This window comes from Ursus arctos, unplaced genomic scaffold (assembly GCF_023065955.2).
Source record: "Ursus arctos isolate Adak ecotype North America unplaced genomic scaffold, UrsArc2.0 scaffold_15, whole genome shotgun sequence".
Lineage (NCBI taxonomy): Eukaryota > Metazoa > Chordata > Mammalia > Carnivora > Ursidae > Ursus > Ursus arctos.
Genome location: NW_026622819.1, coordinates 589,262 through 725,936, shown reverse-complemented (window position 1 = coordinate 725,936; position 136,675 = coordinate 589,262). Strand labels below are relative to the sequence as shown.

At 54.9% G+C, this 136,675-nt stretch overlaps 3 protein-coding genes across 8 annotated transcripts; 2 read left to right on the top strand and 1 right to left on the bottom strand.

Moving 5' to 3' along the window:
- Window positions 1-42,776: 42,776 nt before the first annotated feature.
- On the bottom strand, window positions 42,777-59,123 carry TRIP13 (thyroid hormone receptor interactor 13). The gene is made up of 13 exons (XM_026506634.4): window positions 58,996-59,123; window positions 58,048-58,213; window positions 56,413-56,542; window positions 55,616-55,671; window positions 54,792-54,882; window positions 53,339-53,411; window positions 50,742-50,805; window positions 49,846-49,932; window positions 49,499-49,605; window positions 47,277-47,430; window positions 45,253-45,365; window positions 44,062-44,131; window positions 42,777-43,686 (listed from the first exon to the last, which is right to left on the bottom strand). Exons 1-13 carry the CDS (start codon window positions 59,085-59,087, stop codon window positions 43,591-43,593), a joined length of 1,299 nt encoding a protein of 432 aa, XP_026362419.1. The 5' UTR covers window positions 59,088-59,123; the 3' UTR covers window positions 42,777-43,590.
- Window positions 59,124-59,331: 208 nt separating this feature from the next.
- Window positions 59,332-82,503, top strand: BRD9 (bromodomain containing 9). Of its 5 annotated transcripts, none has more exons than XM_044386978.3 (16): window positions 59,335-59,480; window positions 60,149-60,363; window positions 60,678-60,810; window positions 62,275-62,335; window positions 62,763-62,907; window positions 64,411-64,521; window positions 65,229-65,341; window positions 66,440-66,572; window positions 68,128-68,203; window positions 69,238-69,333; window positions 70,213-70,345; window positions 72,697-72,808; window positions 75,940-75,978; window positions 78,968-79,067; window positions 80,735-80,908; window positions 81,779-82,503. In XM_044386978.3, exons 1-16 carry the CDS (start codon window positions 59,429-59,431, stop codon window positions 81,877-81,879), a joined length of 1,794 nt encoding a protein of 597 aa, XP_044242913.1. In that variant the 5' UTR covers window positions 59,335-59,428; the 3' UTR covers window positions 81,880-82,503. The 5 variants fall into 5 exon arrangements, with proteins under 5 accessions (XP_057168127.1, XP_057168128.1, XP_044242913.1 ...); XM_026506629.4 differs by having other exon boundaries at window positions 65,226-65,341; XM_026506628.4 differs by having other exon boundaries at window positions 65,166-65,341.
- A 92-nt stretch (window positions 82,504-82,595) lies between these two features.
- On the top strand, window positions 82,596-130,588 carry LOC113260779 (palmitoyltransferase ZDHHC11). Of its 2 annotated transcripts, none has more exons than XM_026506632.4 (14): window positions 82,596-89,608; window positions 94,364-94,542; window positions 94,936-95,037; window positions 97,610-97,734; window positions 100,206-100,361; window positions 102,903-103,012; window positions 104,175-104,209; window positions 106,758-106,848; window positions 110,818-110,852; window positions 113,064-113,148; window positions 118,191-118,228; window positions 120,127-120,220; window positions 126,089-126,134; window positions 129,746-130,588. In XM_026506632.4, exons 1-14 carry the CDS (start codon window positions 89,396-89,398, stop codon window positions 130,135-130,137), a joined length of 1,701 nt encoding a protein of 566 aa, XP_026362417.1. In that variant the 5' UTR covers window positions 82,596-89,395; the 3' UTR covers window positions 130,138-130,588. The 2 variants fall into 2 exon arrangements, with proteins under 2 accessions (XP_026362417.1, XP_057168129.1); XM_057312146.1 differs by having other exon boundaries at window positions 97,610-97,797.
- Window positions 130,589-136,675: the final 6,087 nt, after the last annotated feature.

Here is a 136,675-nt window from a genome sequence, read left to right as displayed (position 1 = left end):
GGGGGAGCTAGCGTGAGCTGGTATGTGTAGTGATGGCTTGAGTCGTGGGCTGGCGCTGGACACAGTAGTGAGGAAGGGAGGGCCTCGGGCCGGTGACCCGTCCTCGGGAGGCAGGTCTGTTCCCGTGTTCGTTTGAGCCCGAGCGCGGCACCTTGCGAGGCGGAGCTCAGTGTTGACAGATGCAGACCCTCTGGGCCAGGGTGCCGCTCACAGGAACTTTCCCAGGGCACCCTCGTGCGTTCAAGCATGCGCACGTGTGTGCCTGTGTGAGAGTGTGGGGGGGTGGGCCCTGCTTGCAAACAGACGAAATCACTGGAAGTCGCCTGTCACCAAGGGAGCGTGTGCGTGTCAGCCCACCTGATGGACAGCTTGGAAACAGTCCAGGTCCGCGCAGACGCCCACGGGAGGACGCCCGAGACCCACTGTCCAGGGGCGGCAGAGCCACACGCTCCGCTGCAGTCCTCTCTGCACACGCCTGGCACAGTAAATTGTTCACAGCAGTGACTTTCTTAGAAGGAGGATGGCGGACTCTTCCTGTTTCAGGTCTGAACGTTAAGTTTTTACGGGAAGCACATGCTCGTTGTCAAGACGGGGCACGCGCACGTTTCAGGAGAGGCAGATGGCCGAGCGCGTGCGCACTTGGTGGCGGGACGCGCTCCGAGTGGATTTGGGGCCAGGGTCCTTCTCCGTGCTCTCAGAGGACCGGTTAGCTGGCCTCCAGCCCTGAAGCAGCTCCCTTTGGCTCTAGGTACCCGCTGGCTCCAGGCAGGCGTCTCCCCTGGAGGCGGAGGAAATCCGGAAACCCGAGAGGGAGAGCCGCGTGCCTCTGGAGCTGCCCCGTGTCCCTCACGCTGGTCCTTGGGAACCGTCTCTGTGGTTTGGGTTCATTCTGCCTTAAAGGAACAAGAACCCAAAGTCCACGCCGAACGCTGACTCACGAGGTCCTGGCAGGAGAGGCCCGTGAGCTCGACACCGCGGGCAGCGCACGTGGGGGTGGGTGCACACAGGGGGCAGCGGTCCAGGACGGAGTCTCTGCCGGGGCAGCGCTGACAGCAGCACGCTCGCTGTCGAAGGGCGTTTCATAGATCAGCCGCAGGACCTGTCACTTCTCCGGGAAAGCCGTGCTGGAAAACCCGTGTTTCCTGAGAGCAGGAGGGCTCACGCTCCGGAGAAGCCGAGGGAAAAGAAGTATTTCCCCTTTCTCCCTTTTATCCTCACCCTCCCTCAGGCCTGGTGAGCTTGAGGACAGCAGGCAAATGGGGAGGGGACACTGGGAGCCTGACCCAGAGGACATGCTACCCCCAGGAGCCCGACCCCGAGGACATGCTTCCCCCCCCGCCCCAGGAGCTTGACCCCAAGGACAAGGCCCTTGCACAGAAGGGTCCTGCTTGGCTTGGAAGGGCACTGAAGACAGGGACGAGGGGTCCAGATCGTGTGAGAAGTCCTACCAGCCTCCAGGGAAAAGGCAGTTTCTCCGGGAGAGTGGCAGGAGGAAGGAAGTCCTGCTACACATCATTCCTGTCCCCGGGGAGGCTCTGGCTTTGGAGGAGGTGCAAATGGCTCCCGCTGGCCCTAGAGGACCCAGGGAGCCCTGGCCAGGTGGGTGGCCCCATCTGTCCAGGAGGGTGCCTGGAAGGGCATCTCTTTTTTGTTCTGGGTCCTGCTTCCTGTGGGAAGCACTGCTGGGTGCTTTAGGGATACCTACTCCCAGACTAGAAAAGACACCCTAATTTGGCGATCATGGAAGGGGCGCTTCTCTTTCAACGTCCAACCTCGCCCAGAAGTTGCGGGGAGCTGCTCCTGCAGACACACTGTGGCCGGGAGTGGAGGCAGAGCAGGGCTATGTGGCGGAGCCCGTGTCTGGGATGAGAGGGGACAGACATGAGGGGAGGAGGAAGCCCCAGGCAGGGCTGGCTGGCGGTTTCCAGGATCCGGGTCTGCAGAGGGGAGGGCAGGTGGTGGGCGTCATTCGGAAACTGTAGGCAAAGATCTGAAAACCCCGAAAGAGCGAGAAAGAAGAGGCTACAGTCGTTGTGGGGCACATAGCAGGATGGCCCCTGCACAGTGCAGGGACCCCACATTTGATAGAAGGGAAGCTGAGTGCCTGCGGGGGGCTGGTGTGTCTGCAGACAGGAGCTTGGCCACTCAGTGGGACGGAGCTCGCGCTGATGCCGGGAGGGTTGCATGCCCTCATGCTGACCCTGCAGATGCTCCGTTTCACCCGGAGGGAGCTGTCCCTTGTGAAGAGCAGAGTGACCTCGGGGAGGCCCTACTGAGGAGGAACACCCAGCCTGTGGTGCCAGCTCCCTGCAGGCCTCCTGGGTCACTGCAATCAGTGGGACCCCGGGGAGTTGGACTGTGCGTTTGAGCTCAGGCTCCCTTGCCCCTCTGCCGCCCCCAGGACCCCGGCCTCCTCGCAGCCCACCCCACCCCTTCTCCCCTGCTCCCGTCAGCACATCCCGCCCCCACCAGGCCTCCCAAACCCTTGGGTTCTGTGTCTTCTGCCTACAGAGCTCAGCCCGCTTCTTGGGTCTCTCCCTGCACCCCCACTGAGCTGTGCTGTCCCCAGTCTGTGGACCAGCTGCCCCAAGGCCCCTTGCACCGGATGCTCCCTCCCCGCGATGTAACATGGGCCCACAGTCACCGGGCACGCGCCCACCCTGCTTTTCCAGCTCCTCACCCCTCTCATGGGGAAATGTCATCGGTCTGTTGTCCAGCTCCTCCTGCAGGCTGCAGGAGACCAGGAGGAGCAGGCAGACCTGGGGGTTCTAGAAACAGTGTGGCCAGGAGCAGATTCCAGGTGGGCTCAGCACGTAAGCCCACATGTGTGCGCACACACTCTCACACATGCACACGTGCCCTCACATGTGCATACACACAATGCACCCACACACGTGCACACACGTGCACGCACAGCACGCACAGCACAGTGCATGCACAGAGGCACACATGCTCATACAGCACACATGCACACACGTGCACACGCATGCACACACTAACCCACACATGCACACACACGTGCTGGCAGAGTCACATGGTGAGCAGGCCAAGCTGGGAGGTATAGGGTGTCTGGTCTGAGTGGGGCAGGCCCGAGGGACAGCTTCCCACAGTGGCCGGCACAGCCCCTTGCCCATGGTGACAACAAAATACCGCCGAGTGGACATGTGTGAAATTCAGGGCCACGTAAGGAGAGGTATAAAGGGTTGACCACGGTGGGTCATTAGTGAGAACCACTTGCTTCTGGCCCCTCGGGGGGTGGGCTAGGCTGTCTCTACAGACCAAGACCCCAGCCTTCTAGGGAAAATGCCACATCTGGGGAGAGGGACCTGGTCCTGATTGAAGAATAGCCGTCACACTCCAGCCCCCTTCCTCTCCAGGCCCTCTCTGTGGAAGGAACCCTCTGGAACTGTGGGCCTTTTGTATCCTGGGGGTGAGCTTCCCATGGCTACTGTGCCTCGCAGCCCTGGAGGCCACGTGTCCGCGGTGTCTGACTGGGCTCAGCCTGGGTGTGCACAGGACTGGACCTTCTGGGGGCTGCCAGGGACATTCCGTGCCTTTCCTAGCTTCTCAGGACCCCTGGCCGCTGGAGGTGTGCCCGCCCTGTCTCAGAGCCGGCCTGTGCTGCATGACTCTGACTGTCCCCCCCCCACCTCCAAGGACCCCTTTGGTGACGCCAGCCACCCTGAGACTCCACTCCAGGGCCACATGCTCTCATGTGGCTGATCACAGGTCTAGGGACCAGGACATGGCATCTCTTGGGGGTGCATCAGGCGCTGGCTCTGTGTCAGGCAGGAGCACAGGTGAGGGTGGGTGTCTGAGCCCCACCCCTACCCAGGGAACAAGGGTTCCTCCTCCTGCTGAATTCCTTTCCCGTTGCCACTCAGGGACGCACCCAGTCCCGCCTGCTCCCAGACACGGCTGGCGGCCTGGGGAGGGGTGGAGAGCCAGAGCAAGAGGATGTCGGTGTCTGCAGATCCCACGCCGGGCCCCATGGGACAAGCCGTGTTCAGGCTGAGATGCACGTTTCCCGCGTGGGCAGACCCCTGCCCGGATGGCTGGGGGAGGCTCTGGCGCATCGGGGGGCGGGCACAAGGAGTCCATTGGCCGTCGCTGGGCTACGCGTCCTGGGAGCCTGGGGTCGGTGGCTGTTGTCACACAGGAAAACTGAGGCTGACCGGGCATGTTCTCCCTTTGTGGTTTACTTCTCAGTGACTCTTCACCCGAGGGAACCGAGCGAGCAGGGGCCTTGGCGACCCCAGACCACCCCACGTGATCCCGGGGGCGTTGGCCTGGTCCAGACACACCTGTGGTCTGGACCTCCAGGGAAGGAGCGGCTCACAGAGCGGGTCTGTTCACCCCGAGACCGAGACCGGGGAGTGTGATCACGCCCCCCCCATGCGCATATCCATCCCCCAGTCAGCACTGCGGCCTGGACGCCCTGCGGCCATGGGCTCGCTTCCCCGTTCAGCCTCCCAGAGCAGAGCAGACGTGGGGTGCTGGCCTCTGACCGCACCGCATATGCAGCCGGTCCGAGGGGCAGGTCTGTGTCCAGCTGGCAGGTACTGCCCGCACGCCTCCCGCGCTCCCGTGGCCTCCGGGCCGACCTTTCCCACACCCACCTCCTGCGCCGGGGGAGGGGGGTCCGCTCAGGGGTGCATCCGTGTTTCCCTGGCTGTTTGCCACATTGAGCCCCTTCTCACGTCCTTGCTGCTCACCGGGCGTTGTCCCCTGGGGAGCGCTGGTTTAGTCACGGTCTCCTTGGGTTGGAGCCTGTGACTCGCCCCAGGGTCTCCAGACGGAGGGCGTTCTTACGGTTAATGGAGTCCCGTTAGTGCTTTCTCCACCCGCCTGCCGAACCGACCCCTGGTTGTGACGGTGGTTCCCGGCGCCTTTCGGAAACCTTACAGCTCCCATCCGTGAACTCCGCGCTCCATTTTATTTTTGTTTTTGATGTGAAGTATGGGTGAAGGTTCATTTTTCCCTCCCACGCAGACACCCCGCTGACCCGACACCACTTGACGAATTCTACCCTGTCTGCGCGTTCGCAGCGAGCGCTCGCCGTGCGCGTGAGGGCACCTGCTGGCCGGCGCCTGTCGCCCTCTCCTGGTGGGTCTCCCGCCCCAGCGCAGGGGTGAGCGGAGGTGCGCGGGTCTTGGAGAGCCTGCCCTTCAGGCCCGCCCCACGCTGGTGTGGGGCCCTGGCCACGGGGCTCCAGAATGAGGAGTCGGCCGGCATGAGGGGGCAGCAGAGGGGCCCCCGGCTGAGCGGATGTTGCCCCCGTCCGGCCGCCCGCAGCCCTGAGCACCAGACCCCACAAGGGCCCTTTATGTGTCGCTGGTACGTCCAAAGTGCGCTCGGAAAGAAGAATGCGTTGTTTTCCAGGAAAGCGTTTAATGAGACTCAGCAGCCGAGATGGAACAAGGGAAATAAATAAGGTACAATCGGATCTTTATTTCCAAGCGTTCCCGACTCCAGAGTTTTCACAGATTGCGCTCTGGCACGGCCCTCCTCGCCTGCTCTCGGTTCGCGTCTCGGCTCCTCCGTGAGCTGCCGGCATTTCCCTTTGACTGTAGTGTTTACGAAATATCGATTGCAGGCATAAGGAACGGTTTCTACTGAAGTCGCGGGAGAGGAAAACAGACCGAGCAAACGAGAACATTTTCGACTGGCTCCTGTTTTAAAAGGCAGCGCAAGGAATTTCTGCCGTGCCGACGGGCGGCACACGGGAACAAGGCCGACTCTTGATGTCGGCCGTGACATCGTCGCTTCCAAGCTGCTGGCCTACCAGGGGGTGGGGGGGGGTGGCCTGGGAACAGCTCTGGTCGGACTCTGCGTCGGCGAGAGAAGCCTTGGCAGCCGTGGATAAACGTGCGAGAATAGGAAATCAAAAGCAAAGGCATAAAGGGACTCTGGGCCATGGAGCAGCCACGGGACCCTGCGAGCAGCCGTCTACTGGGGTCGCCGTGGGCAGACCAGACTCGGCATGTGGGGCCGACTGAATCTGTGCCAGGAGGGCGGACAGCTGGACCGACCTTGCGCGTGGCCTGAGACTGGCTGTGTGCGGAGGGGGCACCGCTCCTGATCCCGCCTCTGTGGGCCCTCCCTCCATGGCTACGCTCTGTCCCTGTGATTCTCCCCAGACACAGCTGGGTCTCTGTGAGGAGACGCGTTTCCTGACGGTGGGGATGTGGCTCCTCATTCCTGAATCTGATTGTCTCTCATCCTGACCCAGGCCCCTGGCACGACCTTCGGGACAGCATGGGGGTCCCTTCTTTTCCTTGGTTCTGGGAGCACCGCAGGCAGGACCGGGTCCCAGTCAGAGGTGCTGTCCCCAGACAACCCCACTGCATGAGCATGAAGCCTCCTGCCCCTCGGAGCAGGCGATGTTTCTGGAAGGAAGGCAGGTCCTACGGACGTGGCACCGCTTCCCAGCCGACCCAGCTCGGCAGAGCCCGCCGCTCCCCAAGAGCCTGCAAGGGGGCTCCCCGGGGAGCACGACTCGTCAGGGATGCGGTAGAGGGAAGGCCCTGTTCACGGCGCATCCGAAAGCACCGGCACCGCCAGCTTCCTAAAATATTCAGTGAGGCAAACCATGCACGAGAAAACCCCACTGAGCCCGTGCAGGAAGGTGGGCACGCGCCGTCCTTCCAGGAGTCCTCACGCTTCCGATCAGCCGTACGTTCTTCAAGTCAGCCCATACGTTAACTCCCCACAGCAGCTTTCGGAAACCTATAAAGAAATGATTCTTAAGTTCATTTGGAAAAAAGAATTCAGTCATAACCAGGAAAGTTCTGAGAAGGAAGAGCAGCTTCCCGGTGCGCTCTGGGAGCACGGGGCCCCGAGTGTCAGGCAAGTCCGCAGTAGGTGCGGGGGTCCAGGACCACTGTCGGTAGGCACAGCATGCCAGACCAGCCGTGAAGAGACGGCTCACTTCCTACAGGGTCTGGGGGAAGCTGACGCTGACCCCCGTTTCATCTCAAGCACCCAGATATGTGCCGTGCTTGACCGTGGGGTCAAGGACCATCCGGTTTTATGCCCATCCTGCACGGCTTCACTGCTGAATGTTTGCTGTACCTTCAGGGCTCAGGTGCGGAGCCGTCGGGCGTGTGGCCGTTCTCCTCTCGTCTGGTCCTTGCTGGTTCAGTTACTCGCCTTAGGCGCACCCCCGTCCCCCTGCCGGCTCTGACGGAGACGCCCCGGGTGCGCGCGAACGCGCTCACGGCTGTTTCCTGAACGAGCCTGTGAGGGGCACGTTGACATCAGCCACGGACCGCATTCCCGGCAGCACCCTAACCCTGCAGTCACGGCTGCGGCCCAGACGTGCGCTGCTGTCCGCACGCCCCTTGGCTGGTCCTCAAGCAGCCCTTGGAATGGTCTGGGGGCTTCAAAACAGACTGATGTCCGGCCGCAGCCCTGGGGACTACGGTTTTATCCATCTGAGATGGAGCTGGGGCATCGCCAGTCTTAAAAGCAGCCACGTGGCTCCAGCTCACAGAGCTGGAGAAAGGTCGTGGCCTCTGACTTCACACTGTGTCCTCCACCCCCCTCCTCCCACCAAAAATGCTGACACGACACTGCAGATGCCACATCTCATTCCCGACCCCGCCTTCACGGCCGCCGTGTGGACACTGGACATGCTGGCTTCCCGCCGATCAGCGACAGCTCTATCCCGGGCCTCGGGGCAGGGCAGCGGACAACATCCTGACCCTCCTGCCTGTTGTGGGGACAATGCGGCCACTTCTGCTTCCTGGACCTCCTCCCAGAGCCGTGACTGCATCCTAAACCCTGTCCTGGGTCTGCACGGTGGGCAACCCCGTGGGCCAGCTACACACAGCAGCCCCTGCTTCCCTTCTCTGACCCCCAAGGCCCTCTGAGGACAGGTCCTCCTGACGGAGCTTCATCTCACTCTTGGAGCCTCAGAGCCGGGAGGAGCCCCGCCCCCTCCAGCAGGTGTTCCGGAAAGCAGGTGAAGGATGCAGTGGACTAGCAGTAGCTGTTCTGTGCGGCCCCGGGACATCCACTTGGCCGGAGTGCAGAGGGAACTGGAAGCAGCCCTCCAGCCCCGCCCAGATAATCTGCACGCCAGCGCTCGGGGGCGTTTATCATCGCCTCCTGGTCAGGTTTCCGGGGACCCAGGGAGCAAGGTCTGCCTTGCACGTGCCCCCGGCTGGATCTCAGCGGAGGAGGGAGGAGGGCCCGTGCCCCTGGAGAGCTGTCACTGGGCTCTGGAAACAGCCCCAAAACTGCAGCCCAGCGCAGCACAGCGCTCGGCAGTCTGCCTGGCTGCTCCTTCCAGCTCCTCTCCCTCATATGGAAATAATATTGGGCCTCATAAAAGATCCAGGTTCTTGTTTCAAATTATGAAATGAACATTCTCCCGGGATAATACCATGTCGGGCCTCGAGTGAGGTTTTGAATTCCAACTTCAAGGGGAAGTTAAAATTAGTTCTAAACCATAGCATGTAAGTTTGTAACAAATTGGGTGCCGCATTCTGCTGCCAGTTAAAAGTAACTGTCGGATCCGTTTCTTTGAATTATTTGAGTCTACCTGCATGTCTCGTTCTTCACGAAGCCTTAAAGTCACAGACAAAAGTATAAACTTCAGAAGTAATTAACGCAATTTAATGACAGTAAATAAACTTCAAGCCCAATGAGCAGCAGGGCTTCATTAAAGCAGAAAAAACAGACATGTTTCCAGCTCAAATTTGAAATCCTACCAGTGACCCAGCGTTTAATCTGGAGGGAAAGGGCGTGTGCGCGGTGTGTGCGCGGCCTCGGCCCCCCTCCCACACCCACGGAGCGCGCGCCCAGGAGCTTCACGTGCACAGGGAGCCAACCCGTTTCGTGCTCTCCCAAGGGAAGCCTTTGCGGGCTCAGCAGACAAGATTAAACAGTAATTTAGGGGTCCACACTGAGAGCCTCCCCAAATTTAGCAAATGGTGCTTAAACTTTTGCTTTAACTGAACATCACTCTTCAGAGCAGTCGGCTTCTGCAATTGGGGCATTTTCTAGAAAACCTCGGCTTAAGGCTCTGCTATCGACAAAGTTTCTCCCAAACGCCTTTTAAAACTGAAAATGGAGTGAGTGTTAACTGAGTAACGTGTGTGGGAGATGGGCGTCAGCCCCTGCGCTGGCTGCGGCAACGCGCCTCGAGCAGGACCGCTGGGGTGGGTCAGCGGCTCTGCGGGAGGCCCACGCCCCCTTTCACACACATCGCAGAAACGTCCGAGGGAACACGAGCTGCTGAGTGTCAGTGGCCCTGCCCAGAGCTGACCCAGACGCCCTCCGCGTGTCTCCGGGGAGGACGGTCTCTCTGGGGAAGCTGTGCTCGCGGGTAAGCCCCCTCGGGAAGCTGGTCTTTGTCCGCATCACCGCAACACCCATGCGTTAAGGCAAGCAGGGCAAAAACTGAGTCTTTGGTCACATGCTTTGTGTGCACAGGGCTTGGCGATGGGGCATCTGCACGGTAGGACGCTCCGGCATCACCGTAGCTCGGCGTCATGTCTCCACGGGCCTTGGGCCAGCCCGCACCTGCCCCCTGCCTCTCCAGGGCAGCGGCCAGCAGACCTGGGCCAGCCGTGATGGGAAGGTGCCCGCAAGGCCCCTGCTGTCCCCTCCACCCCTGCTTCCCTCCTGTCCACCCGCCCGTCCCAGCAGCGTTCCTGAGGGTGCAGACGTTGGGGTCTTTGCCCTTCCCTGGAATCCTCCCTCCACCTGGAGAGCCTCCCCAGGTGACCTGGGGCCAGGGTTTCCTGGAGCCCAGCTCGCCGGCCATCTGGGTCGGAACTAACATTCCTCTGGCCCCAACGAAGTCAGGAAAACACGATTTGATGCCAACTGACAAAAGCTACCTGACCCAAAGGGAATATTCGTAGAGGGACCACAGAGGCAGTGCCGCCTCCCACAGGGCACGCTAAAGGGGTGTCAGATCCTGGGCGCAGACCTCCCGCCACCTCTCCTCTGCTTTCTGGGGGGTGGGGGTGACCTGGGGCAGCTGCCGCTAACATGGGCGCAGGAATGGAAGAGCCCATGTTCGCGGCTTCCCGTGTGGGACAAAATGGGAAGCGAGCGGCACGGACACCTGCGGGGACACAGCTGGGTGTGCGTCTGCTGGAGGTTCTCCGCTGGCGGGCTTCCGTCACCAGGAGAACCGCCAGCGAGGTCGCCAGGAGTTTTGGCGGTGAGGTGTTTGAAGGTCAGCGTTATCGTGGGGGAGCACGCGTGCACTGTCAGCAAAGCTCGGCCGGCAGTGGGGCCGCGTGCGGGGCAGGCTCCCACCAGGAGGGCAGGCCCTTCCGCGGGAGCGTGAGCTCCCCTGCCGACCCCGAGCTCCATGGCTCCCCCGCCCGCCCTGAGGGAGGACATGCTCCAAGGTCGTTGGTCCTTTTGCCTGGTGCATTGTCCTGGGTGCTGGTGCCCCACACGCCCGTGGGCCTGACCGAAGAAACCACAGGAGGGGTCTGGAGCCAGCACGGGGAGGGCAGCGTGGGCGGCAGGCCCCACCATGGGCAGCAGCCACACTACGCAGGTGAGGGGGCGGCTGTCGTCGGGTCCTGACCCATGTGCCAGGAGCCGTGTGCTCAGGGGCATGTGCTGTCCCTGCTGGAGCCCACACCGACCCTGGTGCCTCCCTGAGCAGTCAGACGGTGAACATCACAGGCCCCGGGTGGCAGGCGCAAGGGACAGGGCACAGGAAGCCATGCAGGTGTCACCATTCCAGTTGGCCTTCTCTGCAGGCTGTGAGGGCCAAGCAGATGGGCTGCAAAGAGCAGGGGGCCCTGGGATGTGCCGTGGGGAGTGGTCCTGTGGGCACTGACGGGGCACCAGCCATGATGGTGTTCAGAGATGCCACAGTCCAGGGAGAGCAGGACCCCAACTGGCGTGGTGCACCAGCCGCCGTCCCTGCCTTCCCTCCTCTCTGTCCCAGCAGCCACGTTCCAGGTCCTGGGAGGACCGTGAGCCGTGTCCTCACCTAGCAAGCTGCTCCTCTCCACCCTCTTCTCCGGAGCTGCCTTCACCAGTGGCCTCCACTCCCCCCACTGCCCGCTTGAGGACGGCCTCCAGAACCAGGGACCCACCCCCCACGACCCAGAAGCCTGTGCCCCTGCCTCTAGAGTCCCCGTCAGAGCCTGTTGTGTTAGAACATGCCCCGGAGGGCTTGGGATTTTCCCTTCATTTCTTTTCTTTCTTTTCTCTTCTTTTCTTCTTCTTTTTTTTTTTAATGTAGGTGCCATGCCCAGCGAGGAGCCCAACTCAGGGCTCGAACTCACAACCCTGAGATCAAGACCTGAACTGATCTCAAGAGCCGGACGCTTCCCCGACTGAGCCACCCAGGTGCGGTGAGGGTTAGGATTTTCCACATCGAGGTTGAATGCGTGGGTTTGGTGAGATTTAACCCTGCACTCACGCTGCTGGAAACACGGTGTTTGGAAATGTGTGCTCTTTTCTGCAGAGACACAGAAATGTAAGTCTCATACTGACCCTGCACCGATAACCGTGCCCAGCAGACCTGCTAGCGCCGGTGACCTAGGCTCGTTCAGATTCTCCCGCGGTCTCCCGAGAGCGCCATGTCTGCCCTATCTACTGCCTTTCCTTCCTCGGGCCCCGGCACGGGCTGTCCCCGCTGCACGGTCACTGTGCTGCCCACGCTCCGTCCCGCTGGCCTCACAGGATTGTCCTGGTGGTGCTGACCTCTACTGAGCGCCTTCTGTAAACATCCGCGGAAGCAAGGATATGCTGCTGCTTCTTCCGTTAATAGATAGAATCACCAACCTTGAATTTCTGGAGAACATGACTCCATTGTTGCCTATTCTTTTTACGAGGAAAAGGAAACGTATTATCTGGTTTGGTTGCTATTCTGTGTGGAGTTGCTGCGCTCGAGCCCGCGAGAGTGACAGGCCATGGTGTGTCCTCTGGCTCCGTGCGGTCAGAGGTCGAGGGGGACGGACGGCTTCGAGGGCAGGTCCTCCTTCCAACCTACAGAGCAGTTCATGCAAGTTCGGTGTTGTCTTTCCTCAATGTTTGGAGGAATTCGCTAGGAAAACCGCTGACGCCTAGGGTATTCTGTGGGGAGATTTTAAATGACAGATCCCGTTTCTTCAGTGGACTCTGGTTTCTCCTTTTTCTCTTGTGTCAGCTTTGGAAAATCAGGCGTATCCAGGAAGGCGTCCATTTCCTCTGCGTCTTCAAATCCAGCTGAGAATAATCTCATTACTATGCTTCTTGGTGTCCCTGGAGCACCCAGGAACGCGTCTCTGTTTGCTTTCCATCAATCAGACCGTTCGTAAGTGGCGTGTTCATCCGGTGCGTCAGGGCTGTCGTCTCCACGAAGAGCCGGACTTTCCAAACTGCGCTCATCGTGTGGCTTTCACTCGCGAGCCTCTGTCCTATCTCTGTGGTGGATTCGCTTCTGCTCTCATCCACTTTGATCTGCTTTTCTCCGTCTGACTTCTCAAGACGGATAGTCCGGCATTGTTCCTAGATTCTTCCCTTCAATATTCACACTGGAGACTCTAAAGTTACTGCATTCCACTTCTAATTTGTCATATTTTTATCGTTCGGTTCAAATATGTTCCCATTTTCCTTGTGGTTTATTTCTTGACCCATGAATTATCTAAAAGGTTATTGCTAAATTTGCAAACATTTGAGGATTTCTTAAATCAAATTAGATTCCACTGTGGCCACAGCAAATGCTCTAACCCATTCCAACCCTCGCCTCTGGGGGGTTCTGCGCGGGGACCCCGTTCGCGGTTGACTCAGCTACAAGTGCCTGCGCTCCAGGGCTCCGTTTGCACACTGAATGCGGGCTTCCCCATCTGCCAGTTACACGAAGATGTTTTACCAACCTGTACCTTTCCGCAGCTTGTTACCAGTTTCAATGCTTATTGAGCCTGATGGGTTGAAATCTCCTGCGACGACGGGACGTGCTGACGTGCACACGAGGAGGCCGGCTGTCCCGGCGTCCTCGGGGCGGCCGGTCCTTCGTGGCTGAGGACTCGAGTCCTGAAGCAGGCTGAGACTCGGTGCGGCCACACTGCGCTCTCCCGCCTGGCGTCTGCCTCACGCCCCTCTTCTCATCCTTTCTTCTTTCACCCAGAAACCGTGTCCACTTAAGGATTATGTCTCAAAGGGAGACATAGTTTTTGTTTTGTGTTCTGACCCAAGCAGACTTTATCTTTGGGGTCTTTGGTGTAATCACTGGGGTATTTGCGTTGGGATTGGCCCCCTGACTATAACCGGAAGGGAACCTAGCAGCGTTCTCATCAGGGCCAGTTACACACAGCTTAGGAAGGAGGCCCGTGCTTCCTCCAGCGGCTGCGGCCCCACGGCCTGCGTGCACAGCGGTGCCACCCTGGCCCTCCTGCCGTCCCTGGTTCCTGTGGTGCCGCACGCAGGCGCCCGTTCACCGTTCCCGGGTTAGCCAGCCGGTGGGTGGCTCTGTTGCTCTCCTCCATCTGGACCCACCTCCTCCTGCTTCCTGGGGCGGCCGCCTCGGCCCGGGATCCCACGTGTCCTGGGGCAGCCACCTCGGCCCGGAATCCCACGTGTCCTGGGGCGCCGCCTCGGCCCGGGATCCCGTGTCTCCGTCTGGAAGACACCTGCTGGGGTCGGATTAGCAGCTGCTCTGTTTCAGCATCGTGAAGACACAGGCAGTGTTCTCTGGACGCCATCCTTGTATTGCTCCTTAGAGCACAGTATTTCCGTCCTTCCTCTGGCTGCGTTTGACACGTGCGCCTCTGTCCCTGGTTTCCTGCTGAGGTTCTTGGGTGCTAATCAGGCCGGGTGGTCATGCTCCCTGGTCCCCGGATACGTGTCCATGGTTAGCACTCCTCACTTCACGGCTGGGTCTCTCTCTCCCTCTCCCGCGGGGACCGTCTGCCCTCACTGTCCAGCCTCCCAAGCCTGTTTCTGCTCCGGTGTCAAACCCGCCCATTGAGCTTTGTAGTAAACGTGCTTTCCACGGCGTCACGGGGGAATGACTGACATGCAGAACTACGAAAACGTGATGGCTGAAATCCACAGCACGTGACTCGTAAGCTCCGACCTACAGATCACGTGCGGGAAGCGCCAGCACACTTCGGGGCAGCGCCATGTGCCCTGTGCCTCAAGGCCGCCGGGCCCCTCGCCTTCCGGCTCTTTGGCATCTTCTGGCCACACGGGGGGTTGTGAAGAGCCCGCCCGTCCAATCCTGCCTTCCGGTCAGTCTGCCGGTTTCCAAAATGCTGGAAGCCGTCTCTGGGGTCCGTGTCCGTGGCCTCCCACAATGCGTCAGGGGCTTCGGGCCGTTTCCCGTGTTCCTAGCTGCTGGTGGCCAGCGCTTTTCTCTCCTGTTCCCACGTTCCTTCTGGGGACTTTCCCTGCACTCCTCCGCGGGTCTTAACCCGTGTCGCACTCTCTTCCTCTCCTGTCCTCTGCAGACCAGCGCATCACCACATCTCATCTGTCCCTGATCCCGTTGTGTCGTGGTTTCAATGATGGCACACGTCCTTGGTGGGAGTTCCTTGTGGGCTGCATGCGTGTGTCCCCTGAGCCTGTCAGCCGAGGCCCCAGCCCGTGGGGGAGGTCGGGAGGGCCCTGGGGGGAGGGGGAGCCCCAAACCGCCCCCCCGCCTCCCTCCACTTACAGCTGCCCTGGAGGATGAAGTTTTATTTTGTTCTTGTAAAAAATCTTCTGTTGACTTTTCATCCTTTATACGTTTCTTCGGCTTCAGTTCCTGCCTTTCTAATTACTGGTGTTAACTGTGGCTGCTTCCACTGGGGTCCACGGCTTGCTGCGGGGCCTAGGCTGGCTCTCCAGCCCCAGTTGGCTCCGCCGTGTCTGTCCTCGGCACCGCAGGCGATTTCCAGAGGGACGCGCCCCCCCCCCCCCCACCGTGGGAACCCCTGAGGTGCCCGCCGAAGCCTTCTGGGGCTTGTTCCCAACAGCACACTCGGCTTCTCACCAGCCGGGACCCTCTCGTCTGTCTCTTCACTTCGCTAGTTCCTGGATCACATTCCGCAGCCGTGGCTGGGCCTGTGGGAGCAGCACGCATGTGCTCGGGAGACGTCCAGCCTGGCCTTGAGGACACGGCCTCCACCCTACGGCTTAGGCGTCTTCTTTCACGGAGGATAATGACCTCTGCTGCTCACAGGTGTGCGTTAATTGGAGAGTGCACGTTTGCTCATCACCATGGCGTTGCTACTTGTCTGCACCCTTGGACGGTCACTGTGGCTCACGGTGGCCTGGGGTCATTGCAGGGACGTCAGGAGCTACGTGAGTTGTAATAGAAGACTTGCTCACTGGCCCACACGCCCCCATGGTCCTTGTTCAGGGCGGGGCCAGGGCCGTGGGGCTGAACACCTGCACGGCCCTGGGAGCCGGAACTTCAAGACCCATAGCCGCTGGACTTGGTTTGTTTCCTCCTGAATTTGGTCCCAGATTAAGAAGCGTGTGACACCACACATGTCACTCCGTGTGCACACGCCTCCGTGAAATTGCACGCTTGCTGGAGGGCAGGTCCCTGAGCGCCCTGAGCCCCCAGCAAAGCCAGCTTTCATGGGAATACCGTGGACAGTGTTTTCCTGAGGAAGGGCCAGCAGGTGGCAAGGGGTCATTTCTCTGAGTGCAGTGGAGACCATGTCCTTGCGTGGACAGCGTCACCCGCGGGTGGGGCTGGTTTACCGCTGCGACCATCCTAGCTGAGCTGTGAGTCCTCCCTCGGAGCTGGGCTGGGCTGCTGACGTGCCCCCATTTCATGTTGGGGTCCTGGAGCTCGGCCCTTCCAACTGAGAGGCTCAGGAGGAGAATGGCTTGGTGTGGAGCACGCACTGCCTCCCGCCCCAAGACCCCTCCCAGGAAACACTCCCCACCCCCCGGGCCTTCCCGCGTCCGAGACGTGACAAGTGAAGCCTGAGGGGAGAAGCAGGGCCAGGGTGCTGGTGGGGGCCCTGAATGCCGTCCCGAGGGGCCTCAAGGAGACAGGAGGCCCCGCGGCCATGGAGGTGAGGAGGGGCCTCCTCCAGAGCCCACGGATGAGGCGTGGCCTCTCCAACCCCGCGAGGTCACAGCGACACCATTTCTGCACTCTGGCCTCACAAGCCAGAGGACATGTTTCTCTTGTTTTAAGCCACCGAATTTGTGGGGCTCAGTCCCAGCAGCCTCAGGAGACTCACTCAGGACACAGCAGAGCCCCAAACAACCTTCCGGCCTGCTGGCCCCAGTGTGGGCAGGGCCGTGAAGGTGAGGAAAGCTCAGGGTCCATGCGGGCCGAGACGCTAGCCGGAGCCAAGCTCACTCCCGTCCTCCGCGTCCCCGTGGCAGAGGGCTGTGGGGTCTGGCAGCTGCCATCGGGTGGCCCTGCACCGGGCCTGCTGGATGCCACCTGCCCGCGGACACCTCCTGCCGACATGCGCTGAGGCCAAGCCCACGTGGTGACACTGCTGGGCAATCAGAGCCACTCCTGCACCGGGGCTCATCAGACACAGGACGGGGGCCCCACGGGGGCACGGGGAGCCGGGGTGTGGGGGGCCACGGGTGGGCACAGCTGCACGGGGGGTGGCACATGACCCTCATCCTCCCGGCCTGACTGCAAGGCCAGGTCCCGGCTCCAGACCCAGGGGGGCCGCCCATGTGGCTCTGGCGTCCTCTGGTCCCCATGGTCACTGGGCAGGCCCATTGGTCACCAGGGCCTTTCCGTCTTCTTCTCAAGTGTTGTGAGGACACGGCCATAGAGAGAGGTTTCCAGGGAGCCCGGTGGCCCCTCCTGGTCCAGCAACTGGAAAGCATCCCAGGACGTCGGCATCCGGCCCTGCATGGCTTGGTTTATGGGAGTCCCAGGGCACGTGATTCCTCACAGGATGTGGACGGGGGGAAAGAACCCAGGTGGGGTGTGAGCCAGGGTGTTGCTGGCTCAGAGCTGGACAAAGTCGCCCTCCCCACCTGGACGCATCCTCCCTGGGGCTGGCTCTCCCTCCATCCTCGGGAGCCAGGGCTCAGCTGCCATGGGGCTGGGGTGGGGTTGCCAAAGGACCCTGGGGCTCCACGGGCCAGTCTGAAAAGCCCACCGGTCCCCTCCTGCCAAAGGCTGTCTCTCTGGTTTGGGTCTCCACCTTCCCGACATCTCCTGAGCCCAGACAGCAGGGCTGAGGCAGAAGACTGTCCACTTGGCCACCTAGTGGCTCCCACTGCCCACTCCCCGGAGCCTTGGCCGCCATCTCCTAGCCTGGGCCCAGCCATGCTGCCCTGCTGGGCCATGGACCCTCCCAGAGGCCCAGGTCACTGGATGGACTCACCGTTCAGGGGGGAGGCCAGGCGCACGGGGGGCCTGGGGGACTGAGGTGTGCCGTAACTGGCCCCCGTGCTCGGGGCGTGTAGCCGCGAACACATGCACAAAATTCCCATTCCTGGAGCCCAGACTAACAAAGTAGAGAAGAAACATCATGTGACCGTTGTATAGAAAAACATCTGAGAACATTCAACATTCATCCGTGAAAATATTCTCAGCAGACTAAGAATAGAAAGGCATTTCCTTGACTGAACACGCGGTTTGTTCAAAAACCTTCAGCAAATACAACACCAAACCGTAAAACACAGAAAATGTTCCCCTTGTGACCAGAACTGGCGAGTATGCCTTCTGACACCTCGTCTCTTCAACGACGTGGGAGACGCAACGGCTGTCGTATCGTTCGTGAGAGAGACAGGGAGGGACCGAGAGACAGAGACAGACAGACAGAGACAGGCAGAGACAAACAGAGATAGACAGAGAGACAGCCAGAGATAGAGAGACAGGGAGACAGACAGAGACAGAGAGATGGAAATGGATAAAGACAGAGACAGACAAAAAGAGATGGAGACGGAGACAGAGACAGAGGAAGATGGAGAGATGAGGGATGAGGATTGGAAGGAAAAAGGAAAAGCAGATTATTCAAACGTGGTCTCATAGAAATTGGGGGGAAATGAACAAAATCAGGAAGAAATAACAGAGAGAGGACATGAAGGAGAACGTGGGAACCCCAGAACAACACACACGCATGTTATGATGTGATAACGCGTAGCAAGCCTGTTGGACGCAAACACAGACCCGAATGAGCTGCATTTCTGTACCCGAGAACAAACACGTGGAAACCTGTACGAATCTAACAACAGACGGATGGGACCACTGACAATATAATTCTAGAACTTCACGGAGATGCTGGTGCAGACCGAGCTTGCAGGTGGGACTGCAGTGCTGACCGCCGTGAGACTGGGTGGCTGGCGGAGACCGTGCCCGCGAGGACCTACGGCCCCGGGCCCTTGCAGTCGGAGCCTGTCAGGTTTTGCTGCAGGACCTGGCGAGCTGCTGCAAAATTCCTGGGGACACGCGAGGCGCAGGATGACCAGATGGAGCTGGCGGGGAGGAGCACGGTGGGGAACCATCCCCATGGGGGCTGACATCCCCCTTCCAGCCGGGACGGGGGCACACTGGTGCAGGACAGAAGGGCGGACAAAGGGAGAGTTGGGAGCGGGGACAGACGTGAGAAACGACACGCAGGGACGCTGCAGATGGCCTTCTTGGTGGACATTGCGGGAAAAGCAGTAGTCACTTGAAGTCAGCTTGGTCTCTGTACAGGGACTAAGTCATTCATCTGTCGAGGGGCATCCCGGCTCCACACATACAATGGGGTATTACTCAGCCACCAGGAAGAACGATTACCCACTATTTGCACCAGCATGGACGGGACTGGAGGAGATAATGCTAAGTGAAATAAGTCAAGCAGAGAAAGACAATTATACGGTTTCACTCATTTATGGAACATAAGAAGTAGGAAGATCAGTAGAAGGAAGGAAACAGGAAAGGGGGGGTAAACAGAAGGGGGAATGAAGCATGAGAGACTATGGACTCTGGGAAACAAACTGAGGGCTTCAGAGGGGAGGGGGGTGGGGGATTGGGATAGACTGGTGATGGGTATTAAGGAGGGCACGTATTGCATGGAGCACTGGGTGTTATACGCAAACAATGAATCATGGAACTTTACATCAAAAACTAGGGATGTACTGTATGGTGCCTAATGTAACATAATAAAAAGAAAAAAATAAAAGAGAAGGAGCCAGCTGACCTCTATGTCGTGCCCCAAGGAAGCTACGTTCCAGCACATCATTGCTCCACGCGGAGATTTCAGGAAGATGTGGGGGAGCGAGCGCCTGAGTCGCGAAGGCAAGGAGGGATTTCTCAAACAACTCAGAAAAGGCACAAACTGTCGGGACGGCCGACACCTTGAACCGCGTTAAAATGAAGAACGGGCTCCCCGGACGGCGGGGACCAGGCCTGCAGCGGCAGGGGTCCGATGATCGCCAGAACACGTAACGAGCACCGTGCAGTCGACGAGGACACACCGAGGGCCCAGAGAGCGTGCGACGTTCAGCCGCAGGAGTAATGACGACCCGAAGGAGTGCGTCACGACACACCAGGGCCCCTCCCTGTACAGAGACCAAAGTCAGGGAAACCGAGCAAGGTCTTCCTCCGCGGTTTTGGGAAAAACGTACCATCCAAACTGTGGTGTTTTTGGAGAAAGGGGGAGGAACGGGGCAGAACGAGGCACGTGGGGGCCCAGCCTAAGACCCCGTGCACTGCTGCCCTCGCGCTGCCTCGGGGTGCTTGCTTCAAAATTCTGAACAAACCACAGAGCCCTGCATGGACAAGCGCCGGCTTCCCCGCCTATAGGGCTCCAGTCGCCTCCCTGTGCTTCTCATGTGTACCGGCAAGTGCGGAACCTGACCCACGGCCCAAGGAAAACAGTTCATCTTCCTTCTCAGTGAAGCCTGTTCTACGACCCGCCCCTGCTGCCCACATCCCCACACAGGGTTCCTGCCCCTCTGACAACACAGAAGCCACCGCTGGGCCCGCCCAGGGGCCAGTCCGGAACTGCGGGGGCTCACCTGCGCCCCTTGGTGGAGAGACCCAGGTAGAACATGGAGAGAGGCGGTTAGTTCCTTATTTGACGGAGGGTCCCGTCTCTCTGGGCTGCATACTGCGTCAGCAGGGCTTTTCAGCAACTGAGTCACACAGCTGCCTCTTAACGAGCTTGTGGTCCACTGACACCCACAGATCCTTTTCACAAACACTGTCAAGTGAGGCCTTCCTGCCCCTGTGTTTGGGAGCTGAGTGGGTCCGAATGTGTGTCTGGGAACTTGTCCCCGTGCCTCCCCTCCCGTTAGCTTAGGCCCTCTCTTAGGCTGCTGAACGCACACTGGATCTCGATTCCCTTGTTCAGTGCATTAGCCCTCTCTCCTCCAGGCTTGGGGCCGATCGTGTTTGATCAGTGGGCTTTGTGTGTCTTCACCCAAGTTGTGGATAAAACGGGGAGCAGGCCTACAGTGCTGACCTCGGCCCCCACCCCTGAGTGTGCAGGCTTGGAACAGGCACCACCTGGAGGTCGGGGTCACCGGGACCGGCGGGGAGGGCCCATGCAGGGCCCAGGGGAGGCCCAGGCGAGAGTTTGCAGGGCAGGGTCGGGGTTGAGGTGAGAGTGTGAAGTAACGCAGAGCAGGAGAGGAACAGCGTGGAGGGAGGACAGGAGGACAGACCACCCGTGAAGCCGGCGTTCAGGCAGGGTCCCCCCCAGTGCCCCGACTCCTGGTGTGATGTTGGGACACTGTGGCATCTCCACTGTGTCAGAAGACATGGCAGCACCTCTCACTGGGTCAACCAGCGGCCGTCTGAGGCGTTCCTGACCGGGATGGGTCAGGCACAGTTCGTCCTCTCTCAGGAACGGCAAATACTTTGATGCCAATATCTGGTCCTGCGCTCTCAGGATCACGGTCTAGACAAAGGCCCCTCTTCACCACTTTCCTGGGTCAGTGTCTACTGGGACTGCCAAGTGCCAGGCACTGTGCACACACCAGGGTGTCCGATGGGACAGAGAGAAACTGTGTGACCCCAGGATCCCCTGTGCGACTCCAGGACTCCCTGTGTGACCCAGGATCCCCTGTGTGACCCAGGACCCACTTGTGTGACCCCAGGACTCACCTGCATGACCGCAGAACATACCTATGACCCCAGGATCCTCTGTGTGACCCCAGGACCTGCCTATGTGACCCAGGACCCACCTGTGTGACCCCAGAACCTGCCTATGTGACCCCAGGACCCACCTGTGTGACCCTAGGACTCCCTGTGTGACCCAGGGCCTGCCTATGTGACCCCAGGACTCACCTGTGTGACCCTACGACCCCCCGTGTGACCCCAGGACCTGCCTATGTGACCCCAGGACCCACCAGGCAGGCTCTGGACACATAGTTGTGCACCTTTGAAAGTGGATTTCTTTAGAAAAGAAAGTTCCATTTTTCCAAGAACAAACAAACTCATAACAGCCTGGTTGAGAAAGCCAAACCCTCGAAGTCCGTGGCCTTTGACCCCGGCAAAATGCAGCACCCCAGGCTCTGGCCTTCCCGCCAGCCCCGTTGGAGGACGTGCCCTGAGCTCAGGTTCAGCCTGCGGCCGGTAAACCAGGGGCCGTTCCCACTTCAGTCTGTGGCAGGGGTCACAGCCCTCAGAGAGGAGGCTGAGGGGCCCGCGGGGGGCGGGGCCTGTGTGCACATCACTCCTGAGGGGGTCCACGCAGAGGGCGCCCTCTGGGCTTGCAGCCCCCCTGCAAAGCTGGATCGTCTCTTCACGTGTGCAGAAGCGAGGACAAGCGGACTGTCCGGCTTGGGGGGGCTGGTCACGGCGGGGCTGGGGCCTCGGGGTCTGTGTGCGGAGCTGGCACCTGGCCCTGAGGGCCCATAGGACCGTCTGGGTGGGAAGACGCCCCCACCCCCCTGGGGTTAAACCGACCCCTAACTTGCTCCGTCCCTTTCTTTGGAACGAGAGAAAGCTGACAGGTCAGTCCCCTCAGAATACATCAGCTCTGGGCCCAAAATCATGTTTCTCTGCACCAACTTGTAAAAGCACAGACAAATTAATTCATTTCCAAGTTGATAACCACTTCTGAGGAATCGTTCAGAAAACACAAAGTAAGAACATTTTTCTTGCTCTGATTCAGGTCAACATACAGAGACACAGGAGGCGGACGCTTCCCCCAAGAATCTCTCCAAACAGTAAACGACGCGGATTAAGTCATTAGGACAGCTTCTAAGTGCTTTAGCGGGAAGTCTTCGCCGTGCTGTGAGCCCTGGACGAACACGCAGCTGCTGGGGCCGCTTCACCCGGGGAGCGGAGGGCGGCCCTGCCTGAAGTTGGAAGCCCACCTTGGGTTCTTCAAAGCCCCAGAAAGAAGCTCCTTACTTCGCCAATGGGGCAGTGGGAGTGTTCAGGCAAAGACACAGAGGGGACCCATCTCTGAAGGACGTTTGTTTCTCTCCAGAGACGGGGGATTCACCAGGAGCCATCTGACTGGGGTTAAAATCCCCGCTTTCCCGGAGCCACGGAGCCTCCAGCATGTGGCGGTTCATGGAAATACCTGCTCCACATTTAGAACCAAGATGTCCTGAGCACGGGGCTGCTTGCTGGCCACTTTTATAACAGAACAGTGGGGATGATTGTGCTTGAAACGTGCCATGGGTCCTGTGTGCCACGCCAGGTGAACCACAGTGCTGGGGGCTGTGCTGCCCCCAGAAGCCTGCAGGTCACGGGAGCCCCGGCTGGGCCACAGGGTGCGATGGGCACTCGGCCCTGGGGCTACGCTGGGCCCACTGCTCATCCAGAAGATCCTGGGGCTGAGAGGGGACACCTGTGGGCCGGAGTGTGTCGGCAGACATCCCGCAGCCGGCTGGGGACGCCCTCAGCACCAGGGCCTCAGCCCCCACCAGGGGTCTGCAGAGGCCTCAGGGCCAGGTAGGGGCCAGGTGGGGGCTGTGCGGCGGGCCCGCTGGGGTCCTACAGTCGGGGGTTTCCAAGTTAGGAATCAGGAAAGCCAGATCCTCCAGTCACCTGGGAGCTTCGGCTGCCCCCACCCCCACCCCGATCTATCACACATTCTCTCATTCATTCATTCATTCATTCATTCATTCATTCATTCATTCCTGCCGTCCTCCTGCTGTGTGCACCCATCACCAGGCAGCACCAGCCCCCAGGGCCCAGCAGATGAAGCTCTCTGTGTCCTCTAACAACCTTTTCCTGACCTCCTGCCCACTCGGTATCTGCTGGCCGTCCTCCGGACGCAGCCCCCCCGCAGGCATGCCACGGAGCCCTTCGCACTCCTGCCCGCAGTGGGACCACGCTGGCCACTCTCAGGGTTGTGTGCGCTGCCACAGGGGTCTCTGCGTGGCTGGCATGGCTCTGAGGTTGAGTGCTTCTGCTCCGTGTTTTCTTAGTCACGGAGACCTCCCTCGGGAGCCCCTCATTCCCCTCTGCCCACAGGCTTGTCTGTGGGGTTTCTGCAAGCCCCTCGCATGTTCCCATGCAGAGCCTTTTAGGGTTCAGTCTAGACCTGGATGGACCAGGGCCTTATGCATGGCGCTGCCTCTCCCAGGTCCTCGGGAGTCGACTGCAGCCCTGAGACACGTTCCCACCCCCACACAAGGCCATGCACACCACCCCATCTTCTCCATCTCTGCAGGAGCAGTGGAGACCCAGCCCACACAAATGCTGGATGGGCCACGGCTCAGGCCATGTTCTTCTGCCCCAGCCCCCGTCCGTGCTCCTGTCACAACTGGGTGAGGGCTCAGCAGGACTCCAGGAGGGGAGCAATGGCGAGAGTCCTGCCCCCCTGTGAGCAGAACCCCCACTCCACTCCCGTCTGCTTGTCCCCTCTGGAGGTCCAGGGAACAGAAGCTGAAGTCCCTCTACATGCAACAGCCCACACTGACCAGTGTGCAGGAGGGGCGGCCCCTGGGCGAGAGGGGAATCCCAGGGGCTGGGGTCTCAGGTACTCTCCCGTGGGCTCTGCCACCCCTGGCCCCCAGTTCAGGAGGGTCCCGAGGCCTGGGCAGCTGGCTGGTGGGTTGAGAGGAGGGTTTGGCTGGAGCTACCTGGAGGGTCAGCCCTCACACTGCTTCATCTGTGGGCGCCACCGCACACCTTGGACACCAAAAGCCGACCGCGGGCGAGCCTGTCGGCCAGGTGAGCACAGTACCTGCCCACAGAGGTGGAGCCATGTTGCCCTGGGGCAGGGGTGAGGGGAGCCCGTGCCCTGGCCTCAGCCAGCAGTTGGCTCCCTGAGAGTGGGGGTGCGTGACACTGGGAACCTTGTTCTGGGATTCAGGTGGAAGGGGGGAGTTCCGGATAAGGAGTGTGTGCTTTCCAGCCGCTGGCATGAGTGCTGGCCCGGTGGGTCACTTTTCCCTCGGGGCTGCGGTCAGTGCAGGCTGGGTCCAGGGGCAGGCAAGCGGTCTGGTGGACAGATAGTGTTTGCATGGGTTTAGCGTTGAGCCCAGGGTCTCCTCAGAATTCGGCCTTGGCTGCGTGGCAGACACACTCTCTAAACCCCACACTGGTGGCCCACAGCACGGCCGGCGCTTCCTTGGGGAGCCGGCGGGCTCACGCCTTCATCGTACACAGGCCTTCCGGGGCCGGACGGGCTGTTTCCAGCTGAGGGCAGAGCAAGAGTGCACCAGGGCCCCGGAGAGGACAACCCTTTTCAAGAAAGAAATGATGGGCAGTGGAAGAGGGCAGAAACTTGGAACTGTGAATCAGGAAAACTTCATGGGTGTGGGAAAGACTGCAGTCCGTATGCTAGCGAGGGCACCGAGTACCTGGAAAACCAGCCCTCGACAGCCAGCACCGACACCACCCGAATCAACTGTCAGCCTCTGAAGACAAGGGAGAGAGTCCCTTTGGACATTCAGGCAATAAATAAAGAATTTCCAGATGTATTTACAAAGAAAGAACATACAATTGGCATAAATGTCGCAACAGCAGCTCTCCCCTAGGAAACACCGGAGCCACGTTTTAAAGCTACTCCAGGGAAGGAAATGGAGCCTGGAATGCTGCATCCAGCCAAGCAGCCCTGCAAGAATGAAGGCAGAGGGGCTGTAAATATGCAACCATCCGGGGGGTCCGTCCTGAAGAGCAAGTTCCCAGCACCACAAGGTAACGGAGAAGCTTCCGTGCAGCTCTGAGGGTCATCTGGGTGTAGTGACTGCGAGCAGAGACGGAGAGGTAGTGAAGAGGGGACGAAACAGGGCGCAGATGTGACGCACTTTCAGACACAGAAACAGTGCAGCTAACCCACAACCGCGGCGTCCTGGCCGCCAGTTTCCTGGGGACAGAGCAGCAACCAACACCAGGAACGCTGGCGCCTGCACCCGGGCGGTGAGAGCAGCTCGGCCACATGGAGGCTGTAAAACGACCGAGTAACTCAACAGAGGACAGGAAACAGGAAGCAGAGGAATGAGAAGGAAAGGAAAAAGCGAACCCGAGTAATAAAATGTGCCCCAGATCCCAGTAAATGAGTGTTAGATGCAAGCAGTCTCAACAGACCAATTAACCACACAGGTGTTCGCAGTGGATTTTTCAATCACCCAAATAGATGCGGTCTCCAGAACACTTCCTTGAAATGCAGCGATACAGGTAGATTTGTTTTAAATCCTTTAAAAGACATGCGATGCAAACTAATCGAATAAACGCCGAAGTGGCTGTTAAGGTCAGAACAAGGAAACTGCCCGAGAAAACAGAGGGGTTGCAGAGTGACTGAAGAGAAGAGAGAAGCCAGTTCACCAAGAAGATGTCACAAGCAGAACAAGAGGGACCCCGGTTACAGGACCCGGATACAGAGGCGTGTCTGACAGCAGAAATAGGCCAGTTCCAGGTTATGGTTGGAGACTTCAATGCTCCTCTCTCAAAAACTGATAGAAGCAGTAAATAGAAAACCAGCAAAGATATAAATAATTGAACAACATTATCGACCAACTGGATCGAACTGGCATTTCTGTAACATGGCCTTTGCAGCGGGGTGTGAACTATCTCAAGGCCCTGCGAACGTTCCCCAAGATAGGACACACCGCGGGCTGTAAAAGAAACCCTAGCAAATGTAGCATAAGTCGCTACTGCGTATGTGCTCTGACCGCAGCGGATGGAGACAAGAACCCAGGAACAGGAAAACTCCAAGCACCCAGAAGTGAATCAACACTTCACCAAATAATGCACGAGGCAAAGAGGACGCCTCAAAGGAAATTGAAAATGAAGTGCTGTGAACATAAGTCAGTTCGTGTGATGCAACCAAGCCAGGGGTGAGGGGAATTTATGGCATTAAATGCTTATGGCATGCAGTGAAAAGAATATAAATAATCTAAACTTCTTCCTGAAGAACCTTGGGGGGGTGGAGAAGGAAATAAACATGAGTGTCAGGAAGGGAAATAATAAAGAAAAGAACAGAGAGTGAAATTGAAAAAGTAGAAAAAATTAATGAAATAAAAATTATTTAAAAGATCAGCAAAATGAATAAACATCAGTCAAACTGACAAAAAAAGAGAAGATATAAACGGCTACTACCTGGACCGACAGGGGGCTGTCCCTGGAGACTCACAGACCCCAGAAGGACAAACAGAAACACTGTGAACAGCCCTCTGAAGGGAAGCTCGGTTGCTTAGCTGAAACAGACCAATTTCTCAAAAGCCACAATCCCCCAAAACTTGCCCAAGAGGGAAAAAACCTGAACAGTACTTTACCTATAGGGAAAAATTTAGATCAGCTTTACCTAAGCTTTTACAGAAAATAGAAGAACAGGGAATACTTTGCAGATCATTATATTTAACCAATACCATCAAGACATAACTTTACAAGAAAAGAAAACTACAATCCCTTATTTTTTTTAAAGATTTTATTTATTTATTTATTTATTTATTTATTTATTTATTTGAGAGAGAAAGAGAGACAGAGATAACAACAGAGAGCACAGGCCAAGAAGAGAGGGAGAAGAAGGCCACCCACTGAGAAAGGATCCTGATGCAGGACTTGATCCCAGGACCCTGAGATCATGACCAGAGCGGAAATCAAGAGTCAGATGCTTAACTGACTGAGCCACTCAGGGGCCCCACATAATGCACTGTATTAAGAGGCTTTTAAAAAGTTATGATATTGATGAAGAAATCGTTTAACAAATTTAACATGTATTCTTGATCAAACTCAGCAAACTAAGCAGAGAACGTCCTCAACCAATAAAGGATATCTGCCAGAAACCTACAGCTAGCCCCACTTCTGCGGCGTGTTGCTGTTTTTTGGCGTTTCCGTGTTTCTGCCAACACCACCCATCTGCTCTAGCATGTTATTCACTTTTTCCATTACAGCCTTCAGGATTTTAGTTGTGGGCATTTTAAGTTCCTGGCCTGATATTTCCAACATCTCTGACACCTCTGTGTCTTGTTGTGATGTTTGTTTTGTCTCTTAGACTACATTCTTCTTGTGTTTTGGCAAGCTTGGCAGTTTTCTGTTGAAAGCTGGACATGGCTACAGGATGACAGGAGCTGAGGGGAACTGGGAGGTCTCCTGCTACTCGGCTGGGGTCAGGCTACGTGTGCTGGCTGCTGCAATGCCAGGCATTGGAGGCTGATGTGTCCTCTGGTGTCCTGGATGCGGTGTCCCCATTGTCTCTGGGTTTCCATGGAGACTCCTTCAACAGTCCACGTCCTGCATCTCTCGATTGTCAAGCATGGTTATTAGACTGGAGCCTGTGGATGTGGAGGAGATGCGTTCCACAGTCTCACAATTGAAACTGGTTTTTGGTGAGCCTGAGTTCCTGTGCTGTGACCTTCTACGAGCCTCCTAGTCTTTGTGCTTCTCCTGTACGTGAGACGTGAGGCTGCAGTTGACTGGGTGCTTCTCCCCCAGTTCAGATCAGGCTCTGGTAGAGCGGTCGCCCCTGAGGGAGGCCAGTGTCATGCAGAATGGGAGCCTTGGGCATATTTCAGATGCTTATTTTGCTATTCTCCCACCTGAAACACCGGGTACAAGGCAACTTCTCTCTGATCTTCTCCATGAGAACCTATTAGGGCTCTTGGAGGTGGGACTCATGAAACTGTGGAGGCCCCTGAGACATCCCCAGGAGTTTCTAATTCACAAGCTCATTAATTACACTTAATTCCTGTGAGTTTCTGGCTGTGCTCATAGCAACTAGCTGTGATGTTCTGCTTCTGCCCGTGTGCCCCCCATTTTCAGAGTGGCAGCTTGTCCTGTGCCTGCAATCCTTGACGGATCCAAGAAGAGCTAGTTTTCAGTCTGTTTGGCCTTTTGCTGGTTATGAGGACGGAAGCAACAACTTCCAAGCTCCTTATGCGTCACACTCCGTGGTAAGCCTGGGTGCTTTCCCCTCAGATCTGGAACAAGGTGAGGACTCTGCCCTTCCCACCTGTACCACGATCGTGCTGCAGGTGTGAGCCAATAGGAAGAAAAAGGAAGTAAAGCCAGCCAGATGGGAAGCAAAGAAGTTAAAATAGCTTTCATTGCAGACAACTTGACCCTCAATGTAGGACTTGGATGGAATCTAAAAAAAGGCTACTAGAATTAAAAAGTGAGTTTAATAAGATGACAGGATACAGGTTTAATGAACAAAAGTTGTATTTCTATATACTACCTATGAACAACTGGGAAACAGAATTTTAAAAAATAATACAATTTATAATAGCTCAAAAATAATGCATACATACAAATCTAACAAAACACATAACTGGGTCTGCATGCAGAAAACAACAAAATGCTGGTGAAAGAAACGGGAGAAGATCTAAGTACGTGGAGGGACACCCCATGTTTGTGGACTGGGGCTCCGCCTGATAAAAGGGTCTGCACTCCCTACATGAACCACAGCTTTAATTCAGGTTTCAAGAGAATCCCGGAAGGTCTCCTGCAAATAAATAATAGCTCATTCTAAAACTGATATGGAAGGTGAGGAATTAACATGGTCGAAACAGCTTTTAAAGCGAAGAATTGTACCGGATTTTAAAGACTTACTACAGAGCTACTGTGATCGAGACGGGGTGGTGCTGGCCAAGAGGTAGGTACACATACACCCACAGCAGAGTCCAGAAAGACGTACACGGACACGGCCAGAGTTGATGGAGAAAGGACAGTGTGTTCACCAAAAGTACTGAACAACTACCCTTGCACAGGCAAGCCTCACCCCCCCAAATTGTCCCAAACCTCACACTTCTGTATTAATCATATTTTATCAATTTTCTGTGTCTTGTGAAGTTTTGACACCTTAAAATCCTCACTGACCAGGGAGAGACTGCCCCCTTCTTGGAGGCGGCAAAGGGCAGGGAGCGTGCCTTTGTTGCGCAAACCAACCCCCCCCACACTCACTCAGCGTTTCCCCTGCCCTAAAGCACCCAGGAACCAGGCAACTGGACACCACCCACTCGAGTCGTGCTCGCTGGCCAGCCTGGAGCTGCTGACCCTGCCCAGCCTCGCTTTGCAGGAACCCAGTGAGGGCTGGTGCTTTCCTCTCGCTCCTTCCCGCCTCTGGGTGGGGCAAGGGCTCCCAGGGTGGCCCTCTCGGGAAGCCTCCTTGCAAGGACACTGGTCCCCCCACACAGGCACAGCTACCCCATCCAACAGGACCTGGGCACAAAACAACTTTGTGCAAAACTTTGCTGAAAGTGGATGGAATATCTGAGGGTGAAGAGTAACACGTGAGGAGGCAGAGGCAGGGGGAAGCCTGTCCAGCCCGGGGTGAGGCGCACAGCGGAAAGCCCATCCATGACGGAGCAAACGGACAAACCGGACTAAGGCTGGAAGGATGTGCTCTGGGGGGGGGAGTGCTGCTCAGTGGCAGACGGCGAAACGCCCGTGGCCCCGTGTCCCGTGAAGGAGCTGAGGTCAGAATCCACGGCGGACACAAAACCCAGGAAGAAAACAGACAACTCCAGGTAAACACGGGTGAAAGACGCGAAGGCACGCCGGCAAGGAGGGCGCAGGGAGGGCCACCGCAGGCCCCGCGCAGCCGGCACAGTGGCCCGGGACTCTGGGAAGCTGGTCTGCTCCTCTCCTTGACCACAGGGCTGGTTTCTCAGGTGCATACGTCTGCCAAAAACTCGGCAAATCGTGCACTTCACTCAATAAAGTTGTTAACTGCAGCAAGTCTCAGCGAGGCGAGTCTCAGGCGTGGGGGGTGCCAGAGTGGGCCCGGGGCCTCCGGTGCTCCTGGGGAGCGGGCAGTCGACCACTTGGTAGGCCAGGGGGTACGGGCTGCTTCAGGGGTGGTGCCCTTGCGCCCCCCTGCCCCCGACCATTAGAGTGCGAAGCGTCTGCTGACCTTGGCCTGCAACCCCAGTGCGCAGTATGGACGGGAATAGCATTGGGCCTCGAGAGGACAGGCGCTGGCCTGCAGCTGGAGAGGCGGGAGCAGTGGGAACACAGAGGTCGGCTCTTTGATGTCCCTAAAGCACCTGCCTTCCTACAGGCTGAGGCCACGTGTCGTCAGGACAGAGGAAACTAACACGCCAACACACATGCTCCTCACTCCACCCTCACCTACGCGGTGGCCTGCCCCGTCCTGCCGCACCCCAGCACGGCCCCGCGCAGCCGTGCCTGAAACGCTCCAGCCCACGGAGGCACCTGCGGAGACACGTTCACAAGCAGCTGGAAGGGCAGTCCCCCATGGTGACCCGTATAGCACACCGTGTCGCATCCTGATGGGTGATGGCCGCGCTCACTGCTGACTGCTGCCCCCACCCCTGCAGCACAGGCGACCCCACAGGTCCTGGCCCGGCATGCCCTACAGGGCCCTTGCACGAGTAAGGGTGGGAAGAGGGCCGGCCTCTCCTCTCTGAGGGGGAACAGGTGTGGGGGTCTGCCCTGCCTGCTCTTCCCGCTCCATGGACGTGGTCAGCAGTCAGGAGCAGGCAAGGGTGGGTCTGTTTGCTGTATGGGTGGCATTTTTATCCTAGACATGCTCCCGAGGTGTAGGCCTCTGCCCGTCACGCAAGTGTGCATCTCAGTGCGCAGGTCTGTCCTGACCTGTCCGTGCCCCTGGAGACCGGGTGGCCTGTGATGCTGGGCTTGTGCTGTGTGTGAAAACCAACCAACACAAACCTGTGGGCCAGCAAGGCGAGCGTGCCCTCCAGGACCGCCAGCCTCCCCACTAACCCACACTGGACCCAATAGAACACCCCACAAGGCAGCCTTCGGGGCCCTGGAGGCTGACAGCCGCTCCAGCCTCTGTCTTCCCAGCGCCATGGGAGAGGATTCCCTAGTGGGTCCACCTGCCTTCTCCCCCACCCACTGCATGGCGAGGGCAGCCGTGGGGTTGGCTCTTGGGGAGGACCGGCTGCATCTCTGTGGTCAGGACCCTCCGCTTCTCTGCCTGCACCCGGATGTGGGAGCTGTATGTCCGTCCACCCTGTGGGCCCGAGTTGCCTCAATGTGAACCTTCTTATGTAAGACTATGTAATGTTTACATTTTAGGGAATGAGTACCATAAGCCTTTCCAGGCAGGACCACAAAATTAGCAAAACCCTTCTTCCTTCCTTCCTCCGAAACCTTTATCCATAAATCAGAAGCACGAAGATTTATTGTCCAGATGGTTGTCTGGACCAGCCTGTCCGAGAGAATACACTGCAAGCCATATATGTAAAACTAAGTTTTCTAATAGCCACATTAAAAAAAAAGAAAACCCAAACCAAAAAGAAACAGATGTCATTAATTTTGATAATACATTTAACCCAATGTACCTCAAATATTCTAATTTTGGCCAAAACATAACCAAGATGTAAAGTTGTTGCTGAGCTGCTCTGCATTCCTTTCTCTGTGTTGTGGAGCGAGGGTTTCAGGTGCCCCACAGGCCCAGACTTGTCACATCACATTCAGGGCAGCCACACCCAAGTCAGCCCATGTCTGTGCCATGTGGGGCCCTGAGCTGCAGGACATGCGGGGTCCCGGGCAGGGGGGCATTGGGCTGGGGAATGGCCCTTGCATGGATGCCTAGCCCCACACGGCGGCGGGCACCCAGCTCTGAGGTCAGCACCCAGAGATATGTATGTATCGCTGCTGAGACCCCAGCAGGTGCGGACCCTGGCTCAGGGTAGTGTCCGCCCCTGCCCCTCTGGAACATCCTTCATGTGCTGGGCCACAGGCCATCCTCCCAGAGGGTCCCCACACACCTGGGGCCTGTGTTCACTGAAAAGAAGGGTTGATGGCCAATGGGACCTCTCAGCTCCCCTGCAGGCCTCCCTGGGGGCCAAGCTGTGATGCACCCAGGCTCCCACACCCAGTCCTGTGCTTCAGTGGATTACGGGCGTCCAGACGCAGCCACACCCGCCCTGACAGCCGCAGCGTGGAGCTGGGTTTGTGCCCTGCCGTAGCTTTACAGGTGAGCGATCTGCGGTGGCCTGCAGGCACTCACATGGGACCGGGCGCACCCCTGCTTCCCGGCAGACTGGAGGGGCTGCCCTTTCCCGGGCCACCGCCAGAGGGAGCCGGAGCCGCAGGCCCTGCCTCTGCTAGGTGCCTCCCAGCCTGTGGCCAGTCCCCGGGCGAGCCCCAGCCTCAGCCACCAGCTGTCCTGCCCTCCCTGGACCACTCTCTGGCCTCCAATCCCTGAGGCGCATTGGTGATGGAGAGATCGAGGTGTGATGACCTCAGCCCCAACAGCCAAGAAACCCCCAAACCAGTGAATAAATGGGGACTGAGAACAGAAGGCAAAGGTGTTGGAACCCCGGAAGGCATCTCCCCCCAACAGCCCCTGGAAGAGCTGTGTAAGGGGAACTTCCATGTTAATGATAAAGCGCGTCGCAAGGACCATAACCACGCTCCTGCAACGACAGCGAGCAGCTACAAGGATGAGCAGGACACATGGGGGCTAAACGAAACGCTCAGCCCCTGAAATACAGAGTGCGAAGCCGGCGAGGAGCTTCTGGAGGCCCCAGCCGCAGACCCCAGGAGGGACAGGGGCCTGGGCGGAGCCCTCACAGCCATGAGGGGCAGAGGTTGGTGCCCACACCTGAGGCCACAGAGGAGAACAGACCACGCAGATGGAAACATAGCAGCGAGTGTCCAGGCTCCCAGAATGAAAGAAAAACAAGACTGTGCCAGAGAGATGGACAGCAAAATATCTCAGCCTGCGGCCACCGTCCTAAAGCCTGAGGGCATGAACCAACGAGGAGGTCCAGGTGATCAGGAGAAGGGGGCCGCCAGCGAGGACCCTGTGATCTCAGAGTCCCGCGTTTGGGGCCACAGAGCCCCCGTCCGAGGAGCTTGTGGTGGGTGGGGGTGCAGACCGTGATGAGTTCAGGGAGTCGGCGGGAATAGTCAGGGCGACAGGACAGACACGGAACTTTTCAACCAGCCAAGGACGCCGAGTCCCGGCAGGGGACAGCACAAAGACAATGGCGGGGAAGACAGGCGCACATGTGGAAGTGGAAGGCAGAGCAGACGCCAGAGTTGGAGGACACGGCACGCGGCTGCACACTGCCGCTGGGGGCCTTTTTAGACGCTTCTGCCCCGAAGTCATTCCGCCGTTACTCAAAACCCCGCAAGACAAGGAGCACCCGCAAGGCTGGCTAGGAATGGGCGGTCTCGAGGGGTGGACCAGAGGGCGACTGGCTCGGGCCGCGGATGCCCCACTCCTCATGCTGCACCTTGTGGGGGCCTGGGGCCCCCCTGCTGGCCTGTGGCCCTGGTTGGGTGGCTCCAAGTCTGTCAGTCACTAACGGGATGCAGGTGATGGCACAGAGGTATACCGGTGGGGTTTACATGGGGAATAAACAGGCACCGAGACAGGACATGATGGGCAAGGGGCTCAGACATAGCAGGACGTGCTTTCTGAAATATCCTGTTGTGACAACCCTCGAGGCTACTGCCCTCGCTTGGATGAGGCACCTGGGCTGAGCCAAAGGAACAGACTTGCCGCGCCAGCCAGATAGGCCAGAGAGAGGTCAGATGGGGGACAGATGGGGGTCAGATGGGGGTCAGACAGAGGTCAGATGGGGGTCAGATGGGGGGCCAGAGAGAGGTCAGATGGGGGTCAGACAGGGGTCAGATGGAGGTCAGACAGAGGTCAGATGGGGTCAAATGGGGGTCAGATGAGGGGCCAGAGAGAGGTCAGATGGGGGTCAGACAGAGGTCAGATGGGGGTCAGATGGGGGGTCAGAGAGAGGTCAGATGGGGGTCAGATGGAGGTCAGACAGAGGTCAGATGGGGGTCAAATGGGGGCCCAGAGAGAGGTCAGATGGGGGTCAGATGGGGGTCAGACAGGGGTCGGACGGGGGCTCAGACGGGGGTCAGATGGGGCCCAGAAGGGGGTCAGACGAGGCTCGCCTGTCGGGATGTGTGCCGATCCCAGAACCCCTGCTCTGTTCCTGTAGATCTGGGAGCCCCGGCTACTGAACGGTCTTGACGACTAACGGGCTTGTGCTGAGCAAACCAGTCATCAACTCCAATTTCTATGGAGATGAGACCAGGGTCTGCTTGGTCTTTACCTACACACACCTTGAGATCAAAGCCTTTGACCATTTTATTTTTTATTTTTTTAAATTTTTTATTATGTTATGTTAGTTACCATACAGCACATCCTTAGTTTTTGATGTAATGTTCCATGATTCATTATTTGTGTATAACACCCAGTGCACCATGTGATACGTGCCCTCCTTAATACCCGTCACCGGCCTATCCCAGTGCCCCAACCCCTCCCTTCTGAAGCCCTCAGTTTGTTTCCCAGAGTCCATAGTCTCTCATGGTTCATTTCCCCTTCTGTTTACCCCCCTTCCTTCTTCCCTTCCTTCTCCTACCGATCTCCCTGCTATTTCTTATGTTCCGTGAATGAGTGAAACCATATGATAATTGTGTTTCTCTGCTTGACTTAATTCAGTTAGCATAATCTCCTCCAGTCCCGTCCATGTTGCTGCAATGTTGGGTAATCGTTCTTTCTGATGGCTGAGTAATATTCCATTGTATATATGGACCACATCTTCTCAATCCAGCCATCTGTTGAAGGACATCTAGGCTCCTTCCACAACTTAGCTATTGTGGACAATGCTGCTATGAACATTGGGGTGCATATGCCCTTCTCTGCACTACGTCTGTATCTTTGGGGTAAATACCCAGTAGTGCTGGGTCATAGGGTAGCTCTATTTTTAACTTTTTGAGGGACCTCCACACTCTTCTCCAAAGTGGCTGTACCAACTTGCATTCCCACCAACAGTGTAACTTCTTTCATGACACATCTCCAAAGGCAAGAGAAACAAAAGAAAAAATGAACTTGTGGGACTTCATCAAGATAAAAAGCTTCTGCACAGCCAAGGAAACAGTCAAAAAAATTAAGAGGCAGCCCACAGAATGGGGAAGATATTTGCAAATGACACCACAGATAAAAGACTGGTATCCAAGATCTATAAAGAACTTTGCAAACTCAATACACAAGAAACAAATAATCAAATCAAAAAATGGGCAGAAGATATGAACACTTTTCCAATGAAGACATACAAATGGCTAACAGACACGTGAAAAAATGTTCAAGATCATTAGCCATCAGGGAAATTCAAATCAAAACCACATTGAGACACCACCTTACACCAGTTAGAAGGGCAAAAATTGACAAGGCAGGAAACAACAAATGTTGGAGAGGATGTGGAGAAAGGGGAGCCCTCTTACACTGTTGGTGGGAATGCCTTTGACCATTTTATTTTTTTTATTTTTTAATTTTTATTTTATTTATTTTTTATTATATTTTATTATTTTTTAAATTTTTTTATTATATTATGTTAGTCACCATACAGTACATCCCTGGTTTTTGATGTAAAGTTCGATGATTCATTAGTTGCATATAACACCCAGTGCACCATGCAATATGTGTCCTCCTTACTACCCATCACCAGTCTATCCCATTCCCCCACCCCCCTCCCCTCTGAAGCCCTCAGTTTTTTTCTCAGAGTCCATAGTCTCTCATGCTTCATTCCCCCTTCTGATCACCCCCCTTTCTTTATCCCTTTCTTCTCCTACCGATCTTCCTAGTTCTTATGCTCCATAGATGAGTGAAACCATATGATAATTGTCTTTCTCTGCTTGACTTATTTCACTTAGCATTATCTCCTCCAGTGCCGTCCATGTTGCAGCAAATGTTGAGAAATCATTCCTTTTGATGGCTGAGTAATATTCCATTTTAAACCGACAGCTTGTCACCTGCTGGCTGGAAGTTGAAGTGCTATTACCATACTTTTCACTCTACGTAAACATGCAGCCATTCGTGCCCCAGAGGAAGAAACTAGAACATTCACTAACGCCAGATTGATTTCAAACAAAGAGGGGGCAGACCCATTGTCCTGCATCACTGTTCCTGCTCAGTCTGTCTTTTCCATCAGGATGCGGGCAGAGTCTCCCCATCTGTGCAGCCAACTTAAGCAACAGGTCGTCCTTCCTTTTGTTCCAAAAGCTAAGCTGAATAAAAACTAGCCAGATCACTTGCCAATTGTTCTCCAAAAGGTAAATAAAAGAGGCCATCTGTCAGCAGAAAGTACAGTAACCCTGCTATCCACTGGTGGGCGGCCAGATCCCACCCCTGAGTGGCTCCCGCTCTCCTGACCCAGCTCACTTTGCTTTAACAACTTAAAACTGTGCTCCTTCCCCAGTCACAGGTGAAGGTGCTCATAGGTAAACATGCTCCCAGATAAACATGCTCACAGGTGAATGTGCTCACAGGTAAACATGCTCACAGGTAATGGTGCTCACAGGTGAAGGTGCTCCCAGGTAAACATGCTCCCAGGTAAACATGTTCACAGGTGAATGTGCTCACAGGTAATGGTTCTTACAGGTGAAGGTGCTCACAGGTAAATGTAGTTCTAGGTAAACATGCTCACAGGCGAATATAGTTCTAGGTTCAATGTGCTCACAGGGGAAAGTTTCACAATGTTCAGTTCCCTGGGCACCTGCAGGAAGTATGACATGCAAACACTAAGTTGGGACAGACTTAATAAAGGTGAACATCTGTGGATGGAACAAACACCACCCCAAACACCATACAGAGAGCTGACCCAGGACACCACTGACATTAGCCAGTCCTCTCCCTTTGGCCCCAAACACAGCTCATTCTATTTACCTGGGTTATAAATTATATGGGTCTAGGTGGCTGTTAAGCAAAAGGAGAAATTAAGATAGTCCAAAGCAGGTGCCTTTCCTAAGCACGGGTCTTTAAAACTCACAAATCAATGTAAAATAACATTCTGTCAGAAAGACTCACCAATGATGGCTAAACCAGCCCGGCCCCAAGAGAAGGGAACCCATTCCAGCTCCCTGGGAAAGGAACCTGGGGTAGGGAACATGGTGGGGACAGAAGTGGGGGAGGGACAGACACCAGCAGCACCACCTGCATGCCAGTGAGGGTGGCTCTATGCCTGAGGATCTGCTGTCCCAGGTCCCCTGGGCTCTGCGGTGGCACCAGGGGGGAGGGCTGGGGAGGAAGCAGATGGCTGCGGGATCAGTGGCTGGCGTCCCCTCCAGACATCCTTCACTCTCATCACTCCTCGTCATGGTGTCCTGTGCAGCAGCGGAGGTCAGAGACAAGGGGCAGCGTGGGCACAAAAGGTCAGAGACAAGGGGCAGTGCGGGCACACCATTACCTTGGCCGTTGGGCACGAGGCCAACTGAAGGGCAGCCAGCTGAAGGGCAAAGCCCACGGCCATCTTAGGGAACTGAATCCAGCATAAAGGGGCCAGTAAACTGGTTTTGCATTTCACAGGGCTGCTTAGCAGCTCTGGACAAGTGGGAGCAAACAGGTTAGCCACCAGGAGTCAATGGAGTTAGGATCGCACATCCCTGTCTTTACGAGGAGCTGCGGGCTGACGCAGCCTCTCCGGGAGCTGGCAGCACAGCAGCAGGGCCCGCGTGATGCTGGGCTCCTGTCCCCACCACCCCCAGCACCGGGAGAGCACAGAGGGGTCACGTGTGCCCAGGACCCAGGCCAGCCGGAGCGGCTGGAGCCAGCTGTCAACACCATGACTCGGCAAACCGACAACAAGCACCAGCAAATGGCCCTTATTCTCTGAAAAACTCAAGAAGAAACAAAACACAAACCTGTTAGAGCAATCGCTCTCAACCCAAGTGGTTGAGAGAGGGCCTCCTTTTCTTTACGGCCTCAGGAAGACTGAGTAAAGGCTCCAGGAACGAGCAGACGCTGCCCCACACCGGAGCGACCTCACCTTGCAGCGCGCTCTGCCAGTCCACCAGGGACACGCTGTCGGAAGAAATGCTCACAGTGGGCTCCCTCCCAGGTGGCCGCAAAGACAAAGTCTGTGCCTCAAACTAACAACAGAGAGTAGTCAGGACACACGATTCACAGCCGCCGTTAAACGTGCTTTTTTTTTTTCCAGGAAAACACTACTGGGTGAAGACAAGAAAACTGTGAAGAGTCAAACCAGTGTGCAGTGCAGAGGATCTGGGAACACAAGCATCCCCAGAGAACTTGAGGGGAGGGAAAGGGCTCCAAGCATCCGGGACAAGTCAGGGGATGCAGAAGGAGTCTTTTCTTCTGTGTAGGCCAGTCAGGCGATGGGAAGAGCGGTTCTTGCGTGCCCAAAACCTTAGGAGACGAAAGACAAGGTTACTGGTTGCAAATGGCAACTGGGCAGACAAGGAAGGGAGGTTTCCAGTTGTGAATTACTCAGATGGTTGAGAAGGACTCTCTGGTCATAAATGGTGACACAGGAGGCAGAGAGAGAACGACTGCAGTGGCACGTGGTGAATCAGTGGATAGAGAAAGACCTCTAGTCATTAATGATCGCTTGGGTAGAAACAGTCTCCACTCATAAATAATAGCACTAGATAGAATAGTCATCAGTGGTGGCTCAGCTAACATGGAGAGAAGGTTCTGGTCAAAAAGGAGAATTCAGTTTTGACAGAGAAAGAATGATTTCAGTCCTACCAACTCCAGTGATGCAGACAGAGGTTTCCAGCCCCAAGTTATGCCCAGATGCTAGAGGAAGCATACTTCCGGGGGTATGCAACTGAAGTGGGTAAATGAGGAAAGGTGACAGAGCCACGAAGATGAGAACACAGGGAACGGCACAGAAGATTCCATCATAAACTGTGATCCATATGACGGGGAGAGGTTTCAAGCGGTAAGTGTGAGCTGATGAGAAAGTCTCCAGTCATAATTGATAATGCGATGCTGGAGAAGGAAGGGTTCTAGTGTGAAACAATAACTGCAGATACAAAGATGGCCTCCGATCACCAAGTGTGACTCAGGGGTGAGGAGAGAGAGCGCTAGTCACAAATGATAACTTGATGACGGGACACGCAAGGCTTCCAGCCGTACACAAAACTCCCGTGACATGGGAAGAAGGACCGCAGGTGCCCGTGAGAGCTCAGGGGATGCAGGAAGGAGAGTTTCCAGTGACCATTCACAAGTTGGGTGACAGAGGAAAGCAGACCTCATTCTAAGTGATAACTCGCGTGGACGAGAAGGGGGTTGTCAGCCTTAACTGTAGGCTCAGCAGATACTCAGCAGCAGTCAGGGGACAGAGAAGGATGGTTTCCAGGCATAAATGAGAAATCATGGAGGAAGGAAGGTGTCTGACTGTGAAGAGTAAAGACGGAAAGTAGCCAGTCATGGATTATAACTCAGGTAATCCCGAGGGAACGTATTTAGCCAAAAATGACAACTCCGGAAAAGCGAAAAAAAAAGTTTCCAGAAATAAACATTCAGTACGTTGGTAGGGAAGGAAGAGTTCCAGTTATAAATGCTGATGGGAGAGAAGGGTGGGCTTCGTCCTACACTACAACTTAGGAGAGAGAGAGATCCAATCATAAATGGCAATAACGTTTCACCGCAAACGACAATCAGGAGATAGAGAAGAAAGAATTCCACTGGAAAGGGGCAACGAAGGGCACAGAGAGTTCTCCAGTCATAAATGGTAGCTCAGATGAGAGTGAAGAAGGGTTGCCATGGGAGCTGACAGCTCACGTGATTGGCCACAGTTTCCCGTCCGCGGATGAGCTTAAGAGGCAGGAGCGGGAGGTCTGCTGTCGTAAGTGACGGCCTACGGCGAGAAAGCTGTCCACTTACTGACGACTCATGGTGTAGAGGCTGGAGAATCCTGGCCAAACAATGGTTACTCACATGACAGAGAAAACAGGCTTCTCATGATGAATGGTAACTCATCTGATAGAGGAGGGTTTCTAGTCCTAAGTGAGAACTCACGGCATAGAGAAGGTTACATCTGTGCTAAGTTGTTCTAGGTCTTGGCCCTGTGGGGTGCGGAGACAAGAGGGACAAGGGAGCATGGCACTCAGGCTGCTTGCTGTGCCATGAGAGAAGAAGACCTCTCTCTCCCACCCAGGAGTCCTGAGTTTCCTGCCAGTATCCATGAAATGTCTTTGCTCTTAACTGACCCCCAGAGTGGTTAAAGGGACCAGTCCTTTCTCCTGACAGGGGACTCTGCCAATGGACCATCTTTGCTCCAGCGGCCCCGTTGGCTGACAAAGTCCAAACCATTGGGTCTGCTTGGCAGTCTGAAGCCTCCCATGCTTAATCCTGCTTCCTCCCTGGTTGGGATGCCCACTGCCTGGTGGGGAAGGCGCTCAGCCAGCGGGGACAGAGGAGGCTAAGTGTCACCTGTACTCGAGCTGTGGGGATGCCCTGGCCAGATGCAAGGACAGTGGCACTGGGTGGTAGTCACTAAGGTGTGAGGGCGTCCTGCATGCAGAAAAGGAAAAGCTGAGAGCACCGGACAACAACCGCGAAGAAGCACGAGGGCCAGAGAGTCTCCAGACACTCAGGAGCACAGCTCACGCAGCAGAAAAGCGGAGAAGTCTGTGGTCAAGCAGCTGGACTCAAGACGATTGAGTGCTCCGTTGAGACACCAACATTCAGACTATGACCCAGGGATAGGGCATCTGTGTGAATGGGCCCCGAATCTAACTCTACAGACTCGTCGGACCTTCTGAGCCTGCAGAAGTGGCCCCAGAACTACGGCTAAATAGCACGACCCAGCTGGGGACCTGCCTGACCCCCAGAGGAGGGAAGACACCACACCCGAGGAGTCACAAGCCTCAGCTGCAGAGGGAGCACCTGAGCCAGACTCCGGGGTGTCACTGGGGCAGCTGGAGGGAAACTAGGGCTGTGAGAATTCAGGACGTCAGGCACTTTCTCAGGATACGGGGTCGGATCCCAGCACAGATCCGAGGGATGAGCAAACCCACTGTGCAGGAGCCCTCAGAGGCCTGAAGATGCCAAACGTGGCCACGTGGGGCCATGGCAGCCAAGGAAGGGGTGGGCGGGCCCCAGGCCTGTGCAGGACGGGCCGGGCAGCCGAAGCCAAGGGCTCACAGGAGCCGCCTGTTGTTGGGAATGAAACAACACGCTCAGCATTGGGTCCCTGCATTGTGGTGAGACCCATTCCAGTGGGGAGACTTGGGGAAAACCTCGGAACTGACGCCCCACAACAGTTTACCAAAACCAACAGCACATGGTAGGGAAGGGGGCAGGGGTGCGCCCAGCCCCTCTGTTCAGGAACTGCCTGATTCCTTTCGAGGCCAAAAACCCTGTGATGACTGTGGACTCCCTCAGGCTTGGCTAAGTGGTGGCCCCACTGGCCCTGGTCCCCACACCTCTGTGCCAGGCATGGCCTCTTGGCTACGGTGGTCCACAGGGCCTCAGGTCCGTGGCTCATGCCCCCTGATTTGGGACTCAGAAGAGGCCCAGAAAGGTGGTCACACACGCACTCCCTTGCCTGTGTGGTGCTCACTCTCCCACGGTTCAATCTCATGGCCCCTGTGAGCTTCTGGGGACAGCACTCTGGCCTGTTTCACCAAAGAGGAGTGGGCTGCCCACCGTAAGGAACATAGCCCCACCTGACCCTTGTGGCCAGGATAGCCCCTTCCCCAGCCTGGCCCCAAACCCGTCGGAGCATCTAGCCATGCTCAGCAATGAGCATCTGGGGGGGGGGTTGGCTACCACCTACAAAGTGCCCACGACAGCCTGTGCCAGGGGAGGGCCCAGGACCTGTGTCTGGTGGCCCAGGTGTGACCCTCCCTCCTCACACTTTGGCCCACCCATCTCCAGCAGGCCCCTCAGGATGGCCAAGTGGGTGGGATGGCCCCCATCCCTTCTCCTTCCACACGCCTAGTGAACGTGGTCCTGAGGAGGCACGATGGGCCAAGAGCACTTGTGTTCCCGTGGCCCCTGCTGCCCCCTCCCACGCACACCCTGAGGCACAGACATGCACATGGGGAGGAGAGAGGGAGCCGCAGAGCCTGGCAGTGTTGATGGCCTCTGCTAACCACTCTGTCCTGGGGCCCTTGCTGAGCCCTGGAACCCCCTCCTGTCCCACTGCACAGGGCAGTGCCACCCTCTAGTGGCCCACAGGCAGACACATCAGCTGCACCCACAGAACCTCTGGAGCCCACTTTCTGGGAAATGGGTCTGGGTCTGGTGGACTTCCCGACTTCCCCACCCTTAGATCTCACCCTCTGCCCACAGGGCCTGGCTCTGGGGCCCCACCCCCACCTAGTCTGTCCCTCCAGGATTCTCCTTCCCCTGCGCGTCTCCCTCACCCTGTTTTTCCACCTGTCTGCATCAGCCTGGTCCCTGGCCTCTTCCTTCCCTCTGGGCACCTGGATATTGGGCATTTCAGTAGCAAACTCGCGAGATGAAGTTCTCTCAGGGTCCCCCAATCCTGGAGCATGGCGTACCCTTCTTCTCCCGACCCAAGTGCCCACAGACCCCACTTTCACCCCCATCTCAGGGTTTCGAGGAAAGCACAGAATCAGGCTCTGGTCTCTCAAGCAGGAGTGGGTCCGGGTTCTGAATCTGGCTCTCGGTGCCACTCCCATAAACAGGCACGGTCCCTTCTTACACCTCAAAGCACAAGACAGACTGAAACCTATATAATCAGGTGAATAATGTTGCAATAAAATTCAGAGCACTGGGAAGTGATAAGAGAATCACAATGAGAAAATTCTGGGGAAAACGTTTTAATACTTAAAAAGTTCTGTAACAAAAGGTAACACGTCCCTCAAAAATGCATATAAAACACGAACCACGAAATTTTAGCATCAGAAAAGAGCAATCCACATTCGGAAGCAAGACAAACCTATTGGCCAGTTTATGCTGTACTGTTAACGTGCACCGGCCCTGAGCCGCGGGAACACGACTAAGGAACAGAATGACCGGCAGAAGCACCACGTGACGCTGCCTGTCGCGGATGCCCAACGCGGAGGCTGCACCTTTCCCACACACAGCACCGTGATTACCGTGAAGAACCTCTACCTGGAATTTTTTTCTCGATTTCTAGAACACAGAAATAGGGTTCCTTGGTTCATCAGTCCCTGAAATGTGTGCACTCAGCACAGCAGCTCAGGTCAGAGGGCTGCCTCTGTCTTCAGGGAGGCGGATGTCTTTAACGCTATGAGTACGTTATCACCTGAGATGATATAGTTTCTCTTCCGTTTCCTAAAACCTACGGTATTGCCTTTTTTAAACATTTGTCAGCATTTTGTGTCCGATCGACCAGACACAGGATGGAACGAGCACATCTAGACAGTTCTTTACAGCAAAGCAGAACGCGAGTTATCATCTTCCAACAGTGAAAATGACAGGCCGTGTATCTTAAAAACACGTCAATACAACACACTTCTTGGAACACTGCTTAGCCTCGTGGGCTTCTGGCCTGTAGACCTGGGCCAAGGGTTCAGAGACTTCTCGGCAGCTGCTGCCGTGAGGAGTGACGTCACTTGATAGTCGTGTTCACGATTAGAAACCCATGGGCAGGGAGCTCAGATCAAACGCAAGACGAGAGCTTCTTCCTTTCTTCAAACTGCTTGTCCACCGCCAGAGACAGGGCCTGGAGGAAGCCCTCGATGGTGACGGTGGGGGCCTGGAAGGAGACACAGGCACGTGGGCTGCTCCTGCCCTCGGTGGGGCCGCTGGCAGCAGCCCCCCCCCACACTGACAGCAGCGGGGGCACAGCCACAGCAAGGGCAAGGGGGGGACTCCAAGGCGCTGTTCTGCACGAGCACCGTGTGGGGGCCAGGGAGGGCCCAGAGGCGTGTGGGCACCAGCAGGCCACCTCCTCACCAGAGGCAGCGAGACATACTCCTCCCCCTACCCAGGCGCCCATCACTTAGACACGGAGATAAATCAGGTTCCCAACAGTGTTCTGTGCAACTTCACGGCGAGGCCATACCCTGCCACCCAGAGCGGTTGTGAGGACAGCAGAGTGCCAGAGGCAGGGAAGGCTGCGGTGACTCACCTGGATGTACAGCGCATGAGCCAGAAAAGGGAGTTTTCTTAGGACGCGGCCGCTGAGGCCCTCGCTCTTCCTGTGAACAGAGCCACGTGTGGAGGTAGTTTCAGGCCATTTCCCTCATCTCCGAATGTCCCCTCCCCTACGGCTGGTCTCCCCCGGTCCTCAGCTACTGCCCCAGGCAGGACAGGGTCCTTGCTGCCCCAATGCGCCACCTGCCTACGAGTGTGCACAGGACAGTGGGCGCGTGGCCAGTGGCACGGCTCCCTCAGAAACCAGGCTGCTCTGCGTTGATTTTTGTGTAAGTGTCCGAACTGCCCTCCTTGCCCCATCTCAACCAGTTTATATCTCTTCAACAGATTATCCAAAAACTAATCTGTTCTTCAGGCTATCCCTTTGTTTAAAACCTTCCACAAGGGGCGCCTGGGTGGCTCAGCCGTTAAGCGTCTGCCTTCGGCTCAGGGCATGATCCCAGGGTCCTGGGATCAAGACCCGCATCGGGCTCCCTGCTCAGCGGGAAGCCTGCTTTTCCTTCTCACACTCCCCCTGCTTGTATTCCCTCTCTCACTGCCTCTCTCTGTCAAATAAATAAATAAAATCTTTAAAAACAAACAAACAAACAAAAAACCTTCCACAAGCTTCATGGCTTCAGAATGCAGTTCACACTCTCTGGTCAGAACACAGACTGGAAGCCTCCTGCCACCACCTGGCCTCTGCAGTAAGACCCACCTGAGGTCCCCTGCACATGTGGCACCTGCGGCGATCCCCATTTCTCTCCAATTTATCCAAATTCTGTCCTTTGAGGCTCTGCTCCATCTCCCCACCTTCCCTGCTCACCAGTGCTTCCCTTGATCACCAGAGCCTTGCCTTAACAAATACCATTTAAGAAATCATCAATGTGTTAAGAGAGCCTTAATTTGAATGTCTATATTTTCAAAGAGAAGCACTGCACTGTTTTCTGTTTTCTAAAGCTGCCTCTGGGAGGGCAGCTGACCTCCACCCTCTGGCCCAGAAACCCCGGGGTCAGGGTGGTCAAAGGCTCTTGAAGCTCTCCCGGCCCATATGCAACAAATGCCTCAGGATTCAACTCCCTGTCCTCTGACCCCGCACCACTACCCCAGGCTGCTACAGTCAGCTACAACTGCCCATTATAACAGACACACTTTTCTTGGTTACAAAAATGAAGTCAATTCACACCTTGAAATTTCACTCAAAAGGAGGCTCAACTTTGACACGTTGTTTTCAATGAAGCCAATCATCTCCAGCTCCCGGAGGGTCAGCAACTGCTGGCGAGGGTATATGATCTGACACTGGAGACAGAGACCGTGTGTTAGCGCAGAGTCCGCAGGGTGGAGTGCACACCGTTGGCCACAGGGACAGCACCCAGAGAGCAGGCAACCATACCCCACCTCACAGAAACGCAAGCACAGACACACCAGGACACAGGCCGCTTCCCTCTCACCCATACACATGCCCCTGCTCCTTCAAACACAGATAAAAATACAAACGACAAAACACGTCTCAGAGACCGGCGGCAACCCAGCCTCTTCAGTGCTTTTGGTCAAGAGGTGTCTTCACCACATGTCAGGGCAGGGAGGGACTTGGAGGGGCTGAGGCCAGCCTGGTAATGGGTTTCAATGGTGTATCACAACCCAGTGGGGCAAAGTTGGGTCCAGGAACCAGGACTTGGCCTGCCTTTCAAGGACAGTCTCCACTTGTCTTCAAGATCAGACTGTTGTGTGCTGTGATGGCACAGCCTGACCCTGGGTCTGGGCCCCGGAGTTCCCTCATAGGCCATGTGTCTGCACGTGGGACATTCTTGGCCAAGGAGCTGTGTTAAACAGGTCAGGGTGCTGAGTGACCACTACTGAATGACTTCTAACATGAACTCCTGACTAAGAAATCAAGAGAGAAAACAGAATAAACAGCTTTCTCCATACATTTTGGAGGTTTGGTGAAAGCTGTGGGTAAATTTAAAATACAGGGTGTACGTGGGAGTCTTCTCAGCTTTCTAAGACATGACACTCCCTCGGAGTCCCAGCAGCTGCCCTGGGACTGCCCCTCGCTGCCCCCCGCCCCCCTCCCCCCGCAGCGACACAGGCCATCCGGGTGCACATGAGAGCTGCCGGCTCCTGACAGAGAGTGGGCCAGTCACATGTGACAGCCTTTAGGACTGGTCAAATCTCCACTACAGCATCGGAACATCTTAATTTCCTGTAAATCATCTGACTAAGAAACAACCCCTGTCCCACATGCTCAGCTTGCAGAAAAAGTCTGTACGTTTGGCTAAACCTTAGACCATCTCCTGGACGCACAGCCCGGGTGCGAGCATGACCGCCGGCAGGATCCCATCACGCTGACTTCTCGACAGCGACACTTTCTAGAGTTCACCTGGTACCTCAAGTCAAAACTCCAGGGGGCCCCATGTCTCCATGCCACAGAAAAGTAGGATGGGAAGCACATGCCATGGCAGCTCTCCCATCCCTGTCACAGGCTGTGTCATCCTTGCTGAGGGCATCAGGGCCCCAGCTCCGTGATGCTGGGCAGGAGTCGATCCCACCCCCACCACCCAGCTACAGTGATACCATGACAACAATCACCACGGAACTCCCCATCCGTTGGCCGGCTTGGTTACTGCACGCTTCCCAGACTCACAGGTTTGAGGAATGCTCCTGTTGGAGCAGGCACTGCCTGCCTCGGGCCTGCTGTGCCCGGTGCCAGAACTCCTAGCACCCAGGTGCAAAGCAGGTCCCTGTTAGAGTAACTCACACAAGGTCGACTAGGAGCGTTATCTCACTCATGGCTGCTGTGAGAAAACAGGACCAAAGGGACATTAACACTGCAGCCGCTGACAGCCTGTAAATGACAACCTCCTTAGGATGACCTCCCTGTGAGCTCTGACCTCCAGTCAGGCAGTCCCCCTGTGGACCAGGACATGCTGGCAGGCTACCACGGCCGTACCCCTCCCACTCACTCCCCCCTGCAGGTCGTAGGTCACATAGTCGTGATCATTTTGTGCCGAAAGAACAAAAGTACTGAGTCAGTAGCCACAATTTCAACTAACAGCTCAACCTCCCAGGCACAACTGCAGTTTTCAACTTCAGACCGTTAATGCCACATTCATAATGCACTCCATATTGGAATTAGCTACTTCGAGCTAGGTCAGGGAACGAGAAAAAATGAGAAACCCACTGCTAGAAGAGTGACAAGATACCCAGCACCTTCATCAGTTCTTCCAAACACGAGAGGTAGATTTTGAAGATGGCTGCTGCAGAGGGTGGTCCGATGTACTGCCTGATGTCAGCCCTGTCCACGAAGGCCACATCGATCCTCTCTGTGATGTTGGAGGTGGTCAGGATCACCACATTGCAGTGCCTGAAGGCAGAGGAGCACGTGCCGGTCACCAGGTGCCTCAGCGACTCCAGCACACCCTCTGCCCATGAAGGTTCTAGTGTTCGGCCAGCACCCTAGCAGGCTGCGCCCCAAGTCCCAACACCGGCCTACAAGGTCTCCCAAGGTTCACGCCTGAGTGCCTGTGGACCCCAACTCCCCACCAGGCTCTCCTGGCCGCAACACAGAGCACCAAGCAGACACTCTGCTCCTCTGCCTTCTGGGAAGTTCTCCTAGACTCCCACTTCACTACTTCCTCTCCTCCCTCAGCCATGGCACAGCAATGTTCTCACTTGTGTGCAGAGTCCCGACTACCCCATCGACCCGCCTGGGCACGCCCAGGTGACTGCTCTCCACGTGGTTCTCACGACCCCCACAAGCTGCGGAGTTGAACTATTCATCCTGTTTACCAGCTGCTTTCCCCTTTAGCTTCTAAGCTCTGCAAAGAGAGCACTGTTGTCTAGTCTGTTCACTAACATGGGCCAGCACAGAGCAGGAACAGGCACCCTGGGGAGCATGCTTCCCAGGCCAGTGGGCTCAGGTGCAGGGGACGCGGCAGTGCTTCCCTGGGGCCCGTGGCTGGCATAGAGGCTGCAGGAAGCTGTATGGCCAGGGGAGCCCCTGGAAGGGCCAGCTTTACCTGGTGTCTGGCAACAGGTGCATAGCACAGGGTGAGCAGGGGTGAGCCAGTGAGGGTACGGGCAGGGAGTGCAGGGCTTCCAGGAGCCCAGGGAGTCAGATCCACATAAAGGAAGGCCTGGAAGGGTCACCTTGAGGGGCCTGAATAGGTAGTGTGAAGTAAAGGGGGATAGGAAGGTACGAGGGAAACCAGAGGCCCGTGTGTCTCCATCCCCTCCTGAGCCCACACCTGCCAGCAACAGGAGGGATGTTGGGGCACCATCTTATGGCTCAAGCAGTGGCTGCATGGCGAGGCCATCAGTGCAGTGGGAACCCTGGAAATGGGGTTTTCAGAGCGGAATGACTGCCCTGGGAGTGTGCCTGACACATGGTCCAGGTGGACCGGCAGGCCTCTGAAGGGTGAGCGACAGAAGAGGGGAGAAGGCCAGGCACGGGCTGCCCGGGCTGCCCGAAGAGATGAGAGGCCAGTGGCAGAAACTGAGGTGGTCTGAAGAGTGGAGGCAGGGGAGGGGCTGCCAGGGGTCAGATGCTGTAGAAAACTCTCGGGAGAGCAGTCGCCCTCAAGTGAAGGAAAGACACAAAGGTAGAAACCAGACTGAGGAGAAGGGGCAGGGAAGGAGGCAGAGATGAGGAGGGGCTGCACCTCACACGTGGCTGGCCCATAGTGGGGTGGAAGCAAGCGGCCCCTGCAGCCTACCCCAAGAGCTGTGTCTCGGGAAATCAGAGCCTCTCTGTGGTAAAACTATGCTGAAGGCCTGGAGGAAACAGCCCTGAGCACAATTCAGTTCCCTGTGGGTCCACACGCAGCAAGTAGCTTCCAAGCAGTGCTCTGGAGTCTGGCACCCTCAGTGCAGGACAGCACTCCCAGGACTAACTGTGAGAGCTGTGGTCAGCGGGGGGTGGGGTGGGGGTGGTGGTGAAACACTGCAGAGAACACACAGGGGTTCTGGTTTGGACATCACTTCCTTGAGTCAGGTTACTAGGAGTCACTCCCTAAACCTGGATCAGCTTAGGGTACACTGACCACAGACCCTGGACCTGCAAGGCTGGACTGCAGAGACATGAAATCTGGCCCCATGAAGGGCGTGCTGGTGACGCTCACCATCGCCGCGCTTCGATGTCAACAAACACTGGGTGGTGTTGGCACCACTGCTTGAACGTGGCGTGTTTCGCGCGTCATGTGCGTCTCTGCAGCATGTGAATTTTCACCACACTCACGTTCTGCGTTATGTTTTTAATAGTTTAGTAGAGGTACTTAATTCCTAAGCATTGCATTTAGCACACATACCGCCTCAGATGGGCAAAGACAGAGCTGATACTTAGTAGCAGCTAAGTATTTCCAGTCAGAGGAGCTGTGCGGGCACCTCACACCCTGCCTGTGGTTTCTCACGTGAGGCCACCATGTCAGCATTACCTCTTAATCTGATCGATCTGCGTCAAGACGGCATTGACCACGCGTATGGCATCTGAAGGCTCGGCGCCTGCCCTGCAAGCATTGCGGGCGGCCGTGAGGCTCTCCACCTGTGGGAATGGGACAACAGGTAGAAAAAGATAGCTCCTGGCCCCAAGGGCAGCCGTGGGATACATCAACTGAGAAGTGGGGAACAAGCGAAGGGGTGTGCTGAGCCCACTGTGCCAGGAGCTGGACGTGTGGGAGGCCGAGGAGGAGCAGGCTGCACGGCTGGAGTGCTGGTGGGAGGCCGGGCCCAGCCAGGGGTTGGATCTGCTTCAGTCACAGGTGTGACGTCCAGACGCGCATACCTCATCAATCAACACGAAGACTAGAGCGTCTTTGTCATCAATCAAGTCCTGAATCTTCTGGAACATCTTAGTTACCAGCTTGCCACTCTGGAACCAAAACACTCCTTTAGTGCCGACTTGCACGCCACACTCTGCCTGGTGTACACGTGCACCCGTGGTCCCCGCCCAGCCTCGGTCTGAGCCCAGGGGGCCCCCAGGCCACTGCCTCCTGACGGCCTCTTGGAGAAATCCCTAAATCCAAGAAGCCAGGACCACACGGAAGGAGGCTGACCCACACACTCCATGCGCCAGGACAGCGAGCCTGAACCTACACCGGCTCAGCTCCGGGCCGCTTGGTAGGGGCGCCTCGCGCTCGGTGCACTTCCTCCTTCCGTTTCCCTGCCGTCCCCATGACCAGGAAGAAGATGGGTCACGGACGCAAACACGCAAGCTGGTAGGCACATGCCTCACAAGTGCTCCCTGTCCTGGGTCACCACCCATCAGAGGGATCTAGTGACTCAGGTGCCTGGGCGGCGTTCTCCTGCGCTGAGGGGCACCTACAATGTCGCCTTGGCCGAGCCCCGCAATTCAAATAAAGCAACGAGGCTCAGGGTCCCAAGGGCGTGCTCAGCTGAGGATGCGGCCCTCACCAGAATGAGGGTTCCCTCCCTAAGAGAAAGTTGAGTGTCTGTCCCACCCAAAGGTATGGATGTGACCAGCAGAGGGTCCTCTCGGGCCTCACACTATTTCCAAGTTACTGCTTAGCTCTGGAACTTCCCTCTGACCCTGAAGTCAGCCACACTGTCACTTGTTACACGTGTCACGTCCTTGGAGGAGAAAGTGTGCCTACTATACGGGACACCTTTTCAACTACATGGCTGGCAATCCTGACAAGCAGAAGTGATGCTAATACTTACTTCCGAAAACCACTTAGAAAAGAGACTGTGGCTGTTTATTTCAATTAATTGGCCATACCGGTACCTGGGAAGATAAAACAGAGTTAAGACGATCGGTTTAGAAACAGAGAATCCCCAGTGGCAACCACTCCTTCTTTAGCACTGCCCACTAACTGGTTAAATCCCCAGTTACCAGCCAGGGTTCGAGGTAATCATGAGTTACTTCAAGGTAATACCAACGAGGGCTCAAATAATTATGAAAACCTAGTGATGCGTGGCCGGTGGTTCAGGCTGAAGCAAACAAAGTGTTTTGATTTGAATCAAAGCAAGAGTAAAATCTCCCTCACTTCTAATCTACTCACAATTCACATCTCTAGCACTGGAAGAAGTATTACCAGTAGTAACCTGGCGGGCAAAGAAGTTTTTTTGGCTGAAGCTGAACATGCTTTCCTTCTTACCTAAAACCAAAACGAGCGTGACAATCTGTTTCCCAGCACAAAATTACTTCCCGAGCCCAGGGGTGCCCAGATGCCCCAAAGTGAACCTCGGCACATACTGACTGAAATCTCCCACTGACCCTCTGCACGCACGGGAGGCAGCTGCGACCTGGACGCGCTTCGTTCTAACTAAAAGCAAACTGGGAGCAAGACTGAGACAGAAGGGAAGCCGAGCCAGGTCCTCTGCACCTTGAAAGTCCACACAAGAAAAATAATCACATTCAAAAGATTATAACTGGCTTTCCATTTACTAATTCTGTTTATAAAAGAGGGGAGGGAAGAGAGAACCTAACGAAATAAAGATCAGGCTGAATATTACAATTTAATTCTAAAGCATTTTGTTAAAATGAACAACAAAAGCTCACTAAGATTTCTTCTTACAACTTCTAAGCCAAAAAATAAATGCATATTTCTAGACAGTTGTACTTCAGAGTTGTATTTCTTAGAGTAACATCTTCAGCTCCAGTGTTTTAGGAAACCGACCCAGGAGATCTTTAAAACACAGATGGATTTCAGTGTGTGAAGACAAATACCGAGTTGCCAAGCATAGAATAAAGGGTAGATATAGAGCAATTTCCCGACATAAAAATACCACAGGACATTTTTGAAAGAAACATAATAGGTTAAAGTATACCTCACAGAATTCCCTCTTCTAAAGTCATACTGAGTAACAATTATCAGATCAACCCTCCAAACTGATCAACCAGAAAATGAGACAAAATCACAATAGCATCTACAAAGCGACTGGACAGCAGGTGTGGAGGACTGTCACCCCACACAGGACATGAGGGAGCCCTGCAACTGCTCTGGCTCTCTGCCTGCAGCACCTTCCAACCACAGCCCTGGACGGGACCCAAGAAATGTGCAGCCACTGTGCCGACTTGGACACAGAGGCCTGAGTTCGAGGAGCCTGAGGCAGCTGGAGGCTACGGAGTTCCAGAGGGGATGCAGATACGCAGGAATAAAGATCCAGGAATCATCACAGGGTCCTTCTGGGTCTTTGCTGAACACTCAGGTATGTGAGAAAAAGGAAATTCCATGAGGCTGGAGAGCTGTGAGCTGCATGGTTCCTGGTGTTCGCAGGTGGGACGTTCACGCTCCCAATGACCAAAGTGGACAGTACCCGCTATGACTCAGGTGTTCAACTGAGATCCCGGAAGGGCTTCACTTCAGCATTCCGTCTAGACCCCTCTCTAACAAAGCTTAAAAATAAACCTCAAGAGGATCACACTAAATCACAAGCAACTGAAATGCCCACCAGAACAAAACCCAATAAAAACAAAGTGCATTTAATCAAAACTTAGCTGACAGGACAAGAAGCAGAAACTGACCCCAAAGCAGGAGAGCCACCCAGCAGCAGAGAGACTCAGAACCGACAACGACGACGGAATTAGCAGAGAAACAAGTGACCCTGCTACCGCACACTCCTCGAGCATTCTGCAAGAACAGCACATCAGAGAGTTGGAAAGCATAAAAGGAACCAAGTGCAACCTTCAGAAAAGAAAAATACACTCTCGGAAATGAAGATGCCACTGAATGGAATTAAAAGCAGATAAGGTATTCCGGAAAATGGCCCCAAATGGAATATATAAAACTCTAAAAACCTGAAAAGACAAAAAAGTAAATCAGTGGCCCATGGAACATCAGACAATTTCACATGCAAATAAATGGGTTTCCAGAAAATGGGGGCGGGGGTAGCTAAAACAACAGCCATGTAGCGTCTGAACACGACGAACCAGCCAGAGCTCAAGAAGACACAGATCGACCCTGCGAGGCTTGGCCACTCCCCTCCCAGGTGCCAGAATGGTGACCATCAGCCAGAGCAGCAAGCATCCTGAGCTGCCACCCAAGCGTCCTGCCCCCGAGAGCAGAGACGTGTCCTGATGCGTCCAGGACAGTCACCAGAAAGACCACATGCTGACTATAAAGCAAGCGCCATCAATAAAAGACTGAGACCCTCACTCGGCACCGCTGAGTACAGAGGATTTGGTGAACCTGCCTTGAAATAGAGGGGCTGCATACAGAGTCAAGGGAAGTGACCAAAAAATAAAAACACCTCAGTGCACAAATGAGAAGCAAGCGATCCCGTCCTCTGCTCTTTCTCAAATTACCAGAAGTTACCTGCTTGAAAGTCGAATGGTCAGTTTCTGGGCTAATGCTTTACACAGGGATGTTTTTCCAGTTCCCGGAGGACCTGCAACAAAACCCAAGCAGATGTGTTAAGTCAGCGTCATAACACATTTCTTCAAACGGCAGTTGCACCACGCACAGCACGCGGGAGAGGGAGAACTCCGCGCTCGGAATGCTGCTCCCCCGAGGACTGCTTGCTAACACACAAAGCAGTCCGCCAGCAGCGTGAATACTCTAAAATATCACCAACACGCTTCACGAGTCCGTCCCTTTTCCTCCTAGTTTGAACTCCGCTTGTGTTTCTGGTCTTAACTCCACGCCCCCCACACAGCAGCACCTCCTGGACGTGGGTCCCCTCAGCATCCTGAGGGAGTGCTACATCTCCCGGTCGACATCTTCACCGACACCCTCCTCGTCCCGTGTCCTCTATAAAATCCACTCACTAAGGCACCCTGCACAAGGTCAAACACCCCTCATGACAACTGTTTCACTGGGGCCCACGCTAAACCAGAATGGCAGCCAGGGGAGGACCCCCACTCGTATTGCTTCTCCCCTGTGGGCCACTCGGCACAGAGCCTGGCAGCAGCTCTGAGATGACTGATGTGAAGAGCAAACGCTTCTGTCAGGAAACGCGGGCACCTTCAGCTCTGATCTTCTGCACACACTCTCGATAATTAAGAAAAAGACACAAAACCAGTTCTTGAGAGAAAGTTAGCTACTTCACTAATGAAAACACCTACTGACGGCCTACTCAGAACCTGGTATTAGGACAGTGTGCTGAGCGTATCTGCTGCTCAACAGACACTTTTCAGGATTGCACAGAAGCCTATAACCTGAACTGGCATGAGAAGCTAATACTTTGCACTCCCACTTCACCTGGGTATGCTCTCGACTCCTTTCTAACCGGCGACATTAAGAAAAAAACCACTGGGCGTTATACGCAAGTAATGAATCATGGAACGTTACATCAAGAACTACAGATGTAATGTATGGTGACTAACATAACACAATAAAAAATGATTAAAAAAAAAGAAAAAACCCAGTGTTTTCCTGAGAGAAGACTGAGACAGCATTTCAGTGGAGTATGGTTGCCGCGGTTTTCAGTCGTAAAGTGAAGCTCTAAAGACACTACAGAGAAACGTGAGGCAATTTCTGCCCTAAGGATCATATGGTCACTTGGGGGAATCAGGCAGTTATCTGACAAGTTTGACAATGATGTAGAGAAGTCACAAGGCAATGATCAGGTGGCTGCCAAGTGAAGGGTCAAGCAGCAGGTGGCCAGAGTAACGTAGCCGGATCGGCTTCTCAGGGAAGGGACGTGCTAGGGCAATTCCAGCTGCATCAGAAAACAGAATGGTAACTCCTCAAAGAAGGTCCATGGGACAAGTAAAGAAGCCTGATCTCACAGTTTATCTCGTTCAATAACAAAGTCCACAGGCTTTACCGTGCAGCAGCACCACCCGGTTCCAGGCGATGAGATTGCTGTCGACGTTCTTGTCCGAGAACAGTAAAGTCGTCATCACGTAATCGAGAAGCTGAGTGAACGAAGGTAGAACACAGTCAGAGGTGCTGACGAGGCGAAGCTTCCCACCAGATGCGCTGCTGGGGCTTGTGCCCGAGAAGGGGGACGGGCACCGGGCACCCCTCAGAAGCCGCCAGCAGCTCTGCCTATGGATGCCTCACAGGCTTCCACTGTAGAGGTAGCTCAAAACATGAGAATAGGCTGGCTGTTACTACTGTAAATATAAAGGACAAACACAAGGTCACTTCCACTAAAAATGCCAAGATCACACAAAAGAACGAGACTTATCACATGATAAATGTCTCCTACCTCGGGGACAACATAGCAGTGGGCAAGCAGCAGCACATGTGCTCAAGATAGCAGCCAGGACTCTGTGTTCTCGTGGCCTGGGGGGACAGGGGGATGGACCTCCATGGTTCCCCACAGAGTGCAGGAGGACCCTGCCCCTTGGACGGGGTTCGGACAAGCTGGTGCTTGCTCAGGCCTGCCCACCTGCTCTGTCTGCCCCTTGGCCCTGCCTCCTCAGTCCCGATGGGTTCTTAAGAGCACAGTCCAATCAAAGTTGTCTTCACATTGGGCACCCTCCCCTTCCTCACCCCGGAGACCAGCTCGGCAAGACATGCGCTGCTAGCGGGCCTGAGTCCCCAAAGCCCGCTTGAGTCAAAGGGCTCCAAGATGCCGGAGAAGAGCACAATATTGATCCCACCTCAAACAACTGGCCTTCCTGGAAAATAACAGCAACTTACGTGAGATTTGACTTCCACATCATACACCAGGCTGTCCCAAAGCCCATGGAATTCAGCTGGGAGAGAATAAAACAAAAACCTGATTTTAGGAAAGCAGGCATTACACTGACCACTGAGGTCTGCTCTAAGCCACTGATGCTCTCCGTTGCTCCACACGTGGCCAGCTAAGATTCTCATAATAGGAAGTTAAATTTTTGAACTTTTTCTTAATACTTGAATTCTTAAAATTAAAGAGGCTAAGTAACTGCCAGTCGCATAACTTTTGACAAGTCATTAAATGGAGTACAGAGTTACTTTCTTGTCATGTTACCACACACAATCGTCTTTCGTGGACCTGCCACGAGCACGGACCCTGACCCACCACTCTCCTCACGAGCCAGCACTTGGGCAGGGCAGCAGCAGGTCTAGTCCAGCTACCAGGACCTCAGACATAAGCCCCGAGGACTGAGTTAACCCCAGGACTCCACCTGCTAGAACAATGGCAAAGTCCACAGAGAAGCAAAGAGAAGGAGTGGCCCAGCAGGTGATCACTTGGGCAGGAAAAGAGGAGCACCTTCAGATTCTCAATTAGCACTGTCTTGGAGGGCCCTGCCTAAAGGACATAGTCTTACAGTGGAGATCTCCACTCTCCTCTTTTGTGATGTGTGATTCCGTTTTACAAGAAATAAGACATGCTGAGAGCCTACAAAACAAAGGGACGAATACAAACTCCTCAGCTGACTTGGAGAGCACAGGGCGCATCCCAACGTCTGGCCTTGTGTCTTGGGTGTGGCCCGCCTGCTGCCACCGTCACGCACCTGCAGGCAGGACCCAGTGACTCGCCGCAGTGATGTTCTCCGTCTCCTCCTCCAGAGTCTCACTGCTGGGGCCACCCTCGTTCAGCTGGAAGACGTGAAGCGCAACTGTGCAGGCACCCAGATCAATGGGCTGTGGTGAGAAGGGAAATCAAATAAATCCACATAAACTGAAAATAACTCACTTCCTAATTCTAGTCATCAAAGTTAGATAGTAACGTCCAAAAACAAAGATCGAACGTGCAGAATGTCAGAAACCAGTTCTTAGATTAGGTAGAAAAACTGTCGTGTTCAGTTTTAGTATTAGCTCTTTTTAAAATACTACCCCTCCGCCCTGCCTTTATCCAGAAAAGGACTTTATTGTTCTTTGTAATCATAAAAGTTACGTGCTTGTTGAAAAAATACAAAAAACACAGAATGAAGAATACCAAAGCCCCCCCACTCAACCTCACCCATGTTTTGGTCTATGACATGCCACACATATTTGACCAAACACGGATTCGACTGCAGTTTTCTAACTGCGCCTCTCCCCCTCGCAGAGCTTGGGAACATTTTCTGGCTGTGGACAGGAATCTAGCACGGGCCCTGCACAGCTATACCACACTGGGTGTGGCTGTACCATTTGCTTAGCCAACCTCTGACTGATGGACAATTAAAATATTTCAAATCATCAGCTATTATTAACAACATGTAAAACATCGTTCACGTATCTCTATAAAATTACATAACTGTTGTTAAAGACACATTCCTCTAGGTGAACCCGCAGTCTCAAAAATGAGAACGTTAAAATGCTTAACAGTTCCGGTTAGGCTGCTCTGATCTGTCCTCCTCAGTAGTGTGGAAAGCTCTTCTGTTTCCTTCAGGTGGGCCAGAATCAGGTAGGACGGATAAAACTCACAAAGCCACAAGTGTTAGTCCCAGTATACAAATGCAAGCAAATTTCAGTGCCAAGCCAATCCTTCCAAACTGATTCTTTATGAGACATGAACCACACAGATATAGGTGATACATCTTCCTGAGGCAGACACTTCGGGTTGTTTTTATAGCAACAGAAATGCCCCAAAGCATCTCCCCTCTCACACGAAGATGGTGGGTGAGGCAGTCCACACAATGGACTAGATGAAGACCTTCCGGAAGGAAAACCCATCTCCTTTCTGAAGCTGCAGCCCCCATGCCTCCTATGGTCCTATGTCACTGAGCACGCCACAGACATTTGCTAACCTCAAGAACAGGGAACGGGCAGGGGGGTCTCATCAGCATAGCCCACCACCCCACTGTGCTGCATCCTGCCTCTGGTTTCCATCTGTCCCCCTACTGTGCTGTGAGCATCCTGACAGAGGGACCACATCCACTCCCAGCACCTGGCTCTTCACAGAGCCGGTGCTCCTCTGACAAACCAACAGAAAAATCAGCCAGTTTCTGACAACAGACCAGCAAAGGAGCAAGCACACATTCATGATACTTTTTTTGTTTTTTTGCTTTTTTAAAAGTAAACTCTATGCCCAACGTCGGGTTTGAACTCATGAACCCAAGATCAAGATTGCACACCCCATAGACTGTGCCAGCCAGGCGCCCTCATGACACTGACTCTGTATTCAGCTAGGGATTGATGATTCCTCCTCATGGTGAATTAGGTACCTGTGGGTCTTTCACCTTCAACTCTGTGTCAACAATAGACACGGACTGCACGTTTCTGGTCAGAAAAGGCTCATCGAATTCAGTCCATGTGTAGTCCCCAAACACAATATTATGTCTGTTCAGGAGCTTTCTAACACTCTGCTTTATGTCTTCCTTTTTTGCAGTGCTGGGGAAACAAAGGAAACAGAAAAACGAGATCTCAGCTTAGAACAAGACTGTAATGCTAAGTGTTCACATCAGACCGCTACGGGAGAAGCTCGTGCAGCAGTGGGCTCGCCTCCCTCAGAGAGGGGTGCAGCAGCGATGGCTCCTGCTACACCAGCGGACCAGAAGGTGGGTTAGCACACCCATGGTGCCTGGGACCAGGCTCAGAACGTGGGGCAGCACTCCCGAGGTGCCCAGGACCAGGCCCATAAGTTGGGTCAGCACGAACAAGGTGCCGGGACCAGGCCCGGGAGGTGGGTCAGCATGAAATGTGAACGAGGTGCCTGCTGGGGCACCAGGCCCTGCACAAGCCGGCGCTCAGGAAGGCGCTGGCTCTGACGACCATGAGTGAAAGAACAAACCTCCCAGCGCCTGGGGATGCATTTTCGCAGGAGCCCAAGCCCTGTGATTCACCTGACAAACCTGGCGTTCTCAGTGCGGCACGGGAGGCTTCCAGGACCCCGGCTGGCTCTGGGACGCCGGCTCCCTCCACACTGCGACCCTCGCAGCCCCGGGACCGTCCCTCGGGGGCAGGCAGCTCTGGGAGGGTCTCCCCCCGGCCGCGCACGGGCCGCACCCAGAAGACCCATCTCCACGGGGCCGACACCGGGGCTCACACGGCCGGCGGTGCCGAGCAGACGCCGCCGCAGGGTCCGAGGACGGCGCCTCCGCGCTCCCACCAGAACCTGGAACCCTTTCTGCCCGGCCCCGCGCGAGCGCCCCCGGGGGACGGGCCAGGCTCACCTGCCGCTGCGCTGGTGCACCTCCACATGCACGGTCGGCGCCTCGGCCACGCAGGGCAGCGCCTGCTTCAGGTCACCCACGGCCTCGTCCATGGCGCCGCCGCCGGGAGCAGCGGGGACCCGCCCGGAGCGTGGCCGCCGCCGCCTCGCGCCCCGCGCCGCCGCCGCCGCCACCGCCGCCACCACCCAGGCCACTTCGCCCGCCCGCCCGCGCTTGAAAGTGCCGCGCGCGGCGTGCCGCCCCTTGACCCGGAAGCGCTGGGCGCCGGCGGGGCGGGGCGCGCCGACTTCCGGCCGCGGCGCGCCTGCTTCCGGCGCGGCCCGGCGACCTCCGCGGGGCGAGGCGGGCGGCGAGCCAGGGCCGCGGGGGCGGCGGCCACGCTCCGGCCGGGCTCGCTGCTGCCCTCGGCCCCGCGCCCCGGCCCCGCGCCGCCATGGGCAAGAAGCACAAGAAGCACAAGACCGAGTGGCGCTCGTCCTACGAGGGTGAGGCGGCGGGCGCGCTTTGTGACGCCGGGCCGGCCGGCGGGCGGGAGTTCGCGGCGGGCGGGGTCCCGGGGGAGGGCCCCGGGCTCGCGGCTGAGCGTCTCAGGCACCAGGGTTCTGGGATCACTGCCTGGGGTCCCAGACGGGGGTCCAGGGCTCCCAGGCATCTGGTTATCCTCCTGTATCCGTAAGGAAGGGGCCGAGCATCTCTGTTGGCTTGTCTGGTCTTGGAGAGAATTGGTAACTGTCCTCCCGCCGCCTGCCTGTGGGTTCCTGCAGCAGCTTGCTCCCATGTGAGCGGACACCTGTTGCTGCTGCAGGACCAGAGGGGGTGAGCACCAGCCAGGAGCTTAGGGATGGGGCATCAGGCTCCTGGGTCCCCTTCCCACTTTGTTCCTTCCCCTGACAGAGTGAGGCAAACTGCTTTCCTCTACGCTTCCCGGAGCATAATGCAGCATGAAGGGGGGAGAACACCCAGCCGGTCTTTCCTTGCTGGTTCTGCCATCTCCCTGCCTGCTGCCTTAGCATGGCCAATCCCACCACCTCCTGGGGCCTGGGCGTTCTTCCGGTCACACATGCACATTGGGCCAGCCCTGCCACCCACCTGGGTAGTAGCGTGTGCCTCTACCCACCCCAAGCACACAGTGAAGCCCGCTGTCTGTCTACAGATTACACAGACAAGCCGTTGGAGAAACCCCTGAAGCTGGTCCTCAAGGTTGGAGGAAGTGAAGTGACTGAGCTCTCGGGGTCTGGACACGACTCCAGTTACTATGATGACAGGTCAGACCACGAGCGCGAGCGGCACAAAGAAAAAAAGAAGAAGAAGAAGAAGAAATCGGAGAAGGAGAAGCACCTCGATGACGAAGAAAGAAGGAAAAGAAAGGTGAAACAGGGCTGCAGTTGGCATGTGGTGGCCCCAAGTCCCCTGGAGGGCAGGCTGCAAGTGCTGCAGGGCCTCAGGAAAGGGTTATTCTATTTGTAACAAAACACAGATCAGGAAGGTCCTTTGCTTTGTTTCTGGCTCTTCCTGCATCGTTTCTGGCCTGAGCCCTGGGGGTGGTCATTTAAGGTGGGAGTCTGAACTGAGAGATGCCTCTGGAGGGGGTTTTTTCTCTTAGCTTCGTGTTTCCCCTCAGTTACAGGAGATGTGTTTAAAACTGCTTGCGTTGCTCTCGCTGCCCTGACTCTGCCTCACAGGAAGAGAAGAAGCGGAAACGGGAAAAGGAACATGGCGACACGGAGGGAGAGACCGATGACTTTGATCCTGGGAAGAAGGTGGAGGTGGAGCCACCCCCTGATAGGCCTGTGCGAGCATGCCGGACGCAGCCAGGTGAGGGTAGCATTTTTAGAGGCTTTCCTGGAGCTTTCTAGCTTATCTCTGTGACATAGTGGTTGGCACTGGTGTGCCCTTCAGCCTCTCGGGAGGAGCACGGGAAGGGAATGTTGTTTTCTCAGCATGAAACGTAGCTGGGTCTGAGGTCTTACTGTCACTTTGGACTTCTAGAGCAGGGCTTGGTCAACTACTGTTCCTGTGTTCCGCTTTTTTTAAACCCGTGAGCTTATCATGGATAGGAGGTAACTAGTGCTTGAGTCGGTTACTGAGGCTGTCAGAAACAACAGGGACTATGCCTGCTTCACCAAAGGAAAGGTTCTGAAATGCTAGAGAGCCTCTGACCTGTGTGCAGTCACTTTCCTCAGGGTTTCACATAGACAGGAGGTACTAATGGGAGACAAGTTTTGTTTCAGGCATTTCTTTTCTTGAAATTTGGGTTTGACTGTTTATGATTTGGGAGAGAGGAGGGGGTATTGTATTGTATTGTAATCATCGTGGGGGGTGCTGTTTCCTGGCAGTCCCCGTCCCCTGTGCAGGACATTGCCATGGTGGACTTGGGGCTGCTAGGCAAGATGGGGCGCAGAGAAGGTCCGGCATGAAACAGCATTTCACTAGATGAACGTGTCTGGGGAGTTTGAACAGTTGCTGGTCCCCGTGAGCTTAGTCTGAAGGACTGCTTGCTTGAGGTCCCATGTGCAGTGCTTCCCTCCCGTGTGTCCGAAGAGCTGATGTTCGCACCTGCCCTGGTCACAGTCTCTATTGAGGACCCACTTGAGGTCTGCACTCCTGTTGTGCTTCAACCCTGGAACCAGCCATCTCCCCAGGGAGCCCTGGTGGACATTCAGAAACCCAGGGCTGGGTGCTGGGTGTGCTCTCAGTGGGTGGCACGAGAAAAGATCACATGTGTAGTCACAGCTGAGAGAGCAAAACCTATGTTGGCATCTGTTTGCATTCACCAGAATCCACGTTTCCATGCTGCGGGCCCCGAGGTGCAGTTAACAGAGCCCCCAAAGACCCCAGCGTGGTGTGTGTTTGTGCCCATTTCACAGATGAGGAACAGGGCATGACCAGGGGTTTAAGAGCCTCACGAGGATAATGGGTGAAGCTCCACCTGTGTCCAAAGCCTCTGTCCTCTTCTTTGTACCACGTCTGGAATGTACCGGGCCCGGTAGTGCCCAGGATGGTCCCAGACTGATGAGCGGTAGTTCCCTGTGTGCCAAGGGTGTGGGCGCTCTGAGGGGTTTTGGGGACTGGTGCTGTGATGGAAGTCCTTTCCCACCCAGCTGTGCTTCTTGGAGGCCAGGACTGGGCCTGGTTTATCCTTGTACTCAGTTCTTGCTGGGACCTAAGACACCGTGAAACAGGAAACAACTAAGTACATACTGTGTAGTTGCAGCTCTCTGGTGACTGATACCAAAATCTCTCTACTCATCTTTATATTTTTATTTTTTGAATCGTCAGCTGAGAACGAGAGCACGCCTATTCAGCAACTGTTAGAGCACTTTCTCCGCCAGCTCCAGAGGTAAGCAGTTTCTCGGGAGCTTGAGCTTGGAAGCGTTCGGGGTGTCTTCCCTTGTGAGGTGTTCTTCCCCCCCCTCCAGCACCTCGAAGCAGATGCTCACCCAGTCTGGTGGGGGGGTGGGGGGTGGGCAGGCACATGCGGGAGCAGCACAGGGAGAGCTCCATCTGCTGAGTCGGTGCAGGCGGGTCAGGGCCTCCGTGATGCGCGTGTCATGGCCGAAGCCAGGATGGCAGTTTTGGGATTTTTAGTCATTAAAAATGCCTACCACAATTCTAAAGAGCATAGGGTTTTGTGTTTTTTTAATTTTTAAGATATTAACTTAAAATTTGGTGAGTTGTATTACATTTTTATTGTAAGGGATTTCGTATCATTTGGAAATCTAGATTTATTGTTTTCCCGGTTTAAATAAAGGTGTTTTTGTTTTCAGAAAAGATCCTCATGGATTTTTTGCTTTTCCTGTCACGGATGCAATTGCTCCTGGATACTCAATGATAATAAAACATCCCATGGATTTTGGCACAATGAAAGACAAGATTGTAGCCAATGAATACAAGTCAGTCACAGAGTTTAAGGTAAACTGGTTTCTGTTCCTGAAATCACTGCTGTGAGGCTCTGTGTTTGTGTCCAGTGAATACTCTGTCCACCTTAGCTTGTTTCCAGTTGCAAGTTTCCATGGGCATTTGAGTGTTTGGGCTGAGGTCGCCCAGACACAGCATCGGGGGAGTGGGTTGGCTGAAATGTCCTCTATGTTTTTGTCTGGAAGCCCGACCATATGTTGCAAGCCGTAGGAAAACACTGGGTCAAGCAGGAGTGTGTCGATTCGGTCTGGCTCCAGAACGGGTGTTTCTAGAAATGCAGTTTCCCTAATGTTTAGTTTTATTTTATAGTAACTGGGAATTTAATTTTTTTTTTGAATAATAAATTTTTACAACACCTGAGTACATAGCTGTTCAGTCTGTGTGTTGCTTTGAGGTAGAAATTGCATCTTGGCATTGAAACCCAGGGGGGATCAAAGTGAGTGCTTGACAGCTTTGGCGATCATGTCATTTAGGAAAGGGTATCAGGTTTCTTTCTTATTTTCTGTTAAATTTGGAAGGCTTGGCTTTTTTGCTTCAATTTGCTGGTGACGTGACAGAGGGTTTGCCAAGCTGCGGAAGGAGTGCCATGAGAAAGGGTATTGTGTGGGGCAGAGCTTTCCTCCGGAGGGTTGGGCGTTGACCCAGGGGCAGATGGCTAGTGGCAGCCCGCAAGTCCTCCACCTTTCTAACTCAGGCCCTGGTTTGCTCTGTTGCCCAGTGACCAACCTGGATGTGAGCAGCGTCCCCCTTCCCCTACGCCCTCAAGACTGGTACCTTGGGGCTGGCGAAGGACTGGGGCTTCATGGCCTCAGGCCCAGCCCTGGGGACCTTGGCGTGGGGCCAGTGCTAGGGCTCGGAAAGGGACGGGATAGCTTGCACTGTGTTGCCTGGCTGGCTTTAGCGGTCCTTGTGCATCCTGATGGCTGACTCACCTGTGACAGGCGTGTGCCATATGTAATTCGGTTAGGGTGACAAAATATTGAAGTTTCCCATAGTTCACTTTTAATATAAGGTGTTCAGAAAGAGTCTCCTTGTTTTAGCGAACGTGTTTGTTTTGATACTTAATTACCTATAGACAGAATTCTGAATTCTGTGGAAAACTGTCAGAGATAGAGGACACGAATGTGCCCGGGTCTCAGCTCATTCCTTGGCTTTAATTAAAAGAACCTGGCTGTCCATACTTGTTCCCATTTATATCCAAGATCCTCCCAAAGCAGGAGAGCTGGAGACGGAAGAGAGGGAGCTGCCATGCTCTTGTGACCTGCAAGTGTCTCAGGAGGAAGTTCAGGGCTTGCAGGCTTCTCAGTGTGTGCAGGGAAAGACCAGTGAACAATTAGGAACATTTTTCTGAAGATGTAAAAACTATTTGTTAAACTAAAGAGCCTAATCTAGTTGTTTTTGTTTCCCACTCACTCTTAGCCTCTTCACAGGAATCCAGTTTATGCAGACGTCGTGACGTTTCAAATTGGTTGGATACTTTTTTTTTTCCCTTTCCAGGCAGATTTTAAGCTGATGTGTGATAATGCCATGACCTACAACAGACCGGACACTGTGTACTACAAGTTAGCCAAGAAGATCCTTCACGCAGGCTTTAAGATGATGAGCAAAGTAAGAAGCCCTTTGGCCGCAAGGAGCCACAGAAACGAGAGTTCTCCTCTGTTTTTATGCCTAAACAGAACCTCACCCCCAGTGAATGACATGCTTCCATCCATCCGTCACTGGCCACGGTGTGGACCCCTCTGCTCTAGGGTAGACGTCCCAGGCCACCCTCTCCTCCAGGCACTGTCTCTGCTCCTGCTCATGATCCAGCTGTAACATCTCCTGTAGAGTTGGTGGAAAGTTCTGGATCTTTTGAGCTGAGCCTGGGCATCTTGTCTCACTGGATGGCAGCCAGCCTGTGATTTGTTATATGTGGCTGCCCACTGAATCCAGACGGTTCATCTTGGCCGTCCAGAGTGGCTTCCCCAATCTGTCCCATGAGCTAGGTTGCATGCGTCATGTGTCTAGGACCAGTGCCTTGTGCCTGATCAGCCTGTAGGTGAGGTGCGGCCCCTGTGCCCTCTGGCCTGCCCTGCCCCCTCGGCCGGCTGCACCTTTGGTGCTGACTCCCACAAGCACCTCCCACGGTAGCGCCGTGGAGGTCAGCTGTTAGGACAGGTGAGGCTGTGGCCATCCCCATCCCACCCATCGTCATGGCATCCTGGCTGTGAGGCGGAGGTAAAGCCCTGCTGCTCTGTCCTTTTTGATTCTAGGAGCGGCTGTTAGCTTTGAAGCGCAGCATGTCGTTTATGCAGGACATGGATTTTTCTCAGCAGGCAGCTCTTCTGGGCAATGAAGATACAGCTGTCGAGGAGCCTGTCCCTGAGGTGGTACCTGTACAAGTAGAAACTGCCAAGAAATCCAAAAGGCCGAGTAGAGAAGTCATCAGGTAAAGGGAAGTGCATTTGCCTGGTGTGGGGGGCGCGGGGGAGGGAGCGAGCCTGTGCTGCTGCCGCCGGCATTAGAGTAGCTCGCAGCAGGGCTGCTTGTGCAGCCTGGTACCCAGGGGCCTGGCTCTGAGCTCTAGCCTCTGCCTGTTCCCAGGCAGCCAGCAGACAACCTGGCCCAGCTAGGACTTGTCCTGCAGGAGAGTCACTGTCACACTGATGGACATAAGGTGCCCAAGGTGGGTCAGCCCCTGCTGCCACACACGGGCTCTGTCCTGCGTGTGTACCAGAGCCCATCTGGCTACAGCTGTTCCCACAGGCGTGTCGTTTGTGAATAGTTGTTGGCCCTTTACTAGAGGTTCCCTCCCATGCAGGATGCATGCTGGTGGCCTGGCTTGGCTGTCCCTGACTCAGGGGACATAACTGTGCTGCGTTGGGTAGGCAGCACACATGGGAGTGGGGGCTTCTCTCTCATCATACCCCCTGAGCCCCCACCTCCTGCAGCCATACACCCCGGACCAGAGGGAGGGCCTTCCTGTAGGCTCAGAGTCCCCAGGCAGGGTTTGCTCTCATTGCTCCTTAGAAGTGGTCTACCTATTTGCTTCTGGAACCTTCCACAAGGAGAGGCCATCTCCCTTGGGTGCTATACCCAGCGATTCTTGACTGTTTAAAGAACTCCTTCACCTGGGGCTTGTGGCCACCTGCTGGAGGCTTGGGATGCCCCTGGGGCCTCATGGCCTTGTGTTTCTAGCTCACACTTGCTGCGGGTGTTTCAGCCCTCCACGGAGCTCTGCCCCTTCTACTAACGGTGCCTTGAGCGACACTGTAGGTTTATAAGCTCCTGTCAGGCTGTAAGGTTCCCATCAGGCGGCTCTTTGACTGACTGACACGTGAGAAATAGTTCGTGTCTGTTTGGGCTACCCTTACTCTCAGTGGACGTGTCTTGTGCTGCTGTGGTGACAGCTCAAAGGGAAGAGTTAAGGTGCGCTTTGTGCTACCAGCCCCTGGTGACCCGGAGTGTTCGGGACTGGCCCCGGGGGAGGTGGGAGCAGCGTGTGCCCTGGCCTTCCGGTGACTTGTGCGCTGTGCCTGCTTCGTAGCTGCATGTTTGAGCCAGAAGGAAATGCTTGCAGCCTGACCGACAGCACAGCGGAGGAGCACGTGCTGGCCTTGGTGGAGCACGCAGCCGACGAGGCTCGGGACAGGATCAACCGGCTCCTCCCAGGGGGCAAGGTAGCGTCAGCAGGGCTGGGCGGGGATGTGCCCAGTCGATACATAGGTCACCGCAGGGTCGTGTTGGCTCCTGTCAGCGCTTCCTCTCCCGGGTGGGAGGGGCCTCCAGGGGCACCTCGAAGGCAGGACCCTTGCAGAAGCAGTGTGTGGTGTGGACACCTGTGGAAAGGCTTGCCCTTTGATGGGGATATCGATCAGCATTGGTGGAGGCTGGGCCTGCCAGGCTTCTGTGCTGTAGCTGGAACCTTCTCCGGGTGTGCTCACGTCTCCATACACCTCTGCAATGCCCCAGGGGTTCCATGAGACCCAGGTGTGGCCCGTGGGAGCTGCCCCAGCAGCTGCTGGTCCTCAGGAAGAGGCCCCACCCTCATTTGAGCACCATTGCTGCTGTAAGAATAGACCAGCATGTCCAGTAGAAATAGTGAGGGTCCTGCATACAGTTTTAGTCCTGGTAGTCAGGGTAACAAGGACAGGTGAAATTAATTCTGGTACCTTTTACTTGACCTGGTATATCGTCTTATGTCAGCATGTACCCTGTATAAAAAAACATTAGAGCTTCATATCGTTTTTTCCGCTTGAAGGCTTTAAGATGCACGCTCAGTGGTATGTCAAGAATTTTGAATGATAACGTTTTAGGTATGTTGGGTTACGTAAGCTACATTGAGGTCAATGTCTTTGTACTTGCTTTAAACCTTACTGGTGGAAAGTTTGAAGTTCCCTGTGTAGCTCCGGTTGTGCTGCTGGACCCGCTGGTCTGCATGCCTGTAGTGCTCTAGCCCTGGGGTCTCCAGGGAGCCCTGGGCACTTGGTGGGGCCCTCTGTGGGTGGAGCTCGGAAAGACCCAGTGCTGACCTGTGTGAACGCGTCAGAAGCATGTGTCCACACCCAAACCCCCGTTGCTCCCGGCACTGTGTCCATCTCACTCTTCTCCCTTTCGGTTAGAATTCCACAGCGAGAATCCTGACTGCAGTTACTTGGTCAGTGGCAATGGATCGCCTGTCCCTGCCTCCCCTCCCCACCCTGCACTCAGGCTCCAGCATACAGGCCCGAAGGCCACCCTCCTCCCGTTCCCCACACTGACATGCGGGTGCCCCTCTTCTGAACCTTCCCGGCGGCCTTCAGAGGAGGAGTAGTTTTGCTCAGTGGTTAGTCTTTAAGTGGAAGTAAGTCCCTAGTGGTTTGGCGGTGGAGCCTTTAGGCCGTCTGCTGACATGGCACTTGGCGACCAGGGTCTTGTTCTGGCTCGTCTGGTTCAGGTTCTGATGTCCTGTAAGATGGTTGTCTCTGGGTAAAGCCTCCTGTTTCAGAAGCTCCTTTAGAAGGGTCACAAGGAGCTTGAGTTCTTCCAGAGCACACGGGTCTGATATTAAATTCGGGAAGGTATGAGAGGGGCCCCTGTAGCCTTTTCTGTGGGAAAGGCAAGAACCTCGTGGCCTTCTGGGATTCATCCCAGTTAGGTCATACTTGAAGGCCTTTATTTTGTTGGCGTTTCAGTAGAAACCCCAGCCGTAGGATGCCAGTTGGGGGGTGGACACTCAGGTGTGCTTTCTTGCAGATGGGTTACCTGAAGAAGAACGGGGACGGCAGCCTGCTCTACAGCGTGGTCAACACGGCTGAGCCAGACGCCGACGGTGCGTGGCCCCTTGCAGGGCTGGGCTTCTCCGAGGCCCACACACTGCTCTGTTAGTCTTTGCACTACCAAGGATTTTAAAACTTGATGACCTGTTTGAGATCAGCATTTCCCCTGCAGAGCATGGCCCCAGTGGTAAAGCGTGGAGAAGAGTCCCCGTCTGGTTTCATGCTCCTGTATATTCCCCTTTGACACGACGCGGGTGTGACAGATGGACAGAGGGCAGTTGTCCCATGGGGGCAGAGGTCCTGCTCAGACCTCTTCTGCCCCGTTGGTCCCTAGCACAGGCAGCAGGTCTAGAGCTGCACTCCCGTAGAGCTGTGGTTCTAGGAATGCTTGTGGCTTGACTTCTGGTACCATCACAGAGGATTTACTGATACTCAGTGAGGGCTCCCCTTGAGAAAGCGGAGTGCTCAAGACTCCCACTTGCAAAGCTCAAAAGAGGCCCAGACATGCGCTTCAGAAGAAATGCCCTGTTTGGTAATCCTATTAAGGAAGATCTTGAGAGAGACACAGACGCTGATTTGTTCACCTGTGCAGTCCTTTCTGGGGGTTCTCAGAAGCATTTATATACTCATCTATCTCTTTGAAAAGTGCCCTGAAGGCTTGTCCTTTGTAGAAAAGCAAAGCTCACTTGCACTTGTAATACATTCACTCACACACGAAGGAAAGTGAAATATTCTTCATTGTTCTCACCCGCATGGGTGTGGCGCCGCTCCCACCGCCTGGGGCACCTGGCAGTATTCTTCATGTGGCCCTAGATAGGCAGGTTTGCTTAGTGTTCTCCGAGTGTGGACCCTGGCTGACTTCCGTGTCTGAAATGAGTGGTAACATCTTTGTAAGAGAACAGACGAGCTGATAACTCCTAGTTTAGGAGGAGAAAGGGAAGGTTTGAGAATTGTAGTGGCTTCTGTAAATTTGATTTTAGCTGGTCTTTGTAGAGAGCCCCCGTGCCCTCCCCCACGTGCCCACATGAGGCCCTGTGGGGGCTGGGAGCTCCCCGAGCTGCCTGCTCACAGCCTGGTCCCCTTGCAGAGGAGGAGACCCACCCCGTGGACCTGAGCTCGCTCTCCAGCAAGCTGCTCCCTGGCTTCACCACGCTGGGCTTCAAAGACGAGAGAAGGGGCAAAGGTGAGTGAGGTGGGTAGGTAGGGGCAGGGGGTCACAGCAGAGATGTGGACCCTGAGTCTTCTCCCAAGATCTTCCGGGCTCACCTGTTTTCAGTACGGTATCCACATGCTGGCTCTGAACCAGCAGTGAACCTCGGGTCATTTGAAGTGAGGGCAATAAACATCAGTGGGCAAGCTCTTGCTGTCTGTTCTTACCAGCAGGTGTGTCTGAGCTCCATGCTGACCCTGGGTGGGGTGCACGAAGGTGTCTAGGGAATGATGGTGGGCAGGGGTGAGCACAGTGGGGGAGGGAGAGAGGGGACTGGCGTGTTGGCTGTGCCTGTGCTTGTGTCTGAGAGACGTGTTTGGCCGGCTTGCTGGTTTTGGGTATGTCGGGGCGAGCAGCAGTTTTGTTCCCCGGGGACCTCTGGCAGTGTCTGGGGACTTTCTCTGGCCACACTGTGGAACTGCTGGCATCGAGCGGGGAAAGGCCTGGAGTGCCCCCTCCACCATTCCTCTCGAGCCCTGACCTCACGTGGAGGTGCCAGCAATGCCTCCTTCGGGGCAGGGACCCTCTGAGTCCCTCCACTTCCCCTCAGCAGGAGCCTGTCTCTGCTCGCAGGCTCAGTCTGCAGCGCTGCCTGGGGTGGGACGGGAGCCTGGTGCTCACACCCCTGCAGAGCGCACACAAGGTGATACGAGGGTACCGAGGCAGTTCTGCTAGGGAGGCCCAGAAAGCTGGTACTGCTTCGGGGTGCTGAGTGGCAGCGGCACACAAGCAAGCGCGTGACACTGGGGGTTGGTGGGGGGCACAGCCTGCAGGATGCTGGAGCGCGTCTCGTCCCGGGTGGCACTGGCATGTGCGTCTGATGTCCTTGTGCTCTCCCTCTTGTGCTCTTAGTGACGTTTCTCTCCAGTGCCACCACTGCACTTTCAATGCACAACAATTCGGTGTTTGGCGACTTGAAATCGGACGAGACGGAGCTGCTCTACTCCGCCTACGGAGATGAGACGGGTGTGCAGTGCGCGCTGAGGTAAGCAGGGTTGGTGTAGCCACGCGCAGAAACGCGGACGGTTTCTTGCTGGCTCTGCGGTGGGAGCCGTTTCCCTAGTGCGTGGTGGGCGGCCTGTCTGTGCGCGTGTGGAGGAGATGGCCAGTGGCGGCGGGCCTACAGAGCAGACGTCTCCAAGTCACCTTCCGTAAACCACTGGTGTGCTGCAAGTCGGTCTCGTCGCGGTAACTGCGCTGGTCCTGTAGCAGGTGATGATCCGGGGTGTAGGTCAGAAAAGGACTTGTGTGCGCGTGACCTGTGGTGCGCATGTCGAGCTTGTTCCGCGATTTTATTGAGATGTGGCTTCACGGCTGTACTGGTCTGCCCGGGCCACCGAAACAGCAGCGCAGGCCGGTGGCTTAAGTGATAGGCATGTATCGTCTGGTGGTCGTGGAGGCTGTTAGTCTGAGATCCAGGCACAGGCAGCACTGTTTCTCCTGAGGCCTCTGCTTGGCGTGCAGACCATAGTCTCCCTGTGTCCTCACGTGGGCGTCCTTGTATGTGAGACTTCTCCTGATAGTGCTTCCTTAAAAACACCAATCAGAACGGGTCAGGGCCTCCCTTAAAGACTTCGTTCTAACTTAATCACCTCTTAAGGCTCTGTCTCCAAAAGCCGTCCACGTTCTGAGGCCCTGGGGTCAGAGCTTCAACGTAAGGATTACGGGACACAGTCGAGTCCCTAGCAGTGGTTAAGATGTGCTTTTAAAATCATGCTGTGGTTTTTAGAACTGCTCTTGTGTGTATTTTTTTGCTTTGTGTGCCAAGTAGAAGTGGGTCACTCTTATAGAATTTTAGTATTTTTCCAGGAGGAAAGTAAAATTTTGCTAACCTCTGAGAAATGGATTTTTTCCGTATTAGACCTTTGTTTAATTCTAAACAGAATTCGGGGTATATTTTAAAAATGAAGACTAAGAAATCAGTTATCATTATTGCAGTGAGTACCTAACCAGGTTTTTGTGAGACCAAAGAAGTAGGAGTGGAAAACCAAGGGGGAGGTTTGTTGTGGGCGAGGGCAGTGTCACCAGTGGAGACACGCTCCTTTACCGCTCTGCCCTGTCACAGCCCTTCGGGGACAGCAGCCACCTTCAGCTCAGGTGGCATGGTGTTCCAGACAGCGGTGGCCTTGTCCAGCACCTGCTCCTGAAATACGTACACGCTCTGGGTGCCGCACGTCCGAAACCCCAGTGGCGAGGGCAGCACACGGAGGCGGGCAGACAGTGCTCCTTGCTGGCATCCCCACATCACCCCCCCACATGCTCTGTTCCGAGGCACTTCCAGACCACGCTGGGAGTGTTCCGGCTCTCCCTTCACACCTCAGTTTGGTGGTTTCTCCTGACATGCACCTGGTGGGACTTGTGCGTTGTGGTTTCACTTCCGCACTGGCAGCCCTCCTCACTCTGTGGAAGGTCTGACATCTGGGAAGCCCTTCTGAGCCTTTGCCCAGGCTTTGATGCTAGGACTTCGGCTTTTGTTCTCTGCCTCCTTTTTAAATATTTTGGTTTTATTTATTTTTTATTTTTGAGCATTCACATGATCCAGAAATCAACATGACACTCTAGGGTGTGTGTGGAGAGACTTGCTCCCGTACCTGTTCCTCCCTCCCCATCGCAGAGCATCTCTCCTCAATCTACTTACGTGTTTAAATCCAAAAAAAAAAAAGATAAAATTATGCTTCTCGTACAGAAGTTAGTGTAAGATATCTGGTTGACCTTTGAGCAGCGTGGCTTTCAATTGTGCGAGTCCACTTTATGCAGCTTTTTTCTTTTCGTTAAAAGTAGTACAGCGCTGTAAGCACATTTTCTCTCTAATCATTTTCCCGGTAACGTGTTTTTCTTTAGCTTGCTTTATCGTGAGGATATGATGCGTAATACGTACAATGTACGAGATCTGTATTACTCAGTGTTTTGTGTTGTCATAGGGGCCTCCAGTCAACAGTAGACTATTAGTAGTTAAGTTTTGGGGGAATCAGAAGCTAATATGTAGATTTTCAGCTGCGGGGTTCAGCGCCCCTAATCCTGTGTTGTTTGAGGGTCAACTGAACACAGACTGTTATTCACTTCCCTTTTTTTAAAATAATTTTGTTTTGAGATGTTTTTAACCTTTCTGGGCCACGGACCACTTTGGAGAGCTGATGAAGACTCCTGACCCCCTCCTCAGAACTATGTCTAGGAGGTTTGCCACTCTCAGTAAGACCCTCTCTTGTAGGGGAACATCTGAGGAGATGGGCTGACAGGGTGGGCTCCTGGGATCAGGACCACCGGTGCTGGTGAAAGAATCTGGAAGACTAGAGGATGCAGTGCCTGCTTGATCATGTTCTTCCACCACCCTTCCAGCCTGCAGGAGTTCGTGAAGGATGCTGGGAGCTACAGCAAGAAAATGGTGGACGACCTCCTGGACCAGATCACTGGTGGGGACCACTCACGAATGCTCTTCCAGCTGAGGCAGGTGGGTGCACCGTGCTGCCGCCCTTGCTGGGCACACACGTGCCCTTGGCCTCTGCCGTTGGTGCCGCTGCTGTAGGAAGAGCCCATCTGGACTGACATGGTTCTTGCCAGCTGTTCTTCCCTAGTTCATTTTTTATTTTCATGTTTTTACTGTAAGTAGCTAGTTTTCTTTCAGAGGAACTTAAAAACAAAAAAAGTTGTCCCTATTGACCATAGTCACCATTTCTTGGCACTTTTTATAATTTTTTGTATACCCGAATTTCATTTGCTGTCATTTTCCTTCGTCCTCAAGAACCTCCTTTGATACTTCTTCTGGTATAGACTTGCTGTCAGTGAATTTGCTCAGCTCTTTTTTTTTTTTGGTCTGAAAAACATTCCTATTTTACTTTTATTGTTGAAATTCATTTTTCCAGGGTCTGGAATTACAGGTGGTTGTTTTCCTGTCTACTTTAAAAGATGCCTGACTACATTGTTTCCGAAGTGTCTGTTGTCCTTTTCATCTGTATTTTCCACTTGTCACATGTCTCCTGGTAACATTCAGGATTGGCGAACTCAGGCCCCTAAGCTACGAATGTTCTTTTCCCTTTCTTAAGGGCTGTAAGAAAAGGAAAGAGGAGTGTGCTACAGACCTTACGTGCCCACAAAGCCTCGAGTAGCTGCTCTTTACTGAACGCTGCTCTAGATGCTTTTATTTTTTTTTTAAGATTTTATTTATTTATTTATTTATTTGACAGAGATAGAGACAGCCAGCGAGAGAGGGAACACAAGCAGGGGGAGTGGGAGAGGAAGAAGCAGGCCCATAGCGTAGGAGCCTGATGTGGGGCTCGATCCCATAACGCCGGGATCACGCCCTGAGCCGAAGGCAGACGCTTAACCGCTGTGCCACCCAGGCGCCCCCTCTAGATGCTTTTAAATTTGAACCCTGTGACTGATTTCCAGCGGCTCCTTGTGTTCTTCATGTTTATTCCGCATAATATTTGTTGAGCCTCTTGGACCTATCAGTTTATAGTTTTCCTCAAATTTAGAAGATTTTCATCTGTATTTCTTCAAATACCATTTCTGCCCACACCCCACTTTCATCATTTTTCTACCTGCATGCTGTCAATGCTCTGCTCCCTTTTAGTCTTTTTCCCCCTCGTTTGCGTTTGGTTTCTGTGGCCATGGCTTCAGTTGAGTGACGTGGTTTATGCCTCGTCTCCATCAGGTGCTGTGTTCATCTAGCTGTTTCATTCTTTCTTGCATCTGCCCCCCTTTCACGTTACCTTCATGCTTTCCTATAAATCTTTGGACCTATTTCTGGTATTTATTACGGCTGCTTTCACAGTCCTTCTGTCATCTATCTGTCTCTAATTCTTTCATCTCTGTCACTTCTGGATTTGCCTATTGGCAGATTTTTCTCTGCTTATAGGCCACAATTTGCTGGGTTTTTTTGCTTTATTGGATTCTAGGTGTCACATTGTTGAGTCTCTCTGTTGTCTAGACTGTGCTGATACGGCAGCCAGCAACCACAAGTGGCTGGTGGAAATTTTACTGTGGCTTATCTGAATTTAGATATGATGAAAATGTGAGCTGCAAACCAGAATTTTAGAGACTAGTACAAAAAATGAAATGTAAAAATATTTCATTGGTTTATTTGGATTATATGTTGAAATAAAAAATGTTTTCAGTACGTTAGATTAAGTAAAATATGTTACTGTTACTTGCGCATTAACATTAATTTTTGTTGGCTATTAGAAAATTAAAATTTGGTATATGCTGATGTTAGGTTACTGCTGGGCAACGCTGGTCTGGATTTTACTGTGTTCCTTTAAGGAACATTGATGTTCATTTTGGCAGAGTCTTTGTGAGTCACCTGATTTCTTGGGGTTTGTTTTTAGACTTTGTTAGGGCGAGTCTAGGTGGCCTTTATGTTGGGCGAGTTTGGCCCGGATACTAAGGAATGGCCCTTCTGGGGCCTCCTCTGGTGGTCAAGTTTCAGTGAGGACTTTGCTCTGGCTGGGTGGAGTTCAGATGTGTCTCACCATGTGTGCCTGGCCCCACAGTGTCCCATCTGTGTGTGCACAGGTTAGGTCAGCTGGGTTTGTCCCTCCCAGATTTGTGGAGCTCCTGTGAGGAGCTGTGTCCTCCCCTCCAGACTTTGCCCCGCCTAGCCAGTGAACTCTCACTTTTCAGCTTGGTGTGGCCACAGTGCTGCAGGTGCTGTTTTCTGTACTGTGGTCTGAAAGTTTACTCCGGGGCTGCACCTGGGCACAGAGTCTGAAGCTGTGTCTTTATGCTGTGTGGTGCTTAGAGCAGGACGTTAAAATAGTGGCGATATGTATTTTTCTACTTAAGTTTATAAAAATTGCAGTGCGGGTGAATTTCCAAAACGTTATCACAAACAGAAGAGCGCAGATGCAGACATTTGGAAGCTGATTATTGTTTTTAGGTAGATGCACATAGCTAGGGTATTTTCAAGGTGACGCTCCTGCCAGATTGTAGGACGGTTAGGTTTAGGCTTGTGATTGCCACACGTGGTCACATGTGGCTGTGGATCCCCTACAGAATGTGGTCACGTGGTAGTGGCCCCAGGTGACTTTGGGCCCTGCTCAGGCCGTGGTCACACAGTAGGGGTGAAGTGTAAGCCTCTTATAGGCATTGTGCAGCCTGAGGAGAAGGGTACCTGGCCCCATAATCCAGGCCACCTGAGGGCTTTGGTGCCTCTTCATCTAACAGGGTAAACCGCCAGGCCTGGTATTTTTCCCGTATTGCCCCTGAGACACAGGGTACAACGTCGGACTTTGTGTTTTAAGCGTCTAGCGCTGCAGGAACAGGTTGGGTGCTCTCTCACTTCTCCATCTCCATCCCGTCCAGGATATTCCCAGGGCACTCAGCCCACTGGGGATCTTGGCTGGGGCTATGCAAATCGGGTCCTCCGTGGGTCAAGTTGGCCATCTCGCTCCATCTCTGCCAGCACCGTGGAAGCAGGCAAGGCCCAAATTCGATTCACAATATGGTGTGAACATCATTAGGACAGCCCCAGCAATAGCGAATAAGCTGTTTTTAATTTAGACGTGCGTACGTGATGTGAATGAATTGTTCCATATAAAACTGTTGTGGAAAAATCGGCTTCTCACCTGTTTTGATTTGCAGAGGAGAAATGTTCCAGTGAAGCCACCAGACGAAGTGAAGGTGAGTTATACAGACTAGTAAGTAAAAACCGAATTATTAGTGTTCCTGTGGGGAATGATGGTGTTCAGCCTCTGAAATGGGATGGCTGAGATGAGGGGGGTGTGTTGTTTTATTGAGAAGCTGATTAAGTGGTAGTCTCCTCCGCCCTGATTTTTAATGACTCGGGAAAGGGATGGAAAACCACAGCGCTTCTCGTCCAGCCCACATGCAGCAGCAGCAGAGCAGTGGCCATGCTGGAGGCTCTGTCTTCACAGGTGTCTGGGAGGGCTGGGCCTGCTGGGGCCTGTAGAGCAAGGAGCAAGCTTGTTTCTGGTGCGGTGGGTTCTTCCGGCCCTCCTGGCAGGTACTGTGTGCTGTCAGCCAGGTGCGTGTGTACTGCACACTTGTCAGTGAAGCCAGCTTGACAGATCTCAGGGCATCCCCAGCACCCAAAGCAGACCGCATTTGAGGAAACTTCATCATGGTCTGGCCTCGGTTTCCCCGTTTTTCCTGTCCCTTGGGGTAACTTGGAGCGTGCATGTTGACAACAAGCTTTGAACACAGCCCCTGTGTTGGAGCAGAGGCACCAGGCCTCTGGGCAGGCTGTGGGGGCCTGGGTCACAGGTGTTACCTGGCCTCAGTGGATGGAGGGCCCGCTCAGAGGAGGCGTGTCAGGTGCCCATCAGGTGGGGCTCATTGAGTGACAGAATGGAGAGGGTGGCATGGGTGTCTCCCCTGAGGAGGGGGTGTGTTCCTTGGTGTGGCCAGATTTGAGATGCAGGCAGGGCTTTGCTCAGGGTCTCTGGGTTATGCAGGTGTGCCATGGCAAGGAGCACAAGTCGTACGTGGGGTCTGTGCTGTAGGCTGTCTTGAGCTGGGAGCCCAGCACTCAGCACCCTCTGTCCTACCACCAGTGCCTCCACGCAGACAGCCCGGGGGCAGCCCAGGGAGCTTTCAGAAGGAGCCTCCTGTCACCTAGGCTGTCCCTTGTGCCGGGAGCAACACACCCCAGTTCCCCACCCTCCTCCTTAAGCCTGCGGTGGCATCCAGCTGTTGTGTGTCTTTCCTGTTGGCAGGCGGTGTGTTGCCTGGAGTTGGCATATGAGGAGGTGCCTGCCTCTGCCTCCTCTCACTTCCTTCCATTGGTGCTTGCACCCTTCACGACATCTGTGGCGGTGTGCTGCCGTCACGACTTGGGGCTCCCAGACATCTTTGCAAATACAGCATTCATGTTTTTCTTTAGACTTAAATTTTTAACACACTCAGAGGCACAAAGTGTAACGATAGTGTGTTTTTTGACGCTACCTTGGAGTATAGATCTCCATACTTAACAAGTATGCAAAACCGGCTGATGGGAAGGTGGGCACCAGAGTAGTTTCCAGGACACTGCAGGGCAGCCACCGGGCACTCTAGCCTCTGGGATGCTTCTTGGGGTATGTAGGGGGACTGTGGCTCTGTGTGGTTTCTAGGGAAATAAGTTAGCAGCAAACCAGCTTTTTTCAAATTGTTTTTACAAGTTCCAAGTTGCCTCATGTTTTAGGGTCATCAGGTAAACCTATAATAACCTTGAAAGCCACAGCTGTGGGATGATTGTCCCAGCCACGTAAGGAACGAGGGCCTTGTGCTGGGCCCTGGGCAGGATAACAAACAGCGCCAAGCCTCAGTCTGTGGTTGCAGAGCGGGATGCTAATGGTGGAGTGGTTGTAGGACTATGTCAGCACTCACCCCTGGTGTCTGGCTACCACCGTACTCTACACGTGAGTTCAGCCTGGTATTGTTGGGAACCCAAAGTTATCACTGTAACACTTCCTCTTGACAGAAGTTATTTAACAGAGCATACACAAGTGGCTCTTATGAAAGTCAGGTGAAAGAAGCTAATTCTCAGGTCACCCAGACAAGACAGCCCAATAGAAGGGGGTTCACACCAGATGAGACAGCCCAGTGGGAGCGGGCTCACACCCAGGCCCAGACAGTCTCATGGGACAGCCCAGTGGGAGAGATCTCACACCCAGAGAAGGCAGTCTGACAGGAGAGGGCTCACAGGCTTGGTGCCCCCTTGCTCAGTAGCAAGAGCTTCAGCTCCCCCTTTTCCAGGTCCCTGTGAGTCACTGGGTGGAGGTGGATGCCTGTCCCTGCTGTCCAGTCTGCTGGGGACACTGTGTGAGTCTTCAAGCTCCAGGGAGGGCAGAGGATGGAGTGGGGGCATGTGAGATGCCTCTGCGCAAGCCAGGCCCACTGATTGTCTGCATCTGCTGAACTTCTTGTTTTTTAACTATCTGGTGAAGAAACTGCCCTTCCAGGGTGTGTGTCAGGGAGTGCACTGTTACTGGACAGTAACTTTCCATCAGTGACTTAGGATCCAGCACCAAGGTGAGGGTGTGACTTGGCAGAATTTGGGGGCCTTGGGGTCTTAGGTAGTATATCTCCCTTAAAATACCAGAGATGATCTCTTTATGTTGATTTTAAAAATAGCCATACTCTAGCTGTTACATTCTAGTATCTTTGAGCAACAAACAGGCATAGAAGGTTTGTGTGTGGTGGGGAGTATGTCTCAGACAGCACAGCATTGTTTCTGTAATGACGCAGAGCAGGAAATTGATACAGGAGAGGGTCAGGAGGGCTTGGGGCAGCCACAAAAGGAGAGAGAACATGCTGGCTTGGAGTCTGCCACGCTGTTAAGTGTGATCCCAGAGAAGTAGCCGTGAGCCTTTCAGATCCTGTGTGTCTGCCTGTTGCAGGGACCTGTCCCGCATTCCCTCAGCACCTGTTCATCCCCGAGAGCCAGCAGTGGCACCCACTCCTGAGCTCACTCCCCATGCTCGTGGGTTGCAGTGTGGACTGGACATAGTGTGGTCTTGCCTGCTCCCCGGGATGGACGTGGCAGAACAGGCCTGTCCCACCTGTGGGTGCAGGGTCCTGATGCTCCAGTCACTCCGTGAGTTCAGTAGCTGGTGTTAACTGCCCACTCAGTGACATCTCTTTCTGATTGGTCTCTACCTATCTCCTGCAGGCTGGGGACTCGCTGGGCGACGGAAGCTCCGTCCTGGACTTCATGTCAATGAAGTCCTACTCTGATGCCTCTCTGGACATCTCCATGCTCGGCTCTCTGGGTAGGTTGTGCTGGGCATGCTCACATCGTCAGGCTCCGCTGGAAGAAGTGGACCCTGTGCTCTTGTTCCTGGTGCTGCATTAGTCTGCTGGGCGGTTCCCAGGGGCCCGGGGCTGGTGCATTGAGGGCAGTCCTTGCTTCCAGGAGTCTGGCGGCCGTCCTTGGGCCCCCCTCCCAGATGGCCCCAAGGCGGCGTTGCCCCATTTCCTTTCTAGTGTCAGGCTGCATGTGAAGGATAACCAAGGTCCCTCAGCGTGGTGGTTCAGGAATGGGCTGCCTGCCTCGGCCTGCTGTTAGTGCATTTGTGTGTGCACGTGCATCCACGTGGCCTCCACCACGCAAGACGTGTTCTGTGCTCTGCACGGCACTCGGGCTTTCAGTCTCCTTGGCCACCCTGATGACCAGGGGTTCTCGTGGTGCTCCTTCTCCTTGCCTTTACTTTGGACACACCTGAGCTTAACTGCAGGGTTTCTCACCTGAGAGTAATCTCCCCCCCAACTCTCCCCTGCCGCCCCCCCCGCCATTGTCTGTGGCAGTGTCTGGAGATGTCTTTGGCTGTCACACTTGGGGTATAGTGCTTTGTGGCATTGAGGGGTGGAGGCCAGATATACTGCTAACATTCTGAAGCACTGGAGCAGCCCCTCAAGAACAACCCAACCCTGGGGGTCACCATTGTCAAAGTTGACAAACGCTGCCTACGTCAGAAGTGGCTTTCTCAGACCTGCAGAGAGCGTGAGGCCAGGGCTTGCTTTGTCACCCAGCCCAGCAGCTCTGCCTTTGGTTGGAGCGTTTTTAGATTGTTTGTATTCAGTGCAGTAACCCTCTGCAGCTCAGGTCTCATGTCTTGCCACTGGTTATTTTCCCAGTTATTTGGGGTTCCCCACGCCTACTGCCAGGTTTGATGGTTCCCTAGGGAGTGCACGGTCGCTGATGTGACTCCAGTCTTGTTCATGCCCTTCCTCCCATGTTTGGTGGGGCCGTTTCCCTACCCTCCGCCTGCCCGGTAGAGGTTCATCGGTCCTCGGGTGCTGTGTTGGGTCGCATGCCTTGGAGGTGTGCTGGGTCTTGTCTGACAGGCCATCAGTGACTTGTAGCCATCGGACCCTGTCCATGTTTTGCTTTGCGATGTTCTTAGGGTGGCTCCAAGCCACATTTAGTTTAGGGGGGACGTCCCACCATTGGGCCACACCCTTCTGCAGACTTGGGCCACGGGTTATGGCAGACGTGTGTGAACTCCCTGGCAGGGTTCTGTCCTCCCATGCACACACAGGTCCTTCTCGGCCCAGACCTGGGAGCTTTCCAGGCAGCCCATCTTCACCAGCTCTCAGCCCGCCCACTGTCCGGGGCACCCCCTGGCTCTGGCCTGTGCCCTGTCCTGGTGTCTGCAAGCCTCCATAGCACACACCGTCCCGCTTCCTACTTGTTTACACTGGGGGGGTAGGGGGGCAACAACTCTGTGTGTGAAATGGCTCAGATTTGACATGGCACCTGGATTCTTGCCCACTCAGGCGGTCTTGCCCTGCCCTCCAGGCTTACTTGGGCTCCCCCAGCTTTGCGCGTGTCGCCTCTCATCCTGAGCATGCATAGAAGTGAGGGAGAGATCGTGCCGGCATGCAGTGCTGGCCCAGGCAGCTGGATGCCTGACGCCCACTCGCCCTGTTTGCACAGGGAAGGTGAAGAAGGAGCTGGATGCTGACGACAGCCACCTGAACTTGGACGAGACAGCGAAGCTCCTGCAGGATCTGCACGAGGCACAGGCGGAGCGCGGAGGCTCCCGGCCATCCTCCAACCTCAGCTCCCTCTCCAACACCTCCCCTTCCGACAGGGACCAGCACCACCTGGGTAAGATGGCCCCGGTGCCCAGCATCTGTCTTACTGTGCTGGTGCTGGGCGGCATCTGGGAAAAGGGCAGGAGGGCTGGCGATCCTGGCACATTGGAGCTAGTGTGGGCTGCGTGTTCAGCCCCCAGGACTCTGCAGGCCCTGCTCCCTCTCCAGGATGCCCCCAACCCCCTGGGTTCCAAAATAACCTCTCCCTCGTCAGGCGGCTGCATGGGAGTTAAGTGTTTAAGTGAAATTTACTCAGCGTTAGGCATTGTGGGTCTTGGCCATACGATGCTGGCCATCCCCGTGTCAGGAGGAGCCCCAGGTGGCCACATCCCAAGGCTCTTGGATGGGGCAGAACGAGGCCCCAGATGCTGATAGGTGTGTTGAATTCAACTCTGGGGATGTTTGTTTCTTCCTGCTATTGGCGTTTTTAGTCCTAAAACAGGGTGTTGAGAAGTGCTTTGTTCTTCCAGGACCCTGATTTGGGGAGAGCAGGTGACCTTCCTTGGCCTGGGGCCTTCTGTCTGTAATGAGTGACAGGGTGGGTAGGTGCGTGGACCTCAACAAGATCTTGGCAGTCCCAGGAAGGGAACCAGATGTTGCTCCCTGGCTTCTTGAATTTGCTCAGTGAGCTCCCCATGCTGCTGTTATAATTTTTCGATCAAGCACGGACTGCAGAACACTCCGGACATTGGGTGGTTAGGGGGCACTTATCAGCTATAGACGTTTGAGTCACAGCTCAGGGAGGTGAGGGGGTGGCCCGGACCCTGGGAGAACGAGGCTCTGTGGCTGACCGCAGTCACAAGGACACGTTTCCAGCCGGGTCTGAAGCACAGCGTGTGTGCAAACGTGTCGTGTGAACGCCCCGTCTTTCCCACACTTGCAGGAAGTCCTTCTCGCCTCAGTGTTGGGGAGCAGCCAGAGGTGACCCATGACCCATATGAATTCCTTCAGTCTCCAGAACCTGCAGCTTCTACGAAGAGCTAGCCTTGTACATAGTCTTCCGTTATTTTTAAGTTTTTTTTATTTGCATGTACAGAGTTTTTGTTTTAAGACAAAGACTTTCATTTTGTCCCCTTTGGCAAGCGGAAAGCAGCCCCGGGGAGGTGGTGAGTTGTCTCTGATATCATGTTGGCTGTGCACAGATCCAGTGTTTCTCTGCATGGCCCGCGAATCCTAAATAGTGGAGATCACACAGAAAGGTGTGTGGCCAGATGGGGTGGAGCCCGTGTGTGTCTGAGCTTTGAGCCGTCTGTAAAGCCCATCCGCACAGCAGGCCTGGACACACCATTCTGCCCAGCACCCTTCCTGAGAGCCGCCCTGGGAAGCAGACATGCCCATGTCAGGGTTCCCGCGTGTTCTCTGTCCTGCCTGCCCCCCACACTCCTGCGTCTCTGTGGGAGTCATGGAGGGCCGTACCCTCCTGGCCTGGGACAGGCTCCGTGCTCCTCGTTCCTGTGCTGGGCAAAGCCTGCCTTCTGCTGGAAGACCACACTGCCTCCCGGCCATGGCCACGTGCTGTGTCCGTACACCTTTTTATTCTGGATGTGTTTACTGGATGCCTGTTTACATTTGCAAAACATAGAGATCTCAATAAAATACACAGAGTGATTGTGTATAATTATTAGTAGCGCCATAAGTATCCGCTTCTGAGTGACTTTTTAGTGAAAAGCTTTGTCACGAGAGGTCAACAGCATCCGTTTGTGAGGCTCACCGTCTCCCCTCTCCTCTGCGTCTGGCCCAGGTCTCCCCCTGCAACGACATCCGAATTTACCCACCCGGCACAACCTCTGCTTGTTTCCTTTTTTGAAAACAGAATTGGGGGCTCTGTTGTGTCCTGGGGCGGAGGCAGTCCTGGGAGAGAGGGTGTGTGTGCTTGAAGCAGTGGGCAGCGCGACATGCCCCAGCCCACGAGCGCCACTGCGTGTCGGGTGAGCAGAGCCCCTCGTGGACAGTCAGTAAAAGGGAGCAAAACATTGCGTAAGCAAGGCGTCAGGGAGCAGCTGTGGCAGAGTGCCAGCAAAGGAGCGAGCCCCTGGGAGGACAAAGCCCACGGTCAGGCTGCAGGGCTGACCCTCTGCTGGTCTCAGTGCCATGCTGCTCTGCAGGCCTGCCCCCAGCGCCCCAGCTGCCAGGCGGTCAGGATTGGGGAGCTGTATTTCCCATCTTGGCATGGGGGTACACTCTGCCTGCCCCCCCGCCCAGGGCTCCGAAGGTGAGGTTCTGTGCAGGGTGTGGCCCTGGGGTCTGGTGCTGGAGTTGCCTTGCGAGCCTTGCCTCTCCCTGGCCCTCATCTGGAGTTCACAACCACGTCTCTGTGACATGGACGTGGTGCATGTTTGCGAGACCTGTTGAGACAGTATGAGGCCACTGAGCCCCAGACCCACCTGAAGGGATTGGTCTCCACCTCAATGGCCTCAACAGATGTGCCAACAGCCAGAGATTCTGCTGCCCCCGACCACAAGCCTGTGCTGTGGACAGGCAGATTGGGCTGGGCGGCTTGGAGACTCCCGCTCTCGAGCACAGCCTCTGGAGAGCCGAGGGCTGCTACTCAGGAGGCCACAGAAGGGAAGACCAGGAGAGCATCTGAGGACAAGAGGGCCTTCTGACCAGTCTTTTTATTTCAGTAAAATTCACATGACCGAAAATTAATCACTGACCGCTTTAAAGTATGCAGCTGGGGGGCATTTGGTGCATTCACGGTGTTGTGCAGCCAGCACTTGTGTTGGACTCTGGAATATTTCCATCAACCCGAAAAGAAACCCCGTCCCCACTGGCTCCCCTCAGTCCCTCCTGAAGCCTCTGGTAACGGCTCTGCTTTTGGCATCCGTGGATCTTCCTGTTCTCAGCACTGTGTTTTAGTGGAGTCCTACATTACGTGGCCGTCTCTGTTTGGCTTCCTTCCCTCAGCACAGTGTTTTCAAAGTTCTTGGCATGTAGAGTTTGTCAGTTTGGGCCCGGGGACCCCTGCCCTTGCCATGGACCGTGCCAGGGCTCAGGCTGCTCCTGGGTATGCCACCGCCATGAAGGGTGGACCTGGGGCTTGGGTCGCCTCACTGGGCCCTCTGCTTGAGGAAGCTGGCAGGATCCCGGTCAGAACCCATGGATGCTGTCAGTGGTCAGCATAACTGAGCAGGTGCCCAAGGTAGGGGAGCGTCCCTCAGAGCCACACTGGACAGGCATTGGCCGCAGACCGCACAGCAGGACCGTGGCCCTCAACCACACAGTTGACCAGCCAGGGAGAGGGTCTGTCTGGGCGGACAGTGCTGGATGATGGGGCTTCATCTTCCTGCTCTTTGTCTACTGAAAGCTACACTCAGAGCAAGACCAGCGATGGGGAGAGTTTGCACTCTTGTTAGTGTGTGTGCGTGTGCGGGCTCATATGTGCATTTGTGTTTGTGCATGTGGGTGTACACAGGAGCGAGTGTATGCACGTTTATGTCCTTGCACGTGTGTAATTTTGGTGCACACGTGTGCGTGCACATTCGTGTCAGTGCCTGTGCGTAGGTGTGTGTGTTAGTGTATGTACGTGTACATGTGAGTGCCTGTGCCCTACCTGTCCTGCACTCCGCCTCGCAACCCCGCGGCGTTGACCTTTCAGGGGTGGGGCCTGTCACGTGTGCCCGGCGGGAAGCCCACTCGTAATGAAGGTTGTGAACGGCCTCCCTGTCCGGCAGAGCGATCACCACACTGTGGAGTGCTCTGCACGCCATGGAAACAGTGTGGGCACATCTGTTGAGGGGACAAGAGTGGGTTGCAAAGTGGGGTCCGACTGCACGCTGGTGCCGCCTGGCTTGGTGGGCGTGCGGTTGTGCCTGGGGAAAGTCGTGGCGGCCCCAGCTGGGGGCTTGTGCTTCTGCATGCTCTGGTTTTATGTCAGTTTCTTAGTGTTTCTATGGTGAGCAGGCCCTGGTGTTTGTAGCTTCAGAAGTGATTTTCATGGAGCAGAGGTGTCTCTGAGGGAAGGTCATTTCTCAAAGGTGTGAGTGGCTCTGGCTCAACCAGGAGGCCCCCACTGTCTGCAGACTCGGGGTGCCCTGCGGTGGTGCCTGTCCCGCCGCACTCCTCAGCGGCCTCCTCCAGGGTCTGGTGAGCTGCGGGGCACCGGGTGCTGAGGCCACAGGTCCCCGCGCATGCGGCAGCCTGCACACAGGCGTATCTGGAGAGGCACGTCCCGTGCAGGAGGCAGAGACGTCGCTCATCTTCATTTACTGAAAAGTACCGCAGAGACTGCACTTCCCAGCAGCTCGGCGCTGCGTCGCGGCCAACAGGAACCGTGGCCTTGTTGCCGGCACTTGCACACCTCGTCAGGGACCAGGCCTTTCAAACGTGAATGTGCCGTGGAAGGATGGCACTCTCTCAAGGGGGCCCTGCCTTTGTGTTCAGTTTCCTGCCGTCCGTTTCCACCGTCTGCAGGCTTTGCTGTGCTGGTGGCTGATTCCTGGGGCTCCGAGACCTGGTCAGGCAGCCTTGTTGTCTGGCCTGGGTCTCTTTGGTGATGCGCTGGCCTGGCCTGGGAGCAGTGTGGACAGTGGTGGCTGGCAGACCCCGCTGCAGGAGTCTTCTGCTCCTGCCTCACGGGCACATGGTTCCGGGTGAAGGTTAGTACCCCATGGTCTGCCAGTGCCAGCCCAGTCCTGCCCATGGGCAGGTGTGGCATGCAGGGTCCATAGGAGGCAGCCACTCTCCCCACTGCCTGGCTACCTGGCCTCCAGCCCCCTTACTCCCGGGGGCCCCCCGTATCTCAGGGCCCATCTCCTCCTGCCCACCTGTGGGCAGACAAGGCTGCCAGGATCAGCATCCCTGTCATCCCCAAGGAGGCTTTGCTCCTTGAGATCTCCTGGGATGTTTTGGGCTGCAGGGACAGGTGAACAGGCTGGGTGGAGCAGGACTGACCCAGACCAGAAGTAGGCCTTGGCACAAGCCACGTGGCCCAGTTCCCTGCCCAGCAGAGAGGTCCCCAGGCTTCCAGTAGGGCTGTCACGGCTGCGTGTTATGTGATACAAGCTTCCCTCCAAACTGAGCCCTGACCCCTGCTCACTGGTTTCTCTTCATCTTGGGCCTGGCCCAGCTGCCTGGTGGGAGGCAGACCTCCCACCCGCTGGCCACCACCAGTGCCACACACAGTGCACACAGGAGGTGGCTCAGCCCACCTGGCTTGGGTGGCTTCCCCAGGGAGGTGTGTGATGCTGGGGTCAGGGGAGCCACTGCTCTCCCCCCACCAAGGAGGGGATCGAGATCTGAGAAGGCCATGTGGGGGTCTTTGGACCAAAATGGGCACCAGAAATTTCCTGCACTTGACATCTGAGACCCTGAGGGGAGGGGAGGGGAGAGGCAGGGAAAGGGGGTGCTGAGCCATCCTTGGGAGAGACCGCTTCCCGGCACACTGTCCACATGTCCGTCACCCCCGCCTCTTCCGCCCTGGCCCTTTTGTGGCTACTGAGGGGCAGACTCAGGACGCTGCTGTCCCACCCGACCTGGACAGAGCATGCAAGCCTGGGTCCCCGGAGCAGACTTGGCCAGCAGGTCAAGTGTCACGAGGAGCCTTGAGATCGATGCCCTGGCCGCTGAAGCAGGAGGTTGGGGGGCCAGGACCTTCCACTGGTTCACAGAGGGGCTGCCATGAGAGGTGGTGTAGTCAAAACTCAGGACCGTGTAGATGGACTCTGGCCTGTCTGGGGCCCCTGTGCCTTCTCTGCACCCCACCCCTCCCCCCAGCAGGCAGCAGGGGCTCTGGGGGGCCAGCCCTGGCTTTATGAGGCACTTCCTTGGGTTCCATCACTGCCATGACAACCAGAGGTCCTCACTTGGGTCTGGGCCAAGAGAGAGACCCATGCTTTTCTGTCCAGCCTGGACCAGTGATCGGGGTGGGGAGGGGGGCAGGCAGAACAGGTTCTGCCTCCCAGGGAGGTAGGTGCCTCCTGCTTCTGTTGTGACCAGGAAACTCGCAGGCGTTACCTCCGTGCATCCCAAGTGGGATAGAAAGCAGAACAATGATTCAGAAGCTGTGAGGACCTGCGTCGGGTGACGGGGGTCAGAAGGTCATGCGTGCACAGGTTGTGTTCTAGATACTCAGGTGGGGGTGCCCAGGACTCCCTGTTCTAGGGAGCACGGTGTGACGGGCAGGAGGCGGAGGGACAGTGTCTGCAGCCACACGGGGCCGGGATAGTGGCATCTGCATGAAGCTCCTGCCAGTCAGCCATGCTTGTGTTGGGGACATGAAGGTGACAGCAGCCTCATGGGAGCATCACGGCACATCTTGCACCGAAACATGGGCTGGAACCCTTAGGGATGACAAAAAACAAACGCCAGGGACCAGACTTGGGATGCAAGGGGACCCTGGGCCACCAGGGCTAGTTCCCCGAGCCCACTGCCGCATCTGCCCGGTAGGGGAGGACGGTGTTCCGTCCCGCAGACTCGGTCTGGAGGGTCAGCTACAGCACTTACGCAAAGGAGTAGATGCGGGCCCGGCTCAGATTTGGTGGGGGTGTCACGTCATCCAGAGAGAGTGACGCCAGGACAGGCGCGAAAGGCAAGAAGAGATGGCTGTTAGCGGGGTGGGGAGACGCGGTTCCAGCGTGAGGAAATAGCCCAAGAAAGGTCGAGAATGGCGAGGAGTCCAGAAACCCCGTGTGCCTGGGGTGCGTGTGTGGTGCACTTGGGTGTCACGTGTGTGTGGTGTGTGCGTGTCTGGGGAAGCTGGTGTCTCCACGGCCGTCTTGTGCACACACGGAGCCCACATTCACTGTGCCCGTTTCGCCCCAGAAGGAGACAGGAGGCGCCGCATTTGTTGGGAGCCGTGTTTGGTTGTGGGTTTTGAACTGATGTGCTCCCCCAGGAGCTAAGGGTCGAGCCAGAAGAGACGCGCTTTCCCATTCGCACAGACTGCAGACCAGGTGAGGGGAGCGCGTGGTTTGGTGAATGGAGGTGTGTGAGCCCAGCGCCTGCCGTGGGAGGGGCCCGGGACGAGGCTGCCCCGCTGCCGCCCGCCCGTGCTCCCTCCAGAACGCCTCATCCGCACGAGCCCGCGTGACTGCGGAGCCCGCAGGGACGGACCTCAGCCGCACCTGCCCCGGGTGCTCCCCGTAGCTGTGGGTAAGTGTGCGGCCCACGGGCCGCCCTCATGCCCATGCCTCCCGCCCCCTGTGGTAGCTAGCATGCGCTTGCCCACCGTGAAGTTTTGCTGGTGGTGCCTCGCGACCTCCCAGGGCCACTTGCATGTGTGATGCCAGAGCCTCCCCGAGCCCTCTGAGGAGCGGGGACGCGGTGTCCCTGCAGGCCTCACTCTTGGCCCCCACGCGCTCATGACACTTGGGCTGGGGCCATTTGGGTTCAAACTACTCTCAAAACCTGAAGAACAGCTCTTTTAAATTTTACAAATTCCGACGTCAGTTGCAACTTCGGGGTTTCCACACATGGTCGTGGTGACATTTCTGTCCTGGGAACTCCTGCAGGATGGGGGGCCGCGCTCCTGTCCTTGCCACTGCAGGCGGCCCTGGGGCTGACCCCCGCCCTCCCTCTCACTCCTTCCACAAGATAAGTGCTCTCTACCTCTGTTGTCCCTTCACTTAGGATTTCTTTCTCAATGTCACCGCTTTGCCTCCCCGTCCCCAGGTCTGCATGTGCCCTCGATCCTCCTTCCCCGTTATGGTGGTTTGATGTCTGGCAGCGTCCTGTCTGTTGGTTCACACTTCCATCCGAATGTTGCTTTTACTCAGGAATCATGTAACACAGGGTACCTCTCCCTGCTCCAGTCCCCAGTGCTCTGGCCTTGCTGTCCGTGGGGGATGCTCTCTGCTGGCCCCTGGGCATTTCACTGACCAGGGAAGCCCCGCCAGGACCCTCAGGGCTCCACCTGCCAAGGCTGTGAGGTGTCTGTCGCTCACCCGTCCCTCAGCCCTCCGCCCAGCCATGGCGCCCTCCCAGCCCTTGCCTTAACCTGGCTGACCCCAGGGGGCCTGGAGGCCCCAGAAGCCCCACGGGCTGCAGCAAGAGCAGCACAGCTCTTTGGGAATGTGGTATCTTGTTTTGTCCTTAAGGGAAAATTGTAGGAAGATTCTCTGAGGATTTCAGGCACATCACAGCTTCACATGGTCACACCAGCGAGGGTCTGCTTTTCCTGCAAACTTTCCCTGTTTCCCTGGGGATGAGGGCCTCGTCCTCATAGGGGTCTTCTTGCATGTGACGGGTTTCCTGATGAGTCAGTGTGCATTTGTAAACAGCCCGCACTCCTCCCTGGAGGTGGTCACGGCCATGCCCGCGCTGGGGTCCTGGCAGGTGCCTTTCCTGGGCCCTTGGCCCTGCGGGCCGCACACCCTCCAAGAGTGTTACTGCAGTTGCATCACTGCTGTGGCCTGGGCAGACTCAGGATTCCCCCAGGACCCTGGAGGGCCCTCCACCCGCCATTTGCCTCCGGAAGTGGGCAGCCCTGGGGTCCCCTTGCCACGCAGCCTGCAGGAGGAGTCCATGCACAGCCTGTCTGCCCCCGACTTCCACCTTGCAGATGGATCTGTGCAGCAGGAGCTGGAGATGGGTCGTCCCAGAAGCCGAGGGCAAGCAGGCCCCGCCCCCCCGCCTGTCCCGAGTGAATGGCTGGTCGAGGCCCCTGCACTCCTTCCAGGTGGTGGCCTGGGCCACGCTCTTCATCGTAGCCGTTGCCAACTTCGGCATCTTCATTCCCTTCCTGCCACGTAGTTGGAAGTACATCGCCTACGGTGTATCCTTTACAGTGGGAGCAGCGTCTGCTGTCCGAGGGAGGCTCCTGGAGGGCATCTCCCAGCTGGCTCGGGGCCACGCCTCACCTTCTGGTCCCCCTTGCCGCTCCGTCCTCTGCACCAAGTCAGCCACAGGCGCGGCACCTTGCCCTCTGACCCCGCTCCCCCTCTTGACCCCAAACGCCCACCATGGCCACAGCACCTGCTTGATATCCTACGTGTGTTCCCTGTGGGGCTCCCTGGCTCGGGGTCCGAGCTAAAAGCACAGGCTTGCCCGCCTTCGGTTCAGGGAGAGCGCTCCTGGTGGCGAGGGGCAGAGGGACCCTGGAGTGGGGTGGAGAGCCCTGAGGACAGGGAGGAGTCACAGGGCCAGGGCAGACATGCAGACACAAATGGGCCCAGTGCTGAGGCAGCCACGAAGCAGCCACACATGTGGTTGCACACGCAGATGCTTGGGAAGCAGGCTTTCTTCCTTGCATTCCAGCAGCCCATCTGGCTCAGAGATTGGAGGGTGTCTCCTAGGGACATACCTGGTGTTCAGTCTCAAGGTCTGCACGTCCACAGTGGGCTGGATCTAGCTGGCTGGGGGGCGGGGGAGCCACGCCAGGGGTCCAAGGGGGTGTTTGTAGAGGCAGACACTAATTACAACGGTGGCCCGTCTAGCCTCTAGTTCCTGTGCTTTCTTGTTTGGCCCCTCTTGCGACGTAAGAGCCTGTTGGTGGGTGGTGGCCTGACCTGGCAGAGAGAGCCTGCCGGCCGCTAGGACCCACAACACAGGCCACAGTGGAGGCTGCAAATCCCATGGCGGCCCTGAGAGGAGGCTCCAGACGTATTACTGGAGTAGCTCCAGGCCAGGCGGGCAGACGCTGGGGACGTGGGTATGGGTGCACGGGGCTGTCACGCAGCTCTGCGGCGGGGGGGCTGGCAGCTGTAGGTGCTGTGCCCCGCCCCCAGCCACATGGTGTCGCCAGCCTTGCTCCCTCCTCACGCCTGACTCTGGGGGGGGCGGATCTCAGTGCCACCAGTGCACCCGTGTTAAGGGGCCACCACTGGCGGGCCCCGCCAGTGAGCCTCGACATCCACCGTGGCCTGACGTGCAAGCCCGCTGCCTCCCCTGACCTGGCCAGCCTCTCCCTGCAGGGCCTTCAGAGTGCCTGGTCCACAGGAGCAGAACGGGGAACACGGGTCCCGTGTGCCCTGGGCACAGCCACCCCACCTCTGGGCCTGCGGTCTGAGGTGGGGCCCATGTACTTGTGTCTTTCACAGCCAGAAGATGGGCAGAAATTGTACGATCTCCCAGCCAGCCCATCTTGAAATTTCCCAAAACATGCTTTGTCAGGGTTTTTTAACCCAGAACCCGGTCACGGTTCTCCTGTCTCAGGCCCAGCGCAGTGTCCACCAGCCCTCTGCCCTGCGGTTGGTGCCCTCTCCACAGCTGGGGCAGCTTGCAGGTGGGCCTGGCCACCACCCTCCTCCCTTGGCCTTCCCTGGCGGAGTCACCCTCTTGCTGGGGCTTGTCTCCATTTTGCCACTCCTCCTGTGTGCTCAGCTCACGTTCTTGTGCGTGGTGGGCACTATGCATGGTGGGCAAGGTATCAGAGACCCGAACGGAGCCCTGGAAGCCCGCAGGTGTGGGCGGGCTCTCCTGCCTCCAGCTATCCATCCTTGCCTGTATCCTGATCTCAGTCCCTGACTGTGGGTTTGCTCACCTGATGGGTTAAAATCCATTGCCTTCATTGTCCCTAGACCTTCGCTCAGCCTGTTTTGGGGCCTTTTTGAGCTGCCCGTGTTCTTTGTCCAGGGGACCCCTCTGAGCACTCACCTGCTTTCGGGCCCAGAGGGAGCCTCAATGGCTTGGTGCCCAGTCTGAGCTGCCCCTGGCGATGGAGCCCAGTGATGGATTTGCGCTGCCCCTGGGCCAGCCCCCAGGGATGAATTCTGGCTGGCTTGACAGGTGTCCAGGACTCCAGCTGCCCTGAGACACGGTCTCTCTCTGCCCAGCACCCCACTGGGCTGGCGACATCCCTCAGGCCCCGCAGCCACCTGGGCGCTGTGCTCTGGCCACTGGGGGGCGCCAGTGTCCTTCAGTGACTGCAGGGACTGTCTGGGCCCCACAGAGGAGGGCTGGCCGGGTTGCAGCCTCCGAAACACTCAGCACAGGAGGTGGACCCGTGGGTTCTTGGCTGACCCTCTGGGTCTGATCTTCCCCCGCCATCCTGCAAAGGGAAGCAGCTTGACCCCGGGCCCATAGGGTCCACTGTGCAGAGGGGCTGGCGTCGGACGGGACCAGACTTAGTCTGAGGGCCTGTGTTGTGGCCAGGGCTGAGGAGCCCCCGGTGAGCTGCTGTGACTGTGCGGGTGACGTCCCACCCTGGCTTCAGGGCTGGCGTGAGGCAGACGTGACTGGGGCGGCGGGGGCTCTGGGGGCGCCTCACCTCTTCCTGCCGCAGAGCCGGAAGGACGGGAGGGCGTGTGTCCTGGGCTGGCGCCCGTGGCCTATTTACCAAACACAGATTGTTGCTAGGGGACCGTGGCCTCTGGGGCAGGGCCTTCTGCTCATGGAGAGCGAGACCTCCTGCCCTGTTCCTTTTGCTTCTTGTTATTCACGGGAACCTAAGACTCTCTTGCACTGGGATAGACTTTGACACCGAGAGCGGGAACTCGGTATGGCACCCGCTCTGGGACACTTCCGGGGCTCAGCCCGTGCTCATTGACATCTGGAGCGTGTGGCTGACCCAGTGAATGGCCAGGCAAAATGGGGTCACCTTTTGCTGGCCCATATCATTCCTGTGGGTGATCTGGGGTCACAAGGCTTGAGTGCTGGGCGGCGTTAGGTCAGACAAGCTGGTGGGCTGTGTTCTTGCCCAGACAGCTTCGTGCCAGAGGGGTTGTGGGGGACCTGACCTACCACAGGGGGGGCTGGAAGCCAAGCCCCTTTATTCCTGGGGGACTGGTTCTGGGGGCAGCTTGGCCAGGGCACCTGCAGGGTTGGGACATCCAGGGAAATTGGCGGCAGGCAGCTTCGTGTGGCTGGCCCAGCAGCTCAGATCAGGTGATTCAGGCACCTGCACTTTGAGGGTCAGAGTACGGACCGTGCTGTTCCCACACTGTCTCCCTGGCGGTGGTCTCATGCAAGTCGAGTGTAGCCGTGGGGGCAAAGGGCTTTGAGCACACATCCCAGCCCTGGCCTTACCTGCTGCCCTCCTGTGCTCCCTCCTGGGCACCTTGCCCGCCTGTTTCTGAGGAAGGGGCTGTACCTGGGCCACAGTTGAACTTCCTGCAGCATCTTATTGTCCTGGGCCTTCTGCTTAGGACGGTCTCCTGTTGCCCCAGTAACCACACAAACAGTGCCGTGCGTCTGGCCAGCGCCACAGGCTTCAGGGAGCAGGTGCAGGGGGAAGGGCTTGCCAGCACCATGTTGGTGTCTCCAGCTGTGACCGTGAAGCCCAGCCCAGCCCCTGACCACCCGCCTGCTGCCCCACACCCTGCATGGAACAGGGCCTTGGTCTGCTCAGCAGAGGAGTACGGGAGGCTCACGCCCTAGCCAGCCCTTCAGGGTCTGGTGGCCACAAGAAGGGCCTTGGTGTCACTGCACCCCTTCATGGCCCTGAAGGGGTCAAGTCAGTCCCTTTCCCCCTGCAGATCTCCCAGGGCCTGGCTGGTTCTCAGCCGTCCCTCCACCCACCCATGGCCTGGGCACCAGCTTCCCGGTCTGACCATCTCGGCCCTCAGCGCATTCTTGCCTGCTGTCCTTGTAGCCATGCTCCCCCAGCAGGGCTGGCTCCCCATCGCCTCTGTGCCCACATCTGGCACCCAGATCCCTGGGTCTACACTGGCTCCTGGAGACTAGAGGACGAGGGGTGATGAGCCATCTGGCCAGACGCAGCCTCCCACTCAGATTGTTGTGTGGTGGCCTTCACGGAGGCAGGCCCACATGGAGGCCAAGCGCTGCTGCTGGGTGGGCGGCAGACCCCGGACCACAACAGTGGCAGAGCCTGAGAAGGACCCCACAGGGGCTTCCTGCAGGATGGAGCTCTGACCCCCTGCTCAGAGCTCCCCCCGCACAAAATTGCGGCAGAGCCCTGTGCACACGGCCGGTGGTTTCCCCCACCACACCCTGGAGCCCATCCTGTAACCCTGAGCCCTCCGCTCGGAGCCGGTCGGGGAAGCAGGGCAGGGCTGACAGGGAGGCAGCCTCCACCTCTTCTGTTTGGTTTCCATGGGGACACTGTGTTGGTCCCGAGGTGGAGGAGGAGAGGGTGAGATCCCAGGGCCTGGTTCTACCCTGGGTGCCATGGAGGGAGCGGGTGCTGGGGAGCCGGAGGGGCCGGGGGTGGGGAAGACAAGAGCAGACGGAGCACCCGCCCCACAGAGACAGGGTGTGGAAGCCCTCCCCCCCACCTGTTCGTTACTTGATGGCAAGCTTGTCTCCTAACCCCACATGTGCTCTCGAGCTGCCCGAAGTCCCCCCACACCTCCTTCAGCACCCAGCACGGTGCCCGCCCCCTGCGGCACCCTCTGCCGGGCCCTGCTTCCAGCCAGAAAGCCTCTCTCCAGTGCCAGCGTCGTCCCTCGTGGAGGAAGGAACGGGGAAGGGGGCACACTCTGTCGGCCACAGGGGCATGAGCGGGCTGTCCTGGGACCTGGCCCTTGGCCAGGTGCACCGCTCCCGTGGCGTGACCGGCAGCCACCCTGAGTGGGCACCCTCGCCGTGTGGACCAGGCCCGGCAGCGTGTTCCTTGACACCCCTTCCCCAGGTGACCGGCGGGCTCTTCTCTTTCCACTTCTTAGTCCACTTGATTGCAGTTTCCATTGACCCGGCCGAAGCCAATGTCCGGCTCAAGAAGAACTACCTGGAGCCTATGCCGACCTTCGATCGGTCCAAACACGCGCACGTGATCCAGAAGCAGTACTGCCACCTGTGCGAGGTCACTGTGTGAGTGCCCGGCTTCGGGGCAGGCGGTCCCGAGGGTAGCCTGCCTCTGTTTCCAGGCGGCTGACTGGCGCTGCTGTCCTTGAACGAGGAGCAGCAGCCCTCAGACGCACAGGGCCCCTGGCAGATCTAAACGCCCCCTCTCAGATCTCTGCCCGGGTTAGCCTTCCGTAGGCAGCCCGGGAGGGAAGCCCGTGGCTCAGGGTAGGATCCAAGCCCAGGTTCCAAGTGCGACCCCTGGCACCATGTGGCGGGCATGGGCAGGGCACGCCACCCGACCTGGGGCCCGGTCCTCCCCACTGCCTGCCTCTCCCCTACAGGCAGACGGGGGCTCTGACCCTACTTCCTCCTGCACGCACTGCCCACAGGCTGACGCTCCTGAATTCTTCCCTCCAGGAGCTCGAAAGCCAAACACTGCAGCGCCTGCAACAAGTGTGTCTCTGGCTTTGACCACCACTGCAAATGGCTCAACAACTGTGTGGGGAGCAGGAATTACTGGTGAGGGGCTGGGGACCTGGGGCAGTGGGAGGGGAGACCCAGGTGTGGGGGAAGGGTGAGGAGTCTGGGGCCCCAAAAGAAGGCTCTGTAGGCTGGGGGCCTCGTGGGTGAGAGGGTGGGGGCTACAAGCAGTGGGGGATCACGTGCTGTCCCTCTGTCCTCTTGTGTGGCTCTGAGACACGTTGGTCCGGACTCACCCCTGGATGCGTGAGGTCCAGCCCGTGGGAAGGGGCACGGCCTGAGCTGCCTCGTCCTTGACCCACTGGCCTGGGCCCAGCTGGCTTCCCCCAGGGAGGCCGTGCAAGCACAGAGGATGGGGGCCCAGGCTGCACCGTCCAGGCCTGGACGGGCACAGGTGCAGGGCTGGTGAGCGTCAACAGGACCCCACGGGCCGGAGCCAGGCTCGGAGTGGCCGGGAGAGACAGGGGTGTTCCCCACACTTGTTCTCACTGGCCTTCGCTGGCTGGTGACACAGCAGCCAAGGGACTCCCCCGCTAACCCACCATCCTGTGGCGGACGTGCCGTGTGCATGCCAGTCAGCAAGCAAGACGGCCGCGTGAGAAGTGAGCTGCTGGTTCAGGCCTGAAGACCACTGCTGCTCTGAGCAGAAGGAAGCACAGAGCCCTCATAATTAGAAAAACCCCCTCAGCACTGGGTGACTGGGGGTGCCTGGGAGCCCCCGTCCTGCCTCCTCCCTACAGAAGAGGAGCCCCGGGCCATCCAGAATGGGGTGGGCCACCCTCCTCATGCCAGCAGGGCTCTCTGCTCCCTCACTGGACGCAGCTCCTTAAGGCCTTGCTGCCATGAGCTGGTTGCCTTGAGGTCCAGTCCGCCATCAGGGGACGTGAGAGGCCCTGCCACTGAGGAGGACTGAGTGGGCCAGGCCCCATGGGGCACACAGGCTGGAGCTCAGAGGTCCTGACGGGGCCCCAGGCACAGCTGACTGAGGGGGTTCCCAATGGGGCAAGAAGCCTCTTGACCACAAGTGAGCCCCAGGAGCCGTCCTGGCATCCACAGGGCAGGGTCAGCAGGAGGGAGCGGGTGCCTGGCCCACAGCAAGGAGAGGGCCGCGTTCCTCGGAAGGAGCACGCAGAGGTGAGGGGGCGCTGTGCGTGCGGGGGTCAGGGTGAGCATCGTCCGCGTGCGCCTGCCCCAGCTTCCCTCCTGTCCCTTCAGCCATCCAGCAGAGAAAGCAAGAGGGAGTGACTGCACTTGAAAGACAGTTTGTCAAAAAAAGTGGGCAAAGCCTAGCAAGCTAGGGGAGTCAGGTCTTCACAGAGAAAGGGCTGGACTAGGTGCTGAGGCGTCACAGACGCAGGAGTCGGGAAAGGAAGCTTCGCGTTCTGAACATTGACTAGACAGGCTTCAACCCCACCCCATAGGGAGGGCTGCCTCTTGCCAGGTGACAGCAGGACAGGATGGTCGAGGGGCTTCCAGTGCGGGGCAAGCCCACCACCTGGAGGGTTCCCTGGAGACCAGAGCCAGGTATGGGGCCAGGCCTGTGTCCCCTGCAGCTTGGAGACACACAGGAGGCTGGGCCTGCACAGGGTCACGTGGGAGACGCACCTTGGGGGGTTAGTGAGGGGCCACGATGCAACGGCCCCCGAGCCAACGTGTCTCCAGGACCCAGGGCCGTGCCCCACATGCACCCAACCCTTTGGGAATGCTCACGTTTTAGCTCTCTGCCTAAAGATGTGTGTAAAGAGCCCTCAAGAAGTTCTGGAAAAGCATCATGGAATCAACTGAGTTTCAGCTGAAGAAAACACGTTGAGATTGAAAATGTTGAAGGAATGGTTTCCTTCGACGTCACAACAGCAGAAAACCCAGAGGAGGACTGTGCCGTGGGAGCATTTTCTAAGAATCGCCGACCACGGTTCATTTTCTGGGTGGAGAGATCACTCTCTGGGTCTTTTGAACAAAGGCAAGGGGGCAGGAGTGATTTTGGTCTAATGCCAAAGCCCAAGACGTCATTTTGCACAGAAGTGTGCATGGCCCCGGAGAGGGTGCGTGGAGATCACTCACCGTGAGCCGTACCCGGCCAGGCAGCTGTCATGGCGCACCCCTGGCCTCCCCGACCCAATCTGGCTTTGGTGCCCTTGATGGAAGGATAGCACCAGGATCCCCACCATGTGTCCACACCCAATTCTGTTCAGTGGCAGCGGTCACGACCCCAACTCCGGCTAAGAGCCACAAGCGCTCATTTTCTGCAGTTCTGTGACTGGGCAAGAGCCCCCGGTGAGCGGCAGCCGGGATGTGGTGGGATCCTGTGCCCGCCCACCCCACTCGGCCCAGAACCTCTGTGTCCCTCGCTGTGAGCCAGGGTGGCCCGTCCTCACCGCCTTGTGGGGTTCGAGGGGAGAGTGTCTGTAAGCCATGAGGCACAGAACGTGGAGGTGCCGTCAGGACGGCCGCAAACCAGCAGCGGCCCCGGAGAGCTGCAAAGAGGCTCGCGGGACAGGGGGACAGGAGCCGGGAAGAGGGCTGGGTCTCGGGCTGGGGGCCCGGGTTGCCGGCTTCCTGGGCTGCGGGTCGGCTGGCCCTGAGCCCGGCTCCGCCCCTGCCCATCCCGCAGGTACTTCTTCTTCTCCGTGGCCTCCGCCTCGGCCGTCCTGCTCTGCCTGATTGTCACCCTGCTGTACATCTTCATCCAGTTCTTCATCGACCCGGCGGAGCTCCGCACACACCCCTACTACAAAAGTACACAGTGGCTCCTCTCGGGTCCCTCGCAAGTGTTAGCCCATCCCTCCAGCCGCCTCTGGGGTAAAAACCTTCCTTCGGGGGGTGGGGCATCAGCCTGGCCTGCCCCCAGCTGGGTGAGCAGCATGGCCGGGCAGGAGGGCGGCAGCCCCCCAGGCACCAGGAGGCAGGGTCAGGGACTGCGGGTGCTGGCTGCTCAGAGGCCGTGCTCCCGGAGAGTGCCAAGCATTGGGGGGGGGGGGGGCCTCCGCCCCGTCACCCTGCAGGTGGTCTGGGTGGGGAGCAGGGTAGGGTAGAAGGACAGGGCTGCCAGGGGACAGGTTCTGGGTGATGTGTGGCTGCAGGGCTCAGTTTAGTGGGTGCAGGAGCCTGGCCTTGGGAACAGATGTGGGATTGGATGTGGCCTCAAAGATATGTCCATGATCTCACCCTCCGACCTGTGACTATGACCTTATTTGGGGAAAGGCTCTTTACAGATGTGATTAAGGATCCTGAAATGATCATAGGTTACCCGGGAGTGTGTGTGGAGGGGTGCTGGGTCCGTTGAGAACATCTTTGTAAGAGGCTGGAGGGACAGGGCAACAGCCAGGGGTGCCTGGAGCCCTGGGAGCCGGAAGATTCAGGTCAGAGCCTCCCCTACAGCCTTGAGGGAGCTGCTGCACCCTGACTTCCAGGCTCCATCTCTGTGGCTTAAAACTGCCCAGTCTGTGGCCATCGGTCACAGCAGCCCCTGTGACACAGGGAGGACCCCAGGTGGACCTCCTCCTGTGTTGTCCTGAGTGTCCAGGGACCTCAGCCCATAGGGTGCAGAGCAAGGCTGCCTGTCTCAGCCTAGGCCTCTCTCCAGAACACGTCACGGCCCAGTACATACAGCAGGAGAACAGAGGACCTTGTTGCTCAGCTCAGAACATTCCGGGGATCCCCACTCTGCCCAGGCTCCAACATCTCTGCAAGGGCCAGCATCGGGCTCCAGCATGGGCCTGGACAGTGCCCTCCTCCCAGAGAAGTGAGCAGCCAGCCAGCCTGCAGAGCCAGTGATGACCTGGTAGTGGGACTGAGCCCCCACGTCTCCCTTGGTCTCCAGAGCCTGTGCCATTGGAGGGGTCCCGCTGCCATCCAGCCCAGAGCCCAGCTGCACTGTGCCTCTTCCTGGGGGGGGGGGCGCTATGCCCTGTGCACCTTCACCCCGAGGCCCACACAGCACCTGGCACAGATGAGCCCTTAGGGCATGGACTGTCTGACCTGCATCTGCTCTGAAATGCATCCTGATTATTTTCATGGTGAAAGGGAACAGCGGGGGTCTCAGCGAGGCCAGGCCCCCCACTCAGCAGGACGAGCCGCTCAGGCTCTGCATGCAGCCAGCTGGAGGCCTCTGCCTGCCATCTTTCCTGACAGTCTCCACACGCAGCCTGAGCCAGAGGGCTAGCTGGGGCCAGCAGCCTCCAGAACAGTCAAGGGTGGGCACTGGGGGTTCCACATGAAGGCCCTCCCCACCACATGGCCTCTTAATGCCCCTACACACTCTGAAATGTGGCTCACACCTGGTGAGCGGCGACCTCCGCGCACCTGAGTGCCCGCAGCAGCACCTCTGTGCATTTCCTTATGGCCTCCCATCATGGGCGTTAGCTGGGCCTGCACTGCCGTGCGCTGTGAAGACAGAGGGCAGGGTGACCGCCCAGAGCGCAGCAGCCCCTGTGGCTGCAGGTGCACAGACGCCAAGTGACCCTGGCTTCTCTCGGAGACTTGCTGGCTCTGGAACCACAGTGGCACCAGCTATACATGAATGTCTGATGACTGAGGCAATCTCCTGGGTTTTCTGTTCCAGAAGATTCCACGGGCTGTTTAATCGCCAGTTCCCTGGGACACTTTGCTGTCATTGGTGGGAATTCATTGAAACATCACCAGCTTAGGGGACAAGCGTCCGGTCGGCCCGCCCACTGTCCAGCCAGCCCCATGCACATAGCACCACAGCCCCTAAGGCCTGCAGCCACATAACACAGCGGGCCTGGCAGCCACCTTGTGGGGCGCCACATAAGGAACTGGCGTCAGGGCATTTCAGCTGGAATTCCTTCTCATGGGCCCGCCTGCAGATTCCTCAGTGCCTTTCTTACACTTCAGTTGGGGGCACAGAGGACCACGTTCTGGAAATGCCCCAAGGCGCTGGCTACAGCCTTCTAGTTCTCTGTGAGAGTGGCTGGTTGAGAACGGGGAAGGTCCAGCAAGGACCTGGCTGACGGGTAGGGTGGGTGTTGGGGCCAGGCAGGGTGCCAGGCTCTGGGACCTGGACACTTGGCTATCCTCTTCCAGCCCCGTAAAGTGAGATTGTCAGGGGGCTGTGAGGGCACTTAGGTAAGGCAGGGCACACACCTTGGGCTAGTTTCCTTCTCCCACCGCTGAGCTGTGTCTCCTGAGGGGAGGTGCAGCCATGCCCCGGGTGCTGGACATGGTGTGTGTCTCCCTTGCCTCCACAGAGGTCTCCAATAAGAACACCTGGCTGCTGTTCCTTCCCCTTTTCCCTGTAAAGACGAAGACCCCAGTGGTCCTGGGCATTGGGGTGTTCGTGCTGCTGCTGGACGTCATCAGCCTCCTGCTGCTCGGGCACCTGCTTCTCTTCCACCTCTACCTAAGTATGTGTCCTGAGGCAGAAGACTGCTCAACTGGGCCCTGCTAGAAACGAGCACAAAAGACAAATCGCAGGATGGGAAGAGACACCCCTCAAGGGACAGCAGGCCTGAGACCTGCAGAGACCACGAGAGGGCATTTAAGAGTATATCAGAATGTTCAGAGATAAAGGAGCAGAATCTGAGGCAGGACAGGACACCTTGAAAAGAAAACAGGGCCTTTAGAAAAGCACCAAATCCTAACAGTGAGAAACAGTCAGCCAGTGACAGGGTCTTGCTGACCAAACTCACCACAGGGAGACGGGTGGTTTTCTGGTGTCCACATGGCAGTGTGCACTGCAGGCTCCACCGCTCGCTGGCATGGGGTGGGGGGGCAGGGCTTCTGCTCCCCATGAAGCCCTTCTTCGAATGTGCATTACTCTCTAGGGCCCTGTGTGGTGCAGGGTATAACCTCACGTCCTCCGCGGAGCTAGGGCCGGTCGACCCAAGCCCTTCCTAAAGCTGCTGCACACTGGCCAAGGGGGATGGGGTGCATTTGGGGACAGTGTCTCAGTCACAGCGTATATGATAGCCAGCAGGTGGCAATTTGGGCAGGTCCAGAAGCCTGCCGCAGCCACGCAGGATGGACGGATGCAAGACTGGAGAGCAAGTCCACGGGACTTATGGCCACCTGGAGATCTGGGGACAGGGACAAAAGGGCCACAACTCAGGCACCCAGGAGGGTCGTGGTGCCATACTCACTTTGGGGGCATGCGCAGGAGACCCCTGGAAGGGGAGAAGCACGCTGAGCTTGGGGCTCAGGGTGTTGCTCATCGGGGATTTGGACATCAAAGAACAGACTTCCAGAACAAAGTTAAGATATTAACTCTTGTTACTTACAGTAAAATTCCCTAAAATGTAGCTGCTTGAAACAACAGAGTTAGTGCCTGGCAGTTTCTGTGGGTTCCCCGCCCCTGCTCTTCCTTCAGGTGCCAGGAGGGGCCGTGGTCTCATCCGATAGGGGAGGATCCACTTCTAGGCTCATCACCAGGGCAGTGGCAGGTCAGTTCCTGACCTCAGTTCCTTGTGAGTTGGTGGCAAGTGTCCCCTGCCATTCCTTGTCATGTGGATGCTCCAACACGCAGAGCATTTTACAGCGGGGCAGCTGGTTTCATCAGAGTGGGCAAGTGAGAGGCAAGACGGGGAGCAAGACAGAGCCAGCCTTTCGATACCCAGTCATGGAGGTCACGCCCCATCACCTCTTCTGCAAGGCGCTGGGGTCAGCCTGCTCTCCAGCGGATGAGACTACGTGAATGCCCTGAGGTGGGAGGGGGACCGCTGGGGGACACATCAGAAACTGCCAGCAGTTGGGTGCTCCATTTTGAAGCTTGGGTAAAGGACATCCAGACGAGCCTGCAGCACATGAGCAGGAGTGGGAACGTTGGTGAGGGCAAGCTCTCCGGGAAGACACACAGATGTGGGAGTGCCAGCAGCAGGGGTGTGGGAAAGCCACCTTCGTGCAAGTGGGAGAGAGCACATCCCGAAGGACAGTGGCACCAAGCTCCTGTGTTAGAGCCTGGTAAGGCCAGAGGGAACATGGTGGACACTCCCTCAGTGCACCTGCACTCTGGCCTCACTTCCTCAACTGCATCTCCTCTTGTTACTGTCAGATGAAGGTGTTTTACACAAAACTAAGGATGAGCGTGAGCTCTGGGAGACACACAGTGTGTGCTTACCATCTGATGGTGATGGTAGCTGTGCAAATCCATGCCAAAGGAGGAGTGTGACCAAGTGCGAGTTTATACCCTCAAACAGACACAGGGTCTGAGGGAGTGGGAAGGATGAAGCAAGAGCCAGGTGGAGTTAATTAAGGAAGCCAAAGCAAACAAAAACAAAAGCACTTGTACGAACCACCCAGGGAAAGGGATGGGCCCTGTTCTGCAGGAGCTCACCCCACCTGGGAAGCAGCCTCTGAGGGCTCCACGTTGGTGTGTGGAGCGGCCCGCCCTCCGTCTGCTCCTCGAGCTGCAAATAGGCTTCTGTGGGTGGCCCTTCTCACTTTCCAGAAATAATTAGAAGCCATCTGTCCTCATGTTGGTGGGTTTTAGGAAAAGAGAAATGGGAAGATGGGCACCTCTGCTGAAGCACATAGCTGGAACAGGCACAGAACCCATTTCATGAATAGTGCTGTCTACCAATAGGTCTCAGATGCTCTTTCAGTGACCTGGGGGGCTACTGCCACGATGCCAGAGCCAGTGGCCCGGCCCAGCTGACCTGGGCCTGACCCTCCATGCAGGTCCATGTTGACTTTGCAGGCCTGGGAGGCAGGCAGGGCAGCTCCTCCTGGAGTGGGGGGCTAGCAGGCCTTGGGGGTGTGAGGAGCTGCTGTGTGCTGCCCACATGGCAGATGGGCTCTGGGGTGGCCATCCAGCAGCCCCTCAGTGCTCCAGGTTACGAAGCAGCTCCCAGCACCCTGGGGGGAGCCCTGGAAGGCCGGGTTGTGGCACGCAGGCCACTCTGCTTACTTGTGGAATTGTAACTGCCTGTTTCCTCCTTTCTCCTCTCTAGTGGCCAAGAAGTTGAACACGTTTGATTACATGACACAGGGCCGCCAGCAACAGACTCCACAAGCTTCAGCAGAGAAGGAAGAGCTGTCCTTCCAAATAAGATACCCACAGGTACCAGGTGTCCCTCTCTTTCACCATTCATATTATCTAGGCCTGGGACAATGCCAAGGGTCACCTTGCAGCTGGGACTTCTCAACCACAATCCTGTGTTTCTGTGTGTGTCTGTATATGTGAGTCTGCATGGTGTGTGATGCAGTGCGTGTGTATGTGTGCGTGGTTGTGTGTGTGTGTGTGTGTGTGTTACATCATTTCTACATTCACTATAGAATCAAGCCAGTGGGACTGACTCCTTTCAGGCCCGCATATTTCTGCAGCTGCTTCTCATCAAGGCCCGCATATTTCTGCAGCTGCTTCTCATCAAAATTAAAAACATTTGGTTTTCAAAAGGTCACCATTAAGAAAATTAAAATATAAGCCACAGGCATAAATGAAATACTTATAAATCATAATACTTGTGCCCAGAATATATAAAGAACTTTAAAAATTCAATTATAAGAAAAATGACCCATATAGGATTTGGGCAAAAGGGGCAAAAGATTTGAACCAACTGTTCACTGAGGAGGGTCTATGGGTGGCAAATAAGCACACAAAAAGATGGTCAACATCATTTACCATTAAGAAAACACAAACTAAAACCACAGTTAGATACCATTACACACCCACTAGAATGACTGTAATCAGAAGGACACCCACAAGGACTGGTGAAGCTGTAGAGATGGGTGTCTCATATGTTGCTAGTGGAGAGAGCCTGTTAGATCACTTTGATAAGCAGTTCTGCATTTTCTGAATAAGTAAAATCTAGGGGCTCCTGAGTGGCTCAGTCAGTTAAGCAGTGGCCCTCTGGTCAGGTCATGATCCCAGGGTCCTAGGATCGAGTCCCACATCCGCGGGGAGCCTGCTTCTCCCTCTCCCTCTCCCTCTGCCGCTCCCCCTGCTTGTGCTCTGTCAAATAAATAAATAAAATCTTTTTTAAAAAGTAAAATCTATACTTACCATTTAAGTGAGCAATCCCACTCCCAGTTTCTCACCTAATAGAAGTGAAAACACAGGTATTCCTGTAACAAGGGTACTATCCCCCAGTGAGATCATTTCCCAGGACCCAGGAGACTCTGAGGTACCATTACTCAAAATTAACTAATAACTGGCTTGAATTTTGTATAATAAGCTCACTGTCAACAATTTTTTTCACTTTATGAATTTTTATCTCCCACAGCAAGCAGATAACGACCAGAGTTCATCTGAACACAGGTAAGTTTGCAAGCTTCCTGGAGTTGTTTCATCTGTTTGAAAAATACTATAGGCTCTTAACAGTCTTGCTTTAAAAAGTCTTCTTTACTCCAAGGTTATACAGATATCCTCCATTTTCCTTGCTAATATTTTCATCATTTTTATTCACTTTCTTTGCATTTTGATTTCCAAGCTATCCTGAATTTGTCTTTGTGTTCACGAAGACAGGGGCTAAGGTAATTACCCCAGCCAGCGCCAAGGACACGGTGCGCCTGCTCCCCTGGGAGACCCTCTTCCGGCCTGGCCCGCCCTGAACGTCCGGCAGGGGACCCCCCACCTTGGCATTTTTTATTTTTCATTTTTCTTGACAATTCTTTCATGTTTTTATTTTTCCATATAAACTCTAAAATCGTTTTGTGCAGTCCCAAGACACGCAGAGTTCGAAGTGGAGTGACATTAAACATTCCCTAGACTTCGGAGGGAGCGAGGCCACGGGGTCACAGCTCCACGCCCCAAACCGCCCCGGAAGTCGGTCTCCCCCGGGGAGCGGGCCGGAAGTGCCCCCGCTCGCTCCGAGGTGCGCGCGGAAGTTGAGCCTGCGCGGAAACCTGTGTGGGGCGGTTCTCGCGTTCCGGCGGAGCGGGGCGGGAGCACCGACGGCACCGGCTCACCGCCAGGCGTCCAGCGGGAAAGGATCATTCGCTTGGAATAACCCGCTCGTTCCTTCTGCATTTGTGTCCTTAGACTCCCGATAGCGATACTGCTGTGAAAACCCGCGTCTTTTAGTTTCACTTGAAGCACCGCGTCGCTGTGGTCCTTTAGGTACAATCTGAGCACGTCCCCTCGCCCTGTCCAGCCTGGAAGCGAGCCACCTCCAGAAACAACCGAGACTAAACCCGGTTTCAGACAGTCGGCGCAGACGCAGCGCTGGGGCGCGGGGACCTGCAGAAGTCGGGGTGTGCGCGCCAGACGAGGGCTGAGGAAGTGCGGTCGCTCGCCGCCCTTGGCGCTGCAGCCAGTGCTGGCGCTCTGGGGAGTGTCTTCCAAGTTCCATTTTTAATATTCTTTTGTGAGTTATGCACACACTGCTCTGTTTTTGTAAAATTAAAGTCATATTGTGCAACTCTTTAAAAGCTCTTTTTAAAAATTACATGTGCCATCCACATTGGTAAAAGAAAAGAAGCATGATCTTTACGAATAGAAGTTATTCGGTCGTTGGGAGGAAACATATTCCTCATTTCTGGAATATTTACTTTCAATCTAGTGTTCTCCTCTCCAACAGGAAAATGAGCTAACTTCGGCTGTTGACAGGCCGTCGTTGAGGAAGTGCAGTACAAACCTCTGGGTGCGCTGGGCAGTATGCAGCGGTGGCCGTTCCTTATTGCAGAAGTGTCCCTAGGGGAACCTGATAGCTGGAGAGCCCACTGCCTGGACACTCACAGCCTTCTATTTTCGGCAAAGCCTGCTACAGCATGTCAGGATATCAGTTCCTAGAGATCAAGGAATATGTTTAAATCACTTGACATGAGGCCAGTCCAGAAAAGAACACCTCCCTCAGTAAGTGCCCATGGAGTGGGGTGATGTTGATCACTGGTGTATTTTAGGGGAGAACTTCATGTAGGACTTTCCGAAGTGCTTCTCTCTAATAGTAGTTATCAGACCAACTTATTGGGAGTATCTCTTCTGGACTGTTTATCTGCTGTGGGGGTAGGATCATACGTATAAGGACATCACTTGCCTAATTTCACAGGTGTTCCACTCAGCGAATGTCCATCAAGTGCTTTGTATCAATTTTCCATTGCTACATGGCAAATCCCACGAATTTAGTGGCTTGAAACAGGACTTTTTATCTCATAGTGTGCATGGGTCTCATGCCTGGGCAAATGCAGCTGGGTCCTTGCCTGGCGCCTCTCAAGGCACAGCCACGGTTCACCAGGTCGGCTTTCCTTTCTGGAGGTGATGGGGAAGGCTGTGCTGATCTAGGCTGATTCAGAATGCTGATAGAATTTTTGTTTTTCCACACTTTCCACATTGCCCCTCGGTCTCTAAGTCAGTAGTGGTGGATTGAGTCTTATACTTCAGATCTCTTGGACTGCCTCCTCTTCCTCATTTCTCAATTTTTAAAAGTTCATGTGGTTACATCGGACCTACTTGGATAATCGAGGACAATACTCCTGCGTTAGTTTCCTAGAGCTGCTGCAAGAAACGAGCACGGAATGCCGTGGGCTCCAAGGCCCATCACTTTATCCACTTGTAACTGAGCCCTGCTGTACCCACAGGGTGGGCACCATAGCAGGAGTCCTGCCTCTGTGGCCTCCCACTGGCAGCGGGTGTAGACCTTTACCAGTGCAGCTCCTGCAGGGTGTCTTCCATTGTGCAGTCAACCCAGGAGCACACAGACAACCTCCCAGGAGCTGCTGTCTCTGAGGTTCTGCAGAGGAGGGCATCACAATAACGGCGAGTGCATGGCACTTGGCAGCAGTCAGTGGTGCTCTCTGAGCTCACTGCCCAAAGGAGGGCCCTTCTTTGCTGATAGGAGTCTTTCCTTCCTTTTGCCCCATCCCTGCAGAGAGAAGCACAAGGAGCTCCAGCCACTCCGGAAGTGCCCAAGTCCCTGTTCCACCACTGCCATACACCCAGAGAACTCCTTGCTGCCAACGGTGAGCTCAGAGCCACAGGGCACATGTGTTGAAATTAGGATGAGAGCCAGATGAAGGGTCTCCGGCTCCCCCAGGAATGAGGACAGAAAATGCTTGAAATTGCTTGTTTGACTGATTTGAAGCATTTACTTGGTCCCCAGGGGTGCTACTCATATGGGAATAATGGTGGAGAGGGGAGTAGAAGAAAAAGTGAGGGACAGAAAATATTCTTAACTGTGGGGCTTGTATTGCGTGTGTGTGTGTGTGTGTGTGAGAGAGAGAGAGAGAGAGAGAGAATTGGGGGGGAGAGAAATGCAGTACAAACATGGATTTACTAAAACTCAGTGATATATGTGTGCTTTAATGAAGGGTACTGATGTCTGCACTCAATGGGCTTTGAAGTGCACCAGAAAATAAAACGATGGGTGGATAATCATATGGTGAAATATATACAGCAAAGCTCTAACAATGATAGAACCTAGGTGTTGAGTATTTGGACATTCTTGTAAAACACTTTCAACTTTTCTGGATGTTTGAAATTTTTTATTAAAAAAATGTTATGGAATCACTGTAAGAAACAGACGTGGAGTAAGGGGTGTATGGGACGTGTCTGCTCTTTACAAGATCAGGCCGGCAGGGCTGCCTCCTTTTAGACCCACGTTCTGCAGCTGTCTGGGAGTTTCTGGTGGGTTACTTTAAAACAGGGTTTGTGACTATGCTGACTTTTTAAGGTCACAGGTGAATTTACGTTCTCTGTGGGAGGAGTTTCATCTCACCAAAGTCCCTGCAAGGCATCAGAGGGCGAGCTCCTTGTAATAATTTAGACGTAGGAAGGGGTCCACACCCACCTGTAGTAACAGTGATATTGTCGGCAACACCACCTGTAGTGACAGTGATATTGTCGGCAGCACCACCTGTAGTGACAGTGATATTGTCGGCAGCACCACCTGTAGTGACAGTGATATTGTCGGCAGCACCACCTGTAGTGACAGTGATATTGTCGGCAGCACCACCTGTAGTGACAGTGATATTGTCGGCAGCACCACCTGTAGTGACAGTGATATTGTCAGCAACATCGTTTTCCTTGCTTGAGCATCTACTGGAAGTTTGGAGACACATTTAGTGGAAACGATCACGCCTCCAACCTGTCCCCACTCCAGACTCAGCCACTAAAAAGTGACCCTCATTCCAAGCCATGAGCAGATGGCCACAGACTTTTCTTTACTGCCATTAAAACCACGGTGACCCTATGTCCCAATTTGCCTGCGACAGTCCCATTTGACACCTGCTACCAGCCCTGACGATGTGGCTGCCACTGTGACAGACACTTGTCATTGATCATTACGTTAAATCCTGCTAAGGATTCTCCCAGACACAGCTTTATTATTTCTATTTGGTGTCAACAGGATAGAATAAGGCCAAGCTCACCTCCTAAATGCACATAGATAAGTTGAAGACTCTGAGAGCTGAGACCTTTTTCTGTCCCACCCCTAGCAGGGCAAGTTCTTGTCAGTATTCAAGAACATAGAATACCAAATATGCATAATGACTTTTTAATGTAAAAACGGTAACATTATAGGCTTGGGTGTCTTAAATTTTTCTATATTTAAAACGTCCCAAGGTTGAAACATGCTTTCTTAAGAAAGGGAGTGATCATCTACTTAGTTGACATGAATTACCAAAATGGATTCAAAAAGAAATAGGAAACAAAGACAACCACTAATTTAAATTTCTCACAAAGATCCCAGGTCCTGATGGTTTCATTGATAAATTCTACTTGATATTTTAAGAAGAAAATAACAGCACTCATGCACATCCTTTCAGGAACAGAGAAGGAAGTAGCACTTCCCAACTCACTCTGTGAAGTCAGTGCACAACACCAACGCCAGACAGTGTCATCCCAACGAGGGACAGCATGAGCTGATGTCATTCATGCTTATAGAGGCAAATATCATTAACGAAACATTAGTAAACCAAATGTAGTTACAGAGAAACAGGATTATACACCATGACTAAGTGAGGTTTATTCCAGGAATGCAAGGTTGGTTTAACATTTGAAAATAAATTAATGCAATAAGCATATTAATAAAACAAAGAACATTAAACATATGAGCACATTGGTCAATCAGAGAAAATATTTGAGAGGATAAAAACAATTCCACAACCTGGGGCATGGGGACACCCTTCACCTGATAAAGAGCACCAATGAAACTTAGAGCTAATTCACACTCAATTCATTCTGAATACTTTCCCCTTAAGATTGGGACAAAAGCAGGAACGTCCACTTCAGACTTCTATTTGACATTTTACTGAAGTTCCAGCTAGTGCAATACAGCAAGAAATATAAATTAAAGACATAGATTTGAAAATAAAACTGTATTTATTTGCAGGAAACATGCTTCTAACAAATCTGTAAAAAAATCTGGTAGTAATAATAAGATAGCTCAATAAGGTGGTAGGATACAAAATCAATATAAAAACCTCAATTATATTTCTGTATACTAGCAATGAAGAATCTGAAAATGCTACTACGAAGACTATTCCGTTTGCAATAGCATTGAAAATAATAAAAATAAGATAATAAAACAAGTGCCAAATCTGTATACTTAAAGCTACAAACTATTGAGAGAGACTGAACACAATCTAAATAAATGGAAAGATTCAGAATACTCGTGGACTGGAGCACAAAATATTGTCATGATAGCAGATTTCCCCTAAATTGATCTACAGACTCACCATGATCCCTACTGAATTTCCGGCAAGCTTTTTTTCTTTTCTTTTCTTTTCTTTCTTTTTTTTTTTTTTAAGGAAATAGCAAGCCAATCCTAAAATATATATAGAAATTCAGAGGACCTAGAGTGACCCAAATAATTTAGAAAAAGAAGCAGCAAATTGAAGACTTACACAATCTGCCTTAAAAATTTATGGTCAAACTACAGTAATCAGGACAGTGGGGCTGGCATGAAAATAGACACACAGATCAGTGGGACAGAGTAGAAACTCCGGAAATAAAACCTGAGCCACGGATGTTAGAGGGGCAGGGCAATTCAAGGGGGGTAGAAATGAGAGTGTTTTTGATAAATGGTGCTGGAACAACCGGATAACCACATGCAAAAAAAAGAACTTAATACCTAATTCACACTATACACAAAAAAATAACTCAAAATCAATCATAGACCTGGATTTAAGGGCTAGACTATAACACTGTAGGAAGAAAACAGAATAAGGTTTTTGTGACCTTGAGTTAGGCAAAGTTTTCTTTAATAAGATACCAAAACGCTATTAAGAAAAAAAAAAAGAAAAATTGGACTCCATAAGAAATAAAGCATTTGTTCTTCGAAAGTCACCATTACAAAAATAGAAAATATAAGTCACAGGCTGGAATAAGTACTTGGAAACCATGTACTTATATCCAGAATATATAAAGAACTCTCAAAACTTAATAAGGAGAAACTGCCACATTTTTAAAATGGGGAAGAGATTTTAATAAACGTCACCAAACAGGATATGTGGGTGGAAAAAAAAACACCTGAAAAGGTGTTCAACATCGTCCACCATTCGGGAAATACAAATTAAAACCACAGTAAGATAGCACTTCACACCATTTAGCCCGGCTCTGTCAAAAACACTAACAGTGCCGAGTGCTGGTGGGACGCAGAGAAACCAAAGCCCACGTGTCAGCACTTGAAAATAACAAGGGGGTTTAAACGTGATGCCCCTTTGGAAAGCAGTTTGGCAGGTTCTTAAAAACTTGAAGACATTCTTATCATCGGACACGGCAATCCCACTCCCGGGGCTCTTCCCAAAGAGGGACGAGGACACCTGTGCTCGCGGGGCGGGTGGGAGGAGGTGTGCTCTCCCTCCGTGAGACCCCTTCCGGGGAGGTCTCTGAGACCCGCTCACTTGACACTGACTGATAATGGACTGGATTTTCTGAAAGAATAACCTGGGATCAACAATTCTCCTTTTTCTTCGTTTTCATTTATGCAGCAAGCGGAGGACGGCCAGAGCTCATCCACACAGAGGTGGGTTGTGCGCTTGCTACAGTAGTTTGATCTGAAAGTGCGCTGCCTGCTCTTCGTTACTCAAATTATTTTGGAAAGTAATTCGTCTCTGATGGGATGTTTTAAAATAACGTGTGAAATTGCTTCACTTCACATTAACGTATTCACCATCTTTTTGACTTACCTTACTTGCGGGAACCGCAGTTCTGCGCTCCCTCTGTACCGCTGACGTCTGAACTGATACGCGAAAGTCCGTGCTCACTGATTGTCTTTGTCAATCGGAGAACACGTGGGGCGTTGAGTTCGAGCCTCCTCCTTACGACGTCTCGTAATCTCTGATTTCACGTTACTCCCAAAAGCCCCGGAGAGCCGCACGCGTGCACACAAGCACGCACAACTGTTTCCCTGCAAAATCACAGGGGCACAAAGTGGCCCATTGTGAAGGTCACGATCCAGGCTAAGTACACATTTTTGTCTCCACATTGAAACTGTGTAGCCGTGAAAAGTCATCGAGAGACAAGAAATATGCTCACATTATGGTAGGTGTCTTAGTTTGCCAGGGCTGCCAGCACAAAGGGCCACGGAATAGGGGGCTTAACCAGCAGAAGTGTGTGGCCTCACTGTGCCGGAGGCTGGAGCCCGAAATCAAGGTGTCGGCAGGGTTGTAGGGCCTTGTCGGCCTCTCTCCTTGTCTTGTAGATGGTGATTTTCTCCTTGTGTCTCTTCACATTTCCTATTTTGTCCCTTTCTGGTGAGAATAATTGAAAATTAATGCACCAGGATCATACATTTCCATCTTAAATGTTTTTTTTCAGATTGCCACATCAGTGAGTATTCATTATAGAAAATTTGGAACTTCTAAATATTCCCAGTGTACAGATGAAAGTCTTCCCTTCCCTCCGCCCGACGGTGTCCACCGCTGGCATTTTGACTGGCACCCTTCAAGTTTCCCACATGTGGTATTTCCGTGTGCGTCATGCACAGGAGTTTGTTTTATAAAGTCAGAATCCTGTGGTACGCCTTCAGGAACCTGCTTTTAAAACTCCATGTATTGCGAAGTTTGTTCTGTTAAGAGAAAGAAGCACGAATTCACGGTTCCATTTTGAAGGTGTATGCGGCTTCTCATGGTGGGGCCTTCGCATTCACAACCCAGTCTCGCCTCTCTGACGGGAAAGCTGGGCGACTTGACTTGTGGAAAGGGAGCACTGATGTGTCAGGGAGCACGGGTCGGCTGACAGATCCTCTGCATGTGGCAGAAAATAACATGCGGGCAGCCGTTTTCTGTGGCGGGAAGCGTTCCTAGGGTAACTAGGAGTGTGTGCCCCGCAGGGCCAATGGGGCTCGGACGAGCCCACAGCCTTCAGGTCACACCCGCTTGGCAGACCAGACTCGGCGTCTGGAGACCAGCGCTTGTCTGGCCCTCTGGACGCTCACCCGCTGTGTAAGAAGGTGTTGGTGCTTATGGAGTCAGAGGACATTGATCACAGACTTATTTTAGAGGAAACTCGGAGTCAGGCTTGCCAACACAGCACCGTCTGGGGGTAGCCAGCGGACCGTTCGTTGGCACAACTCCTTTTCAACTGCCTGCCTGTGGGAGTCGCAGTGACCAGATAGGGCGGCATAGAGAGGGGAGCTAGAGGTTTAGGAACCGTGCAGGAGCTCCACCCTGCCGAGCTCGCCGGGTGCCCAGCCTCTAGCCACCCAGCATATGAGCCCACGCAGGGGCTCCACACACCTTCCCCATCTCACGGTCTCCAGTCAGTGACACCGGGGCTTCTGCCTCTTGCGGGACAGCAGTCAGTGTGTGGCCGGGGTTGCGTTCATTTCGGGAGGTGCTGGAGAAGAATGCACCTGAAGACTCATTTGGGATACTGACAGAATGTGTGTCTTCTCACTCTGTCACCTCCAGCCTGCAAGTCAGGGGTGGGCTGGATCTCTTTGCATCACTCTTCCTCATGTCTCTGAGGCCCCTCAGCGGCCCCTCTTGGGTAATTCCACGTCATCCCACTGTGGTGGTTGAGGTCCCTGCTGCTCCCGCAGCCCCTCCCCTCAGGTGCTACTCCCTTGCCCTCACTGGGGCTTCCCAGTGTGCAGCAGACCTGAGGGGCTGCAGAAGAAGGGAAAACCGCAGTAGGGAGCCCGTGTGATGCTGTGGCCTGTGGCTTTCAGCCGCTGTCTGCATCCCCTTTTTGCTGACCTGTGTCTCCCCTTCCTCCTGCCTCAACCTGCCAGAGTGACGTCCAAGGAGCTCCTGCTGCCAGATCTGCACCCGTGTCAGTCATCCGCTACCATATGCCCAGAGAACGCATGGCTAAAGGTAGGTGAGGGGCGGCCACACATGAGCCTCAAATACAGGGGTGAGAGCCAGTGTTGGGTCCCCAAGAACCAAGGGGAGGGCAGTATTTGGAATTACTTGTTCAGCTGGTTGAAAGCATTTATAGTGTTCCCAGGCATGCATCTCAAACAGGGACAATGGTGGGAGGGAAATACAAGGGAAATAAGGTGGATGACACAAATATTCTAAACTGTGGAGCATGTGTGTGAGCAGAGAAACACGATAGAAAAACGGGTGCTACCGGAATGGAAGCATCACATGTGCTCTTGGGTGACGTGTGTGGACATCTGCAGCCAGCACCCCAGCAAGCCCCTGGCAGGACTCTGTCCTGTCCCCCGGGGTCTCAGCAATCCACTCACTGTCACAGCAGAAGGGCTCCCCTGCTCATCTACCAGGTCAATAGGGAGGAGGGCCATACCCAGCCCACTGTGTTCATTATGCAGCCTGGACTCACAGTTCCATGTTGGAGACACTGGAGGCTGGTCTTCAGTGGGGACTGGGTGTGACTGGCCAAGTCACAGCTTTAACCATGGGCAACAAAATGTGGCACCACCCTCCCCACCACTTGCTCCCATCCAGCCTCCTGACACACATGGAGACCAGGGCAGTGCCCCATTCCATTCCATCGGTACCCCAGCCCTGCCATCCCTTCTTGGGTGGTGGGTGCCACACAGCTTTTGAGTGACAGGAAAGACAGTGCTCAAGAAGCAAAGACATGATGACCAGACAGGTATTGACCATGTGTCCCACCTAGTTGTGTCCAGGTGAGAGTACTCAAGTCCCCTTTGGCATCTGGCTCTTGAGCTCACCTCTTGAATGTGTGATAGAGCAGTCTCAGGGCCACCTCATTTCCATCCTGTCTCAGTAATCCAGGTCAGCCGTGACCATCCATTGCCACTCTGCTGGACACTTGTCATCCATCATCACGTTTAATCCCTCAATGGGTTATCTGAGACAGATCATCATTCCCACTGTGATGGCTAAGATTAGAAAAGGCTGGGATCCCCTCATAAGTGTGGGCAGAAATTTGAGACCTCAGTGGCTCAAACCCTCCCCACCTCATGCCCAGGAGGACACATTCTCTTCTGCTTTCAAAATGGTAAATACCAAATAGGCACATATGGCTTTTAATGCAACAGTAGTAATAGCATGGGTTTGGGTCTCTTAAACATTTGTACATTTAATTCTAAATCTTCCAATGTTGAAAAATGCATTCTCACTTAAGAAAGATAGTTATCTTCCAGTGAATTTATGCAAATTAGCAAACCTCAACAAATAAAAGATAGAAAATCTCCAGCCCTGGTGGCTACACTGTTGAATTCTGCTGAACTAAAAAATAATAATAACAGCTTACACAAGCTCTCCCAGAAAACAGAGGAGGGGAAACCCGTTCTGTGAGGCCAGTTTCAACCTGATACCAAAGCCAGACAATGTCATCACAAAAGAATACCATGAAGCAAGAGCCTTCAAGAAAATACAGACAGAAACCATTGACTAAGTATTAGCAAACCAAATCTAGCAACACACGGGATTAAATACCATGGCCATGTGAAGACCAATTGACCTTATACAAAATATTAACAGGACAATAATAATATAATGAAGTTAATTCAGAAAAAGGAGTTGCCAGTAAGAAACTCTCATTCATAATAAAAAATAATACTCTCAACAAATTAGGAATGAATTGAAAAGATCTTCATTCTGACAATGAGCACCTATGAAATACAACATAATTCCTGGTGAAAGACTGAATACTGTCCCTCTTATGACTGGGAACCAGGCAAGGATGTCCACACCCACTACTTTTATTTAACATTGTACTAAGGTTCCAGCCAGTGAAATAAAACAAGAAAAAGGAATAAAGAATAGAAAGTGAAACTGTTAATCGCAGACAACAGGGTTTTAAAACAAAAACAAAACCAAAACAAAGAAAAAAACTAGTAATAAAATAGCTTTGCAAGAAGCAGCTAAAGAGCTCTCTAGTAAGCTCTGGGACATTTCTCTTCAGCGTTATGCAGAGCACATCTGAAATCACTTACAGTCCGCAGCTGGCTTCAGGAGCCTCTGTGTGCCTCCAGCCATCTCCACAGCAAATCGCTTCAGCTGTGGTCAAAGTCAAACTTTCTCAGTTGCCTTGGTTGACCTAGAAATGTTTTAAGTAATTTGCCATTATCTGGAATGGAAACAGTTACTAAAAAAACAATTCTCTTTTGGGGTGCCTAGGTGGTTCAGTCGGTTAAGCATCTGACCCTCAGTTTTGGCTTAGGTCAGGGTTGTCACATTGAGTCCTGTGTCAGGCTCCTCCCCTGGGCACGCGGCCTGATTAAGATTCTCTCTCCCTCTCGCATTGTCCCTCCACTCTGTCTCTCTTTCTCTGTCTCTCTCTCAAAAAATCTCTTTTGACTTTGTGTTATTAAAGAAATAACTTAGCAAGTTCAATCATGTTTCTATATTTGACAAAAATTAAACTGAAGATAATATTAAGTGTTCCATTAATAATAGCATTAAAAATAATAAATCTAACAAAACTGGAGTAAAATCTATACACTGAAAGTTAGAAATCATTGCTGAGAGAAACTGAAGACATTTAAAATAAATGGAAAGATATACAATGTTCATGAATTGGAACAGTCAATATTGTTAAGATAGCATTATTCCCCCAAACTAATATGTAGACTTAGTACAATCCCTATTGAATTCCCAGGAGGCTCTATTTTTTTAAGGAAATCAGCAAGCTGATCATAAAATGTGTATGGAAATTCAGAGGACCTGGAGTAGCCAGAACAATTTAGAAAAGAGAACAAAATTGGAAGAATTATACAACCTGACTTCAAAACTTACTAAAAAGCTACAGGAATCAGGACAGTGTAGTACTAGCATGGACAGACAAATAAGTCAATGGAATAGAATAAAAAGTCTAGAAATAAGCCTTTACATTTATGGTCAATTGATTTTAAACAAAGGTGTCAAGGCAATCCATTAGGGAGAAGTGAAACTTTCAACAGATTGTATTGGAACAATCGGATATCCATCTTGAAATAAAAATAACTTAATACCATACTTCAACTATATAAATAACTCAAAACTGATCATACACCTGAATTGAAGAGGTAACACTTCAACACTTCCAGAAGAAATTATAAATTGTGATTTTGTGTTAGGCAAAAGTTTCTTTGATATGATACCAAAAGCACTACCTACTAAAGAAAAATATGATGTATGTAATTATTGTAAAATGTCAGATTAACACATCATCATCTCACACAGTTGCCTTTTATGTGTGTATGTGTGAGAAGATCTACTCTCAGAAAATTTGATGTACGCTTGCCACAATGTGCATGTACATAAGGTTTATTTTTTAAAAGTCTTCCTATGGGTAAATCTATTAATGAACTTTTGACCCAGGAATTGGGCTCCTGAGAATGAAAACAGACTGCAGGCTTCCTGGATTCATCCAGCTCTGCCTGTAACCTTGGGCAGGGAACCTCATTTGTCTGTGCTGGTTTCCTCATCTAAAGGGGGACAATAAAATTATCTCCCTATCAGGGTTTTGTAAAGATTAAGTGAAGACAACTTAGGAAGCACTCAATTGTTTGATATTATTACCTGAAGGAGTCAGTCATAAATGTGGGCAAAGCTGAGATGTGTACTTTAACATTGTTTACAATAATGAAAAGTCTGAAACAATCAAAAAATCCAAAATCAAGTGAATTATTAAGCAAAATAGGCTGAATATCCAACTTTGAAAGATGAAGGATACGCTATCCACAAACCCCCTAGGAAAACGTTTCGCAGAACTGTCCTCTTAGGGACAAAGGGAGCCCGTGCTCACTGCGTGCTCATGTGAGTGGTGCAGAAGAGACCCAGACCTTGCCAAATGAAGATTCCGGCTATGAAAATTATATAATAACTTTTTAAAAAAAGATTTTATTTACTTACTTGAGAGAGAGCTCAAGCAGGGGACGGTGGGAGGAAAGGCGGACTCCCCGCTGAGCAGGGAACCCGATCCTAGGATTCCGAGGTCATGACCTGAGCTGAAGGCAGATGCTTCACTGACTGAGCCGCCCAGGAGCCCCTATAATAACATCTTTTAAATGCTTATGATACAATAATGGGGGAAAGCAGTATAAAATTACATTTATGGCAAATTTGCAACTGTATAAAACAAAAATCCTATAAATGGGGAAATAAAGATTGATGGGAAATGCTGAGAAATGCATTAGGATGATGGAACTCTGGATAAGTTTTAGTTTTCTTTTCTCTGTTTTCCTAAGTGTTAAGTATATTCACATTATTCTTACAGTAAAAAATGTATGTAATAATATTTAAAATTATTTTAAAATTTAAAAAGAAGGAAAAGAAAAAACGGTGCATTGGACTTCATCAGAATTTAGGGTTAGATTTGAACAAACTTACGTGGAACAACGCTCAGCATCTTTCAAGATGAGGGAAAGCGAGTTACAGCCACAGGAAGAGGCCCCGCCACCCACAAGAATGGCGGCGGCACGAAGGATGTGCCATGAGCCGGTCAGTGCTGATCAACAGAGTCGTGTCCGTCGCCACGGGCACAGACCGTGGCTAAAGCGACAAATCCGGGGTCTCCCAATCTGGAGGCTGGAGGCCTGAGATCCGGGTGTTGTCAAGGTTGGATTCTTCTGAGGCCTCTCTCCTCAGTCCTGCTCGTCCTCGTGCGGCCCCTCCTCTGTGCACCTCCGTTCCCGCCGCCCCGCACACAGACCCGTCGCCGAGGTCAGGGCTGCCTGGTGACCTCACTTAACATGCACCCTCCGTATGGGCCCCATCACCACTGCAGGCACACTCGGGCTGCCCGGGGTCGGGGCGCCAGCTGCAAAGCAGGAGGGCACAGAGGGAGGTGGGGGCACAGTGGGGAGGGAGGCGCTCTCCTGCACAGACCCCTTCCCGGGCCAAAATGAGCTAATCATGGACTTGGATTTTAAGAATAAGCTCCACGCCGACCACTCCTTCGTTTCTCATGCTATGAACTATCGTTTACACCCTTGCAGGATACAGACAGCAGGCCGACTTCGTCTTCTGCACTTGGGTAAGTGTGTGGGCGTCCTGGATTGTCTCCTCTGTCTGGAAAATAGCCATGTACTCGTCCTACCCGCCACTCCCAAGGGAAAGTCTTTGATGGAATATCTCACCACGCTGGGGTGATGGGTCGGAAGACAGAGCTGTGCCCCTGACAGCATGGCCGTGGATGGCCTCTCCAGCGGCTCCCCATGCTGGCTTTGCTTGGAAAGTTAGAATGATGCTTCTCTGCGTCCTTCCCCAGCGATGGGAGCTAGCTGCAAGATGAGTGGTGCTCCTTTATTCTCCCGCGAGCGTGCGCTGCGATCAGAGGGCGAAGGCCCTTGTCTTGTGAACAACAGTGTTGGGCCGAGTCAGGGCTTGTCCTTTTGCCCCTTCGTCGTCATGGGGCTGCAAAGTCGGTGCCCACACCGTGCCCGCTCTGCCCACAGCCACGCACACGGGGCCCCAGAAGCACACGGTCTTTCCACCCTCCGTGCTGTGGGGGCAGAAATCTCCCCAGGCAGCTCGTGGCCCAGCTTCCCGCACATGTTCTAAAGCGTAAGATCAGCTGCAGGGGATCGTTCTGACTTCTGTCCCCATGACAAACCAGCACAGCCAGGACAGGCCTCCTTCTCCTGCACTACTGAGTAACGGGAGGCTCACGGCACAAGCGTCAGCAAGGTCTGGGTCTCTTCTGCACTACTCACATGAGCACGCAGTGAGCACGGGCTCCCTTTGTCCCTAAGAGGACAGTTCTGCAAAACATTTTCCTAGGGGGTTTGTAGATATTGTATCCTTCATCCAGTGCCATTTAATGCAATTTAAAATAAAATTAAAAAGCACAGACATTTACTTGACTCTCACCCACTAAACGGGCACATACACTTCTCCCTGGGAGAGGCTGCTCTGGCCCCCCAGGAAAGGACCCCACCCCTCCCCTGCACTGCCCTCTGCTCTCCGTACCCTCTGGCTGCCACGGCCCTGGCCCAGGCTCTTGGGGGGTCTTTGCTGTGACCACGAAAGTTATTGTGCTGACGGTGGACTCAGATGGCCATGCAGAGGCTGCGGGCAGGGACGAGGACAGGATACTGGAGGGGATGTGAGGGAGGCCGTTCTCTTGCTCGGAAGAGAGACTCACACGTGGTGCTTGTGTGAACTGGTCCAGGTTCCCCTGGGGGCCCCTGAGACCTCCTGACTGGTAAGGGCACACGGCGTCACCCCGCACCGAGCTGGCTTCCGTCGTTGCAACCCAGCAGCCCTGGGTCATGAGGCAACTAAAGCACTATTAGTCCTTTTTTGTTGCAGAAAATGTTTCTGTGGTAGCCTAACAGTTGGGATCCAGGTGACCAATCTGCACTTTAGACACCCCCTACCCCTGCTCCTTGGGCCTCACCTGCAGTAGCAGGGGGTCTGGGGCCTAGAGGTCAGGCCAGCGGAGAGCACTCCCGCCCAGGGCCTCGGTGGGGCGCTAATCACGGCCACGTGTTAGTGGGAAACTTGGTTGAACTTCACGCAGCCTCTCGTCCTGACGGTCAGCCGGACTCACCAGTCTGTTTATGCGTCGGTGATGTTCGGTTCGCGGACTGTGTAGAAATCAGCAGACAGAATGAGTCTGTGAATAAGGAGGAGCTACCCCACTGATGAAGCTACTTCTGTCTGGTTTTAAAGGCGTTTCACGCAGCGGAAATCCGTTGTTTAATTTTCTGCTGCTGGTGGAAGCGCAGGGTCCTTCCCAGGGGAGCCTCCCACCTGCCTCTTCTGCAGGACTCCCCTGGGCACACAGGCAGCCTCCCCGGCACTGCCTGTTCCCAAGACTGCAGACAGGAGGGGACCCCGGCAGGGAGACGTCCTGCAGGGCCCCTGTGTACTCACCCACAAAGTGGGGGCCTCCTTGGTAACGTGTTTCTCCGTCCCATCCGACCCTAGCAGACCCAGGCGGAAGGCGCTCCAGTCTCTGCCCAGGTCCTCAAGCCTGATCTCCACCACTACCGCCGGCCCAGAGAGCGCCCTGTCGCTGAAGGTGAGCCCGGGGTTGCTGATGAGCGAGCTCAGACCCAGGGGTGAGAGCCCGCTGCAGGGCCTGCGCCCCCCCCAAAGCTGGGGTCGGCGTTGAATTCTGATGCTTGTTGCCCTCGCGCTCCGTGCTTCCTGGGCACCGGGATGCTGCTCCGAGGGCGGTAAACGTGCGTGCGGAGTGGGAGGAAATGCACGGGGCAGATCACGCTCCTGACAGGCCCGTGCATGTGGGGTAGAGGCAGTTGGAGTCCCCACACGGGTGTCCCCAAGCCAAGCCTCGAGGGCGCGCTCCGCTGGCATGCCGGTGTCGCCGTGCGATAGAGGACATAGGGCAAGATGCTTGCTGCAGTAGACGCCCAGTGGTAGTGTTCCGGGGTGTTCTCTGTGTAAGCCTTTCAACTTTCTGTGTGTTTGGAATTGTTCATAGTCTATGCTGGGGAATAATTCTGTAGGAAGCAGATGGGGAATGAAGATGGGCTGTGTGTAACTTATGGTCAACAGAGCATGTGAGCCACACGTGGGCTGGAGTGAGGAAGCCTGCAGATGAAGGGTAGGTGTGGGCAGCCTGCGTGGCCAGGCCACAGGTCAGGCAGGCGCTGCACGGTGCTGGCTGTACCAGCAGGTGAGTACAAACCCTGGCAGTTCAGAGCAGCTGGGAACACAGGTTCTCGTGTGCTCCCTTCCAGAGTGACTCGCAGGACTGCCCACCACTCCCAGCCAGTGGGGCCTGAGGCTCAGGACAAAGCTCGTGAACCCTTGGCTTTGAGCTCGGAAAGCCCCCCCCCCCCCAACCAAGGATGCAGACCCCGGCCCTCAGATGGCCATACATGGTCACTGAGTCCACACCCCCAGACCAGCCTGGGGCCTTCTCCCCGCTGCAGGCTTGGTCCAGAACCCACATCTGATCCTGATACCCTGTGCGCCCTGCTTCACGCCAGGCCCACCTCTCTGTGGGCGACCCCAATGCCTGTAGCTCTCAGCAGAGTGGTTAGAAAGGAATGGGGGCGCCTGGGTAGCGCAGTCGTTAAAGCGTCTGCCTTCGGCTCAGGGCGTGATCCTGGCGATCCGGGATCGAGTCCCACATCAGGCTCTTCCGCTATGAGCCTGCTTCTTCCTCTCCCACTCCCCCTGCTGTGTTCCCTCTCTCGCTGGCTGTCTCTCTGTCACATAAATAAATAAAATCTTTAAAAAAAAAAAAAAAAAAAAAAAAAAAAGAAAGGAATGGGCCCCATAAGGTACGCTTGAACTTTGGGTCCATTTGGGTATGGAGACATTACTGGTTCCACACCCCAGAGTAAGTTTCTTAAATCCCCCTGAGTCTCTGGGTCTCTACAAGGAGGTTAGGGCGTATGGCTCACTTCCCAGAGCGTGATGTCGGACGACTTGGTGAGGGGTTGTGAGCACTGCTGCCCGGCGTCCAGCTCGGACTGTGGTCAGTAAATGCTAGCCCTGCCTCCCCGCCCCCACACCTTGTTTTAGACCTTGGTGCACATTAACCATGACCCTTGTCTGGGGCACAGACTCATTACCGATCTATGTGTGACCTGCTTTCTAAGTTTATTCCGTATTTTCTTTATTTCTGGTGTCAGATGAAGCACCAACCACCCAAGAAAAGGCAGTGTCCTGATGCGGTCTGCATCTGCGTATGCGGCCCCGGCCACTCTCTTTTTTCTTGTGTTTTCCTTTTACTTCCCATGTTTCTGATCATACCTATTCCTAAAAAATACATACATGCAATTCACTGGATACTCTTTATTTCACAGAAAGACACAGTGTGTATGTGATGTTTGGAATTTGGGGGAATCACCTTTTCACTTAGTACTTAATGGTCAAGATGATTGTTCCCTGTCTCGTGCTGCTGAGTCCATTTGCGTTCCTTCTGTGACTCTGTCTTCCTGCCCCACATTCACTCGTCCCCTCTGCTGTGGGCATGCACGATGGATGCCCCTGCATGGGTCTCTGTAATCAGCAGCCACTCTTCAAGATAAGGCCAGACTCTTTTCTAAAGGGGGTACTCAGTCTGCACTCCCACAGAAGCATATATGAAACCCCGTGGGTCCATATCCTCCCCAACACCTGGGGCCACAAACCCAGTGGTGCGGGCTGGCAGCTTCCTGTCCCTCCCAACCTTTCTCCCATGACTGATGCTGCTGAACGCGCATTAGCTTTGTAAGTTTCCTCCTATGCGAAGTGCTTGCTCTTGTCCTTGGCCCATTTTCCTGTTGGGCTCTCTCTGCTTTTCTTACAGATTTATTTGAATTCTTTATGTATTCTTGACACAAACCCCTTGTTAGTTGGGTGAATTACAGAGCAACTTGACTCCATGCTTAGTTTAACCTGACGTTTGATGAGCCAGCACCATAGCTTTTAATCTGCTCACACTTACACATATTCTATGATAACGCTTTTTGTCTTGATTAATCTTTAACCCAAGCATCTAAAAGAGAGTCATCTATACTTTCCACTACAAGGTTTCAACATTGAATTTTGAGAGTTGCGTTCTGTATGGTTCACTGGCATGTTGGTGTGAGGTAGGGATCCAGCTTCGTCCCTTCCATGTGGGTTTCTGTTGTTCCAGCTGTAGTCACTAAACATCAAATGGACCCTCTTTTCCCCACTGATCTGTTTTCTGTATACCTCATATATTTTTTATTCCACAATGCTTTCACTACTGCCTTTTTTGTATTTAGTTGAATTTGCATACTGTGCCATTTTTATTCCCTTCTTTCCTTCTTATATTTTTTAGTTATCTTCTTACTGGTTACCTTGGGGATTACAATTAACATCTTAATTTATAAGAGTCTAGGTTGAATAATACCAACTTGATTTCAGTACCATACAAATACTCCAATCCTATACATCTCCATCCCTCTTCTTTTATATTGTTAAGGTCACAGATTACATCTTTATACATTGTGTGCCTATTAGGAAAGATTTATAATTATTGTCTTATGAATATGTCTTTTAAATCACATAGAGAAGAAGAGGACATACACACCCAAAGTACAACAGTCCTAGCTTATATATTAACCTGTGTGGTTATCTTTATCAGTTCTTTATTTCTTCTACTGCGTAAAGCCTCCATTTTAGCCCCAAAAGCCCCCTTTAATATTTCTTATAGAGAAGGTCTGTTGGTCATGAATTCTCTCAGCTTTTGTTTATCTAAGAATGTCTTAATTTCTCCTTTATCCTCCAAAACCAGTTTTGTTGTATTTAGAATTCTTGGTTGGCAGATTTTATTTTCTTTACAGGACTTTAAATGTGCCCTCTGGCTTCCGTGATTTCTGATGAGAAATCAGCCGTTGATCATCCTGAGGCTCCTTGTACAAGATTAACCACTTCTCTCTTGCTGCTTTCAGAATCATCTCTTTGGGTTCTGAAAATCTGGCAGAGCTGTGCCTCCTGGTGTGAACCCTTCTGAGCTGATCTTGCTTGGAGTTAGTTGAGCATGTTGGATGCGTAGATCCATACCTTCCCTCACAGTTGGGAAGCATCAGCCAGTATTTCTTCAGATAGTTTGTCTCTCTGCCCCCTCTCTTCTCCTTCTGGCTTCAGGTCCACCAGGTGCTGTTCATGTTCCTTCATTCCATTTTCTCCCTGGTCCCCAGACTGGATAATTTCAGGTGTCTTCAAGTTCACTGATCCTTTCTTCTTCTGTTCAAATGTGATGAACTTCACTAGTGAATTTTAAATTTCACACTTTTCAGTGGCAGAATTTCTGTTTGGTTCCTTTTTGTAATTCCTATCTCTCTATTGATACTCTTTTTTGTTCACTCAGTATTTTCCCGATTTCCTTTAGTTCTTTGCCTTTGCTCATTGAGCATATTTAAGACAGCTGATTTAATGTTCTTGACTACTAACTTAAATGTCTGGGCTTTTTCCGGGAAATTCTGTCAGTCCTTTGAATGGGCCATGTTTTCCTATTTCTTTGTATGTTTTATAATTTTTGTTGAGAACCGGATATTCTGAGTATTATAATGTGGTAAGTGTAGCTATCTGCTCAGGGATTGTACATTTTTGAACTATCAGATTGTGACTCTTCCAAACTACTTTTGCAAAGTATGTATTTCTTATTGTGAAGTTTCTCTGGTTATCTGTGTGGTCAGCCAGTGATTTCCTTAAATGTCTGGCTGCAAATGGGGGGGAAATGTTCCAATAGATGCCCCCGAGGGCATCTAATGCTGCCAAGGTGGCCAGGACAAGAGAGCACCTGTGCCGGCCCCTCAGGGCATGACCAGACCAACAAAAGGCACAATGCCCAAGTTCTGGAGTACAGAGTTCCTGGTGCCTGCCCAGGCATTAGCTGCTCCAGGAACAAGGGCTGTTCTCCAGCAGCCACAGCAGGACTGAGAGTGGGTGGTCACTGGCTTGCACACACCGCTCACTCAGGAGGGACAGGTAGTGTCCCTTCCCTGGTGCTACACATTGTCACGGTGTCTGGTCCAGTTCCAGAGTCTGGAACAGTTGACCCTGGTGGCTCTCATCAGCATAGTGGCTCTTTCTGAGGAGGACTGATCTCTCCTGCTTCCTGCTCCAGCACTTTGTCCTCAGGTGAAGGATGCTGATGCACGCACAGACGTGGTTGTCACCACCCTCCCCACACACCCCTATCCCATAGCCCTCCACTCCAGCACTTTGTCCTCAGGTGAAGGATGCTGATGCACGCACAGACGTGGTTGTCACCACCCTCCCCACACACCCCTATCCCATAGCCCTCCACTCTTCCACTGCCAAGCTCTGTGTTGTTTTTGCTTTCATTCTAAACCAGTTGTGTGCTTCCCTATATTTTCAGTAATACCTTGACCACCTTTGCTTCCTGAGCCCCATCCCCTCCTCTACCAGGATTGCTGGCCGCTCCATGGCCATCTTTGGTGGATGCCCTGCTGTCACCCGTGGGCTGGGAAGTTTGATGGCAGCAGTCATCCACCTGGCTGCTCAGCCTGTGGCACCCCCAGTTACCCATCAGAGCCCCACCTCCAGCTCAGCACCCATGACTGCCTCTATGATGGATCCCCTGGGGGCCTCTCCGTCTTGACAGTGTGCTCCTCAAACCTTGGCTTCCTGCAGTCTGTTCCCATTCGCCTCGTCTTCTCCAGGGGATGGTCATTCCTCATCAACAAGGGCTTCCCTTTTGTTTCCTATAAAGTTCTATCTTATTCACGCATCAGTTTGTATCTTGACTGTAATTCTCAAGGGCTGGCTCGGGGAGGAAGACCGCAGCACACTCCAGATTTAGAAGTTTCCCAGAAACACTTGTACTTGGAGGTTTTTCAAAACTTTTAAGGGAAAATTGGGTACAGCCACAGTGCCTGGTCCCTGCTGCACGCAGCCCTGAAAGGTAGAATGAGCACTGTCCCTGGCCCTTTGGCAAGCACTGTGCTCCCCCCCTCCTACCTGCTAGCCCACGTGAATGGGATGACGAGTCACCTGTTGGCTGGCCTGACAAGGAATAAGCCTCCTACTTTCAGGAGGTGGTGTGAAGACACTCGGGGTTCCTGGGTAGCCAGAACTTACCACCAGCAAGCAGAGTTGTGTGGGGAAGGTGCCAGGGAAGGGGTGGCCTCTGCTGTGTCCTTGTTGCCCCTTTCTAATGCTGGGGGTCCAAATGGGCCCCCTCAGCCTCTGTGAGACCCTCGCACTCATTCAGCAAAGCACCACTTGTCTCCATTGTGACGTGTGTGCAGACGGAGAAGCCACATCCCCCCAGCGCACTCCTGTCAGCAGCCCCACATGGAAGCGAGTGCTCTGAACTCAGGCAGCGAGGTGATTGCCCGTGTCCCGGAGCTCGTCGGGGCAGAGCCGGGTTCGTTTGCCCCCTTTGGCAGTGCAACAAATGCTACACCCATACCCCCTGTTACTCCTCTCTCTGCAGGGTTCAAAGGACCAACGAGAAACAAGGCAGCCTGTGAGAGGAGAAGGTAAGATATCTCACAGTTTGGGTGTTGAGCTCTACCCAAATTTGATTCTCGAGAGTTAACTATTTTCTCCAGAAAAAAAAAAAAAAAAGAGGGAGAAATCACCAATGGAGGGTCAAGGGCTGGGACAGTGTGTTCTCAGGGACACGGAGGACAAGCCTGAGCTCATGGAGAGCATCTGCAGCCAGCCCGGCATCCCCACGCTCGCCCGCCACCTGCTGTGTGTGCCACAGGGCAGCCAGTCCAAGAGGTGGGGCCAGACACCTGCAGATGCCTCGGCTGGCAAAGCGTCAGCAAGTAGCTGGGAGCTGGCCCGGCCATCCTTCTGTGTGGCCACCTGTCTGAGCCGCGGACCCCAAGGAGCAGAGGTGGCCAGCTTGGTAACTGGTGTGCAGAGCAAGGGCCACGGAGAGTCCGATTAACGACCGGAGCAGAAGGCTCCGAAAGCTCGGCCTCGGCCACCCGTGTGCTGTCTGCCCAGTGATGTCGTCTTTCGCACATGTGATCCTTGCAGGCTGCTTCTGACACGGTGTCACCTCATCTACAAAAACGTTCACCATGACAATGCCTCCCTTCCGAGCACACAGTGCTCGAATACGTTCGCCTTTTCAGCACGCCCATGATGAGGAATCAGCGGCTCTTATTTCTAGAGAAGGAGGTAGAGGCTGAGAGGCTGAGTTTGGTTTCTATAGGATTCCAGAGAGGACTCAAGTTGGATTTTAAGAATCATAAACTACAAATGAGTGTTGTAAGTGATGGGGCCTGAGCCTCAGGTCTGGTCACGTGGCAGGCTGGCTCCCAGGTGGGCTGATACCACGGGGGGGGGGGGGGGTGTGCATGCCACACACATGCACGTGGGTGCTCGTGGATGGCTGAGAAGCTGGGGATCCTCGGGCCAGGGACAGAGGCCAAGAGAAACCCAAAGAAAACCCCATAGGCACCGTTAACCCTGGTGAACTCGATTTTCACAGCTTTCCAGGAGGGAGAGAGATGACCAATCTCAGAGCACAGCCAGAATGGGGACCCCAAATGTCTACACCCACATTGTGGAGGCGAACCAGAAGGAACCCCGTTCTCCACCCTGTGGGACACAAGAATAATCAGCCATCTCAAACGGTGGGGTGAAAGGAGCCGAGAAAGTCTCTGCCACCAGCTTGGAAGAACAGACCATCCCCAAACTCCTCAGGCTGAAGGTTAACTTGGCGCGATTCTGGACCCGTCATCACAGGTGCCGGGAGGAGCGAGGAAGAAATGAGCCGTTCTCATCCCACACGGCTGTGCCCTCAGGAAAACCAAGGCCGCCGCAGAGACAGGCGCACAAAGGCATCTGGCTCGCGGGCCAAATGCAAAGTAACTGTGCTTATTGTCTCAGGAAACAAAAGGCAAAGTGAAAAACATCTGAAGAGAACAGAAAACTGTTGTTTAATTTACGAGCGTATCTGAAAAAGAACCAAATAAAACTCAGGGCTGCAGAAAACATCACTGAGGCTCGACGGCTCACGGGTGGGTTTAGCAGCACGTCATCAGTCAGCTGGAACCTGTGAGCTTGAAACCAGAGCTGGGAGTCACCTGGCACGCGAAGGCCGGTGCAGAACGTGGAGGACCGTGAGCAAGGCGGGGCTGGGGTCTGCGGTGTGATTGGGGTCTTGGGGAGAGGGGGGAGGTGTTTACGGAGGTGAGGCTGAGAACCCCACAGGTTCTCGGAGTCTGATGAGTCCAAGAATGGCAAATAGGATTCTAGAAATGTCGTGAGCCAACCAACAAACACCAGAGACAGAGAAAATGCGTGTTTTTAAATAATCCGGTGATACAAGACAGAGCCCCTTCCAGGGAACATGGGTTAACCTCACTCGTCCCAGGGGAAGCCTCCGGGACGGTGGGGCCGCAGCCCGGCGCCCTCCCGGCTCCTGCACATCTTAGCACGAAGGTGAAGTGGGCGTTTCTACATCAGTAAGGAGCGCTGGGGATGAAAAATAGACCATCTTCCACAGCATTTTAAAGATGAGGTCTAGGAGTAAATCGAGCGAAAGACAGGCAAGACTTGCAGAGAAAAGGATAAAACTTGAGAGAACATTCTGAGGAGCCCTACCGAGTGCAGACACAAGCCCTGCTCACGGACCGGGCACCACGGTGTCTCGACGCCAGGCTCCCGGATAGGCCAGCGCGGGACGCCAGCTGGAGACACTGCTCCTGAAATGAGTGTGGGATTGCCAAGGGTCCGGAACAGCCAAGAGCCCGGAGAAGCAGGGCAGTTCAGGACGGCTCGTCGTGCGGCTCCCGTCAAGCTGTTACCTGAAGACAGCGTGGCACCTGTGCAGAGATCACCGTAGAGCCAGCGTGGCAGCTCCGATGCCGTGAGCACGTCGTGGCACACGCACCCTGCTTCTGGCAGAGGCTGACTGAGGAGCCAGACTGGGGGGGTTGTGATAAATGCTGCTGGCAAGGCTGGTGCCACGTGGGGAAACTCTAATGAAATTAGACCCCTACCTCATACTGTTTACACGAATTAGTCTCACGTGGACTAAAGACGTGTGAAGGGACAGCTGTAAAAACTGGAGGATAATATGGGGAATATCTTTACGTCCTCCTGGTGTCTGAGGATTTGTTACGTAAGATTTTCTGGAAGGCACTAACCGTATAGGCGGGTGGACAGAAAGGAGCCCGCACGAGATGAAGGACTTGGGACACAGTAAGGGTGCCACCAAAAGGGGAAGCGTCACACCGAGAACTGGAAGCGTTTGTAAGTTACGTCTATAACTGACAAAGGGCGAGTATGCAGAGTATATAAAGAACTATGACCCCATAGGGAAAAAATGACCAACGACGAACGGGCACGTCACAGAAGAGGGGACCCAGAAGCCGGCAAACAGGAAAAGTGCTCGACCATCGCGGTCACCTGGGAAAGGTCACTGAAAACCGCGTGTGGTGGTGGCATGGTGTCCCACCACCGGAGCAGGAGTGGTCTTACACGGACTGGCCAGGGTGGGCCCGGGACGTGCACACGGCGGGTGGGCTGGCCCAGCACCGGGCCCTGCAGACTGCAGCCACGCGGCCCCCCCCCCAGCCCTTTCCAGGTACAGGTCGGGAAAAACGCCTGCCCGCGGCCCCGGGAGTCGAGAGCATTGCTTGTGGGCGCCGCCGAGATGCCGAGCACGGGAGGCCCACCTGGGGACACGCCCACGAGGCAGCGACAGGGCGAGCGCAGGCTCGGGGGACGGGAGCACCCAGCCCCTGTGGGAACCGAGGGAAGGCTGCCCGCATGGCCATCCGTGGGACACACAGGAGCCCCTGGCCCCGGGGTTCCTCATCTCGTCGTTCCTGTGAACGTACATCCGTGCGTCCCCCACCCTCCTGAAGTGGGATATTTCTCACGGAAATACCCTATGTGACCATTCGCTTTGCTTCTGGGCTCTGGCAGCTCTCACAGTGGGGCAGGGGCGAGCGGGAGGCGTCTCGCCGTCCCGCACTGCGGGGCTCCGTGGGCAGACGTCCTGCGCAGAGCCGGGCACCCTTCCGGCAAGAGGTGGGGACACGCGGCACCAGGAACCCGCCTTGGCCTTCCTGGCGAGGGGCCGACTCTGCACCCCTCACCGTGGCTTTCCTTCGCGCCGCAGGAGCCGAGGAACCGGCGCTGGCCAAAGGCCCTCCCCAGAAGCCCTCCTCCTTGGAGGTCCCGGCCTGGGAGTCGGACCTGGAGACCCTCACGCTCCTGTACCTGCTGCCGCGCGGCAGCCAGAACGCGCTGTCCCGGGAGGACGCCCGCTCGCGGAGCCCGCAGGCCCGGGCGGGAGTGCCGGCCACAGCCACCTCCGCCGAGGAGCCAGGAGAGGGCCCGGCCATCCAGGGCCCGTGCCGTCTCCAGGACAGCCAGCTTCCGGAGGCGACCACAGAGGTGGCTCCGGCCAGGGCTGCCCCGCTCAGCCAGGCTGAGGACCCGCCTGCTGCTCAGGGAGAGACCGAGGTCGCCCTGCGTCCGCAGGGGGAAGCCGGAGATCACGATGCCTGACGGCCTGGCAGGGGCCGGCCGCTGTGCTGAGAGTGCAGCGCGTCCTGGAAGGTGCAGGTCCGGGTGTCCCTCCTCCCGCGCAGACACAGTGGCGCCCAGCGGCCTGGCTCCCTCCAGAGGGGAGCACGGGGCTCTGGCTGCAGAGACTCGGGTAAAGGAAGGGAACCGGAGCGCCTCCTGGGACTTGGGCCACGTGGGGAGCGTTCCAGGAAACCTGCGTCTCCCTGGTGTGGCCTCCGAATTGTAAAGGCATCGGTAGCTTCCCAGACATGCCCACACGTTGTGCCAGGACTCAGGACGGACCTGATGGGCTGTTTACACTCGTGTCGTTGAGCAATGATAGCGGTTATGAACTTAAGCAGCTTTTAAGGAAATTCTTCAGAATTTCTTAGGAAGTTATTTACAGGAAATAATAGAAATCAATTTTATTGGCAATAAACGTTAAGTCAGTCTTGGTAAATTTTACATTCTTGGGTTTCAGGTGGCCTTTTTGGGGGGCTGGTGAAGATTCGTGGCCGAGACCCTCCTGCCCCCTGCCCCCTGCCTGACCTGAGCCGTCTGGCCCTGGGCCCTCAGGTCCAGTGTGCACCAGGCCCTCCTCTGGGCCTGCAGAACCGGCCCCCAAGCCTGCCCCCAGGTGGGAGAAGCCCCAGCCAGCCCCCTGCCACCCCCAGCTCCCAGGATGGCAAGGGGCTAGCCTGAGTCAGGCCTGCCATGGGTGGTGACCCTCCGTGGGCCCAGCCGCCACCCGTTTCTCTGAGTTTGCTGTGGCTCTAGTCTGAACCCACAGGCCCCACACCACACTGCCACGGGCAGGCTTCCTGGAGGAGGTGTGCTCTGATGCAGCCTCCTTTACCTTCCATGCCTTGGCTCCTCCAGCAGGCACCCTGTGATAACTCAGCCTGCTCCCAGGGTCTGCCCACCTGTGCGTCTGGTCTCAAGCACCCACACGTGTGTCAGCTGACACATGGGAAGCCCCCACCTGTGCTCCCCCCTCCCCATCACGCACATCCTCCCCTGCTGACCTCCCGCCCTGTCTTGCAGTCATCATTTCCACACACCCCCTCCTGATGGAACGTGTTTGCCCTCGGAGGATCCCCGGGGAGACCCCACTCTAGGTGGGCCAGCCCCTCCTGCAGGGCCCCACCTTCCCTGCTTTTCTCTCTCCCTGCCCCCAAGCCTCCAGAGACCTGTTCCCCCAATTACTTGAAACTGGGTCATGGCCCCCACATGGCAGCTGCCCTGACCTTGTGTCCCCAGAGCCTCCAAGTCTACACAGGCTTACGGGACTATGGAACGCAGCCCTTGCCTGACCCGACCTCAACCTTCAGAGAAGATGACCCTCTGGCTTCTGGAGGGCAGGTGGTCTTTGCCTCCCACCAAAACTCATAAACCACAAGATTCTCCAATAGAGGACAGGTTCAGAAGCTAACCAGCTACAAGGTTTTGACGAGGACAGCACAGAGCTGGGCACCGTGGACACAGCCTGGGGGCCACCTGGGTCCCGACCGTGGAGTCAGGCCCAGGGGTATGATTCAAAGGAGAGGCTTCCGGCTTTATGGTGAAGTTTTCACCACAAAACAGCACTCTCCTGAAAATGTAACTTCATTGCATTCTAGATTTATACAAAGTGAGAAAATCCCCAAGAAACTTTTGACAAAAAATGTGAAGTGAGACGTAAGTGGTCAAGGGTTGGGGCTTCTTTGAAACCAGGCCTTGAGGCAGAAGCAAGGGTCAGAGCTGGGGGCAAGGATCCAAGACGAACCCAGTGTCCGGCAGAAATCAGCTGAGCTAAGCTTGCCCGGGTGAGGAAGCAGGTTTTCCAGAGTTTGGGATCAGTCAGGATAGGTTCACAAGCCAAGACCACAAGCCATCGTGTGTGAGGGTCAACAAACAGATTCAGGGCCCCGGAAACCTCAGGAATTAGAAATACGGGATATTAATTAGGATGCCCAAACTGTTTCAACGTGAGACAGAATGACAAGAATAAGCAAGAAGAGGATTTTCTCGATGATCAGGGAGATATGTAAACGGCCTGAACAGAATTCTTAGAAGTAAAAAATACACTTGTTAAAAACTTGGATAAATTAAACACCACATTAAACCTAGCTGAAGAGAGAACTGTTGAACCGGCAGGTAATTCAAGGACACTACCAGAATGCCACTGCAGCCACGAGGGTGACGTGGAGGAAGAGCTGGCCGAGGTGGAGGAAGGGCAGACGGCCTCAGACGAGCCCGGCTGGAGTCGGGGACAAGGAATGTGAGAAGGGACGTCATCTAGTATCAGGATCACCCAGCACTCACAAAAGGCACGAATGCAGAGGGACCAGAGGCTTCGTTTACAACTAGCCGGGCAGGTAAAGAATCCCACAGCTGTGCAGCCCATAGTGAAAGAGAGCACGCAAGACAGTTCGCCCTTAGAAACAACCAGAAGGAAAGACCACCGACGGGAATCGCAGAAGGATGGAAGGGAGGGAAATAAACAGCTGTCAACCTAGAGTCACATACCCAGCAACGCTATATGTAGGGAAAAGAGCAAAACAGCATTTTTAGATGACAAGAGCTGGGCTTACCACCACCAAACCTACCGTAATGTGACTTTGGAAGAGAAAGAAGGGAAGTGTGTGAAGCGTTTGGACAGAAGCCACGGGAAACAAGTGTGAAATGCGCCCTCACCTGCGTGTGCTCCCTGGGAGGCCGCCGGGCTCCACGGAGTGCAAACACAGATTTGGACAAGTAACAAGCCTGACCGAACGACGTCTGGGGGCCCTGGGCTTGCTCTCTAGCAAGTGCACGGTCTCCTCCAACCATTTCCCCAAACACAGCGTGCGCTGCCCCGGGCCCCTCCGCGGACCTTCCCACCCAGGCCGCCGCCCGCCCGTTCCCGTCCCACAGCTGCGTCTGTTGCGTCCCGCTCATTGCCCGCGTTGTTTTCCACATGGTCCTTGTGCTTCTGGCTCATTGAGCCTCTTGCACCTGTGGGTTAGAGATTGCATCATATTTGGAAACATTTCAGCCATTATTTTTCTAACACTTTTTCTGAACCCCTGCCCCCAATAACTTCTCCTCCTTCAGGGGCCTCTGGTTAAATGTACATGAGGCTGCTTGAAGCTGCCCCGGGATGTGGGTGATCTGGACTATTAATTCTCCTTCTCCACTTCTCTTTGAATGGTTTCTGCGGCTCCACCTGTTCGGGTCTGCGCTGCCATTGACCCATTCGGCGTATTTTCCACTTCACACCCTGTAGTTTACAACCCTATAAATTCAGTCTGGGTGCTTCTGCGACTCCCGTGTCTCGACCCCATGGGACGCAGTTACGATGCTGTGCTCACACCCTCATGTCAGACCTGGGTCAGTCCCAGATGACTGACTGCTTGTCACATGCGTCTTATTTTCATGCTGTTTCGCACCCCGATAGTTGCAAGCGGATGCCAGGAATCATTACAGTTACCTTTTGGGATGCTGAGTATTTCTGCATTCTTATAAACATTCTTGAAAGTATTCAGTGATGCCATTATTTTAGAGGTTTGCTCTTTGTGCCTTGGCCGTGGCTCACTAACCGTCCTGAGCCCACCTCCACCCCTGTCGCCTCAGCCAGTGCCTCACGGTTGCTGAACCCTCGGCTCGGAGGCCACGGGCACACTGTGTGAGCGTGCGAGCGTCCAGCGCCGCTCCCTGGGGTGGGTGGGTGGCTCCCGACCAGCGCACAGCTCGCCCCGCCTGCGTAGGCTGACCGGACTCCGCTGCACACTCGCGGGCTCCTGAGATCTCTGGGTTCTGTCCTCTTTTGGACTCTGTTTCATGAGTTCTATCTCCCCTGGGCTCCCAGTCTCTCGGCTTCGTTCGCTCACCCAGGTGACTGCCAGGCCCTGCCTGGGTCCCCTCCCTGCACTGCGCTGGGACGCTACCCAGGCACTTAGGGGGTCCTGCCCACCAGGGTCCTGTGCTTTGCTGCCTGACGCCGTGTTTTGCAAACCTTGCTCCATGGGAGAGGGTGCATCTGATTCCTGTCGCTTCGCCTCCACACAGAAGCTGGTCTGTGACAGGAAGGTGATGGCAGTTCTCGAGGGGAGGGCCGTGTTCAGAACCGAGGGCACAGTAGCCACTGTCCTACCCAGACAAGAGCCATGCGTGGGGATCCCTGCGTGCGCAGAAGAACACCCTCTTGGATTAATTTGGGAACAATCTGGACTGTACTAAGGGACAGATGCTACTGCGACGCGGGAGCCCCCCTCCCCCACGCCAGCTTCCTGGGAGGCTGTGGCACCTTGCGGTCCTGCAATCCGTATAAGTGACCGCCTGAGCCACCAGTGTCTTCTGACGGGTTTGCACATGCACGTGGAAGGAGCTCCTCAAAGGGCTCTGACCTCAGGGGCGGCGAACGGCCTGCTCTCATCACTTGCTTGTGCACCCCCGCGTCCTCCCAGAGGGGCCAGACCAGAGCCGCCTCGTGCACACAGCCACCTCGGGGCACACCTTACAACCAGCTCTCGTCGTGGCTTTGGTCTGCGGATTGTCCTTCAGCGGTCTCCCCTCCCTTGAGCCCCGAGCACACGGCACTAACAGAAGTTGGTGTGGGTGCACTCGGCACTGCAAGGGCGTCCCCAGCACCACACAGGATCGGGAGAAAGGAAGAGAAAAGGCAGCCTTGGGCGGACGCACAGAGGACACCACGCGGCCACCTGTGGCCATAGTAACGGCGACCACGCCCCCAGGAAGACCCCAGCGTGCATCGCTGCCCATGTGGCCCTGTCTCCGGGGTTAATGCTGTAGGTTAGTCCAGAGGCGGGAGGGAAGTGCAGATGCAGGATCCCCAGCCCAAGGGGACGTGGCGTGCCTTCACCCTGCTCGGTGGGCTGGTGCCTCTGGACGTTTCTTATGAGCAAAGTCAGTAACAGACCCCAGGTCCTGAAAATCATATTTGAATACAACCTTATTTGAATAAAAATTAGGGAATAAATAAGACTCTACGCCCAGTTTTATGATCTCAAGGATACATTCATAAGCCAAAAAAGCAAGTTTCTGAGGTGAGCGTCTCACATGCTGGCTGTGGGCCCCAGCCCTGCCCCATGTCGCTGTGCACCCTTGCACGAACTACTCAGCCTCTCTGAGTCCAACGGTTGCCCGACAGCAGGACAGCAGTCAGGACTGTGTGCGCTTAGGACCCCCAACGGGACCCCAGTCCTGTGTGACACTCGACAGCTGCCCTCTTGAGAGCCTTACTAATTTTTGTACAAGGGGCCCGCATTTTCATTTTGACTGGGTCCCCTATGTGTAGCCGGCCCGACCAGGATGCCTGTCTCCAGGACGTGGAGCAGAGCGTGGCGCAGCCAAAACCAGAGGGCTTGTCCACCCGCCGAAGGCACCACGCACGCCCCAGGAGGACCCGCTGGGCAGCAGCTAGCCGCGAGGACAGGGCAGCCCCGAGAAGGCGCGGAACTGGCCAGAGGTCGTCCCTCTGTCCTCGAGGGCGGCAGCTACCTCGGCCACACAGGATCATTTTAGCTCCGTTTGGATCTCATTTCAGTTAAGGGCAGTTTCCCCATTGCTGAGCGGCATGAATAGGAAGCCCAGGCAAAGCTTCCCTGCAGGGAGCGTGCACACACTCTGAGCAGGGACCGGGACGCCGGCACCGCGTGCGTTCCCACAACTCTAGGCAGCCTGCAAGACCGTGGGGCCACAGGGCGTCCGAGCCACAGTTTCGTGTCCATGAGTTTCCCCCATTGCACCCGAGTGCAGGCTGCGCACAACGCACAGACTGCCCACAACAGGGAAACTGCTGGACAGGGCTCGAACGTGTGTGCTCGAGGACGCATTTTAACCAAGAGGACGTGCTCGGGTTTCCGAAATAAGGAACAGTTTGGTGTGCAGTATGTGGAGTCACGTGCAGGTCGAGACCCGGTCCCTGCACACGGCGGCCCTCTGCTCCTTCAGGGAGGCCCCAGCCCAGAGACCCAGGACCCAGAGCCTGGACAGCCAGGCAGGGACTGCCGTGGCTGGGGCACAGGGACACTGGCCCAGCTGGATCCGTGCCAGCCTGCCCAGCCCGCAATGGGCCAGCTGTCCCGTCCTTCATTCTCCCAACTGCATGACACGAAACCTGCCCAGGAAACCAAGACAGGGCAGCTGGTCTCCTCATGGACCGCTGTGGCCGCTGGGCCACCCCTGGGAGAGCCAGGAAAAGCCTCTGTACTGGGGTGATGGTGCCCCCCAAATCACGTCCCCTTGGAACTCAGAATGTGATTTCATTCGGAGGAAGGAAGAGCCTCTGCAGATATAACTGGGGACCTGGACATGAGACCATCCTGCATTATCCGGGTGGGCCCTAATCCAATGAGCGTCCTTACAAGAGACGCGAGGGAGGAGGCCACATGCAGACAGAGGCAGAGATGGGAGGGTGGGAGCCCCGGCAGCTGCAGGAAGCAGGAAGGTCTTGCCCACACAGCTGCTGCAGGAGGCACGGCCCTGCCCACACCTTGACTTTGGACTCCTGGCCCCAGAACGCAGAGGGTTTAGGCTGCCCTGTGTGGCCCTTTAT

What these genes read in the sequence shown, in the direction of transcription:
- TRIP13 (XM_026506634.4), bottom strand. Translation starts at nt 59,087, where the DNA reads ATGGACGAGGCCGTGGGTGACCTGAAGCAGGCGCTGCCCTGCGTGGCC. An exon ending in TTTCTAAGTGGTTTTCGGAA is followed by an intron (nt 49,933 to 50,741) that starts GTAAGTATTAGC and finishes TTTTGGTTCCAG; the next exon opens with AGTGGCAAGCTGGTAACTAA. An exon ending in CTCATGCGCTGTACATCCAG is followed by an intron (nt 43,687 to 44,061) that starts GTGAGTCACCGC and finishes GTCTCCTTCCAG; the next exon opens with GCCCCCACCGTCACCATCGA.
- LOC113260779 (XM_057312146.1), top strand. Translation starts at nt 89,396, where the DNA reads ATGGATCTGTGCAGCAGGAGCTGGAGATGGGTCGTCCCAGAAGCCGAG. An exon ending in TCCAAATAAGATACCCACAG is followed by an intron (nt 103,013 to 104,174) that starts GTACCAGGTGTC and finishes TATCTCCCACAG; the next exon opens with CAAGCAGATAACGACCAGAG. An exon ending in ACTTCGTCTTCTGCACTTGG is followed by an intron (nt 118,229 to 120,126) that starts GTAAGTGTGTGG and finishes ATCCGACCCTAG; the next exon opens with CAGACCCAGGCGGAAGGCGC.
- BRD9 (XM_057312144.1), top strand. Translation starts at nt 59,429, where the DNA reads ATGGGCAAGAAGCACAAGAAGCACAAGACCGAGTGGCGCTCGTCCTAC. An exon ending in GTGGCGCTCGTCCTACGAGG is followed by an intron (nt 59,481 to 60,148) that starts GTGAGGCGGCGG and finishes GTCTGTCTACAG; the next exon opens with ATTACACAGACAAGCCGTTG. An exon ending in GCTTTAAGATGATGAGCAAA is followed by an intron (nt 64,522 to 65,165) that starts GTAAGAAGCCCT and finishes TTTTGATTCTAG; the next exon opens with GAGCGGCTGTTAGCTTTGAA.